The sequence below is a fragment of the Tachyglossus aculeatus genome, chromosome 1 (assembly GCF_015852505.1).
Source record: "Tachyglossus aculeatus isolate mTacAcu1 chromosome 1, mTacAcu1.pri, whole genome shotgun sequence".
NCBI lineage: Eukaryota > Metazoa > Chordata > Mammalia > Monotremata > Tachyglossidae > Tachyglossus > Tachyglossus aculeatus.
Window position 1 is genome coordinate 14,202,686 of NC_052066.1, and position 144,179 is coordinate 14,346,864.

Consider the following 144,179-nt stretch of genomic DNA (forward strand, 5'->3'; position numbering starts at 1 on the left):
AATACTATTGATGCATTGATTATTACTCCAGGTGTCCAGGGTCAAACTGAACTGCACCTGTTCACTAATAATTGCAATTGTGGTACTTGTTAAATCCTTCCTGTGGGCTACATGCTGGGGTAGAGACAAGATGGTCAGATCGGAACATTTAGAAGCAGCATTCATTCATTCATTCGTATTTATTGAGCACTTACTGTGTGCAGAGCACTGTACTAAGCACTTGGGAAGTACAAGTTGGCAACATATAGAGATGGTCCCTACTCAACAACGGGCTCACAGTCTAGAAGGGGGAGACAGACAACAAAACAAAACACGTGGACAGGTGTCAAGTCACCAGAATAAATAAAAATAAAGCTAGATGCACATCATTAACAAAATAAATAGAATAGTAAATATGTACAAGTAAAATAAATAGAGTAATAAATCTGTACAAACATATATACTGGTGCTGTGGGGAGGGGAAGGATGTAGGGCAGAGGGGATGGGGAGGAGGAGAGGAAAAAGGGGGCTCAGTCTGGGAAGGCCTCCTGGAGGAGGTGAGCGCTCAGTAGTGCTTTGAAGGGAGGAAGCATTGCCTAGTGGATAGAGCATGGGCCTGAGAATCAGAAGGGCTTGGGTTCTAATCCCGGCTCTGCCACTTGTCTGCTGTGGGACCTTGGGTAAGTCACTTCACTTCTCTGTGCTTCAGTTACCTCATCTGTAAAATGGGGATTAAGATTGGGACAGAGACTGTGTCTGACCTGATAAATTTGTATCTATCCCAGTACTTAGTAGAGTACCTGGTACATAGTAAGTGTTTAAAAAATTGCCATTAAAAAAAAAATCCCCATCTCACATGGGACTCCCAGTCTAAACAGGAGGGCGAATAGGTACTTCATCTTCATTTTCAGATGAATAAATGGAGGCGGAGAAAAGTTACATTATTTGCCCAATATCACACAGCAAGCAAGGGGCAGAGCTGGGATTAGAACCCAGGTCCTCTGATACCCAGGCCCGTATTCTGTCACTAGGCCGTGATGCTTTCCGGAATTGTGTTAAGAGCCAAGAGCTCTCAGTCCCTGGAGTTTGCATTGCTTCACTTGTATTAGGCTGTCGAGTCATTTCAGACCCATAGCGACTCCATGGACACAACTCTTCCAGAATGCCCCACAGGTTTCCATAAAGTTTTCTTGGTAAAAATGTGGAAGTGGTTTAGCATTGCCTTCTTCCTCTCAGTAAATCTGAGTCTCCGCCGTTCACTTTCCCCCATGCTACCGCTCCCCAACACAAGTGAGTTTTGGCTTGTAGCAGATTGCCTTCCATTCGCTAGGTGCTGCCCAAGCTAGGAATGGAATGGGCATGCCTCTTCTTGATTATTTCTCCTTTAGCAGAGACTGGTAGAGTACTAGGAACTTTCTAGGTGTTATCCTGAAAGATGGACATCTGTATTACTTTTCCCAGAATGTATTTCCTTATTTGTTCTTCCATTGAAGTTCCTCTTGCTCTCTTCTACCCACCTACTCAATCTTTGGAGAATTTAATGCAAATGTGTCCCAAGTCTATGGCATTTCCAGAATCGGCATGGCATAGTGGATAGAGTACGGTCCTAGGAGTAGGAAGGTCACGGGTTCTAATCCTGTTGCTGCCAGTTGTCTGCTGTGTGGTCTTGGGCAAGTCCCTTCATTTCTTTGTGTCTCAGTTAACTCAGCTGTAAAATGGGGAATAAGACTGTGATCTCCATGAGGCACAGGGACTGTGTCCAACTCAAATAGAGAAGCAGCCTGGCTCAGTGGAAAGTGCACGGGCTTTGGGGTCAGAGGTCATGGGTTCAAATCCCAGCTCTGCCAATTGCCAGCTGTGTTACTTTGGGCAAGTCACTTAACCTCTCTGGGCCTCAGTTACCTCACCTGTAAAATGGGGATTAAGACTGTGAGCCCCCTGTGGGACAACCTGATCACCTTGCATTCTCCCCAGCGCTTAGAACAGTGCTTTGCACATAGTAAGTGCTTAATCAATCAATCAATCAATCAATCAATCGTATTTATTGAGCGCTTACTATGTGCAGAGCACTGTACTAAGCGCTTGGGAAGTACAAATTGGCAACACATAGAGACAGTCCCTACCCAACAGTGGGCTCACAGTCTAAAAGGGGGAGACAGAGAACAGAACCAAACGTACCAACAAAATAAAATAAATAGGATAGAAATGTACAAGTAAAATAAATAAATAAATAAATAAATAGAGTAATAAATATGTACAACCATATATACATATATACAGGTGCTGTGGGGAAGGGAAGGAGGTAAGATGGGGGGATGGAGAGGGGGACGAGGGGGAGAGGAAGGAAGGGGCTCAGTCTGGGAAGGCCTCCTGAAGGAGGTGAGCTCTCAGCAGGGCCTTGAAGGGAGGAAGAGAGCTAGCTTGGCGGAGGGGCAGAGGGAGGGCATTCCAGGCCCGGGGGATGACGTGGGCAGGGGGTCGACGGCGGGACAGGCGAGAACGAGGTACAGTGAGGAGATTAGTGGTGGAGGAGCAGAGGTTGCGGGCTGGGCAGTAGAAGGAGAGAAGGGAGGTGAGGTAGGAGGGGGCGAGGTGATGGGCAGCCTTGAAGCCCAGGGTGAGGAGTTTCTGCCTGATGCGCAGATTGATTGGTAGCCACTGGAGATTTTTGAGGAGGGGAGTAATATGCCCAGAGCATTTCTGGACAAAGATAATCCGAGCAGCAGCATGAAGTATGGATTGAAGTGGAGAGAGACACGAGGATGGGAGATCAGAGAGAAGGCTGGTGCAGTAGTCCAGACGGGATAGGATGAGAGCTTGAATGAGCAGGGTAGCAGTTTGGATGGAGAGGAAAGGGCGGATCTTGGCAATGTTGCGGAGCTGAGACCGGCAGGTTTTGGTGACGGCTTGGATGTGAGGGGTGAATGAGAGAGCGGAGTCGAGGATGACACCAAGGTTGCGGGCTTGTGAGACGGGAAGGATGGTAGTGCCGTCAACAGAGATGGGAAAGTCAGGGAGAGGGCAAGGTTTGGGAGGGATAATGATAAATGCTATCATTATTATTATTAAATGACTTCTATCCACCCCAGGGCTTAGTAAAGTGCCCGGCACATAGTAAGCACTTAACAAATACCATCATCATCATCATTTTGATTGATTTCAATTGATCAAGAGATTAATTGATTAAGAGAAGCAGCATGGCTTAGTGGAAAGAGCATGGGCTTGGGAGTCAGAGGTCGTGGGTTCTAATCCCAGCTCCACTACCTATCAGCTTTGTGACTTTGGACAACTTTTCTGTGCCTCAGTTGCCTCAACTGTAAAATGGGGATAAAGACTGTGAGCCCCACATGGGACAACCTGATTACCTAGTATCTACCCCAGAACTTAGAACAGTGCTTGGCACATAATAAGTACTTAACATATACCATTATAAATTGATCAATTGACAATCAATGGTATTTATTGACTACTTACTGTGTGCAAAGCACTTGGGAGAATACACTATAACCGAGTTGGTAGACACGTTCCCTGCCCACCACGAGCTTACAGCCTAGAGGGGGAGGAGGACACAGAAGCAGTGTGGCTCAGTGGAAAGAGCACAGGCTTTAGAGTCAAAGGTAATGGGTTCAAATTCTGGCTCCGCCAATTGTCTGCTGTGTGACTTTGGACAAGTCACTTAACTTCTCTGGGCCTCAGTTACCTCATCTGGAAAACGGGGATTAAAACTATGAGCTCCCCGTGGGACAACTTGGTCACCTTGTAACCTCCCCAGTGCTTAGAACAGTGCTTTGCGCATAGTAAGTGCTTAATAAATGCCATTATTACTATTATTAATATAAATGAATGCATTATGGATATGCACATAAGTACTGTGGGGCTGTGCATGGAAGGAGGCAATGGTAAACCACTTCCATATTTTTTAGTAAGAAAACTCTACGGATTACACTACCAGCACCATTGCAGATAGAAAGTGGGGCGTTCTGGGAGAGATGTGTCCATGGAGTCGCTATGGGTCAGAAACGACTCGACAGCATAAAACAAAACAAGACTGTGGGGCTGAGTGTGGGGTGAATACAGGGTGAAAATCCCAGTTGAAGGTTGATGCAGAAAAGAGAGGGAGTAAAGAAAATACGGGCTTAGTCGGGGAAGGTCTTGTCTGTCTCCCCCTTCTAGACTGTGAGCCTGTTGTTGGGTAGGGACCATCTCTATATGTTGCTGACTTGTGCTTCCCAAGTGCTTAGTACAGTGCTCTGCAAACAGTAAGTGCTCAATAAATACTATTGAATGAATGAATGAATGGAGGAGATGTGATTTTAATAAAGCATTGTCACAGCAAACTCCTTCCATATTGCTTCTGAAGATATTAAATGTTTATCTCAGAGAACCCCACTTGGTCACATTATCTCCTTTTTAGCTAGGGCTGTATCCAAGATAGAACATGCTTTTTAATTCTGTGATTCCTCAGTTCATTTCTTTTTATTTGCCTCTGTAGAAATGAGAAGCAGAGTGGCCTAAGGAATAAAGAACAGGCCTGGGTTTCCAAAGGATCTAGATTTTAGTCCCAGCTCCACCACTTATCTGCTGTGTGACCTTGGACAAGTAACTTCACTTGTTTGTGCTTTAGTTATGTCATCTGCAAAGTGGGGATTAATATTGTGAACCTGCATGGAACAGGGACTGTTTCCATCATGATTAACTTGTATTTATCTCAGAGCTTAGTACAGTGCCTGGTACATAGTAAATGCTTAACAAATTCCATTAAAAAAATCTTAGGCTTTTGGTCTTCTATTTTTACTTCTTTCTATCAATTGAGAAACCATTGTTATTAACTGAGCATTTACCATCATATTTAGTACTGCACTGTACTAAATGCTTGAGGACAATATAATAAAGTTGGTAGGTAAGATTCCTGCTTTCAAGGAGTTTGCAGTCTGGTGGGGGAGACGGACATTAAAATGAATTACCACTCACAAAGATGTTAACATCAGCCAGGGACTATAATTTGTAAAATTACCAAGTCAATTATTTTTAGTTCTTTTTGATTGGAGTGCTAACATAAAAAAAGAAAAATATTCCAGATTCATTTCACCTCTCTCCAGATCAAGATTTTCTCACAGATCCCCAGGGTCCCTTCAAAACTCCTAAAACAATCAACAAATCAAGTAAGGAGAAGAGTAATAAAAATTAACGCCTCTATTTTCTGCTCCAATAGAGCTGTGATGATTATGGACTTTGGATTAGGAGCAGTTCTCACTGTGAAATGCCTTCATTTGCAGTTGGAACACGTCTATTGGCTGTCCTCTTTTATTTTACTCACAGCTGTTCTCTGGACTGCGGAGGTGGGAATTCTCCAGGTGCTAATCTCTTAATATCTAACATCAACAACTCTTAAATGTGTGCTGGGTCACAGCTTTTAAATGAAGTACAGACCTAACTGATATCCTGCACTCATCTACTTTATTTTACCTTGGGGTTGAAGTTTATGTTCTGATGAACCCAGTACCGTTCAGTTTATCGATGTTACAATGATCCTATCGCAGGAGATAAAGTGGTTGGTGATTTTACCTGGACACAATTATTTACCCTACCACATTGAGGGGCAGTTTTTTTTTTTTTACTAAAGAAGTGTTGAACTAGTAGAAAATGCATGGCTCCTAGGAGTCAGAGGCCGTGGGTTCTAATACCAGTTATCAATCGATCATTTTTTTTTTTTTGGAGAGGGGATTATTTGTTAAGCATTTACTGTGTTCCAGAGACTGTGTTAAGCATGCTGTGTAGGTACAAGGTAATCAGGTTGGACATAGTCCACGGGGCTCACAGTCTTACAGATAAGGAAACTGAGGCACTGAGAAGTTTCCTTATCTGGAAGTGACTTGCCCGATGCTTCCTATGTTCAGAGCATGGCACTAAATGCTTTGGAGAGTACAATATAATAGAGTTGGTAGTCACTTTCCTGGCCCACAGGGAGCTTACAATCTAGAAGCAGCGTGGCTCAGTGGAAACAGCACGGGCTTTGGAGTTAGAGGTCATGGGTTCAAATCCTGGCTCTGCCACTTGTCAGCTGTGCGACTTTGGGCAAGTCACTTAACTTCTATGTTCCTCAGTGACCTCATCTGTAAAATGGGGATTAATAATAATAATAATAATAATAATAATAATAATAATAATAGCATTTGTTAAGTGCTTACTATGTGCCAAGCACTGTTCTAAGCGCTGTGGGAGATACAAGGTGATCAGGTCATCCCATGTGGGTCTCACGGTCTTAATCCCCATTTTACAGATGAGGTAACTGAGGCACAGAGAAGTTAAGTGACTTGCCCAAGGTCACACAGCTGACAAGTGGTTTAGCAGGATTAGAACTCATGACCTCTGGCTCCCAAGCCCGTGCTCTTTCCACTGAGCCATGCTGTGATTAAGACTGTGAGCCCCACATGGGACAACCTGATCACATTGTAACCTCCCCAGTGCTTAGAACAGTGCTTTGTACATAGTAAGCACTTAATAAAATCTCTTTTGCAGGATCCTCCTCCCCCTCTCATCCTCTTACTGTGGGGGTTCCCCAAGGGTCAGTGCTTGGTCCCCTTCTGTTCTCGATCTACACTCACTCCCTTGGTGACCTCATTCACTCCCACGGCTTCAACTATCATCTCTACGCTGATGACACCCAGATCTACATCTCTGCCCCTGCTCTCTCCCCCTCTCTCCAGGCTCGCATCTCCTCCTGCCTTCAGGACATCTCCATTTGGATGTCCGCCCGCCACCTAAAGCTCAACATGTCGAAGACTGAACTCCTTGTCTTCCCTCCCAAACCTTGCCCTCTCCCTGACTTTCCCATCTCTGTTGATGGCACTACCATCCTTCCCGTCTCACAAGCCCGCAACCTTGGTGTCATCCTCGACTCCGCTCTCTCATTCACCCCTCACATCCGAGCCGTGACCAAAATCTGCCGGTCTCAGCTCCACAGCATTGCCAAGATCCGCCCCTTCCTCTCCATCCCAACCGCTACCCTGCTCATTCAAGCTCTCATCCTATCCCGTCTAGACTACTGCATCAGCCTTCTCTCTGATCTCCCATCCTCGTGTCTCTCTCCACTTCAATCCATACTTCATGCTGCTGCCCGGAATATCTTTGTCCAGAAACACTCTGGGCATATTACTCCCCTCCTCAAAAATCTCCAGTGGCTACCAATCAATCTGTGCATCAGGCAGAAACTCCTCACCCTGGGCTTCAAGGCTCTCCATCACCTCGCCCCCTCCTACCTCACCTCCCTTCTCTCCTTCTCCAGCCCAGCCCGCACCCTCCGCTCCTCCGCCGCTAATCTCCTCACCGTACCTCGCTCTCGCCAGTCCCGCCATCGACCCCCGGCCCACGTCCTCCCCCGGGCCTGGAATGCCCTCCCTCTGCCCATCCGCCAAGCTAGCTCTCTTCCTCCCTTCAAGGCCCTGCTGAAAGCTCACCTCCTCCAGGAGGCCTTCCCAGACTGAGCCCCTTCCTTCCTCACCCTCTCGTCCCTCTCTCCTTCCCCCCCATTTTACCTCCTTCCCTTCCCCACAGCACCTGTATATATGTATATATTTTTGTACATATTTATTACTCTATTTATTTATTTATTTATTTTACCTGTACATATCAGTTCTATTTATTTTATTTTGTTAGTATGTTTGGTTTGTTCTCTGTCTCCCCCTTTTAGACTGTGAGCCCACTGTTGGGTAGGGACTGTCTCTATGTGTTGCCAATTTGTACTTCCCAAGCGCTTAGTACAGTGCTCTGCACATAGTAAGTGCTCAATAAATATGATTGATGATGATGATGATGATGATAAATGCCATCATTATTAAATTGCACTCTCCCAAGTGCTTAGTACAGTACTCTCTACACAGTAAGCACTCAATAAATACAAATGATGTGATTGATTGAGTGGGAGATAGGTGTTAAAATAAATTATGGATAAGTGCTGCAGGACTATGGGGCTCAGTTTCCTCATTTGTAAAATGGGGACAAGCAACCTCCCACTTATACTGTAAGCTTCAGGTGATACAGGGACTGTATCTGATCGGGGTATATTGTATCTACTCAGGGCTTGGTGCATAGTAAACACTTAACAAATGCTAGCCTAATTGTTAACCAGGTATTCCTGGGCAAGGGACCAACCAACTCTGTTATATTGTACTCCTCCAAGTGCTTAGTACAGTGCTCTGCACACAGTAAGCCCCAGATAAATACTGTTGATTGGTTGATTGATTAATTACATAGCACAACAGGAATCCTCAAAGTGGCTATCTGGGGGAAAATCACTACACGACAGTTAATCAATCTTATTTATTGAGAGCTTACTGTGTGCAGAACAACCAATAAATGGTATTTATTGTGCACTTACTATGTACAGAGCACTGTACTAAGTGTTTGGGAGAGTCCAATATAAAAGGATTGGCAGACGCATTCCCTTCCCACAGTGAGCTTACAGTCTAGAGGGAAAGACAGTATAAAGCATTACGTTTCAGATATGGACATAAATGCTGTGGGGCTGAGGGACAGGTGAATAAAGGGGGCAAACTCAAGTTCAAGGATAAGTTTGAGATATTCTAGCCCAATGCATGTGGGAGTGATTGGAGAGTATAATTCCAGATCAGCAACTCTCAACAGCCCCTCACGTGTCGGACTGCTTGCTTAATTTAGATCTGTTGTGTGCTAGTCACTGTACCAAACACTGGGATAGATACAAGCTTGAATATAGTCCCTGTCCCATGCGAGGCTCACATTCTTAATTCTCATTTTACAGATGAGGTAACTGAGACCCGGAGAAGTGAAGTGACTTGCCCAAGATCACACAAAAGACAAGCGGCGGAGTTGTGATTAGAACCCAGGCCCAGGATTTATCCACTAAACCACACTGAGATCTTCCCAATATCCCCACTCAAAGAGAGCTACAAGTTCTGTATCCATCAGTGGAATTGTCACTTCCAAACAGTGTTCACGGGGCATTTGAGCTGGAATCCAATGTAGCTTTAAGACATTTTCTCTTCCCTCTTTGCTTCTGAAACTCACCATAGGGCGAATGGTGAACAAAGCAGGGAAGAGACTTCAAAGTTGGCTTTTCATTGATCAACCAGTGAAATTTATCAACGGTATTGATTGACTGCTTACTGTGTGCAGGTCACTGAACTAAACACCTAAGAGAGTACAATATTACAGAGTTGGTACACAGGCTCCCGGCTCAAAATGATTTTATAGCCTAGAGGAGGAGACAGATTTTAAAATAAACTCTGGATATGTGCCTAAGAGCTATGGGACTGAAGATACCTAGGGTAGTGTGGCTAGAGCAGCAGAATTGATTAGTCTCATTACTGATTATTTCATCATTTGTGGTATTTGTTAAGTTCTTAGCATGTCCCAGGTGCTGTACTGAGCGCTGGCATAGATACAAGTTAGGACTCAGTCCATGTTCCATGGGGGCAGGGAGGGCTCACAGTCTTAATCCCCATTCTACAGATGAGGTAACTGAGGCACAGAGAAGTGAAGTGACCTGTTTAAGGTCACACATCAGACAAATGGGGGATCTGAGATTAGAACCCAGCTCCTTCTGACTTCCAGGACTGTGATCTACTCACCAGGCCATGCTGATTCACTCTTCGCTGAGGTAACTGGAAAAAAACAACAACAACAAAAAAATAGACTTCCCTGTCCTTTGGGTGCACTCATGTTAAATCCAGACTGTTATTCAATCCTAGAAAGGAGTTTCTGCTCTTCACTCCACTCCTCGCCAAGGTATCACCATCTAAGATGCCACTTTAAAAAGAACTGCAAAATGGGCACATCACCGCACATTATTTATGTATGTATGTATGTATTTATTTATTTATGTATGTATGCATTTATTTATTTATTTATTCATTTGTTTATGTATGCATTTATTTGTTTATTTATTTATTTTATTATTGATTCCCTGGCTAGACTGTAAACTCATTCTGGGTGGGGAATGTGTCTTCCAACTCTGCTACATTGTATTCTCCCAATAATAATAATGATAATGGCATTTATTAAGTGCTTACTAAGTGCAAAGCACTGTTCTAAATGCTGGGGAGGTTACAAGATGATCAGGTTGTCCCTTGGGGGGCTTACAGTCTTAATCCCCATTTTACAGATAAGGTAACTGAGGCCCAGAGAAGTGAAGCGACTTGCCCAAAGTCACACAGCTGACAATTGGAGGAGCCGGGGTTTGAACCCATGACCTCTAACTCCAAAGCCTGTGCTCTTTCCACTGAGCCACGCTGCTTCTCCACATAAACACTCAAGAAATGTGATTGATTGAATGATTCCCTGTTCCATTTGTGTTCTAAAGGAACAGTCTAAAGGAGAGACTGAGAACAGGTCATTTAGTGGCTAGAGCACGGACCTCGGAGTCAGGAGGACCTGGGTTCTAATTCCAGCTCTGCCCCTTGTCTGCTGTGTGACCTTGGGTAAATCACTTCACTTCTCTGGGCCTCATTTCTGTGAAATGGGGATTAAGACTGTGAGCCCCATGTGGGACAGGGACTGTGTCCAACCTGGTTACCTTGTATTTACTCCCACACTTAGATTAGTACCTGACACAGACTGAGCACTTACAGATACTATTACACGGCCCAAAACCCAGCAGGTTTTGAATCCCCATTTTACAGATGAGGAAACTGAGGGGCAGAGATGTTAAGTGACCTGTCTAAGGTCACCCAGTAGACAAGTGGATGAGCCAGGATTAGGACTCTTATCCCACTGTTTGGTAGGGACCGTCTCTATATGCTGCTAACTTGTCTTTCCCAAGCACTTAGTACAGTGTTCTGTACACAATAAGCGCTCAATGAATACGATTGATTGATTATCTCCTGACTCTGCAGGCTGGGCTCTTTAACAATAATAATAATCACATCCAATCCGTCACCAAAACCTGCCGGTCTCACCTCCGCAACATTGCCAAGATCTGCCCTTTCCTCTCCATCCAAACCACTACACTGCTTGTTCAAGCTCTCATCCTATCCTGTCTGGATTACTGCATCAGCCTCCTCTCCGATCTCCCATCCTCGTGTCTCTCCCCACTTCAATCCATACTTCACGCCGCTGCCCGGATCATCTTTTTGCAGAAACGCTCTGGGCATGTTACTCCCCCCCTCAAAAATCTCCAGTGGCTACCAATCAATCTGCACATCAGGCAAAAACTCCTCTCGGCTTCAAGGCTGTCCATCACCTCGCCCCCTCCTACCTCACCTCCCTTCTCTCCTTCTCCAGCCCACCCTGCACCCTCCGCTCCTCTGCCGCTAATCTCCTCACCGTGCCTCGTTCTCGCCTGTCCCACCATCGACCCCTGGCCCCCATCTTCCCCCTGGCCTGGAATGCCCTCCCTCCGCCCATCCGCCAAGCTAGCTCTCTTCCTCCCTTCAAGGCCCTACTGAGAGCTCACCTCCTCCAGGAGGCCTTCTCACACTGAGCCCCCTCTTTCCTCTCCCCCTCCTCCCCCTCCCCATCCCGCCTTACCTCCTTCCCCTCCCCGCTGCACCTGTATATATGTATATATGTTTGTACATATTTATTACTCTATTAATTTTATTTGTACATATTTATTCTATTTCTTTTATTTTGTTAATATGTTTTTTGTTCTCTGTCTCCCCCTTCTATCAATCAATCAATCAATCATATTTATTGAGCACTTACTGTGTGCAGAACACTGTACTAAGCACTTGGGAAGTACAAGTTGGCAACATATAGAGACAGTCCCTACCCAACAGTGGGCTCACAGTCTAGAAGGGGGAGACAGAGAACAAAACAAAACATTTTAACAAAATAAAATAAATAGAATAGGTATGTACAAGTAAAATAAATAAATAGACTGTGAGACCACTGTTGGGTAGGGACCGTCTCTATATGTTGTCAACTTGTACTTCCCAAGCACTTAGTACAGTGCTCTGCACACAGTAAGTGCTCAATAAATACCATTAAATGAATGAATACTACTAATAATAATAACACTTGTTAAGTGCTTACTATGTGCAAAGCACCGTTCTAAGCAATGGGGAGGATACAAGGTAATGAGGCTGTCCCACGTGGGGCTTGCAGTCTTCATCCCCATTTTACAGATGAGGGAACTGAGGCACAGAGAAGTAAAGTGACTTGCCCAAAGTCACACAGCTGTTAAGTGGCAGAGCCAGGATTTGAACCCATGACCTCTGACTCCCAAGCCCAGGCTCTTTCCATTGAGCCACGCTGCTTCTCTTTCCACTAGGCCATGCTGCCATTCCTTCAGCTGAGCTCCAAATCATTTCCTTTCTTGTAGATCTCCAACTCCAGTCAATCAATCAATGGTATCTATTGATCTCGTACTTCATGCAGAGCCCTATACTAAGCTCATGGGTGAGTACAGTTCAACAGAAAGCAGCCACGTTTCCTGCCCATAATGAGCTTACAGTCTACAAATGAGTTTACAGTCTCCAGATTGGACATTCGTTTGATTGGGTGAGTGAACTTTTAATCTTGAGTTGGGAGGGATGGGGGTGGGAAGAAATAGGTCAGTTGGAGAAACGGGGATCAGAAAAAGACCTGAAAAATGTGTCGACTTCTTTCCGGCAGGTTAACAGCATTAGACACCCTCAGCGGGTCCAGACAGCAGTAGCTACTAAGCAAATTGGGCATAGTCAATTGATATTCTTAAACAGTGCTGGAACCCTGGGAGCAGCCTCTTAAGAAGATTAATGGCCAATGTAGTGGCAGAGGAGAGGGCAATAATCAACTATTCTCCACTTCCCATCAGTTGCTTTACCTGTTACCTTTTTTTAAGGAGCCAAACGTCTGAAGTGAGGAGCAGTGTGAGGAGCAGTGCGGCTTAGTCGAAAGAGTCCGGGCTTGGGAGTCAGGGGTCATGGGTTCTAATCCAGACACTGCCACTTGTCAGCTTTGGACTTTGGGCAAGCCACTTCACTTCTCTGAGCCTCAGTGACCTCATCTGTAAAATGGGGATGAAGACTGTGAGCCCCACCTGGGACAACATGATTACCTTGTATCTACCCCAGCGCTTAGAATGGTGCTTGTCACATAGTAAGTGCTTAACAAATACCGCCATTATTATTTTCTCGACTGTGAGCCTGTTTCTAGACTGTGAGCCCGTTGTTGCATAGGGACTGTCTCTGTATGTTGCCAACTTGTATTTCCCAAGCATTTAGTACAGTAAGCGCTCAATAAATACAATAGAATGAATGAAGTGAGGCTGAGACTCTTGGACTCTGCAGATTAATTCATGCATTCATTCAATCGTATTTATTGAGCGCTTACTGTGTGCAGAGTACTGTACTGAACGCTTGGGAAGTACAAGTTGGCAACATATAGAGACGGTCCCTACCCAGCAATGGGCTCACAGTCTAGAAGGGGGAGAGAGACAACAAAACAAAACATGTGGACAGGTGTCAAGTCATCAGAATAAATAGAAGTAAAACTAGATAATAATAATAATAATAATGGCATTTGTTAAGCACTTACTATGCGCAAAGCACTGTTCTAAGCGCTGGAGAGGTTACAAGGTGATCAGGTTGTCCCACGGGGGGTTCACAGTCTTAATCCCCATTTTACAGATGAGGTAACTGAGGCCCAAAGTCACACAGCTGACAGTTGGCGGAGTCAGGATTTGAACCAATGACCTCTGACTCCAAAGCCCGTGCTCTTTCCATTGAGCCACTCTGCTTAGGACCAGTAATGGCACATTACCTGCCTACAAAGAGCTTAGACTCCGATCAATCAATCAATCAATCAATGATGTTTATTTAGCGCTGACTGGGTGCCAAGCACTGTTCTCAGCACTTGGGAGAATACAATAGAGAAGAGCTGCCAGGTCTGTTCCCTGCTCACAAGCTTACAGTCAAAAGGGGGAGACAGACATTAATAAAAATAAAGGAAAGAGAAGATAGACTTAGAAGTATTTACATCAGAGAAATCTAGAGAGGTGGCTGTGCAATTGAGTAAAACAATATACATGCATAGGAGAAGTATCAGTTGGTCCATGATGGGTAGAGATGGTGGATGGGTTTGTCTGCCTGGAAGTTAACTGGGAAAGGCTCATTGAAGGAGATGGGCTCTTGTGTGGGAATTGGAACATGGAAGGAATGTGGTCTGCCAGGAGGAGCAGCATGGTGGAGTGGATAAACCACGAGTCGGGGAGTTAGAAGGTCATGGGTCCTAATACCGGCTCTGCTACTTGTCTGCTGTGTGACCTTGGGCAAATCACTTCACTTCTCTGGACCTCAGTTACCTCATCTGGAAAATGGAGGTTGAGACTGTGAGTCCCACGTGGGACCAACCCGATTTGCCTGTATCCCCCCCAGCGCTTAGCACAGTGACTCACACATAGTAAGCGCTTAACACATACCGTAATTATTATTTGAAGTGGTGGAAGTTCTAAGCTGGGAAAACAGAACGAGAGAGGGGAGAGGAATGGGAGTAATGAGAGTGAGGCGGAGCTAGAAGGTTGGCCAGAGATGAATTAAAAGAATATGTTGGGAAATAGAAGGTGAGGCGAATAGATATGAAAGGTAAAGGAACTATTGAATTGACATAAAAAGATAGGAAAGGATGCGCATCATTAAGAAAATAAATAGAATAGTAAATATGTACAAGTAAAATAAATAGAGTAATAAATCTGTACAAACATATACACAGGTGCTGTGGGGAGGGGTAGGAGGTAGGGTGGGGGGGATGAGGAGGAGGAGAGGAAAAAGGGGGCTCAGTGTGGGAAGGCCTCCTGGAAGAGGTGAGCTCTCAGTAGGGCTTTGAAGGGAGGAAGAGAGATAGCTTGGCGGATGTGTGGAGGGAGGGCATTCCAGGCCAGGGGAAGGATGTGGGCCGGGGGTCGATGGCGGGACAAGTGAGAATGAGGCACAGTGAGGAGGCTAGTGGCAGAGGAAGGGAGGATGCAGGCTGGGCCATAGAAGGAGAGAAGGGAGGTGAGGTAAGAAGGGGCGAGGTGATGGACAGCCTTGAAGCTGAGAGTGAGGAGTTTTTGCTTGATGCATAGGTTGACTGGTAGCCACTGGAGATTTTTGAGGAGGGGAGTAACCTGAGGCTTGGTGTTTTCTATGTCCTGGAAGATGGTGATCATGCTGGCCCCTTTGAATTCCTGTGACCTTTTCCCTCAGTAGACCCTATGTTAAGGCAGACATTGTGTTAGTGCTTAAAACAGTTGCCCCTTCATTCCTGTGGGTATAAACTCCTTGTGGACAGGACTCATGTCTATCTAATTTATTGAACTGTACTCTAAAACCTAGCATGTAGCTCAGTGCTCTGTACAATAGGAAGCACACAATAAATGTCACTGATTGATGTGTGCCACTGATTTCATTTTTTCCATTTATCAGGTCTCTGAGTGCCACACTAATTCTCCTAACGGTTGTTACAAGGTATGTGATATTGCACATTGAAAGATTTAGTGTATTTCCCTGGAATCTTGTTTTGAAAGTAACAAGCAGGTTGAGACCTTGGAAATGTCCCCGCCATCTTTTTGAGAAGTAGCGTGGCTCAGTGGAAAGAGCCCGGGCTTGGGAGTCAGAGGTCATGGGTTCTAATCCCAGCTCTGCCACTTGTCAGCTGTGTAACTTTGGGCAAGTCGCTTAACTTCTCTGGGCCTCAGTTACCTCATCTGTAAAATGGGGATTAAGACTGTGAGCCCCATGTGGGACAACCTGATCACCTTGTATCCCCCCAGCACTTAGAACACTGCTTTGCACATAGTAAGCACTTGACAAATGCCATTATTATTATTATTATTATTATTATTATTATTATTATTATTATTGTTATTATTATTATCTTTTTTGTATTCCCTCCTTGATTGTGTTGGGCCTAAAGCTATTCATTCATTCATTCATTCATATTTATTAAGCCCTTACTGCATAGCCTAGTGGCAAGAGCCCGGGCTTGGGAATCAGAGGTCGTGGATTCTAATCCCGGCTTTGCAATTTGCCTGCTGTGTGACCTTGGGCAAGTCACTTCACTTCTCTGGGCCTCAGTTACCTCATCTGTAAAAACGGGGATTAAGATTTTGAGCCCTACATGAGCCAACCTGATCACCTTGTATCTACCCCACTGCTTAGTACAGTGCTTGGCACATAGTAAGCACTTAACAAATACTGTAATCATTATCATCATTATTATTACTGTGTGCAGAGCACTGTACTAAGTGCTTGGAAAAGTACAGTGCAATAAAAAACAGAGACAATCCCTGCTGAGGCCCAGAGAAGTGAAGCGACTTGTGTTGGGTAGGGACCGTCTCTGTAAGTTGCCGATTTGTACTTCCCAAGCGCTTAGTACAGTTCACTGCACACAGTAAGTGCTCAATAAATACGATTGAATGAATGAACAAGGTCCCACAGCAGACATGTGGAGGAGCTGGGATGAGAGCCCAGGTCCTCCTGACTCACAGGCCTGGGCTCTAACCACTAGGCCATGCTGCACAAACCTGCCTCTGCAGGAACGTCCAGACCCAAGAGCTGATGTGGTCCCCATGGGCCACGTTCTTCCCTCTCCAGCCCCTGGGCTGGGCTGACTGGAATCACAACTTTCCGGCCGAGGATGGGAATGAAACTGGTTCCAAGACTGGAGAGGGTAGGGCAGATCCAGGAGGGCTAGCGAGATCCAGCTTCTAGACTTGTGAACTTGTTGTTGGGTAGGGATTGTCTCTATTTGTTGCCGAATTGTACCTTCCAAGCGCTTAGTACAGTGCTCTGCACACAGTAAGTGCTCAATAAATACGATTAAATGAGTGAATGAGTGCCCAAAACAAGCTCACAGTCTAGAGGGGGGAGACAGGAATCAGTACAAATAAACAGACATCAATATCTTCGTGATGTGGTGAAGAAGGCCAAATAACATCATTGAGTGACAGGGTATGAAGGAGAGTGGCCCAGAGGAAATAGCCCAGGCCTGGGTGTCAGAGGACCTGTGCTCTAGTCCAACCTCCATCATTTGCCTGCTGTGTGACCTTGGGCAAGTCACTAAGCCTCAGTTAACTCTTCAGTATAAATTGGATTCAATGCTTGTTTCTCTGTCGACTTAGAGTGAGAGTCCCATTTGGTACAGGGACTCTGTGTGACCTGATTTTCTTGTTCTCTCCTAGGGCTTAGTACAGTGCTCGATACATAGTAAGCGCTTAACAAATGTCACAGGTATTGTTCTTATTGCTCTGCACATGATAAGAACTCAAATAACATGGATTGATATCACTATCATTTTATTATTATCATTTCTCATTATTTAATATTATTACTACTGTTAGAGAAGCAGCGTGGCTCAATGGAAAGAGCACGGGCTTTGGAGTCAGAGGTCATGGGTTCAAATCCTGTCTCTGCCAATTGTCAGCTGTGTGACTTTGGGCAAATCACTTAACTTCTCTGGGTGTCAGTTACCTCATTTGTAAAATGGAGATAAATCAATCAATCAATCGTATTTATTGAGCACTTACTATGTGCAGAGCACTGTACTAAGTGCTTGGGAAGTACAAGTTGGCAACATATAGATACAGTCCCTACCCAACAGTGGGCTCACAGTCTAAGATTAAGACACAGATAAAGTCACAGTCACAGATTAAGTCTGTGAGCCCCCCATGGGACAACCTGATCACCTTGTAACCTCCCCAGCGCTTAGAACAGTGCTTTGCACATAGTAAGTGCTTAATAAATGCCATTATTATTATTATTAAGTGATTTACCCAAAGTCATACAGAAGGCAAGTGGAAGAGTTAGGATTAGAACCCACATCCCCTTTCCCACAGCTCATGCTGCTTCTCCTAACATTATTGGAGAACTGGACATATATTATTAGTGTAAGCTCCTCTGTTAAACTAGAAGTTCCTTCAGGGTAGGAACCCAGATTTATTTTATGTTTAGTGATTTGTATACTAGCCGTTATCTGCTGGTAATGCTAACCTTCTCACAGTACCTCGATCCCGTCCATCTCGCCGCCGACCTCTCGCCCACATCCTACCTCTGCCCTGGGTCACCCTCCATCCTCATATCAGACAGATTATTGCTCTCCCCAACTTCAATCAATCAATCGCATTTATTGAGCGCTTACTGTGTGCAGAGCACTGTACTAAGCGCTTGGGAAGTATAAGTTGGCAACATATAGAGACAGTCCCTACCCAACAGTGGCCTCATCGAAACCTTATTATGATAATGTCGGTATTTCTTAAGCGCTTACTATGTACCAAGTACTATTCTAAGCACTGGGGTAGATAGAAGGTAATCAGGTTGTACGCATGGGCCTCACAGTTTTCATCCCCATTTTACAAATGAGGGAACTGAGGCACAGAGAAGTTAAGTGACTTGCCCAAGGTCACACAGCTGGCAAGTGGCGGAGTTGGGATTGGAACCCATGACCACTGACTCCCAAGCCTGGGCTCTTTCCACTAAGTCACGTTGCTGAAGGCACATCTCCTCCAAGAAGCCTTCCTTGACTATGCCCTCCTCTCCTCTTCTCCCACTCCCTTCTGCGTTGCTCTCATTTGCTCCTTCTTTCATTCTCCCTCCCATTCCCACAGCACATATGTATACATCTATATATCTGTAATTAACTTATTTATCATTCATCCAATTATTTGTTTATTTATTTATTTATATTAGTGTCTGTCTCCCCCTCTAGACTGTGAGGTCGTGTGGGCAAGAGTGTGTCTGTTGTTATATTGTACTCTCCCAAGAGTTTAATAATAATGGTGGTATTTTTTGAGTGCTTACTATGTGCAAAGCACTGTTCTAAGCACTGGGGGATACTAGGTGATCAGGTTGTCCCACATGGCGCTCACAGTCTTCATCCCCATTTTCCAGATGAGGTAAGTGAGGCACAGAGAAGTTAAGTGACTTGCCCAAAGTCATACAGCTGACAAGTGGTGGAGTCAGGATTAGAACCCATGACCTCTGGCTCCCAAGCCTGTGCTCTTTCCACTGAGCCACACTGCTTAATACAGTGTTTTGCACACAGTAAGTTCTCAATAAATAAGATTGAATGGATAAATGAATGAATGTTCATGATGCTTGACATAGAACTATTTCATTCTTAGCTGCTAATGCTCAAATACTGAAAAATGTAATTTTAGTAAAGATTTTCACAGGGTCTAACTAGGAACTAGTGGGATTTACACGGCAGTTGTATTGTGAATCCACCTACTTCTTTGATCTCTTTTCCTTTCAATTTTCTCATGTCTTCATCTAAACTGTTCCCTCCACTCCAACCCCATTACCCAAGAGAGGCGCGTGATTTACAAAGCTGCTTCTAATTTAGACATGTCAAAGAGACTGGTTTGTGGGTTGTGACTTTATTCTCTTAGTCCTCATCAGTTCGCTTTCCCATATTGACATTCATCAAGTGACAATGGTGGAATCTTTTTCAGTAGTTTTCAAGTTCCAGGAATTCCCCTTTCACTAATAAACACCAGTGAGCTTATAATTGAGCATAAATGTGACATGAAACTGTCAAATATTATCTCTGCTATTAAAATATAAAAGCCCTGTAAATGTTAGGTAATAAAGCACTTTGCTATCATTAATATGGGTATTAGGAGGGACAGAGTGTAAACTACTGCCTCTCCATCTTTCGAAACTACCCTACGGGGAGGGAGATAATCTAGGACCTTAGTTTGGTTTAGATGTTTGACTGTAGTTTCTGGCGCTAGGGAATACCTCGAGGGAGAGGATTTGATTCATCCACCAGCAAATCCTAAAAATGAAACCAACTGTGTCCCCTTGGAAAGGTCAGGTGAGTCAAATGGGAATAAATAAACTAGTAGAGGGGATTTTAGTAGGGCTTTGAAGGTGGGGAGGGAGGTGGTCTTTCAGAATGGAGGAGGTGGGCAAGACATAGATGACATTGAGGGATAGTGAGTTGGCGTTGAGGGAGCGAATTATGTGGACTAGACTGTAGTAGGAAATCAGAGAGGAAAAAATGAAGGGGAAGGGCTGATCGAGTGCTTTAAATCAATCAATTAATCAATCAATCGTATTTATTGAGCGCTTACTGTGTGCAGAGCACTGTACTAAGCACTTGGGAAGTACAAGTCGGCAACACATAGAGACAGTCCCTACCCAACAGCGGGCTCACAGTCTAGAAGGGGGAGACAGAGAACAAAACCAAACGTACTAACAAAATAAAATCAATAGAATAGATATGTACAAGTAAGATAAATAAATAGAGTAATAAATATATACAAACATATATACATATATACAGGTGCTGTGGGGAAGGGAAGGAGGTAAGATGGGAGGGATGGAGAAGAGGACGAGGGGGAGAGGAAGGAAGGGGCTCAGTCTGGGAAGGCCTCCTGGAGGAGGTGAGCTCTCAGTAGGGCCTTGAAGGGAGGAAGGGAGCTAGGTTGGCGAATGGGCAGGGGGAGGGCATTCCAGGCCTGGGGGATGACGTGGGCTGGGGGTCGATGGCGGGACAGGCGAGAACGAGGTATGGTGAGGAGATTAGCGGCGGAGGAGCGGAGGGTGCGGGCTGGGCTGTAGAAGAAGAGAAGGGAGGTGAGTTAGGAGGGGGCGAGGGGATGGACAGCCTTGAAGCCCAGGGTGAGGAGTTTCTGCCTTATGCGCAGATTGATTGGTAGCCACTGGAGATTTTTGAGGAGGATTTTTAAAGCCATGGTGGGGAGTTTCTGTTTGATATAGAGATGGATTGGCATCCATTGGAGGTGGGTGAGGAGTCACAGGATGTGGGCTGAATGTTTTTAAAGAAAATAAACCAGACAACAGGGCAGAGAACTGGAAAGGACAGAGACAGAGACTGTCGGCAGGAAGGTCAGCGAGGAGGCTGATGTAGTACCCAAGGTGGGGAATGAATACTGTTGCTGGGGAAGCAGCATGGCTTAGTGGAAAGAGCACGGGCTTGGGAGTCAGAGGACATGGGTTCGAATCCCAGCTCTGCCAGTTGTCTGCTGTGTGACCTTGGGCAAGCTGCTAACTTCTTTGTGCCTCAGTTACCTCATCTGTAAAATGGGGATTAAAATTGTGAGCCCGATGTGGGACAGCCTGATTACCTTGTATCTACCCCAGTGCTTAGAACAGTATTCGGCACGTAGTAAGCACTTAACGCATATAATAATAATAATTCATTCACTCATTCAATCAAATTTATTGAGTGCTTACTCTGTGCAGAGCACTGTAGTAAGCACTTGGGAAGTACAAGGTGGCAACATATAGAGACAGACCCTATCCAACAATGGGCTCACAATCTAGAAGTCTAATAATAATAATAATAATACTTGGATAAGAGTGATGCCCATTTGGATGGAGAGGAAAGAGTGTGTTTTAGCGATCTTGTGAAGGTAAAATCAATGGGATTTGGTGACAGTGCATATGTGGATTGACTGAGAAAGATGAATCTAGGATAATTCCAGTGTTGTGGGTGTGTGAGACAGGGAGAATGGTGATATCTCCAGTGTAGAGAGTTTGGGTGGGAAGATAAGGAGTTCTGTTTGGGATACATTTGATGTGTCAGAGGGACATCCAAATACAGATGTTCTGAAGGCAGGGGGAACTGCATGATTTCCTAGAAGGAGAGAGGTCAGATCAGGAGAGGTATATTTGGGACTGTGAGCCCTTTGTTGGGTAGGGACCATCTCTATATGTTACCAACTTGTACTTCCCAAGCGCTTAGTACAGTGCTCTGTATACAGTAAGTGCTCAATAAATACAATTGAATGAATGAATGAATGAATGAATGAATGGGAATCATCAGCATTGAGATGGTAGATGAAGCTGTGAGACTGAATGAGTTCTCCAAGGGTGTGGGACTAGATGGAGAATAGAAGGGCACCCACAACTGAACCTTGAGGCCTCCCCAAATTTCAGGACTGGGAGGAGGAGAAGGAGTCAGCAAAACAAACTGAGAAGAGAAAGAGTACAGAGGTAGGAATTAGACATGGGCTCTGTCCCTTGAGGGATTTGTCTCATGCTGTCGAGTCGTTTCTGACCAAAGCGACACCATGGACACCTCTCTCCCAGAATGCCCTGCTCTCCATCTGCAATCATTCTGGTAGAATATCCATAGAGTTTTCTTGGTAAAAATAAGGAGGCGGTTTACCATTGTCTCCTTCTGCACAATAAACTTGAGTCTCGGATCTCGACTCTCTCCCATGCTGCTGCTGCTCAGCACAGGTGAGTTTTGACTTGTAGTAGATTGCCTTCCACTTGCTAGCCGCTGCCCAAGCTAGGATTGGAATGGGTTGGCCTCTGTTTGACTCTCCCTCCCATAGCCAAGACTGGTAGAGGACTGGAAACTCTCCAGGTGTGACCCTGAGAGGTATTGAGAGACTTACAAAGTGTGAATATAGGTTGGCGAGAGGACTGGACATATACTAGACTGTAAGTCTGAATGTCTCTGTTTATTTTTCTCTTGTACTCTCCCAAGCACCCACTATAGTCCTCTGCACACAATAAGTGCTCAATAAATATGATTGACTGACATCAGGATCAACAAAGAAATGAAAACATTTAAAATGACATCAGAGACAAGGACAAATAAGCAAATCAGTAAGGAGCTGTGGCTGGAGGAGCAGAATTTCAGGCTCCTCATTGTTCAGAGTCCAGGGTGTGTCTGTAGACACAGCAATGGCTACCACAGCCACTAGCTTTCCCAAGGATATAATAGGCCTCCTCCTGCAGTTGCTGGTCTCTTTCCTATCAGGGTGGTGGAAAGCAGGACGAGATGGGGTGTCTTCGGTGAGTGCAGAGGAGAACCGGGGCCGGTTTTCAGAGAGGCAGAGTGACAGGAAGTGAGAGCACAGCAGCAGCTATAGATGATGGGAATAATGATAATAATAATAATGATAATAATATTTATGGTATTTATTAAGCTCCTACTATGTGCCAGGCATTGCTCTATGCACTGGGGTAGATGCAAGGTTATCAGGTTGTCCCACGCGGGGCTTAGAGTCTTATTCCCCATTTTACAGATGAAGTAACTTAGGGCACAGAAAAATTAAGTGACTTGCCCAAAGTCGCACAAAGGACAAGGGGAGGAACCGGAATTAGAACCCACGACCGCTGACTCCCAAGCCCATGTTTGTTCCACTAAGCCACTCTGCTTCTCAGGGAAGGTAGCTCACGGCCACTTGGAGAGGGACCAAGAGTGAAAAGTGGGGCGAGGCTGCAGTTGCCAGTTGTTTCAAGAATTACTTAGCACAGTGTTCTGCACATAGTAAGCACTCAATCAATACCATTGATTGATTCAACTGCAGTGAACAGGATAAAAGTAATGCCTGGATAAGAACAGCATTCATTCATTCATTCTATTGTTTTTATTGAGCACTTATTGTGTACAAAGCACTTTACTAAGCACTTGGAAGAGTATGATAGAATAGTAAACAGACCAATTCCCTACACACAGTGAGCTTACAGTCTAGAGGTAGCTGGGACCCTGCTTTACACAGTTATTAACATATGGAAAATAGAGTTGAAAGTAACCTCCTGTTGACCAGTAAATATTATAGATGGTCTTTTATTATCAAGTGCCGAGTCATTTCTGATTCATAGTGACTTTAAGGACATATTTTCTGCAGAACGTCCTGTCTTCTGCCAAAATCCATAACCTTTCTAACGATTCTTCTGTTATCGTTGTTTTGGTCTCTTGCCATCTCGCTGCTGATCTGCCTTTTCCATGTTTTCCATGGCTTTTCTTAGCATTAATGTCTTCTCCAGAGAATTATTCCTCCTTATTATGTGTCCAAAATATGCTAATCCAAGTCGAGTCATTTGGCCTTCCAAAGACCATGTTGGCTTAATTTACTCCAAAATTCATTTGTTTGTTTTTCAGGCAGTCCATGGTATTGGGCAGGGAATGAGTCTGTTTACTGTTGTATTGCACTCTCCCCAGTGCTTAGTACAATGCTTTGCACATAGTAAGTGCTCAATAAATACTATTGGATGACGGACTGACTGAAAACAAGGAGGGCAGAGGAATCAGAGCAAAATAAAGCTACAGAAAATGCTGCATCCAGCCCAGTCAAAAACTGGATATCGACTGCTGAGGGAAAATATACATGGCACACTGCCCTCGAGAAGGGAATGTTTTCTTGGAGGAAAAGTTTCCATGGAAAGGAAATGAGGAGGAAAAATAAAACACAATACCAGGCATGGCAAACATCAATCCCAAAAAAGGGCAGCCATTTTTATTATTGATAATAGTTATAATGGTTATAGTAATAATAATAACGGTACTTGAGAAGCAGCATGGCTTAGTCTGAAGAGCATGGGTTTAGGAGTCAGAGGTCATGGGTTCTAACCCTGACTCTGCCACTTCATCATCATCATCATCAATTGTATTTATTGAGCGCTTACTATGTGCAGAGCACTGTACTAAGCACTTGGGAAGTACAAATTGTCAACATATAGAGACAGTCCCTACCCAACAGTGGGCTCACAGTCTAAAAGGGGGAGACAGAGAACAAAACCAAACATACTAACAAAATAAAATAAATAGAATAGCTATGTACAAGTAAAATAAATAAATAAATAAATAAATAAATAAATAGAGTAATAAATATGTACAAACATATATACATACAGGTGCTGTGGGGAAGGGAAGGAGGTAAGATGGGGGGATAGAGAGGGGGACGAGGGGGAGAGGAAGGAAGGGGCTCAGTCTGGGAAGGCCTCCTGGAGGAGGTGAGCTCTCAGCAGGGCTTTGAAGGGACTTCAAGCTGCCACTTGTCAGCTGTGTGACTTTGGGCAAGTCACTTCACTTCACTGAGCCTCAGTTACCTCATCTGTCAAATGGGGAGTTAGACTGTGAGCCCCTCATGGGACAACCCAATAATTTAGTATCTACCCCAGTGCTTAGAATAGTGCTTGGCACATAGTAAGCACTTAACAAGTAATATTAACATTGGTATTTGTTAAGTGCATACTATGTGCCAAGCACTGTTCTAAGCACTGGGGAGCATACAAGTTAATCAGCTTAGACGCAGTCCCTGTCCCACATGGGGTTCACACTCATATCCCTCCAATCTCGCTTCCGTCCCCTACATTCCACGAAACTTCCCTCTCAAAGGTCACCAATGACCTCCTGCTTGCCAAATCCAACGGCTCCTACTCTATCCTAATCCTCCTCGACCTCTCAGCTGTCTTCGACACTGTGGACCACCCCCTTCTCCTCAACATGCTAACCAACTTTGGCTTCACAGACTCTGTCCTCTCCTGCTTCTCTTCTTATCTCTCTGGCCATTCATTCTCGGTCTCCTTTGCAGGCTCCTCCTCCCCCTCCCATCCCCTCCTACCTCACCTCCATTCTCTCCTTCTCCAGCCCAGCCCGCACCCTCCACTCCTCTGCCGCTAATCTCCTCACCGTGCCTCGTTCTCACCTGTCCCGCTGTCGGCCCCCGGCCCAAGTCATCCCCCTGGCCTGGAATGCCCTCCCTCCCCACATCCACCAAGCTAGCTCTCTTCCTACATTCAAGGCCCTACTGAGAGCTCACCTCCTCCAGGAGGCCTTCCCAGACTGAGCCCCCTCCTCCCTCTCCCCCTCCTTCCCCTCTCCATCCCCCCTGCCTTACCTCCTTCCTTTCCCCACAGCACCTGTATATATGTATATATGTTTGTACATATTTATTACTCTATTTATTTGTTCATTTTACTTGTACATATCTATTCTATTTATTTGATTTTGTTAATATGTTTTGTTTTGTTCTCTGTCTCCCCCTTCTAGACTGTGAGCCGACTGTTGGGTAGGGACCGTCTCCATATGTTGCCAACTTGTACTTCCCAAGCCCTTAGTACGGTGCTCTGCACACAGTAAGCACTCAATAAATATGACTGATTGATTGATTGATTGTAGGGGTTCCTCAAGGGTCAGTTCTTGGTCCCCTTCTGTTCTCTATCTACAATCACTCCCTTGGTGAACTCATTCGCTCCCATGGTTTCAACTATCATCTCTACATTGATGACACCCAAATCTACATCTCTGCCCCTGCTCTCTCTCCCTCCCTTCAGGCTCGTGTCTTCTCCTGCCTTCAGGACATCTCCATCTGGCTGTCTGCCCGCCATCTAAAACTCATGTCCAAGACTGAACTCCTTATCTTCCCTCCCAAACCATGCCCTCTTCCTGACTTTCCCATCACTGTAGACGGCACTACCATCCTTCCCATCTCACAAGCCCGCAACCTTGGTGTCATCCTCGACTCTGCTCTCTCATTCACCCCTCACATCCAATCTGTCACTGAAACATGCCGGTCTCACCTCCACAACATCACCAAAATTCATCCTTTCCTTTCCATCCAAACCACTACCGTGCTTGTTCAGTGCCTCATCCTATCCCAACTGGATTACTGCATCAGCCTCCTCTCTGATCTCCCATCCTCCTGTCTCTCCGCACTTCAGTCTATACTTCATGCTGCTGCCCGGATCATCTTTGTTCAGAAACGCTCTGGGCATGTTACTCCCCTCCTCAAAAATCTCCAGTGGCTATCAGTCAACCTAGGCATCAGGCAAAAACTCCTCACTCTCGGCTTCAAGGTTCTCCATCACCTCGCCCCCTCCTAACTCACCTCCTTTCTTTCCTTCTTTAGCCCAGCCTGTACCCTCCACTCCTCTGCCACTAACCTCCTCACTGTGCCTTGTTCTCGCCTGTCCCGCCATCGACCCCCAGCCCACATCCTCCCCCTGGCCTGGAATGCCCTCCTTCCACACATCCGCCAAGCTAGCTCTCTTCCTCCCTTCAAAGCCTTACTGAGAGCTCACCTCCTCCAGGAGGCCTTCCCAGACTGAGCCCCCTTTTTCCTCTCCCACTCCCCATCCCCCCACCCTACCTCCTTCCCCTCCCCACAGCACCTGCATATATGTTTGTACAGATTTGTTACTCTATTTTACTTGTACATATTTACTATTCTATTTATTTTCTTAATGATCAATCAATCATATTTATTGAGCGCTTACTATGTGCAGAGCACTGTACTAAGCGCTTGGGAAGTACAAATTGGCAACATATAGAGACAGTCCCTACCCAACATTGGGCTCACAGTCTAAAACGGGGAGACAGAGAACAAAACCAAGCATACTAACAAAATAAAATAAATAGAATAGATATGCACAAGTAAAATAAATAAATAAATAAATAAATAGAGTAATAAATATGTACAAACATATATACATATATACAGGTGCTGTGGGGAAGGGAAGGAGGTAAGATGGGGGGATGGAGAGGGGGACGAGGGGGAGTGGGAGGGGGCTCAGTCTGGGAAGGCCTCCTGGAGGACGTGAGCTCTCAGTAGGGCCTTGAAGAGAGGAAGAGAGCTAGCTTGGCGGATGGGCAGAGGGAGGGCATTCCAGGCCCGGGGGATGACGTGGGCCGGGGGTCGATGGCGGGACAGGCGAGAACGAGGTACGGTGAGGAGATTAGCGGTGGAGGAGCGGAGGGTGCGGGCTGGGCTGGAGAAGGAGAGAAGGGAGGTGAGCTAGGAGCGGGCAAGGTGATGGACAGCCTTGAAGCCCAGGGTGAGGAGTTTCTGCCTTATGTGCAGATTGATTGGTAGCCACTGGAGATTTTTGAGGACGGGAGTAATATGCCCAGAGCGTTTCTGGACAAAGATAATCCGGGCAGCAGCATGAAGTATGGATTGAAGTGGAGAGAGACACGAGGATGGGAGATCAGAGAGAAGGCTGACGCAGTAGTCCAGACGGGATAGGATGAGAGCTTGAATGAGCAGGGTAGCGGTTTGGATGGAGAGGAAAGGGCGGATCTTGGCAATGTTGCGGAGCTGAGACCGGCAGGTTTTGGTGACGGCTTGGATGTGAGGGGTGAATAAGAGAGTGGAGTCGAGGATGACACCAAGGTTGTGGGCTTGTGAGACGGGAAGGATGGTAGTGCCGTCAACAGAGATGGGAAAGTCAGGGAGAGGGCAAGGTTTGGGAGGGAAGACAAGGAGTTCAGTCTTGATGTGACTGATGTGCATCTAGCTTTACTTCTATTTATTCTGATGACTTGACACCTGTCCACATGTTTTGTTTTGTTGTCTGTCTCCCCCCTCTAGACGGTGAGCCCATTGTTTCATAGGGACCATCTCTATATGTTGCCAACTTGTACTTCCCAAGCGCTTAGTACAGTGTTCTGCACACAGTAAGCGCTCAATAAATACGATTGAATAAATGAATCCCCATTTTACAGATGAGTGAACCGAGGCCCAGAGAGGTGAAGTGACCTGCCCAATGTCACACAGCAGACATGTGGCAGAGCCAGAATCAGAACCCAGGTCCTTCTGATTCCCAGGCTCGGGCTCTCTCCACTAAGCCAGATGTGGCCAAGACATGTCACTGATCCTTACAGCCACACATGTACTCAAAGGTGAACCTCATTGTCAGTGGCTTGTTCTTTGAATATGAAGGACAACTCTATAATGGTCACAGCCCACATGTTCATGATGAACAGTTTGAGGCTGTGCAGGGCATGTTAAACTGAACAATCTCTGCCTTCTGGGGATTTACTGCCTAAAATGCATTTAAGAAAGACCTTCTTGACTGTCTGGGTGATTAATCACCAGAGAGAGCTACCAAGGGAGATGGTGGAGGTTGAATCTTAGGAAATCTTCAGAAATCAATCAATCAATCAATCAATCGTATTTATTGAGCACTTACTATGTGCAGAGCACTGTACTAAGCGCTTGGGAAGTACAAATTGGCAACACATAGAGACAGTCCCTACCCAACAGTGGGCTCACAGTCTAAAAGGGGGAGACAGAGAACAGAACCAAACATACCAACAAAATAAAATAAATAGGATAGAAATGTACAAGTAAAATAAATAAATAAATAAATAAACAGAGTAATAAATATGTACAACCATATATACATATATACAGGTGCTGTGGGGAAGGGAAGGACGTAAGATGGGGGGATGGAGAGGGGGACGAGGGGGAGAGGAGGGAAGGGGCTCAGTCTGGGAAGGCCTCCTGGAGGAGGTGAGCTCTCAGCAGGGCCTTGAAGGGAGGAAGAGAGCTAGCTTGGCGGATGGGCAGAGGGAGGGCATTCCAGGCCCGGGGGATGACGTGGGCCGGGGGTCGACGGCGGGACAGGCGAGAACGAGGTACAGTGAGGAGATTAGCGGTGGAGGAGTGGAGGTTGCAGGCTGGGCAGTAGAAGGAGAGAAGGGAGGTGAGGTAGGAGGAGGCGAGGTGATGGACAGCCTTGAAGCCCAGGGTGAGGAGTTTCTGCCTGATGCGCAGATTGATTGGTAGCCACTGGAGATTTTTGAGGAGGGGAGTAATATGCCCAGAGCGTTTCTGGACAAAGATAATCCGGGCAGCAGCATGAAGTATGGATTGAAGTGGCGAGAGACACAAGGATGGGCGATCAGAGAGAAGGCTGGTGCAGTAGTCCAGACGGGATAGGATGAGAGCTTGAATGAGCAGGGTAGCAGTTTGGATGGAGAGGAAAGGGCGGATCTTGGCAATGTTGCGGAGCTGAGACCGGCAGGTTTTGGTGACGGCTTGGATGTGAGGGGTGAATGAGAGAGCGGAGTCGAGGATGACACCAAGGTTGCGGGCTTGTGAGACGGGAAGGATGGTAGTGCCGTCAACAGAGATGGGAAAGTCAGGGAGAGGACAGGGTTTGGGAGGGAAGACAAGGAGCTCAGTCTTCGACATGTTGAGCTTTAGGTGGTGGGCGGACATCCAGATGGAGATGTCCTGAAGGCAGGAGGAGATGCGAGCCTGGAGAGAGGGGGAGAGAGCAGGGGCAGAGATGTAGATCTGGGTGTCATCAGCGTAGAGATGATAGTTGAAGCCATGGGAGCGAATGAGGTCACCAAGGGAGTGAGTGTAGATTGAGAACAGAAGGGGACCAAGCACTGAACCTTGGGGAACCCCCACAGTAAGAGGATGGGAGGGGGAGGAGGAGCCTGCAAAAGAGACTGAGAAAGAACGACCGGAGAGATAAGAGGAGAACCAGGAGAGGACGGAGTCTGTGAAGCCAAGGTCAGATAGCGTGTTGAGGAGAAGGGGGTGGTCCACAGTGTCAAAGGCAGCTGAGAGGTCGAGGAGGATTAGGACAGAGTAGGAGCCGTTGGATTTGGCAAGCAGGAGGTCATTGGTGACCTTTGAGAGGGCAGTTTCCGTGGAATGAAGGGGACGGAAGCCAGACTGGAGGGGGTCGAGGAGAGAGTTGTTGTTGAGGAATTCTAGGCAGCACGTGTAGACAACTCGTTCAAGGAGTTTGGAAAGGAATGGTTGGAGGGATATGGGATGATAACTAGAAGGTGAGGTGGGGTCAAGAGAGGGTTTTTTTTAGGATGGGAGAGACATGGGCATGTTTGAAGGCAGAGGGGAAGGAACCAGTGGAGAGTGAGCGGTTGAAGATGGTAGTTAAGGAGGGGAGAAGGGATGGAGCGAGAGATTTCATAAGATGAGAGGGAATGGGGTCAGAAGCACAGGTGGCCAGAGTAGCACTTGAGAGGAGGGAGGAGAGTTCCTCTGAGGATACCGCTGGGAAGGATGGGAGAGTAGCAGAGAGTGTTGAGAGCCGGGGGGATGGAGAAAGGGGGGAAGAGACTTTGGGGAGGTCGGACCTGATGGATTTAATTTTGTTAATGAAGTAGGAGGCCAGATCGTTGGGGGTGAGGGAAGGAGGAGGGGGAGGAACCGGGGGCCTGAGAAGGGAGTTGAATGTACAGAAGAGCTGGCGGGGCTGATGGGCATGAGTGTCAATAAGGGAGGAGAAATAGTTTTGTCTGGCAGAAGAGAGGGCTGAGTTAAGGCAGGAAAGGATAAACTTGAAGTGAACGAGGTTGGCATGGTGTTTAGACTTTCTCCAGCAGCGTTCGGCAGCTCGAGCATAAGAGCGAAGGAGGCGGACAGTGGCAGTGATCCAGGGCTGTGGGTTAGTGGTGCGAGAGCGGCGAAGGGAAAGGGGAGCGAGCGAGTCTAGCTGAGTAGAAAGGGTAGAGTTGAGAGCAGTAATCTGATCATCAAGACTGGGTAGAGAGGAGAGGGCGGCGAGGTGGGGTGTGAGGCGCTCCGAAAGATGGGTGGGGTCCAGAGAGCGGAGATCTCTGTGAGGGAGTAATACGGATTTACAGGGGAAAGGAGTGTGAGTGAGGAGGCAGGTGAGAAGATTATGATCAGAGAGAGGGATTACAGAGTTGGTGAGGGTGGACACAGTGCAGCGGTAGGAGATGATGAGGTCGAGGGTATGACCAAGTTGGTGAGTGGGCGAGGTGGGGTGGAGGAAGAGGTTGGCAGCGTCAAGGAGAGATAGAAGGCGGGCGGCAGAGGAGTCGTTAGGGATATCCATGTGGATATTGAAGTCTCCGAGGATCAGAGTGGGCATGGAGAAGGAGAGAAGGAAGGTGAGGAAGGGGTCAAAGTCGTTAAAGAAGTTGGAAGTGGGGCCGGGAGGGCGGTAGATGACGGCTACAAGAATCTGGAGGGGGTGGTAGAGGCGAATGATGTGGGCTTCAAAGGAAGGGAAGGAAAGGGAAGGGGGAGGAGGGATAGTGCGAAAGCGACATTGGGGGGCGAGAAGGAAACCGACACCTCCTCCTTTTCCGGTGAGTCTGGGGGAGTGGGAGAAGAAGAGGCCTGCACTGCAGAGAGCAGCAGAGGAGACTGTGTCATCCGGCGACAGCCATGTTTCAGTTAGGGCGAGGAGGAGTAGAGAACTGGAAAGGAAAAGGTCCAGGATGAAAGGGGTCTTACTTAAAACGGAGCGGGGGTTCCAGAGGCCACACTCGGCAGCAGCTGTCGAGGGTGGGGAGGGAGGGGGCAGGGTGCGAGGGGTGGGGAGGGTTTGGATTGGGATGAGTTGGCGGGGGCCTGGGCGGGGAGAGTGGGAGAGTGGGAGAGTGCCATCTTTTTCGGGTTTAAGTGGTTAAACTTTAAGTTTTTGGTTTAAGTTTGGTGAAAGTTTAAACAATTAAACAAACAAATGGATTTTAGAGCAAATTAATCCAAAATGGTCACTGGAAGGCTAAATTACTCGACTTAGATTAGCATATTTTGGACACATAATCAGGAGGACTAATCCTCTGGAGAAGACACTAACGCTAGGAAATGTCCAGGGAAAACATGGAAGAGGCAGACCATGGACACGGCTAGATGGATAGAGTCCAAAAGAACGGTAACGGAAGAATTGTTAGAAAGGTTGCGGGTTATGGCAGGGGACAGGACATCCTGGAGAACGTATATCCATGGAATTACTATGAATCAGAAATGACTCGATGGCACTTAATAATAATAATAATAAACACTAAACATTCATCTGCTGGAACTGGATTCATTCATTCAGTAGTATTTATTGAGCTCTTACTGTGTGCAGAGCACAGTATTAAGTGCTTGGAAAGTACAATTCAGCAACAAATAGAGACAATCCCTGCACACAATGGGATCACAGTCTAGAAGAGAGAGACAGACATCAAAACATTTGTGACCTCTCAAAGGACACCAATGACCTTCTTCTTGCCAAATCCAACAGCTCCTACTCTATCCTAATCCTCCTCAACCTCTCAGTTGCCTTCAACACTGTGGACCACCCCCTTCTCCTCAACATGCTATCCAATCTTGGCTTCACTGACTCCGTCCTCTCCTGGTTCTCCTCTTATCTCTCCGGCTGTTCATTCTCAGTCTCCTTTGTGAGCTCCTCCTCCCCCTCCCATCCCCTTACTGTAGGGGTTCCTCAAGGGTCAGTTCTTGGTCCCCTTCTGTTCTCTATCTACATTCACTCCCTTGATGAACTCATTCACTCCCACGACTTCATAGACATCTCTATGCTGATGACACCCAAATCTAAATCTCCACCCGTGCTCTCCCTCCCTCCAGGCTTGTATAATAATAATAATGATAATAATAATAATGGTATTTGTTAAGCATTTACTATGTGCAAAGCACTGTTCTAAGCACTGGGGAGGTTACAAGGTGATCAGGTTGTCCCATGGGGGGCTCACAGTTTTAATTCCCATTTTACAGATGAGGTAACTGAGACACAGAGAAGTTAAGTGACTTGCCCAAAGTCATACAGCTGACAGTTGGCAGAGCCAGGATTTGAACTCATGACCTCTGACTCCAAAGCCTGTGCTCTTTCTACTGAGCCACGCTGCTTCTCTTCTCTTCCTGCCTTCAGGACATCCCCATCTGTATGTCTGCCTACCATCTAAAACTCAATATGTCCAAGACTGAACTCCTCATCTTCCCTCCCAAAGCCTGTCCTCTCCCTGACTTTCCCGTCACTGTAGATGGCACTACCATCCTTCCCATCTCACAAGCCCGCAACCTTGGTGTCATCCTCGACTCCACTGTCTAGTTCACCAGCACATCCGATCTATCACCAAAATCTGCTGGTCTCAATTCCACAACATCGCCAAAATCTGCCTTTTCCTCTCCATCCAAACTGCTACCTTCCTGGTTCAGTCTCTCATCCTATCCTGACTGGATTATTTCATCAGCGTCCTCTCTGATCTCCCATCCTCCTGTCTCTCCCTGCTTGAGTCTATACTTCACTCTGCTGCCCAGATTATCTCTGTGCAGAAATGCTCTGGGAATGTTACTCCCCTCCTCAAAAATCTCCAGTGGCTGCCTGTAGACTGTGAGCCCGCTGTTGGGTAGAGACCGTCTCTATATGTTGCAAACTTGTACTTCTCAAGTGCTTAGTACAGTACTCTGCACACAGTAAGCAGTCAATAAATAAGATTGAATGAATGAATGAACCCACGAATCAAGCAAAAACTCCTCACTCACGGCTTCAAGACTCTAAATCATCTTACCCCCTCCTACCTCACCTCCCTTCTCTCCTTCTACAGCCCAGCCCACACTCTCTGCTCCTCTGTTGCTAACCTCCTCACTGTGCCTTGTTCTCACCTGTCCCGCCAACGACCCCCGGCCCACGTCATCCCCCTGGCCTGGAATGCCCTCCCTCCACACATCTGCCAAGCTAGTTCTCTTCCTCCCTTCAAAGCCCTACTGAGAGCTCACCTCCTCCGGGAGGCCTTCCCAGACTGAGCCCCCTTTTTCCTCTCCTCCTCCCCATCCCCCCCGCCCTACCTCCTTCCCCTCCCCACAGCACCTGTATATATGTTTGTACAGATTTCTCACTCTATTTTACTTGTACATATTTACTATTCTATTTATTTTGTTAATGATGTGCATTAATCTATCATTCTATTTGTTCTGATAATTTTGACACCTGTCCGCATGTTTTGTTTTGTTGTCTTTCTCCCCCTTCTAGACTTTGAGCCCGTTGTTGGGTAAGGACCATCTCCATATGTTGTTGACTTGTACTTCCCAAATGCTTAGTACAGTGCTCTACACACAGTAAGTGCTCAACAAATACGATTGAATGAATGAATGAAAACAAGTAAACAGGCATCAAGACAAATAAACAGAATTATAGATATGCACACATCATTAATAAAATAATTAGAATTAATTAATAGAATGAATAAAACAAATAGAATTAATAATTTAAATATACATACACATAAGTGCTGTGGAGTGGGGAGGGTGGTAGAGCAGAGGTTGCCAACTTGTACTTCCCAAGCGCTTAGTGTAGTGCTCTGCACACAGTAAGCACTCAATAAATATGATGAAATGAATGAATGAATGAAAGGACGCGAGTGGGGGAGATGGGGAAGCACTTATTGTCTGAACAGCACTGTACTAAGCGCTGGGAAGGAGTATACAATCAATCAATGGTATGCATCAAGTGTTTACTGTGTGCAGAGCACTGTACTGAGCACTCGGGAGAGTACAATACATCCGAGTGGCAGACAAGCTCCCTGTCCCTGAGGAGCCTGGGGTCCAGAGGCGGGGAGGGATGGGGGGGACAGGTATTAACAATAAATTATGAATCTGCATCTAAGTGTGGTGGGGTAGAAGCAGCGTGGCTCAATGGAAAGAGCCCGGGCTTTGGAGTCAGAAGCTCATGGGTTCAAATCCCGGCTCCACCAATTGTCAGCTGTGTGACTTTGGGCAAGTCACTTCATTTCTCTATGCCTCAGTTACCTCATCTGTAAAATGGGGATTAAGACTGTGAGCCCCCCGTGGGACAACCTGATCACCTTGTAACCTCCCTAGCGCTTAGAACAGTGCTTGGCACATAGTAAGCGCTTAATAAATGCCATTAGCATTATTATTATTACAGGCCGAAGTGCACAGGGGGCACAGAAGAGAGAGGGAAGAAGCAGAAGGTGGGCTTAGTTGGAGAAGCCAACTAAGAGGAGATGTGATATTAATGAAGGTGGAGAGAGATGTCATCTGTCATTAGAAAGGTGGAGGGAGTTTTGGGCCAGAGGGAGGATTTGGACAAGGGGTTGGTTGTCAGACAAGATCGAGATACAGTGAGTAGGCTGCTGTCAGAGGAGCAACAGGGGTGGTTTGGGCTGTAGTAGGAATTCAGTGATGTTAAGGTAGGAGGAGGTGAGCGTTATAGCCGATGGTACGGAGTTTTTGTTGGACGCAGACGTGTGTGGGCCACCACTGGAGATTCTAGAATAGTGAGGACCGAACGTCTCTGAGAAAAATGATCTGGGCAGCAGAGTGAAGTAAAGACTGCATTTGGGAAATACAGGAGGGAGGGAGGGAGGGAAGGAGGCCAGCAAGGACTGCTTCCCTGTAAAGATGGGGAGTTCTGGTTTGAACATGTTAAGTTTAAGGTGTCAATGGGACATCCCAGTAGAGATGCCCTGAAGGCAAGGGTGATGAATGTGGGAATATGCGGGATGAATGCTTGGTCAGCATAGTAGCAATTTGGATGGAGAGATAAGGATGATTCTAGAGATGTTGTGAAGGTAGAACAGACAGGATTTGGTGACAGATTGAATGTGTGGATTGAATGAGAGAGCTGAGTCATGGATAATGCCAAGGTTGTGGGCTTCTGAAAAAGGGAGGGTGTGGTGTTGTCTACAACAACAGAAAAGACAGAGGAAGGAAAGGATTTGCATGGAAACGATGATAATAATATTTGTTAAGCACTTACGATATACCAGGCACTGCATCAAGCACTGAGGTAGACACAAGCTAAACGGATTGGACACAGTCCTTGTCCCACATGAGGCTCACAGTCTCGATCCCCATTTTCCAGATGAGGTAACTGAGGCCCTGCGAAGTGAAGCGACTTGCCCAAGGCCACCCAGCGGACAAGTGGCGTGGCTCAGAGGAAAGAGCCCGGGCTTTGGAGTCAGAGGTCATGGATTTGAATCCCGACTCCTCCAATTGTCAGCTGTGTGACTTTGGGCAAGTCACTTCACTTCTCTGTGCCTTGTTCCCTCATCTGTAAAATGGAGAGTAAGACTGTGAGTCCCCCATGGGACAACCTGATCATCTTGTAACTTCCCCATTGCTTAGAACAGTGCTCTGCACATAGTAAGCACTTAATAAATGCAATTATTATTATTAAGTGGCGGAGTCAGGATTAGAACGCAGGACCTTCTGACTCCCAGCCCCAAGCTCTATCCACTACACTTTGCTGCTTCTCTGTAAAGATGAGGAGCTCTGGTCTGGACATGTTAACTTTGAGATGTCAATGGGACATCCAAGTAGGAGATGTCCTGAAGACAAAAGGAAATGCAAGATTGCAGAGAATGAGAGAGGTCAGGGATTCTGACTTGTAATTTATTTTAATGTCTGTCTTCCCACCTAGACTGTGAGCTCCTTAATAATGATGACGGCATTTATTAAGCACTTACTATGTGCAAAGCACTGTTCTAAGCGCTGGGGAGGTTACAAGGTGATCAGTTTGTCCCACGGGGGGCTCACAGTCTTAATCCCCATTTTCCCGATGAGGTAACTGAGGCACAGAGAAGTGAAGTGACTTGCCGAAAGCTAGGGAACGTGCCTACCAACTCTGTTGTATCGTACTCCCCCAAGCACTTAGTACAATGTTCTGCACATAATAAGCACTCAATAAATGTTATAGACTGAGTGAATAAAACACAGCAAAGTTAAATAACCAGCTCAGAGTCCAAAGTGAGTAAGTGGGGGAGTCAGAATGAAAACTCACTCCTTTTGGATTGGCACTTTCCACTTTAGTGGACTTAATCTTTTTTCTTATAAAGATGCTTACATTTGCAGTGAAATGTATATAAAATGTGTAACTTTTACCATACCATTGCTGTTTTAGAGGATAAGATTTTATCACAAAATGTTCTAACAGATTTGCAGGGAATGCTTTTTGTGCTTTAAAATTTTACAGGAAGATTGCAGGATAATTTAGAGAAGCAGCGTGGCTTAGTGGAAAGAGCACAGGCTTGGGAGTCAGAGGTCGTGGGTTCTAATCCCGGCTCCACCTCTTATCAGCTGGGTGACTTTGGGCAAGTCAATTCACTTCTCTCTGCCTCAGTTACCTCATCTGTAAAATGGGGATTAAGACTGTGAGCCCCATGTGGGACAACCTCATTGCCTTGTATCTACCCCAGTGCTTAGAACAGTGCTTGGCACATAGTAAGTGCTTAACAAATACCATAATCATCATCAACAAAAGATAGAGGTTGTGTGTTGAGTGCTTTTCATTTTGATTCTTTATACAAAACATCTGCGTTAGTAAGGAAGAAATTCAGAAAACAAGTTTGGGAGTTGAGAAGATAGCTGCATATGCCTTGATATTTTAGGAAGGGGAATTAGCACTATATGAAATTATCTGCAAATTGCCAGCTGTGTGACTTTGGGCAAGTCACTTAACTTCTCTGTGCCTCAGTTACCTCATCTGTAACATGGGGATTAAGATTGTGAGCCGCCTGTGGGACAACCTGATGACCTTGTAACTTCCCCAGTGCTTAGAACAGTGCTTTGCACATAGTAAGTACTTAATAAATCATCATCATCATCAATCGTATTTATTGAGCGCTTACTATGTGCAGAGCACTGTACTAAGCGCTTGGGAAGTACAAATTGGCAACATATAGAGACAGTCCCTATCCAACAGTGGGCTCACAGTCTAAAAAGGGGAGACAGAGAACAAAACCAAACATACTAACAAAATAAAATAAATAGAATAGCTATGTACAAGTAAAATAAATAAATAAATAAATAGAGTAATAAATATGTACAAACATATATACATATATACAGGTGCTGTGGGGAAGGGAAGGAGGTAAGGTGGGGGGGATGTAGAGGGGGACGAGGGGGAGAGGAAGGAAGGGGCTCAGTCTGGGGGAAGGGGCTCAGTCTGGAAGAAGGGGCTCAGTCATAATGGCAATACTAAATGCCATTAGTATTATTATTATTCACAGAATTTTCTCCTCGTGTCCCTGGGGGACCTTCATGTCTCTTAAAATGCTAAGCACGGTTCTGGCTGAGCCATCTTGCTATATGTCTGTGATTCAATCAGTAGTTTTTATTGAGCATCTTTTGTGTGCAGAGCACTGTACTGAGCACATGGGAGAGAGCAAATGATGCAGTAAGAAGTATTAAGATTTATTAAGAAGTTTACATTCCAAAATGAAGCTTACAAACTCACGGACTATTGATTGATAATGGATGCCTTTTCAATAATAATAATAATAATAATAACGGCATTTATTAAGCACTTATTATGAGCAAAACACTGTTCTAAGCACTGGGGAGGTTACAAGATGATCAGGTTGTCCCACGGGGGGTTCACAGTCTTCATTTTACAGATGAGGGAACTGAGGCACAGAGAAGTGAAATGACATCTCAAGGTCTCATAGCAGACATCGCTAAAGTCCTCCCTGTCCTCTCCATCCAAACTGCTACCACGTTAATACAATCACTCATCCTATCCCATCTAGATTACCGCATCAGCGTCCTTGCTGACCTCCCAACCTCCTTTCTCTCCCCACCCCAGTCCATCCTTCACTTAGCTGCCCGGATCATCTTTCTACAAAAACATTCAGGATGTGTCGTCCCCCATTAGGCCACACAGCTTCCAAAACTTATGGACAGGGAAGCTGTTTGTATTTAAAATCTTTATTTCGATTACTTAGTTGGCAAATAATTTAATATCTGTTTCCTCCTTGGGAGTGTAAACACCTTGTGGATAGGGAATGTGTCACTTGTTTTGTATTTCCCGAGTGCCTCATATAGTGTAATGCATCTACTAGTCTCTCAATGAAGACTATTATTACTATTGCTACTACTATAACTAATTCCTTACTTCTTCCCCTACCCTGAAAATGACTAGCTAGTTTGGTCCTTAGTGTGTGGAAGTCAGGAACCCCCTTTTGTTTATCTCGGGATGCAGATGTCAAGGGTTAGATGTGGTGCACACATGAGCTTTTTTGATTAAAACATTGAAAAGTGTTAAAATTCAGCACATTTTTTTTAAAGGACTAATCAGTCACACAGTTCAAGGTCAATGGGCAATCTCTTGCTTATACTCTTCTAAGAAGTCAGATTAGTCCTCTCACTGTTAACCTTTCCTCAATAAATATGTTTGCTTTCCTGTCATTAAAATTCACTTTCTCCGTTTGTGATTCTGACAGCTTGTTGGATTAAGTTTTCTCTGTATCGATTTGCTCTCTTTGTCATGTTTGGATCAAAAGAAGCATAATTTTTCTTCAGTGGAGATAAGGTGCAGTAGATATACCGTATAATCTCTTATGAATGTCATTTTTTGAGTCATCTCTTTTCCCCTCTCTGAATTGTAAAACATAATGCTGTTCTACGGTAGACAATACTCTCCTTAGAGAGTACCCGACTATGCCGTCATTTCTGCTTCTCCAGCGTCCCTTCAGCAGCACTTGGCCCTTGGATCTACAACCTTTATTCACCTCTCCTCCAGTCCCACAGCACAGCGTGGCTTAGTGGAAAGAGCACAGGCCTGAGAGTCAAAGGTCATGGGTTCTAATCCTGGCTCTGCCACTTATCTTCTTTGTGCCACAGTTACCTCATCTCTAAAATGGGGATTAAGAAAGCGAGCCCCACGTGGGACAACCTGATTACCTTATATCTACCCCAGTGCTTAGAATAGTGCTTTACATATAGTAAGTGCTTAACCAATACCATCATTATCATTATTATCATCTTGCCAAGGCAGGATAGGATAAATGCTTGGATTAATGTGGTAGCAGTTCTGATGGAGAGGAAAGGAAGGGTTTTAGTGATGTTGTTCATCTGACAGAATGTAGTAATAGATTGAATATGTGGGTTGAATTCATTCAATTGTATTTATTGAGCACTTACTGTGTGCAGAGCCCTGTACTGAGCACTTGGAAACTACAATTCAGCAATTAAGAGAGACAATCCCTACCCACAGAGGGCTTACAGTTTAGAAGGGGGAAGACAGACTTAAAACAAGTAAACAGGCATCAATATGAATAAATAGAATTATACATATATACAAAAACATATAAATGTTGTGTGTTAGGGAGGGGGGAAGAGTAAAGGGAGTGAGTTGAGGTGATATGGATGGGAGGGGGAGCTGAGGAAAAGGGGGGCTTAGCCTGGGAAGGCCTCTTGGAGGAGGTGAGCCTTCAGTAGGGGTTTGAAGGGGAGGAAGAGTGATCTTTGGTGGATTTGAGGAGAGAGAGCATTGAATAAGAGAGAGAAGGCAAAGATAACACCAAGGTACAGGCTTGTGAGACAGGAGGGATAGTAGTACTGTCTACAGTGATGGAAAATCCCAGGGGACATTTTACATTTGAGGTGATAGCAGGACATCTAAGTAGAGATGTCTTGAAGGTAGGAGGAAATGTGAAACTGCAGAGAGGGAGAGAGATTAGGGATGAAGATGTAGATTTGAGAATCATCTCCACAGAGATGGTAGTTATAGTCATGTTAGAGAAGCAGTGTGGCTTAGTGGAAAGAGTGTGGGCTTGGGAGTCAGAAGAAGTGGGTTCCAATCCTGCCTCTGCAACCTGTCTGCTGTGTGACTTTGGACAAGCCACTTCGCTTCTCTGTGCCTCAGTTACCTCATCTGTAAAATGGTGACTAATACTGTGAGGCCCACGTGGGACACCCTGATTACCTTGTATCTGTCCTAGTGCATAGAATGGTGCTTATAACATAATATTGCTTAAATACCATAATTATTATGATTATTATTATGTTCGCAAATGAGTTCTCCAAGGGAGTGCGTGTAGATGGAGAAGAGAAGGGGACTCAGAACTAAGCCATGAGAGACTCCCACATTTGTAGAATGGCAGGCAGAGAAGAAGCCCATGAAAGAGAGTAAGATTGAACTACTAGAGAGATCAGAGGAGAACCAGGAGAGGACAGTGTCAGTGAAGCCAGGGTTGGATAATATTTCCAGGAGAAGGGGATGGTTGACAATGTCTAAGATAGTTGAAAGGATGAGAAGAATTAGCATGAAATAGAGGCCATTGAATTTGGCGAGAAGGAGATCAACTGGTGACCTTTGAGGGGTTGTCTTTGGAATGAAGGGGACCAAAGCCAGATTGGAGGAGGTCCAGTAGAGAATTGGAGGAGAGGAACTGGAGACAGTGGATGTAGAAAACTCGCTCAAGGAGTTTGGAGAGGAATGGTAGGAGGGAGATGCGGTGATAACTGGAGGGAACCGTGGGGTCAAGGGAGGGTTTTTTTTAGGGTAGAGGAGATGTGGGCATGTTTCAAAGTACTGGAGAAGAAGCCACTGGGAAGTGTGGCTTCTTGTATATATATATACAAGAATACATATACATATATACAATACATATATACAAGAGAATACAATACAATACAATACATATATACAATACATATGTATTGTACAATGAATACAATGCATATATACAAGAGAAGCAGCATGGCTCAGTGGAAAGAGCATGGGCTTTGGAGTCAGAGGTCATAGGTTCAAATTCCAGCTCTGCCACATGTCTGCTGTGTGACCTTGGGGAAGTCACTTAACTTCTCTGTGCCTCGGTTACCTCATCTGTAAAATGGAGCTTAAGACTGTGAGCCCCTCGTGGGACAACCAGATCACCTTGTACCCTCCCCAGTGCTTAGAACAGTGCTTTGCACATAGTAAGCGCTTAATAAATGCCATTATTATTATTATATGTGTGTGTGTGTGTGTGCGCGCGCGCGCTGTAGGGATGGGAGGGAGGATGAAAGAAGGAGCAAGTAAAAACGACATTGAAGGGAGTGGGAGAAGAGGAGAGGCGGGCTTAGTCAGGGAAGGCTTCTTGGAAGAGACGTTCCTTCACTAAGTTTTGAAGTGGGGGAGAGCAATTACCATTTCCTAACCACTAATGTTTTATCTACCCCAGTTATTAGAACACTGCTTGTCATATATTGCAAAATAGATTGTCAGCCCCTTGAGGGCAGGGGCCTTGTCTACCAGCTCTATGTATGTACTCTCCCAAGCACTTAACAAGTGCCCAACACTCAATAAATACCAACGACTGACTGATAGTAAACTTTAAGCAAATACCACAATGATTATTATTATTATCTTAACTCCTCTCTTCTGCTTTCCCCTTCTCCCAGTCAGCTCAAACACCAGAGTCCACAAAAACAGGAGTATTTTGACAGAGTGTTGTTAGGGAAGGAAATCCATTGAGGTTGCAATGGTGATCTCATAGAGGCAGGGGGGAGCAGTAGTCCGAGAATGGAATAATTCTAGCCAGAAACATTTCACCCAACTAAGGCATTTCACTTTTGGATTCTGAAGTGTTGCTCATTTTCAGGAGATTCTTGCATGTGCAGAATTGACCTGGAATGCTCATTAATTACAGTTTGAGGTAAATGTCAGCGGGAAGCTAAAGGAGACTTAAATGCCACAACACCCTAAGAGGATTAAAATAAAATGTACTGGAATTAATGAGCAGGATGGACACTTATTGTCATCAACCACAAGAGAGATTGTTTGGTTTAGTGGTAAGAGCCGGGGCTTGGGAGTCAGAGGTCGTGAGTTCTAATTCTAGCTCATCCACTAATTGGCTGTGTGATTTTGGGCAACTCACTTAACTTCTCTGTGCCTCAGTTACCTCATCTGTAGAATGAGGATTAAGACTATGAGCATCACGTGGGACAGTCTGATAACCTTGTGTCTACCCCAGCACTTAGAACAGTGTTTGCCACATAGTAAGTGCTTAACAAATATCATCATTATCATACCATGGGGCTGGAGGTTTGGGAGAATCAGAAAGCTATAGCTTGTCCATTTCCCAGACCAAAGGGTACAATTATTATTATTGTTATTATTATTATTATTACTATTATCATCATCTTTATTACATGTGTTAAGTACTTACTATAATAATAATAATGATGGCATTTATTAAGCGCTTACTATGTTCTAAGCGCTGGGGAGGTTACAAGGTGATCTTGTGTCAGGAAATGTTACAAGAACTGGAGTAGATTCAGTTCAGACACAGGCACTGTCCCACATAATAATAATAATAATAATAATAATAATAATAATAATAATAATAATAATAATGGCATTTATTTAATGCTTACTATGTGCAAAGCACTGTTCTAAGTGCTGGGGAGGTTACAAGATGATGAAGTTGTCCCACGGGGGGCTCACAGTCTTCATCTGTAAAATGGGGATTAAGACTGTGAGCCCCCCGTGGGACAACCTGATCACCTTGTAACCTCCCCAGCACTTAGAACAGTGCTTTGCACATAGGAAGCACTTAATAAATACCATTATTATTATTATTATTCATCCCCATTTTCCAGATGATGGAACTGAGGCCCAGATAAGTGAAGTGACTTGCCCAAAGCCACACAGCTGACAAGTGGCAGAGCAGGGATTTGAACCTATGACCTCTGACTCCAAAGCCCAGGCTTTTTCCACTGAGCCACGCTGCTTCTCACATGGGGCTCAAAGACTAAGTAGGAGGAAGGACAGGTATTCAATCCCCATTTTAGAATTCAGGAAGCTGAAACGCATAGAATGTAAGTGACATGCCCAAAGTCACCCAGCAGGGAACCAGGATTAGATCTCAGGTCCTGTGACTACCAGTGCTGGGCTCTTTCCACTAAGCAACACCACTTCTTCATTTTGACCTGCGGGCTTGGGTGAGGTATTCAGCTGCAGAGAAGGCAAATCAGGGACAACCTTTGGAAGCCAATGGGGCCAAGTGGAAAGGCCCAGGGCTAGGAGTCAGGAGACTTGAGAATCCCAGTTCTGCCCACTGCCTGCTGTGTGACTTTGGGCAAGTAACTTACATTCTCTCTGTCTCAGTTACCTCACCTGTAAAATGGAAATACCTATCCCCCCTCCACCTTAAACCGAGGGCCTGATTTAGGAACAGGGACTCTCTTCTCCAATGCTTAGCACAGTGACTAGCACAAAATAAGGACTTGAGCCCTTGTTGTGTTGCTGTTGTTGTCTTATGCCATCGAGAGAGATGGACACATCCCTCTTGGAACGCCCCACCTCCATCTGAAGTCATTCTGGTAGCGGATTCAAAGTTTTCTTGGTAAAAATACAGAGGTAGTTTACCATTTACTCTTTCCACGCACTGGACTGGGAGCCAGTAGGACCTGGGTTCTAATCCTGGCTCTGCCACACATCTGCTGTGTGACCTTGGGCAAGTCACTTAACTTCTCGGGGCCTCAGTTACCTCATCTGTATGATGGAGATTAAAAGTGTGAGCTCCATGTGGGACAGGGGTGGTATCCAACCTAATTAACTTGTATCTCCCCCAGTGCTTGGTACAGTGCTTGGCACATAGTAAGTGCTTAACAAGTACTACTGTTATTATCATTATTATTATTGTTACTATTATTATTATAATTATCATAGTGCCAAGACCCAGCTAGAAGGAGCCTTGGTCTCTGTTGTGTTCTGTGAATCCCATATTAGCCAGCTATTTGTCTGGATTTTGTCTCCCCCTTTTTTTGTCTCCCCCTTCTAGACTGTGAGCCCACTGTTGGGTAGGGACTTCTCTATATGTTGCCAGCTTGTACTTCCCAAGCGCTTAGTACAGTGCTCTGCAAACAGTAAGGGCTCAATAAATACGATTGATTGATTGATTGATTGGATTCCACCTGGGCCTGTCTATCCCGTGGAAATTCTAAGGAGTTCTTCCATCAGAAAGCTCACAACCAGTGACACTGTCCCAGCAGCAGAGCCAGTACTGGACCTGAGATACCCCTAATTATCCGACAACAAGCCACTGAGCACGCAATGATGTATGATGTTTAGGGCAGTGTTAAATATCCCATCCTTGGAGAAGGGCATGGAATTTTTGGATGGTGGTTGGGTTGGTTCCACTTGGGATGTTGGGAATTTGTTAGGGAAGGTTTGATGGTAGAAATAGGACTTTAGGAAAGTGTGACCTAGTGGATACAGCACAGGCCTGGGAGACAGAAGGATCCGGGTTCTAATCCTGGCTCTGCCACTTGTCCGCCGTGTGATCTTGGGCAACTCACTTTGCTCCCCTGTGCCTCAGTTCCCTCATCTGTAAAAGGGGGGTTAGTACTGTGAGACCCATGTGACCCAAGGGCTCACTTGTATCCACCCCAATGCTTAGTTTGCTGCCTGACACATAGTCAGCATTTGATAAGTATCATAATTTTATTTTATATTTTGAAGGAATGGAGGGCTGAGGCCTCATGGATGTGGGAGAAAGGGAATCCCAGACAGGGGGTATGAAGTGGGCAAGAGGCTGGAGATGGGGGATCGGAGAGGGAGTTACAGTTAGGAAGTGTGCTTGAGAGGAACAAATAATAATAATAATAATAATAATAATAATAATAATAATAATAGCATTTATTAAGTACTTAAGTGGTCAGGAGTAAGATAATAATAATAATAATAATGTTAAACACTTACTATGTGCCAAGCACTGTTCTAAGCACTGGGGTAGATACAAGGTCATCAGGTTGGCCCATGAGAGGCTTACAGTCTTCATCCCCGCTTTACAGATGAGGTAACTAAGGCACAGCGAAGTTAAGTGACTTGCCCAAGGTCACACAGCTGACAAGTGGCAGAGCCGGGATTAGAACCGACGACCTCTGACTCCAAAGCCTGGTCTCTTTCCACTAAGCCATGTTGCTTCTCATACCAATCCTGTAAGAAACAGGGTTATAATCAGAGAAAAGTGAGCTAAGGCACAGAGGAAACAGTGAATTCTGAAATTGTTTGGCACCTCTAATACAATTACCATTGGATTTTTCTTCATCTATGAACATTTTGCTCTATTGCACATAAACACATTGAAGTTCAGCTATGAGTGGGTGGTTTAAAAGGCCAATGAAGACTCACAGTCCCAGCCACAACATACACACAAGAAGGTAGTGCCTTGTTGTGTTGTTGTGTTTAACGCTTGCAGCACCTGACTCTGCTTACTCCTTTTCCTCCTTATCTTTTTTTATGGTATTCATTAAATTCTTCTTGTATGTACTTAGCACTGGGGTAGATATAAGCTAATCAGGTTGGACACAGTCCACGTCCCACATGGGACTCAACAGTTTTAATCCCCATTTTACAGATGATGGAACTGAGGCACAGAAAAATTGAGTGACTTGTCCAAGGATATACAGTAGACAAGTGGTGGAGCTGGGATTAGAATCCAGATCCTTCCAACTTCCAGGCCTGTGCTCTATCCACTGGAACGCGCTGCTTCTCCAAGCTGCTATCATTGTTTCCTAAAGGTATTTTTCCTCAAAGAGAGATATCCCCTTCTCGATAGTAGTGTGCCATGTTAGTACATCCTCAGCAAAGGACTTCCATTTTCAGCTGAGAGGCATCATTGTCTGAGGCTTTGTTTATCCTGTCCTTGAAACTCTTCCTCTGCCCTCCTTACTTTCAGTTTCCCAAATTCAGCCCTCCGTATAGCAGTTGTTTGGGACTTCTGCTGTCGCTCATTCTCCTCTCTGTCCCATCCAGTGGAGCTGTGATCATAGCTACCATTCCAGGAGGCTGACTACATTCCATAACTTTATTATTCGTGATCTTGTCAAGAATAATAATAGAAAAAACTGATAGTAGACTAAAATAGACAACAGAAAGTTACATCCCAGGGGGTAAGCATAATCTGATCAATGGATATGACAATGCAGTGAAAATAGAAGTGGCATTAAATTGCCAGATAAACGTGGTGGGTGTCATCAGTCATCAGGTTTGTGAGCTTTTAGAGTGAGGAGGATGGTGGTGGTATTGACTGAGATGGGAAAGTTAGGAGAAGGAGTGAGCTTAAAGGGAAATATTTGGAGTTCTGTTTTAGAATGATCAGTTTAAGGTAGAAAAAAAACATTCCAAATGAAATTTTCTTGGAGGCAAGAGGAGTTTTTGGGCTGCAGGTCAGATGAGACCTCCATCTCCTCCCCATCCCCCGGCCTTACCTCTTTCCCCTCCCCACAGCACCTGTATATATGTTTGTACGGATTTATTACTCCATTCATTTTACTTGTACATATTTACTATTCTATTTATTTTGTTAATGATGTGCATCTAACTTTATTTCTATTTATTCTGATGATTTGACACCTGTCCATATGTTTTGTTTTGTTGTCTGTCTCCCCCTTCTAGACTGTGAGCCCTTATGTGGGTAGGGACCGACTCTATATGTTGCCAACTTGTACTTTTCAAGCATTTAGTACAGTGCTCTGCACACAGTAAGCACTCAATAAATACAATTGAATGAATGAATGAATGAATGAGAGATCAGGCTTCTGAGGTAGATTTAGGTGTCATCTGCAGAGGAATAGAAGTAGTAGCTGAAGCCATGTGCGTAGATGAGCTGAGAGAGGGAGGGAGAGGGAGAGGAAGAGGGAGAGGAGAGAGAGAAAGGGAGGAAGAGAGGAAGGGAAGGAGGGAAGGATGGGAGGAGGGAGAAAGAGAGGGGAGGAAGAGAAATAATGAAAGTAGTATGGCCTGAAGGAAAAAGAACAGGACTGGAAGTCAGGGAGCCTGGGTTTAAATCCCAACTCTGTTGCTTGACAACTGAGAGACGTTGGGCAAGTCATTTAACTTCTCTGTGTCTCAGTTACCCTAATATAGGGATTCAATCTTTCTCCCTCCAATTTAGACTGTGAGCCCCATGCGGAACAGGGACAGTCCAACCTCATTATTTTGTATGTACTGCAGTGCTTAGAAAAGTGACTGGCTCATGGTAAGTGCTTAACAAATACCCTTAACTCAAAAAGCATAGCCTCTGAGGGACACCCACAGTCAAAGTATGAGACAAAGTGAGCCAGTTACTGAAACTGAGAAATAGCAGTTATAGAGGTAGAAGGAAACTCAGGTTTGCATTGTGTCAGCCAAAACGAGTTCTGAGAGTGTTTTGGATGGAGTGGTTTATGTTGTGAAAAGAAGAGAGATTCTCAAGGGTCAGAATGAAATAGAGACCTCTGGATTTAGCTGTGAAGGAGGCCATCAATGATCTTGGAGAGAGCTGTTCAGTAGAAAAAAAGGGGTCAAAAGCCAGACTATAAGCTGAAGATGACAGTCAAGGAGGAAAGAAGGGAGAGAGTGAGTGTTTTAAAAAGGTACAAAGTGATGGGGTGAGAAGCATAGGTGGAGAAGGGAGATTTAGAGAGGAGGAGAGAGATTTCATCTTGAGTTACTGCAGGGAACATAGAGAGAGTTGAAAGGGATGGAGGAGGAGGCGGGGATTGGAAAGGACAAAGAGAAATTTTAGGGAGATGACATCTGATGGATTCAATTTTGTTGATGAAGCATGTGGCCTGGTAATTAAGGGAAAGAAATGGTGGGGGCGGAGGAACAGGAGATCTGAGGAGGGAGTTAAATGTCTGGAACAGCTGGTGGAGACAGTGGGTGTGGGAGTGAATTAGGAAGGAGAAGTATTGTTGTCGGGTAATGGAGAGGGCCGAATTAAAGCAAATAAGGATAAATTTAATCCAGAATGAGAATGCTTGTGAACTACAGCGTGAATTCTCCTGGATGTGAGGTTTAATAAGAATGCAACCCTGGCAGTATATGGAGAAGTGGGAAGCAGAGTGGCCAGGTGGAAAGAGCATCCAGTCAGAGGATCTGGGTTCTAATCCTACTGAGAGCTCACCTCCTCCAGAAGGCCTTCCCAGACTGAGCCCCCTTTTTCCTCTCCTCCTCCCCATCCCCCCACCCTACCTCCTTCCCCTCCCCACAGCACCTGTATATATGTTTGTAAAGATTTATTACTCTATTTTACCTGTACATATTTACTATTCTATTTATTTTGTTAATGATGTGCATCTAGCTTTATTTCTATTTATTCTGATGTCTTGACACCTGTCCCCATGTTTTGTTTTGTTGTCTGTCTCCCCCTTCTAGACTGTGAGCCTGTTGTTGGGTAGGGACCGTCTCTATATGTTGCCAACTTGTACTTCCCAAGCACTTAGTACAGTGCTCTGCACACAGTAAACTCTCAATAAATACTATTGAATGAAAGAATGAATGAATGAATCCCAACTCCACCTCCTGTCTGCTGTATGACTTTGAGTAAGTCACTTAACTTCTCTGTGCCTCAGTTTCCTCATCTGTAAAGCAGGTATTAAATCCAACACCTTCCTACATAGAAAACAAGTCCCATGTGAAACCAGGACTGTGTCCAATCTGATTACCTCATTCCTACTCCAGTGCTTAGTACAGTGCATGGCACATAGTAAGTGCTTAGCAAGAAAGAGGGTTGAAAAAAGTTAAAACATCTTTTAAAAAATATTTTATGATCTTTGTTAAGCACTGACTATGTGCCAGGGAATGTATTAAGTGCTGGAGTAGATACAAGATAATCAGTTTGGACACAGTCCACGTCTCACATGGGGCTCACAGTCAATTTTCATCCATTCATTTAATCATATTTATTGAGTGCTTACTCTGTGCAAAACACTGTACCAAGTGCTTGGGAGAGTACAATACAACAATAAACAGACACATTCCCTGCGCACATTCCCTGCCCACAGTGAGCTTACAATTTAGAGAGAGACAGACATTACTGTAAATAAATTATAATTATGTACATAAGTGCTCTGGGACTGGGAGGGGAGAATGAACAAAGGGGCAAGTCAGGGAGATGCAGAAAGAAGTGGGATAAGAGGAAAGGAGGGCTTAATCAGAGAAGGCCTCTTGGAAGAGCTGCGCCTTCAGTAAAGGTTTGAAGGGTGGGAGAGTCATTGTCTGTTGAGTATAAGGGGGGAGGGCCTTCTGGGCCAGAGGCAGCATGAAGACTGTGAGCCCCCCAAGGGACACCCTGATCTCCTTGTAACCTCCCCAGCGCTTAGAACAGTGCTTTGCACATAGTAAGCACTTAATAAATGCCATCATCATCATTATTATTACTATGTGGGTGAGGGATCGGCAATGAGATAGAGGTACAGTGAGAAAGTTAGCGTTAGAAGAGTGAAGCGTTTGGCTTGGTTTGCAGTAGGTGAGTAGTGAGGTGAGGTAGGAGTGGTCAAGGTGATTGAGTGCTTTAAAGCCACTAGTGAGGAGTTTTTGTCTGATGTGGCGGTGGATAGGCAGTCTTAATCCCCATTTTACAGATGAGAGAACTGAGGCCCAGAGAAGTTACATCCTTTGCTGAAGGTCACACAGCAGACAAGTGACAGATCCAGGATTAGAACCCAAGTCCTCTAACTCCCAGGCCCATACTCTTTCCACTAGGCCACGATGCTTCCCAGGAACACTTCTGCAGGGAGTTCTGGGATCCTCCTCTCCTGGAGGGATTGATGAATATGCCCTGTATTTAAGATGAGAGATGCATAGTCACAACTGAAGGTAGAAGGAAGATGTAGCAAGGTCTCTTCTCACTCTGGATTTCAAGGGGAAGCAGGAAAAATCCTCCATTCCATTTGCCACCTATATGGTGGGTACATCTGAAGAATCAGTAGTGAAATTCACCAACTGGTAAGCCCAGCTCCTCCAATTGTCAACTGTGTGACTTTGGGCAAGTCACGTAACTTCTCTGGGCCTCAGTTACCTCATCTATAAAATGTGAATTAAGACTGTGAGCTCAACGTGGGACAACCTGATCACCCTGTATCCTCCCCAGCGTTTAGAACAGTGCATTGCACATAGTAAGTGCTTAACAAATGCCACTATTATTATTATTATTAAGTACCAAAGCCTTGTCTGCAGGGAGTGTTATTCATGAGTGTAGGGCTCTGGAGACAATGGGATGGAAAGTGGGGAAGGCAAATCCTGAGAAGAGCTCGGGCCTGAGAGTCAAAAGAACCTGGGTTTTAATCCCGGCTCCACCGCTTGTTCATTCATTCAATCAGTCATATTTATTGAGCACTTACTGTGTGCAGGGAACTGTACTAAGTACTTGGGAGAATGCGGAATGACAATAAACAGACACATTTCCTGCCCACAGCAAGAGCAGCACGACATAGTTTATAGAGCACGGGACTGGGAGTCAGAAGGTCATAGATTCTAATCCAGGCTCTGCCACTTGTGTGCTGTGTGGCCTTGGGCAAGCTACTTCACATCTCTGAGCCTCAGTTACCTCATTTGTAAAATGGGGATGAAGAATGTGGACATGGACTGTGTCCAACTGGATTTCCTTGTAGTCACCCCAGCGCTTAGTACAGTTCCTGGCACATAGTGAGCACTTAAATGCCATAGTTGTTGTTATTAGAGGGGAAGACAGACATTAATATAAATAAATTACATTCATTCATTCAGTTGTATTTATTGAGCGCTTACTGTGTGCAGAGCACTGTACTAAGCACTTGGGAAGTACAAGTCGGCAACATATAGAGACGGTTCCTACCCAACAATGGGCTCACAGTCTAGAAGATTACAGATATGTACATAAGTGCTGTGGGGCTGGGAGGGGGAGATGAATAAAGAGAGCAAGTCAGGGCAATGCAGAACGGAGTGGGAGAAAAGGAAAGGAAGGTTTAGTCAGGGAAGGCATCTTGGAGGAGAGATGCCGTCAATAAGGCTTTGAAGCTAGGGAGAGTGTCTGTTGACAATGAAGAGGGAGGGTGTTCCCGGCCAGAGGTAGGATGTGGGTGAGGGGTTGGCGGCGAGATGGATGAGATGGAGGCACAGCGAGAAGGTTAGTATTAGAGGAGTCAAGTATACGGTCTGGGTTCTTGTAGGAGAGTAGTGAAGTGAGGTGAGGAGTCTGCTATGTGACCTTGGGCAAGTTACTTCACTTCTTTGGGCCTCCGTCCTTCATTCTTCAAATGCTGTAATTTCCGACCCATAGTGACTCCAAGGACACACCCTCTTCAGAACATCCCACCTTCTTTCATAAAGTCATTTTAGTATGTTCATCCACAGAGTTTTCTTGGTAAAGATATGGAAGTGATATACCATTGCCTTCTTCCACACACTAAAAACTTGAGTCTCTGCCTATGTCTTCGATCAACATTTTGATCACTTGATCTCTGACTCTTTCCCATGCCACTGCTGCACAGTACAGGTGAATCAACTTCGTCCGACGCTTCAGCTTAGCCCTTTCCGTTATGGATAACCCTATACAGCATAGCTCTAAGCTTCATCAGTGTATGCAAACTCTCCTGCCACGTTAAGGCGTTCATTCATAGGAGAGGGGCTTCAGTTACCTAATCGGTAAAATGGGGTAAAATGAGACTGTGAGCTCTATGTGGGACACCCGATTTACCTGTATCTACTCCAGTGCTTAATACAATGCCTGGCACAGGGCAAGTGCTTAACAAATACCACAATTATTATTAAATCCTGACTAAACATCAAGGTCCTCTCTCAGGATTGCAACTGAAGTGTTTCCAGTAACATGGCATAATGGATAGAGCATGGGCCTGGGAGCCAGAAGGTCATGGGTTCAAATTCCACTTCTGCCACTTGTCTGCTGTGTGACCTTGGGCAAGTCCCTTTATTTCTCTTTGCCTCAGTTACCTCTTCTGTAAAATGGGGATTGAGAGTGTGAGCCCCATTTGGGACAGGGACTGTATACAACCCAATTTGCTTGAATCTACCCCCATGCTTAGAGCAGTGCTTGGCACAATATTTATTCTATTTATTTTATTTTGTTAATATGTTTTGTTTTGTTCTCTGTCTCCCCCTTCTAGACTGTGAGCGCACTGTTGGGTAGGGACCATCTCTATATGTTGCCGAGCTGTACTTCCCAAGCACTTAGTACAGTGCTCTGCACACAGTAAGCGCTCAATAAATACGATTGAATGAATGAATGAATGAACATGGGCAACACTTAACAAATACCGATATTATTATCACCAGGCTCGGCTACGGGAGGGAGAGTCAAGCAGAGCCCTATCCATTCCATTCCTAGCTTGGCCAGTGGCTAGCAAGTGGAAGGTAATCTGCTATGAGTCAAAACTCACCTATGCTGGGCAGTAGCGGCCTGGGATACAGTCGAGGGCAGAGACTCAGGTTTACTGTGCAGAAGGAGGCGGTGGTTAACCACTTCCATATTTTTACCAAGAAAACTCCATGGATCCACTACTAGAACGATTGCAGATGGAGGTGGGGCTTCCTGGGAGAGATAATAATAATAATGATGGCATTTATTAAGCGCTATGTGCAAAGCTAGAGAAGCAGCATGGCTCAATGGAAAGAGCCCGGGCTTTGGAGTCAGGGGTCATGGGTTCGAATCCCAGCTCTGCCAATTGTAAGCTGTGTGACTTTGGGCAAGTCACTTCACTTCTCTGGGCCTCAGTTCCCTCATCTATAAAATGGGGATTAAGACTGTGAGCCCCCCCCCCCCCCCCACCGTCCCCGGGGGGACTATCTGATCTCCTTGTAACCTCCCCAGCGCTTAGAACAGTGCTTTGCACATAGTAAGTGCTTAATGAATGCCATTATTATTATTGTTATTAAAGCACTGTTCTAAGTGCTGGGGAGGTTACAAGGTGATCAGGTTGTCCCAAGGGGGGCTCACGGTCTTAATCCCCATTTTCCAGATGAGGTAACTGAGGCACAGAGAAGTGAAGTGCTTTGCCCAAAGTCGCACAGCTGACAATTGGAGGAGCCACGATTTGAACCCATGACCTCTGACTCCAAAGCCCATGCTCTTTCCACTGAGGCACGCTGCTTCTCTGAGAGATGTGAGCATGGGGTCGCTATGCGTCAGAGATGACTCCACAGCCTAAGACAACAAACGTAAAGGACCGAAGTCCCTGGACTATGCCCAATGGGAGAATGCAAGCTTGTACTTGTCTTTATTTCTACCTTTCTAGTCCCCAGCCCCTTCAAATGTCATTTCTCCTGATCAGAAATCTATTTCACTAAGCACCTCTCATAGTGTAGCTCTGAGTCTTTACCAGAATCTGTGGCTCTAGGGAGTTCTTTCCATTGTCCATCATGGCAGTAGACAGGCTTGGCTCTCGGTGGATTTACCCAACATTTTCTGATCCTCTTTGAGGCAATTAGAAGAGATCAACCTTGTCTCCAGCAACCTTTTCAGAGATTCTCTACGGCTTCCTTAAAGCCTTAAAGACAGCATGTTGATGTGGGTATTTATCAAGGGATGTTTCCAGTTGGAATTCTGAATGCACCATGTCTGACTTTCTTTCTCCTCAGAGGCAGTTTTGATAGACAGCCATATTTGACAGCTGTATGGCTTAACGGGGATAACTTTGTACAGCTGACTGAAGCCTTGAACCTTCAAAATCACTGAGTGATTTCAAAGGAAAACAGACATTTCAGAGATAAATTTAGAGTTGCCATGCATAATGATATAGGATCATTATATGGTGGTGAGGAAAAAATTACAAACAGGGAAACCATGGGGAATGTAAACTACTCAAATTTGTCTTCATTGTTGCAATCCATGTGATCTTTACCCCTTTTAACCAATCTTTTGTAAAAAAAAATAGTGTTTTCTAGTGCTTGTTTTATGCCAAAATTTACTGGGGGGAGGGAAAAGCCTAAAAGGTCAAAAAATGAAATATTTGGAATTGTTTCCTTTAGTTTTTTGTAAAACTCCCCTAAAACCAAACATAGGTGTGTATACACCCACATATATATGCATCATTTCATACATAAGAAGCAGTGTGGCTTAGTGGAAAGAGCACGGGCTTGGGAGTCAGAGGTTGTGGGTTCTAATCCCTGCTCCGCCACTTGTTAGATGGGTGAGTTAGATGTGTGACTTTGGGCAAGTCACAACTTCTCTGCGCCTCAGTTACCTCATCTGTAAAATGGGGAGTAAGACTGTGAGCCCCATGTGGGACAACTGATTACCTTGTATCTACCTCAGCACTTAGAACAGTGCTTGGCATATAGTAAGCGCTTAACAAATATCATTATTAATATTATATATGAAACTTTTCTTAACTGAGAATTTGGGATCATTGAGAATTGATGCCTTGGATATTAAATGATGTTACCAAATTAAACATGAGTGAAAATTTACTTATTCCATCACAGGAACAAATGTGACTCCACCCATCACTAAATCCTATAGGTTGAAATTCTACAACATCATTAAAATACATCCTTCCCTCTGCATCCAAACTCTTTCCACATTAATCCAAACATTTATCCTGTACCACCTTGATTACTGTAGCACTTTTCTTGCTGACAACCCAGCCTCCTGTCTCTCTCCACTCTAGTCTATACCTCACTCTGCTGCCTGAATCATTTTTCTACAAAAACATTCCATCCATAGTTCTTTACTCCTCAAGAACCTCCAGTTGTTGCCCATCCATCTCTGCATCAAATAGAAACTCCTTAACTTGGGCTTTAATGCATTCAGTCATCTTGCCCCTTCCTACTTCACCTAGCTACTCTCCAACTACAACCCAACCTGCACACTTTACCCCTCTAATGCCAACCAACTCACTCTTCCTCGATCTCATCTATCTCACTGCCGACCTCTCATTCACAACCTGCCTCTGGCCTGGAACGCTGACCCTCTTCATATCCAACAGACAATTACTCTCCCCAACTTAAAAGCCATACTGAAGGCATATCTCCTCCAAGAAGCCTTCCTTGACTAAGCCTTCTTTTCCTTTTCTTCCACTCCCTTCTGTGGCACCCTGACTTGCTCCCTTTATTCATCCCCCCTCCCAGCTCCACAACACTTCTGTACATATCTGTCTTTTATTCATTTAAATTTATATTTGTCTCCCCCCTCTAGAGAGACTCAGGGGCCAGAGAGTGAGGGAGAAGCATCTCTGTCATTCAGCCCAAATATTCAATCTGTCACTAAATCCTGTCTGTTCAACTTTCACAACCTCACTACAATCCACTCTTGTCCACTCCATCCAAACTGCTACCACATTAATGCACGTACTTCTCCTATCCTGCCTTAATTACCGTATCAGCCTCCTTGCTAACTTCCCTGCCTTGTCTCTCCTCACTTTAACCACTCTGCTCAGGTCATTTTTCTACAAAAGCATTCAGTTTGTGTTTCCCCACTCCTCTAGAACCTCCAGTGGTTGATGATGCACCTCCATCCAAATCAAACAGGTACTCCTTTCCACTGGCTTTAAAGAAATCAGTCACCTTGCCCCTTATACCTCACCTTGCTATTCTCCTACTACAGCTCTGCATGCACACATCACTTGTCTAATGCCAACCTACTCACTATGCCTCAGTTTTGTCTCTTTCCCTCTCGACTACTTGCCCATTCCTGCCTCTGGCCTGGAACTTGCTCCCTCTGCATAACTGACAGACCACCACTCTTCCCACCTTCAAAGCCTCATTTAAAGCATATGTCCTTCAAGAGGCCTTCCCAAAATAAGCCCTCATTTCTTCTGTCACTCACTACTGTATCACCTTGCCTTAGGATTTGCACCCTTTTTTCATCCCTCCCTCAGCCCCTTACACTTGTGTACAAATCTGTAATTTAATTTGTTAACTCACCTTAATGACTATCTCCCTTTCTTGAACATAAGCTCATAGTGGGCAGGGAATGTGTCTACCAACTCTGTTGTGTTGTACTCTCTCACTTAATTGAGCATTCCACACACAGTAAGCACTCAATAAATATGACTGATTGACTGATTGAGACGCCCAAGGGCTAGACAGACAGTCAGGGTCAGAGGAAGAGAGGACCCAGGAGCCAGAGAGCCTCTGGAATCTGGAAAGTGAGAGAGTGACACAAGAACTGGAGAGTCTCTGGGGATTAGAAAGTGAGAGAGACACTGAGCGGTCATAGAGCAAGAGAGAGACCCAGGAGCCATGAGAAGCAGCCTGGAATGGGCCTGGAAGTTAGAGGTGCTGAGTTCTAATCACTTCACTCCTCCATGTCTCAGTTCACTAAATATGATTGAATTAGAACACAGTCCTCTGACTTGCCGGCCTATGCTCTTTCCATTAAGTCACACTGCTTCTCTTTAGGACTGTGGGAATTATACTCCCACATCATGATAGCATGTGAGCAAGAGGCTTAGTGCAATTAAATTGCTGAAAGACACAGGAGGGAAAGGGATAATGACCTAAGAAAATTGTAACTACCAACCAGTGGATGAGTCAGAGAAAAGGAAGTGGATCACTTCTTCACTATGCTTAGAGGAGGAAATGTGGGCTAACACGGATCGATGGATTGATTGAACACTTGCTGGGTTGGATGTTGGGCTACAGTTTGTTCACATTCTCATCCAAGAAATTGGCTATATGAAGTGATAACGAATCAATCAGTCAATCAGTGGAATTTGTTGAAGGCTTACTAAGTGCTTGGGAGAGTGAAACACTGAGTGAATGGCTACCACCCCCATTCACAAGGAGTTTACAGACTAGGGAGCAGACATTAAAATAAATTACAGATTTCATCATCATCAATGATATTTATTGAGCCCTTACCAAGTTTAGAGCACTGTATTAAGTGCTAGAGCTGGTAAACACATCCCTGCCCACAACAAATTTACAATCCAGAGTTTACAGAAAGGTATGTATGTAAGTACTGTGGGGGTGGGTGAGGTGATATCTGTTGACATTTGGTTGTTGTCGAGTAATGCAGCAATGAAATCAATGAAAGTATCACTTTAGGAGGTGATTCTGCAGAGACCACTGCAAGATTATGGCGACTGTGAGCCTGTTGGGTAGGGACCGCCTCTATGTGTTGTCAACTTGTACTTCCCAAGTGCTTAGTACAGTGCTCTGCACACAGTAAGCGCTCAATAAATATGACAATGAATGAATGAACAAACTTTTCTTTAAATGCAAGAAAAGGCTGATTAGAAAATTAGATCACTGACCACTGGGTGGATGGGATGGAAAGCTATGTAGGTTGGTCTTCCTACTGAAAATCCACTCTCTTCATAATAATAATGACAATAGTGCTTACTGTGTGCCAAACACTGTATTAAGCACTGGGAAGGATGCAAGTGAATCAAGTTGGACACACTCCCTGTCCCACGTTGGCTCACAGTCTCAATCTCCATTTTACAGATGAGGTAACTGAAGCACAGAGAAGTGAAGTGACTTGCCCAAAGTCACCTAGCAGACAAGTGGCAGAATTGGGATTAGAGCCCATGACCTTCTGACTCCCAGCTCCATCCTCTATCCACCATGCCATGCTCCTGCCCTCATAAATCCTTCTAGGTCATGGGAGCCTGAACTTGCCTGCTCCATGAACTTGGGCATGTGAGTTAATTGTTTGGATCTCAGTTTCCTCACCTGCAAAATGAGGGTATAATGCCTGTTCTCTCTGCCCTTTAGACTGTGAGCAGCTTGATTGGCAAGGATTATGTCTGATATGATTGAATGAATACGATTGAAATATGATTGAATGAATATGATGATCCTGTGCCTGCCCCAGCACACAGAACACAGTATGTTCTTAACCAGTGTTATTATTAACAAAAGCAATGGCCTAGATTTAAGGGGTGATTTTTCATTTTGGGGGGCGGTTGAGTGGTTAACATGGTAGAGTTCTGTTTTACAAGTTCAATTTTTTATGCATCTAAATTTTGATTAAAATGCTCATGTTTCTGATATGAGAAATCATGCATATTGCAGTATGCACACCATTATAGAAAACAAATTCAGCTTCTAACCTTCAAGCAGCAGCAATACCATATGGTTGCAATGAAACTATATTATGATTTGTGAATGCAATAGAAATATATCACAATGGTCTAGCATAGATTACTTTTGTCTTCCCAGCTGATTTCCTGATAATGCTGTGCCATTCTGTACCAGACACCCATTTCCCCAAGCCACCTGTCTCTCTCTGCGAAGCTGTGGTCTTTGCTTTGCTCCTGCAGTAAAACTGAATTAAGGCAGGGATTAACAGGGTTCCAGCTCCAGTTAATGGGGTTCTGTCTGTATGGTCTCCAGAAAATAATAGTAATAATAATAATAATAGTGATATTTGTTAAGGACTCACTATGTGCCAGGTATTGTAACTAAGTTCTGGGAGAGATAAAAACTAATCAAGGTTGGACACAGTCCCTGTCCTATATGGGGCTCACAATCTTAATTTAGTACAGTGCCTGGCACATAGTAAGTACTTAAATATCATTACAAAAAAACCTAGGGGTTAATCAATAAATGGCATTCTTTGAGCACTTACTGTTTGCAGAACACTGCAGTCAGTGCTTGGGAGAGTACAATATGACAGAATTGGTAGACACATTCCCTGCCCACAAGGAATTTACATTCTAGATGGGGAGGTAGACATTAACTAAAATAAATCGATTTTGGCTAAGTACATAAATGCTATGGGGCTGAGGGAAGGGTGAATAAAGGGTGCAGTGTACAGGGGTATTTGCAGGAGAGTGTGGGGCTGAGATTGGGGTGAATAAATGCTTAAGGGTAGACCCAAGTACAGAGAACGTGAGGCTCCTGTTGGAGCCCTGTAGACTCTAAAGTTCATTGTGGGCAAGGAATGTGTCTGTTTATTTTTGTATTGTACTTTCCCAAGTGCTTAGTACAGTGCTTTGTACTCAGAAAGTTCTCACTAATTATGACTGACTGAATGAATAAATGGAGTTACGGTTTTCATAGGGTTTTGGAGATGGGGAGAGGAGCCTTTCGGGTAGCTCCCTGTGGACAGGGAATGGGTCTGCTAATTTTGTTGTACTGTAATCTCCCAAGTCCTATGTCCAAGATTGAACTCCTTATCTTCCCTCCAAAACCGTGCCCTCTCCCTGACTTTCCCATCACTGTTAACTGCACTACCATCCTTCCCATCTCACAAGCCCACAACCTTGGTGTCATCCTCTACACCGCTCTCTCATTCACCCCTCACATCCAATCTGTCACCAAAAACTGCCTGTCTCACCTCCACAACATCACCAAGATCCGCCCTTTCCTCAGCATCCAAACTGCTACCCTGCTGGTTCAATCTCTCATCCTATCCCGACTGGATTACTGCACCAGCCTCCTCTCTGATCTCCCAACCTCCTGTCTCTCCCCACTTCAATCTATACTTCACACTGCTGCCCGGATCATCTCTGTGCAGAAACGCTCTGGGCATGTTACTCCCCTCCTCAAAAATCACCAGTGGCTACCGATCAACCTACGCATCAGGCAAAAACTGCTCACTCTCAGCTTTGAGGCTGTCCATCACCTCGCCCCCTCCTACCTCACCTACCTTCTTTCTTTCCACAGCCCAGCCCGCACCCTCCGCTCCTCTGCTGTTAACCTCCTCACTGGGCCTCGTTCTCACCTGTCATCCATTCATTCATTCAGTTGTATTTATTGAGTGCTTACTGTGTGCAGAACACTGTACTAAGCACTTGGGACATACAAGTTGGCAACAGATAGAGACGGTCCCTACCCAACAGCGGGCTCACAGTCTAGAAGGGGGAGACAGACGACAAAACATATTAACAAAATAAAATAAATAGAATAAATATGTACAAGTTAAATAAATAAACAAATAGAGTAATAAATATGTACAAACATATATACATATATCGACCCCCTATCCACGTCCTCCCCCTGGCCTGGAATGCCCTCCCTCTCCACATCTGCCAAGCTAGCTCTCTTCCTCCCCTCAAAGCCCTACTGAGAGCTCACCTCCTCCAGGAGCCCTTCCCAGACTGAGCCCACTTTTTCCTCTCCCCCTCCCCATCCCCCCGGCCCTACCTCCTTCCCCTCCCCACAGCACCTGTATATATGTTTGAACAGATTTATTACTCTATTTATTTTACTTGTACATATTTACTATTCTATTTATTTTACTTTGTTAATATGTTCTGTTTGGTTGTCTGTCCCCCCGTTATAGACTGTGAGCCAGCTATTGGGTAGGGACCGTCTCGATATGTTACCAACTTGCACTTCCCAAGGGCTTAGTACAGTGCTCTGCACACAGTAAGCACTCAATAAATATGATTGAATGAATGAATGAAAGTGCTTAGTACAGTCAATCAATCAATTAATCAATCATATTTACCGAGAGCTTACTGTGTGCAGAGCACTGTACTAAGTACTTGGGAAGTACAAGTTGGCAACATCATCATCATCATCATAAATTGTATTTATTGAGCACTTACTGTGTGCAGAACACTGTACTAAGCACTTGGGAAGTACAAGTTGGCAACATATAGAGACAGTCCCTACCCAACAGTGGGCTCACAGTCTAAAAGGGGGAGACAGAGAACAAAACTAAACATACTAACAAAATAAAATAAATAGAATAGATATGTACAAGTAAAATAAATAAATAAATAAATAAATAAATAGAGTAACAAATATGTACAAACATATATACATATAAACAGGTGCTGTGGGGAAGGGAAGGAGGTAAGATGGGGGGGATGGAGAGGGGGACGAGGGGGAGAGGAAGGAAAGGGCTCAGTTTGGGAAGGCCTCCTGGAGTAGGTGAGCTCTCAGTAGGGCCTTGAAGGGAGGAAGAGAGCTAGCTTGGCGGATGGGCAGAGGGAGGGCATTCCAGGCCCGGGGGATGACGTGGGCCGGGGGTGGATGGCAGGACAGGTGAGAATGAGGTACGGTGAGGAGATTAGCGGCAGAGGAGTGGAGGGTGCGGGTGGGCTGTAGAAGGAGAGAAGGGAGGTGACGTAGGAGGGGCCGAGATGATGGAGAGTCTTGAAGCCCAGGGTGAGGAGTTTCTGCCTGATGCGCAGATTGGTAGCCTCTGGAGATTTATAAGGAGGGGAGTAACATGCCCAGAGCGTTTCTGGACAAAGACAATCCAGGCAGCAGCATAAACTATGGATTGAAGTGGGGAGAGACACGATGATGGGAAATCAGAGTGAGGGCTAATGCAGTAGTCCAGACGGGATAGGATGAGAGCTTGAATGAGCAGGGTAGCAGTGTGGATGGAGAGGAAAGGGCTGATCTTGGCAATGTTGAGGAGCTGAGACCAGCAGGTTTTGGTGATGGCTTGGATGTGAGGGGTGAACGAGAGAGCGGAGTCGAGGATGACACCAAGGTTGCGGGCTTGTGAGACGGGAAGGATGGTAGTGCTGTCAACAGAGATGGGAAAGTCAGGGAGAGGGCAGGGTTTGGGAGGGAAGACAAGAAGTTCAGTCTTGAACATGTTGAGTTTTAGGTGACGGGCAGACATCCAGATGGAGATGTCCTGAAGGCAGGAGGAAATGCAAGCCTGGAGAGAGGGGCAGAGAGCAGGGGCAAAGATGTAAATCTGGGTGTCATCAGCATAGAGATGATAGTTGGAGCCGTGGGAGCGAATGAGGTTACCAAGGGAGTGCGTGTAGATCGAAAACAGAAGGGGACCAAGCACTGAACCTTGGGGAACCCCCACAGTAAGGGGATGGGAGGGGGAGGAGGAGCCTGCAAAAGAGACTGAGAATGAACGACCAGAGAGATAAGAGGAGAACCAGGAGAGGACTGAGTCTGTGAAGCCAAGGTCTCATAGCGTGTTGAGGAGAAGGGGGTTGTCCACAGTGTCGAAGGCAGCTGAGAGGTCGAGGAGGATTAAGATAGAGTATGAGCTGTTGGATTTGGCAAGCAGGAAGTCATTGGTGACCTTTGAGAGGGCAGTTTCCGTGGAATGTAGGGGACAGAAGCCAGACCGGAGGGGGTCAAGGAGAGTGTTGTTGTTGAGGAATTCGAGGAATTTTTAGACTGTGAGCCCACTTTTGGGTAGGGACTGTCTCTATATGTTGCCAATTTGTACTTCCCAAGCACTTAGTACAGTGCTCTGCACATAGTAAGCGCTCAATAAATACGATTGATGATGATGAGGCAGTGTGTGTAGACAACTCATTCAAGGAGTTTGGAAAGGAATGGTAGGAGGGATATGGGGCGATAACTAGAAGGTGAGGTGGGGTCAAGAGAGGGTTTTTTTAGGGTGGGAGAGACATGGGCATGTTTGAAGGCAGAGGGGAAGGACCCAGTGTAGAGTGAGCGGTTGAAGATGGAAGTTAAGGAGGGGAGAAGGGATGGAGCGAGAGATTTCATGAGATGAGAGGGAATGGGGTCAAAAGCACAGGTGGCCGGAGTAGCATGTAGAGACAGTCCCTACCCAACAGTGGGCTCACAGTCTAGAAGGGGGAGACAGAGAACAAACATTACAAACACTAAATAATTACCATTGATTGATTGATAATAGAGAAGCAGTGTGGCTCAGTAGAAAGAGCTCAGGTTTTGGAGCCAGAGGTCATGGGTTCAAATCCCAGCTCCACCAATTGCCAGCTGAGTGACCTTGGGCAAGTCAATTAGCTTCTCTGTGCCACAGTTACCTCATCTGGAAAATGGGGATTAAGACTGTGAGCCCCACACGGGACAATCTGATCACCTTGTATCCTCCCCAGCACTTAGAACAGTGCTTTGCACATAGAAAGCACTTAACAAATGCCATTATTATTATTATTAATATTATTAAGGGAAGACATATGGTTTATTGGAATTATAGAGCAGAAGGAGGAGTTCCCGAGTAAGGGAACAGCATGAAGGTGTAGAGATGGGGGATTAATCAAGGGAAAGCCTTCTGAAGGAAAGAAGACTTTCAGATGGCTTTGAAGACAGAGAGAGCAGTGGTCTGCTAGATATAAGGAGGGAGGGAGTTCCCGCACGAGGGAGGATGTGATCTGGTGGTGTCTGGCAAGAGAGGTGAGAATGAGGCATAGTGAGTAGGTTGGTATGAAAGCATAGCATGGGAGCTGGGTTATAGTGGGAGAGGAGTGAGGAGAGATATGGGGGAGAAAGCCTTAACCCAGTCCCACAGCACTTAAGTCTATATCCTTATATGTAATTTCTTCAAATTTCTGTCCCTCCCTGTAGGCTGTTAGTCTTTGTGGACAGGGAGCATGTCTGCCAACTCAATTGTAATGTACTGACTCAACTATTCAATAATTATAGTACTTGTTAAGTGCTTCCTATGTGCCTAGAACTATTCTAAGCACTGGGGTCATTACAAGTTGATCAGGTTGAGCGTAGTCCCCGTCCCACTTGGAGCTCACAGTCTCAATCCCCATTTCACAGTTGAGGTTACTGAGGCCCAGGGAAGTTAAGTGACTTGGCCAAGGTCACACAGCAGACAATTGGCAGGGCTGGGATTAGTGCAGTTTTCTGCAGTCAGTAAGGACTCATTAAATACAATTAACTGACTGATGGTCAGGTGTTTCTGCTTGACATAGAGAGGAATGTACAACATTTAGTACAGTGCTCTGCACAGCGTATTAGCTCAATAAATACCATTCATTAACTGATGGATTTCAGGTGTTGGAGGATTTTGAGGGGTGGGTAGATGGGTGCAAAATTCCTATTCAGAAAAATGATACCTATCAATCAATCAATCAATCATATTTATTGAGCACTTACTGTGTGCAGAGCACTGCACTAAGCGCTTGGGAAGTACAAGTTGGCAATATATAGAGACAGTCCCTACCCAACAGTGGGCTCACAGTCTAAAAGGGGGAGACAGAGAACAAAACCAAACATACTAACAAAATAAAATAAATAGAATAGATATGTACAAGTAAAATAAATAAATAAATAGAGTAATAAATATGTACAAACCTACTTCCTGGCACCGCTGAAACAAGCTAAGCTGTTATGCAAATGACACCTTAAATTTGGGAGATGTTTGTCATTTTCCACAGAGCTCTGGAATGGCAGAGAAAAGGCAGATTTTCATAACCAAATACAGGAGGTGTGCAGATCACTCAGTGGGACTGAAATGCTAATTTCCTGTTCTTGAATTTATTATTAGTAGTAGTATTATTATTATTAAGTGCCATTGAGTCATTTCCAATTCATACTGACTCCATGGATATACTTTCTCCAGAACGTCCTGTCTGCTGCCATAATCCACAACCTTTCTAAAGGTTCTTCCGGTCTCTAGCCATCTAGCTGCTGATCTGCCTCTTCCACATTTTCCCAGGACTTTTCCTAGCATTAGTGTCTTCTCCAGAGAATTAGTTCTACTGATTATGTGTCCAAAATATGTTAATCTAAGTCGAGTCATTTGGCCTTCCAAAGACCATGTTGGGTTAATTAACCTCCAGATCCATTTGTTTGTTTTTCAGGCAGTCCATGGTATTCACAAAAGCCTTCTCCAACACCACATTTCAAAAAAATCGATGTTCTTTCTATCCTGTTTTTTTCACTGTCCAGCTTTCGGGTCCATACATTGTCAACTGGAAACACCATAGAGTTGACAATTAGTATTTGTCTCATTTTTTAAGGTATTTGTAAGTGCTTTTTTACAGCACTGTTCTAAGCACCGGAGTAGATACAAATTAATCAGGTTGGACATAGTCCCCATCCCACTTGGGGTTCGCAGCCTAAGTCTCATATTTTCTAGCTATTCTTCATGTATGAAGAAGACATCATTGACAGTGAAGTTCAACTCTGAGTGTGTAAGGGATATTGAGCACACAAAAAGTCATCCTCTGTTGTGTCGCTGTGCTTTAATATTTGCAGTGCTTGGCACTTTTGCCTTCTTGCCTCTCCTTCCATAGAAAGCTTTGGCTGATAGATCAGGCAATCAATCAATGATATTTACTGAGCGCTTAGTTTGTAAAGAGCACTAAACTAAGCACTTGGTAGTGCATAATACAACAGAATTGGCAGACATGTTCCTTGCCCACAGTGAACTTAAGTCTAGAGGGGGAGACAGACGTTGCTATAAATAAATAATTTATAATTTAAAGGTATGTACCTAAGTGCTGTGGGTTTGAAGTGGGGCAAATATTAAAGACCCAAAGATAACAGGTACATAGACAATGCAGAAGGGAGAGGGAGGCAGGGAAAAGAGTGGAAGTTTGGTGTCTATGGAGGGGGAGGGAGTTCCAGACTAGGGAGAAGATGTGGGAAAGGGGTCTGTGGTGAGATAGACACAGATGTGGGAAAGGGGTCAGCGGTGAGATAGACCCCTTTGCACTTGGAATTGCATCCTTTATTCACCCCTTCCTTAATCCCACAACACTTTTGTAGCTATCCATAATGTATTTATATTAATGTCTGTGCCCCCCTCTAAAGAGTGAGATTACTGAGAGCAGGGAAAGTGTCTACCAACTCTCATATATCATACTGTCCCAAGCATTTTATTCAGTGCTCTGTGAGCAGAAAATGCTCAGTAAATACAATTGATTGATTGCTCAGGGTATAATAAATTGGCACTAGAGAGTCACTCCCTTCTTGTTGGCATTGTCCTGTACTGGTCTCTCCTCAACAACTGACTCCCTGTTTTCAGCTGGAATGCAGCATTGTCAGAAATTTTCTTCTACCCCTCCCTTAAAAACATTTCATCTGCTTTCTTGGCTTTAGGTTTTGCAATTTTAGCTCTCCAAACAGCAGTTGTTTGGGTGTCCTACTGTCACTCATTCTTCTCATACAACCCATTCCATGTAGCTGTGTTCAGTGAGCAGAACATCTGAGCTTGGAGACTGACTACATTCCAGAACTTCATTTTTTGTGATCTTGTCGCGTTCTCTTAGAAGTCACGGGTGATAAAATCCATATAATTGGATCCTAATTAAAATTAAAGAAGTCCACTTCTTTTTTCATTCACATTGTTTTGCTCTGAGTGAGAAGAAGGTACTGCATTTCTGAAATCTTCTCTTCCTGGTGTGAACCTTCGGTTGGCTGGCCACCTTCTCTCTATTTTTAATGATGCATTTGGAGACTTTCAATTCTCAGCTGAAAGCAGCAAAAGGTTATTATCAATTTACCAGCCCAGGGTGAGGGAGGCTGGAGGGAATTATCTACTGCTTCAGCACAAGCTACTAATTAGTCACCACTTGACTAATTACAAAGGATTGCCTGGGGTTTAAGAAACCATTCTGTTTTGCTCTTAAGTCCATAGGGACCCATTTTTGATCATGAGCAATAGAGGAGCACTTCAACCTTTCTAGAAAAATCACACTGAGCCAATGGGTGTTGATTTATTGTCTAGGAGAAGATAGAGCTTGCTTCCAAAAACATGGATTGAGGGAAAGGCAGATAAAGATGTATGTCAAATGGAGGGTAATGAGGATGACCACAGGCGAGCTGTCTCTTAGGAACATTCATCTGAGAAATCCATGCAGCCAATTCACTAGATGACTCTCTTTTCTCCCAACAAATTTGTGGTTTTGGCTCCAGGTAAGCAGCACTGAGATGTGTTCCTAGGAGGTGAACAAGGACAACCTTACCTGATTTTGCTCATCATCAGGGCTGTGCTTAATTATTCCAGTTGCTAGAGAAAATTTGATAACCAAAGCCAGGTATCTTCCTTTTTTTTCAGGTGAGAAATCATTTAACCTCTCTACACCTCAGTTTTCTCTTCTCTAAAATGGGGATAAAAATGCCTGTACTGCCTCCCATTTAGACTGGGAGTGTGAATCAGAGGCTCTGTCCAATCTGATTATCTTATCTTTCCACCAGCACTTAGCACATTTCTTGGGTCCTGATCTGGTCTAATGCATCACAACCCCGTGTCCATGTCCTCCTCCTAGTCTGGAGCTTCCTGCCCATCCAAATATGCCAAATCACCAGTCTCTCCACCTTCAAAGCTTTTTTATTATTATTAATAATAATAATGATAATAACAATAATGATAATAATGGCATTTGTTAAGTGCTTACTATGTATGAAGCACTGTTCTAAGTGCTGGGGTAGATACAAGGTAATCAGGTTATCCCACGTGGGGCTCACAGTTTTAATCCCCATTTTACAGTTCAGATAACTGAGGCACAGAGAAGTCAAGCGGGTTGTCCGAAGTCACACAGCAGACAAGTGGCAGAGTCAGATTAGAACCCACTACCTCTCACTCCCAAGCCCATGCTCTTTCCACTAAGCCACGCTACTTCTCTATTAAGGTCACATCTCCTCCAAGAGGCCTTCCCCAATTAAGCCCTCCCTCTCCCTTTTCCCCGGTTCACTTTCCCTTCTGCCTTCTCTATGCACCTGGATCTGTGACCTTTGCGCACTTGATATTCACCCCACTCTCAACCCCACAGCACTTACGTACATATCTTTAAATTATGTATTATAAATTATATGTATTAATGTCTGTCTCTCTCTCTAGACTGTAAGCTCATCATGAGCCGGGAACATGTCTACCAATATGTTGTATGCTTAGTACAGGGCGTGGAACATACTAAGTGCTCAATAAATAAAATTGGCTGATTGATTGGCAAAAAATGCATGGTTAACCCATACCACAGTTATTCTTATTATTCCTTGGTTTTCTTGCATGAATTATTGAAAGTTGCACTCTATAGCATCTCAAAGCCTTTGGGTCATGTCTAATTCCCACAAGTGTATTCTCTCCCAGTGATTCATAAAGTACTCTGCACACAGCAAGCACTAAACAAATTCTACTACTATTTCTACAGGCTTGTAGCTCCATAAGTGCTGAGGTAAGACTAGGGAGCTATAATCTGGGTAGAAGAAAATGACCTGGGTAAATTCTTTATGTTTTTTGGGTATTTTAAATGTCATTTGTTAATCTATCAATCAATCAATCAATCGTATTTATTGAGTGCTTACTATGTGCAGAGCACTGTACTAAGTGCTTGGGAAGTACAAATTGGCATCACATAGAGACAGTCCCTACCCAACAGTGGGCTCACAGTCTAAAAGGGGGAGACAGAGAACAGAACCAAACATACCAACAAAATAAAATAAGGAGGATAGAAATGTACAAGTAAAATAAATAAATAAATAAATAAATAGAGTAATAAATATGTACAACCATATATACATATATACAGGTGCTGTGGGGAAGGGAAGGAGGTAAGACGGGGGGATGGAGAGGGGGACGAGGGGGAGAGGAAAGAAGGGGCTCAGTCTGGGAAGGCCTCCTGGAGGAGGTGAGCTCTCAGCAGGGCCTTGAAGGGAGGAAGAGAGCTAGCTTGGCGGATGGGCAGAGGGAGGGCATTCCAGGCCCGGGGGATGACGTGGGCCGGGGGTCGATGGCGGGACAGGCGAGAGCAAGGTACAGTGAGGAGATTAGTGGTGGAGGAGTGGAGGGTACGGGCTGGGAAGTAGAAGGAGAGAAGGGAGGTGAGGTAGGAGGGGGCGAGGTGATGGAGAGCCTTGAAGCCCAGGGTGAGGAGTTTCTGCCTGATGCGCAGATTGATCGGTAGCCATTGGAGGTTTTTGAGGAGGGGAGTAATATGTCCAGAGCGTTTCTGGACAAAGATAATCCGAGCAGCAGCATGAAGTATGGATTGAAGTGGAGAGAGACACGAGGATGGGAGATCAGAGAGAAGGCTAGTGCAGTAGTCCAGACGGGATAGGATGAGAGCTTGAATTAGCAGGGTAGCGGTTTGGATGGAGAGGAAAGGGCGGATCTTGGCAATGTTGCGGAGCTGAGACCGGCAGGTTTTGGTGACCGCTTGGATGTGAGGGGTGAATGAGAGAGCGGAGTCGAGGATGACACCAAGGTTGCGGGCTTGTGAGACGGGAAGGATGGTAGTGCCGTCAACAGAGATGGGAAAGTCAGGGAGAGGACAAGGTTTGGGAGGGAAGACAAGGAGCTCAGTCTTCGACATGTTGAGCTTTAGGTGGCGGGCAGACATCCAGATGGAGATGTCCTGAAGGCAGGAGGAGATGCGAGCCTGGAGGGAGGGGGAGAGAGCAGGGGCAGAGATGTAGATCTGGGTGTCATCAGCGTAGAGATGATAGTTGAAGCCGTGGGAGCGAATGAGGTCACCAAGGGAGTGAGTGTATATTGAGAACAGAAGGGGACCAAGCACTGAACCTTGGGCAACCCCCACAGTAAGAGGATGGGAGGGGGAGGAGGAGCCTCCAAAAGAGACTGAGAAAGAACGACCAGAGAGATAAGAGGAGAACCAGGAGAGGACGGAGTCTGTGAAGCCAAGGTCAGATAACGTGTTGAGGAGAAGGGGGTGGTCCACAGTGTCAAAGGCAGCTGAGAGGTCGAGGAGGATTAGGACAGAGTATGAGCCGTTGGATTTGGCAAGCAGGAGGTCTTGTTAAGCACTTACTATGTGCCAGACACTGTTTTCTAAGCACTGGGGAAGATTCAAGACAAACAGGTTGGACACAGTTCCTTTCCCACATGAGGCTCACAGTCTTAGTCCCCTAACCCCCATTTTACAGTTGAGGAAATTGAAGCACAGAGAATTTAAATGAATTGTCCATGGTCACAGAGCAGGTGAGTGGCAGAACGGAGATTAGAACTCATGTCCTTCTGACTCCCGGGCCTGTTCTCTATCCACTAGGCTGTACTGCTTCTCTAAAATGATTTTGGAAGAGGAAAGATTTCCAAAGGACTTTGAATGCGGGGAGAGCTTTGAAAATGAATCAATCTATCAATCAATGGTATGCATTAAGTGCTTACTGTGTGCAGACTCCTATACTAAGTTCTTGGGAGAGTACAATACAGCAGGGAGTTGGTAAGAACGTTCCTGATCATAAGGTGCTTACAGTCTAGAGAGAAGGAGACAGGCATGAAAATAAGTTGTGGATGTGTTTATATGTGCTAGGAAGTAGACAAAGAGCAGAATAGGTGACAATGAGAAGGTTCCTGTGGAAGGAACAAAATGTGTGAGCTTGGGTGCAGAAAGCGAGGGCAGATAAGAAAAAAGATAGCTTGAAGCCAGTGGACTGGGATTTTTTGCTTGAAGCTGAGAGAAACAGCCATTTGGCCTTTTTGAGGTTGGGAGAGATAATAATAATAATAATAATAATGATATTTGTTAAATGCTTACTATGTGCCAAGCACTGTTCTAAGCCCTGGGGTAGAAAGAAGGTGAACAGGGTGTCCCAGCTGGGGCTCGCAATCTTAATCCCTAGTTTACAGATGAGGGAACTAAGGCACAGAGAGGCTAAGTAACTCACCTAAAGGCACACAGCTGATAAGTGACGGAGCCAGGATTAGAACCCACAACCTCTGACTTCCTAGCCCGTGCTTTTTCCACTAAGCCATGCTGATGTGAGTTGAGTGATGTTTTCAGATGATAATCTGGAGTGCAGAGTGAGGTAAAGGCTGAAACGAGAGTGGTTTGGGGCACAGAGCCAGGGAAGAAACTAATGGAGCAGCTGGGAGATAATGAAAGCTTGAATCAGGATCAAGCCCGTGGGTGTAGAACGGAAGGGCATATCCAAGAAATACTGATTAATAACAACTATGGTATTTAAGAGATCACTATGGACTAAACACTGTGCTGAGCATTGGCATAAATGCAGTCTAAACGGATCAGAAACAGTTCCCATCCCACATCCCATCACCTGTCTACATGTTTTGTTGTCTGTCTCCCCCTTCTAGACTGTGAACCCGTTGTTGGGTAGGGACCGTCTCTATATGTTACCGACTTGTACTTCCCAAGCGCTTAGTACAGTGCTACGCACACAGTAAATGCTCAATAAATACGATTGAATGAATGAATGAACATAAGGTTTCCAGTCTGAGAGGGATTCGGATGGGGGACAGGTATGAATGTGAGACTTAAAAGGTAGTGAGAACTTTGATTTCAAGGTGGCAAGACCCTGGAACAGGGAGATTGATGGTGGGGTTGACCAAATGGGCCGATGAGGAGGAGGAGAGTCCAACCAATTTGCTTGTATCCACCCCAGTGCTTAGTACAATGCCTGGTACTTCTCAAGTGCTTAACAAATAAGCAACGTGGCTTAGTGGTAAGTGCATAAGCTTGGGAGTCAGAGGTCATGTGTTCTAATCCTGCCTCTGCCACTTGTCAGCTGTATGAATTTGCGCAAGTCACTTAACTTCTCTGTGCCTCAGTTACCTCATCTGTAAAATGGGAATTAAGACTCGGAGCCCCATGTGGGACAACCTGATTAACTTGTATATACCCCAGCACTTAGAACAGTGCTTTGCACATAGTAAGTACTTAACAAAAACCATCAAAACCCCCCCCAAGAAACAACAAATACCACAATCATCAGTATTATTGAGTGACTCGCGGAAGTCCCCACACAGTAAGCAATTGGCGGAGACAGGATCAGAACCCATCCCTGCTCATTTCTCTTTCCAGTAGACCAAGCTGCTTCTCCGGACAGATTCTTGGCCCCAAAGTCTCCACCCTGATATTCATCCATCATTATCGATGGGAGATGCCAACAAGGAGGAACTCAAAATGGCTCGGATACCTGGCTGAAATTTATAATGATTTAGGTGCTGAGGATCATAAAAGCAACAGCAGCTTCATATTGGACACTCGGCATAAAAAAAGGCCCAGAGGGTTCAGAGCTGGAAGCTATAACTTCCAGCCCAAATTCTGTAATAGTGCCTAACATATTTAGAGAGCAACTTCTTCATCTGGCTGATTTTGCCTGTTCTGCAGAATTGTTCATTATTTTCCATTTCCTATTTCTAAAGCCTCAGTGCAAAGCTCTCAGGAGAATCCTGTGAAACTTCTCTTCCTCTGTGGAAGCTATTAAATCCAGCCTGGCTTCCCAAACAAGCAGCAACTAATACAAGGTACCATCTCCTTCCTAGCTTCTGGTTTCATGTATATTAAAGATGAATTCCCATTTGGAGGGCTCTAATGACACCTATTCCCCTTCTCTAGTCCCATACACTGCAAACATAGGTAACCACTTTTATTTAGAGTGCAGGATAAAGACCGGTTGCCGTTTTATGATATTCATTCCTTTGTGCCAGAGAGGCCTTTTGCTTTTCTGAATCCAAGAAATCTTGGATTCAGTGTCTTGTTCAGTGTCTCCTGTGGAGGACCTATGCCTCTTTCTGACTGATGTAAGATACCGCTTCAGTACTAAAAAGAAAGCGGGGTCTAGAGAGTTGAGACGTATATTGAAACCAGATGCAATTCTAGAATTGTTATTTTCCAGCTCTTACTAAGTCAGCCTTTTGGTGATCTTTCTTACTCAGTGGGTTTGGAAACCCTTAGCAAAATGCTAACTAAAATCAAAATTCATTATTCACCCTAGCGCTGCCCATCCCTGGGCTCAAGCCGGTTTTCCCTCCTCCATGGAGCTCTTGTCACATTTGTTAAATTTCTTGTCAGGTGTGACTCTCCCTTCTTTGATTTGAGTTGTTTCACTCCGTGTATATTGCTGCCCTTATGTCCAAGTGTTGGGATTATTGGGGAGGGGGTTGTAAAGTAATGGTCACAATTCAGAAGGAGATGGGGAGAGGGCATTTGGTGGGGAGACATCACCTGGAGAGAGAAGGACTGCCCAGGAACTAAGGGGAAAGGCCTAAATAAGGATAGGTGATCTAGATCATTATTCTTGCATGCTGCTGATATTTTATTTAATACATTTTCTTTCATGCTGCTCTTGTGTGTGTTTTAGATTTGTTTTTCTTTTTCACCATTGTGGCGGAATGTAGAAACGACCTGCTCATTTCTCTTCCCAGACTTTTTGAAATCTGAGAACCAAATTCTACAATGGCTTATGAAATCACCGGAGAAAGATAACGACATGATCCCATTACTATTTATAACCCCCCTGAACATGCAAGATTTTAATGATAATAATAATTATGGCATTTATTAAGCGCTTACTATGTGCAAAGCACTGTTCTGCTCTGGGGAGGTTACAAGGTGATCAGGTTGCCCCGCGGGGGGCTCACGGTCTTAATCCCCATTTTACAGATGAGGTAACTGAGGCATAGATAAGTTAAGTGACTTGCCCAAGGTCACGCAGCTGACAGTTGGCGGAGTAGGGATTTGAACCCATGCCTGGCACATAATAAGCACTAAACAAATACCACAATTAAACATTAAATATTATTATTATTATTCTCTAGCCTTAGGGCAGTTATGAGAGTGCGATAAATATCAAATGCTATTATAATAAACACAACTATTTATAATAATAATAATTTATAATAATAAACAGCATTTACTGATAGGACATCTCTTTCAGTGGCATCTAATGTTCCATCAGGGAATATTTGAGACCAAGTAATCCTTATAACATGATACATCATAGTTATCCTCACATCATCAAAAAAAAATGTATCAAGTACCAACTGCTTAGTTCAGTGCTTCATTCTCAGGTGCTCAGTAAACATTACTGATGGGTTGATTGCACCTAGTATTGTTTAGGCATGGATTCAAACAGTTTCCCAAAACCTCCTTTGCTGTGAATATCTCCTTTGAACTAACCTGACAGGGTAATAAATCACAATATTCCCAAGAAGAAGTATTGCCTAATGGAAAGAGCTTGGGCCTGGGAATCTAAGAACCTGGGTTCTAATCCCTGCTCCACCACTTGTCTGCTGTGTGACCCTGGGCAAGTCGCCTTCACTTCTCTTTGCCTCAGTTACCTCATCTGTAAAATGGGAACTAAGACTGGGAGCCCACTATGGGTTGGGAATGTCTCTCTTTGTTGCTCAATTGTACTTTCCAAGAGCTTAGTACAGTTCTCTGCACACAGTAAGCATTCAATAAATACAATGAAGTGAATGAATGAATGACAGGGACCGTGTCCAACCCAATTGTCTTGTATCTACTCCAGTGCTTAGTACAGTGCCTGGCACATAATAAGCATTTAGCAAATTCCATATTAAATATGTGTAAGTTTTTAATATAAGTTAAATTCACATAAAACTATTCAGGTCACTAACAACCAACAGCACAATATTGACAATTTCTCTGCAACCATTGATCATCTGTCATTTTTAATAAATTTTGGATTATAACCTCACAGCAACAGTGGGCAGGAGTTCCTTTTAGCAATTTTTAATTAATGACAAGGCTGAACCATTATTTGTATGTGTTGATTAAAAACTGCTGGTTCTTACAATTAATCAATATTTTAAGAGTCATTGTAAAGGGAATTATTGTAATGAAATGATAAATTCAGTTGCAAAAGAACACCCACAAGTGAAGTAAACAGAACTACTTTACTCAATAAAGGAATAACTATACATCAGTGTTGGAAACTGCTGCTTCTATTAAATGTAATTACTTCCTTTTGGCTTCAAATCTTGGGTGACTTCTAGATGAGGGAAATTTCCATTACATGTAATTACTTTCATGGTAAAGGAGCAACAGCTAAATGAAGTAAATTATTCGGTGAAGGCATTTTCTAAACAAAAATATGGGAGACGATCATTAATAGTTACTAAAAGTGACTGTGTTGCTAAACATTACTGCAGATTACCAATAAAGTAGGCAATTTCACTCCTTTCAGTTACCAAATGATTTTACCCTCCCTGTAGGCCTTCTGAAGAATGCATTTTGGGAAATTATTTGCTGGTTTCCCAAACTGGCAGAAAGTGGCAGAATAACCTCTGTTAGACAAAGGTCAATTAGCCAATTTGTGGTTTATTCAGGACTTCTGCATCCTTTTCTCTCTTCCCAATCTCCACCCGTTTCCCCTACTTTCCATTTCTCCTTCCTCTCCAGGTATCATATTCATTCTCTCTCTCTCTCTCTCTCTCTCTCTCTCTCTCTCTCTCTCTCTCTCTCTCTCTCTCCCCCTCTCCCTCTCTCCCTCTCCCTCTCCCTCTCCCTCTCCTTCTCCCTCTCCCTCTCCCCTTCCCTCTCTCCCTCTCCCATTTCCCTCTCTCCCTCTTCCCTCTCTCCCTCTCCCATTCCCTCTCTCCCTCCCTCTCTCCCTCCCTCTCTTGTTTCCCTCCCTCTCTCCCTCTCCCTCTCCCTCCATCTCTCCCTCCCTCTCTCCCTCTCTCCTTTTTCCCTCTGGGTCACTCTTTTTCTCTCTATCTGACTCTCACACTTCCCTTCCTCCTCACATTTTCAATCATTAGTATTTATTGAACAAACACTCTGTACAGAGCACTGTCCCAAGTGCTAGGGAGAGTACAGTAAAGTAGACATGATCCCTGCCCTCAGAGAGTTTAAAATCTACCTGTGTGTTCTCTTCCAGAATTTAGCACTGTGTTCTGCCCTCAGTAAGGACTTAATAGAAACTTTTATAGTAGCATGGACAAATACACTGAAATAAATTTCACATGGCAGGAAGAGTCAGCATGGCTCAGTGGGAAAGAGCCCGGGCTTTGGAGTCAGAGGTCATGGGTTCAAATACTGGCTCCACCAATTATCAGCTGTGTGACTTTGGGCAAGTCACTTCACTTCTCTGTGCCTGAGTTACCTCATCTGTAAAATGGGGATTAAGACTGTGAGCCCCCTGTGGGGCGACCTGATCACTTTGTAACCTCCCCAGCACTTAGAACAGTGCTTTGCACATAGTAAGTGTTTAATAAATGTCACCATTATTATTATCAAGCCATTAATTCCCCAGTCTGGGTGGGGTTATGACACTGAAGGGAAGTTCTCAGAGTCTTTCTGGTTGGTATTTGAAGGCATCTTTAATTCAAAGTATGATTGAAATGAGCTTCATTATTTCATTATAATTTTCATTTCGAGTTTTGCTTGAAAATCTACAGTTGACTACACTTACACCATGTTTAAAAAGTTCCTAGTGAAAGATTTCCTGAGTAGACAGAGAGGAGAATCTTTCTGAAGGGAATCCTTTGTGTCCCTTTCAAGATGTCTCTCCTCGCTGCCTACAGATAACTTGTGGTCTTTCTCTGTGGGGTTTTTAAGCATAATGTTGTCACTGAAAACCTACAGCAGTCTTGAAAACCATCTCTTGCCCACTCAGAATGTCAGAATTTGTGTGAGGTGATTCGAAATGAATTTTGATTTTATTCTTGTAACAATAATTTTAACCGTTCATTCATTCAATAGTATTTATTGAGGGCTTACTGTGTGCAAAGAACTGTACTAAGTGTTTGGAAAGTACAATTCGGCAACAAATAGAGACAATCCTTAACCAACAATGGGCTCACAATCTAGAATTGGGGAGACAAGACTGAACTCCTTATCTTCCCTCCCAAACCCTGCCCTCTCCCTGACTTTCCCATCACTGTTGATGGCACTACCATCCTTCCCGTCTCACAAGCCCACAACTTTGGTGTCATCCTCGACTCTGCTCTCTCGTTCACCCCTCACATCCAATCCATCACCAAAAACTGCCGCTCTCACCTCTGCAACATCACCAAGAGCCGCCCTGTCCTCTCCATCCAAACCACTACCCTGCTGGTTCAATCTCTCATCCTATCCTGACTGGATTACTGCATCAGCCTCCCTCCTTCCTCTCCCCCTCCTCCCTCTCCCCATCCCCCCACCTTACCTCCTTCCCCTCTCCACAGCACCTGTATATATGTTTGTACATATTTATTACTCTATTTTACTTGTACATATTTACTATTCTATTTATTTTATTTTGTTAATATGTTTTGTTTTGTTGTCTGTCTTCCCCTTCTAGACTGTGAGCCTGTTGTTGGATAGGGACCGTCTTTATATGTTGCCAACTTGTACTTCCCAAGCGCTTAGTACAGTGCTCTGCACACAGTAAACGCTCAATAAATATGATTGAATGAATGAATGAATGAATGAATGAACAAAACAAAACAAGCAGACAGGCATCAATAGCATAAAACATTTCTCTCCTAGAAGGTACTTGGAGGAGACCAGGATGTTGTGGCATTTGTTAAGTGCTTGTTATGTGCCAGGCACTGTACTAAGCACTGGGGTGGATACAAGCAAATCAGGTTGGACACAGTCCATGTCCCACATGTGGCTCACTGTCAGTCTCCATTTTACAGATGAGGTACTCAGGCATCAGGAAGTTAAGTGATTTGTCCAAGGCCACACAGCAGACAAGTAGTAGAAACAGAATTAGAACTCATGACCTTCTGACAAGGTAATCAGATGATGATGGTGGTATTTGTTAAGCGCTTACTATGTGCAGAGCACTGTTCTAAGCACTGGGGGGGATACAAGGTGATCAGGTTGTCCCACATGGGGCTCACAGTCTTCATCCCCATTTTACAGATGAGGTAACTGAGGCACAGAGAACTGAAGTGACTTGCCCAAAGTTACACAGCTGACAAGTGGTGGAGCTGGAATTAGAACCCATGACCTCTGACTCCCAAGCCCGGGATCTTTCCACTGAGCCATGCTGCTTCTCTAATAAAACAGAGTCCTTGTTCCGTGTGTATATTTGTACATATTTATTACTCCATTTATTTTAGCAATGATGTTCACATAGCTATAATTCTATTTATTGTGATGGTATTGGCATCGGTCAACTTGTTTTGTTTTGTTGTCTGTCTCCCCCTTCTAGACTGTGAGCCCATTGTTGGGTAGGGACCATCTCTATATGTTGCCGATTGGTACTGCCCAAGTGCTTAGTACAGTGCTCTTCACAGAGCAAGCGCTCAATAAATACGATTGAATGAATGAATGAATGAATGAATATTGGATACAGGGGAGAGCGATGACAAATCCTGGTAACTTAGCAAGGGTGAGAATTACCCAAGATGGATTTGATTGGATTCTGGACATACCTGGGCTTCCCTATCTGTGTGTCCTTCACTCGATTCAGGGGTTCAGAGGCTTTATCCACAATTTGCTAATGAGCTACCTCCACTGATTGATTCCTACAAATGGGATCTGATTCGTTTGGAATATCTGCCAATCCTAGGAAAGATATTCCAATCTGACCCATATGCATGTATGGTGGCAGGGGGGCGGGGGGGATGTGGGGGAAAGAGGTGTTTGTGTAGTGCGGGGAAACCCAGCCAATACCCCAGGAGCCTCATAAACACCCTCCTCTGGCCTGGAATACCCTCCTTCCTTATATCCAACAGACAATTACTCTCCCCACCTTCAAACACTTATTGAAGGCAGATCTCCTCCAAGAGGCCTTCTTCCCTGACTCTTTTTCTTTTCTTCCACACCCTTCTGCATCATCCTGACTTGCTCCCTTTATTCATCCCCATTCTCATCCCGATAGCACTTACGTAAATATCCATTATCAATTTATATTAACGTCAGATTCCTCTTCTAGACTGTAAGCTTGTGAGCAGGGAATGTGTCTTTTATATTGTTGTACTGTACTATCCCAGGGCTTACTACAGTGTTCTGCACAAGGTAAGTGCTCAATACATACTATTGAATGAATTAATAATAATTAATAATAATCATAATGGCATTTATTAAGTGATTACTATGTGCAAATAATAATAATAATAATAATAATAATAATGGCATTTATTAAGCACTTACTATGTGCAAAGCACTGTTCTAAGTGCTGGGGAGGGTACAAGGTGATCAGGTTGTCCCACAAGGGGCTAGCAGTATTAATCTTGATTTTACAGATGAGGTCACTGGGGCACGGAGAATTAATTAATTCATTAATTATGGCATTTGTTAAGCACTTACTATGTGCAAAGCACTGTTCTCAGTGCTGGGGGGGGGGGGGATACAAGGTGATCAGATTGTCCCACATAGGGCTCACAGTCTCAATCCCCATTTTATAGATGATGTAACTGAGGCTCCGAGAAGTTAAGTGACTTGCCCTAGGTCACACAGCAGACATGTGGCAGAGCGGGATTTTAACCCATGACCTCTGACTCCAAAGCCCGGGCTCTTTCCACTGAGCCACACTGTTTCTCATAATAATATTATTATTATTACAGAAGGTGCACATAACAGATGCCATTGTTATGATGATTGATTACGAAGCCAGAACTTGAACCCATGACCTCTGACTCCAAAGCCTGGGCTCTTTCCACTGAGCCATGCTGCTTCTCATAATAATATTACTACTATTATTACAGAGGGTGCGCTTAACAGATGCCATTATTATGATGATTGATTACGATTACTATTATATTATGCCGCCGTAGCTGACAATTATAGAAGGAAAGGGAAGAAGCCTGAGCGGGTCCCGGTCCAGGTCCCGGTGCCCTTACAGGTCACAGAGCAGCTTCTCCTGTGGGGTCCCCAGACCCCCCGATCCTCCCGAATCCCCCAGACCCCGCCATCCCTCCACCAGTCCGGAGGGCGGAGGGCATCTGTTCTAAGCACTGGGGAGGTTACAAGGTGATCAAGTTGTCCCACAGGGGGCTCACAGTCTTCATCCCCATTTTACAGATGAGGGAACTGAGGCACAGAGAAGTGAAGTGACTTGCCCAAGGTCACACAGCTAGGTGGCAGAGGCAGGATTAGAACCCATGACCTTTGACTGCCAAGCCCCAGCTCTTTCCACTGAGCCATGCTGCTTCTCAATTGAATGAATTAATGACTGTTTTCCCAAGCATTTAGTACAGTGCTCTGCACACAAGTGCTCAATAGATACAATTTGCTTATATCTACCCTAGCGCTTAGTACATTGCCTAGCACATATTAAATGCTTAGCAAATGCCAATAATAATAATAATAATAATAAAAACCTCTGCCCTCCAGGACCTACTACTCAATATCAGTGATTGATTACTGAGCCCCCTTTTTCCTCTCCTCCTCCCCATCCCCCCACCCTACCTCCTTCCCCTCCCCACAGCACCTGTATATATGTTTGTACAGATTTATTGCTCTATTTTACTTGTACATATGTACTATCGTATTTATTTTATTAATGATACATATATAGCTATAATTCTATTTATTCTGATGGTACTGACACCTGTCTACTTGTTTTGTTTTGTTGTCTGTCTCCCCCTTCTAGACTGTGAGTCCGTTGTTGGATAGGGACCATCTCTATACGTAGCCAACTTGGACTTCACAATCGCTTAGTACAGTGCTCTGCACACAGTAAGTGCTCAATAAATACGATTGAATGAATGAATGAATGAATACGATTGAATGAATCAAATGAACTAATGACTATTCTTCCAAGCACTTAGTACAGTGCTCTGCAAACAGTAAGCGCTCAGTAAATACAACTGATTGATAAGTTGGGGAGACACTAAGCTGCTGTGGGAATGAGAGGAGTGGGGGAAGATCAAGGATCTTGGAATGTCCCAATTCCCTCCTCCCAGGCTTCAGCCCCTTGACGCTGGTAGAGTTTAAACTATTTAGCCAGTGGATGAAGTGCCACAATACACTAATGACTTGTTGGGTCATCTTGTTGGATGGATCGTAGCTCAAAATGATGATCATCCTTTGTGGAACCCAAGCATTTTGTGGAACCCAGGCATCCTTCGTGGAACCCAGAGAAGCAGCATGGCTCAGTGGAAAGAGCCCGGGCTTTGGAGTCAGACATCATGGGTTCAAATCCCGGCTCTGCCAATTGTCAGCTGTGTGACTTTGGACAAGTCACTTAACTTCTCTGTGCCTCAGTTCCCTCATCTGTAAAATGGGGATTAAGACTGTGAGCCCCACGTGGGACAACCTGATCACCTTGTATCCCCCCAGCGCTTAGAACAGTGTTTGCACATAGTAAGCGCTTAACAAATACCATCATCATTATTATTATTATCATTATTTCATCCGCATTTTACCGATGAGGAGACTGAGGCACCATGAAGTTAGGTAACTTGTCCTAGGTGATCCACTGGTGAAGCCAGGATTAGAAACCAAGTGTCCCAAGAGCTTAGTACGATGATCTGCACAATTAAGTGCTCAATAAATAAGATTGCTTGATTGATTATCTTGCCTCCCAGGACTGTGTTCTTCCAACTAGGCCACACTCTGAATTGCTATTGTTGTCCTTCCCCTCCTCCTCTCTCCCCAAGTGGGATAAATAATACTATTATTGGATTTCGGGTGGGATGGTAAATATCTGGGGACTATTTTAATAATAATAGTAATAATGGTATTATTATTGTTCTAAGCGCTGGGGAGCTTACAAGGTGATCAGGTTGTCCTACAGGGGGCTCACAGTCTTCATCCCCATTTTACAGATGAGGTAACTGAGGCCCAGAAAAGTTAAGTGACTCTCCCAAAGTCACACAGCTGACAGTCGGCGGAGCCGGGATTGGAACGCATGACCTCTGACTCTGAAGCCCTTGTTCGTCCCACTGAGCCACGCCGCTTCGCTGCTTTTGGTAGACTCAATGATAGAATGATTTTGTTAAAAAAAAATTATATGAAAAAGTTTGTAATTGTGACTGAATTATGGTTCTGAGAACTTTTTGCAATCTTGCAATTTCTTACTTCAACCCAGCCCACACACTTCGCTCCTCTAATGGCAACCTACTCACTGTACCTTAATCTCATCTATCTCACTGCTGATTTCTTGCCCACAACCTGTCTCTGTCCTGGAAGGCCCTCCCTCCTCATATCTATCAGACAATTATTCTCTTCACCTTCAAAGCCTTACTGAAGTCATATCTCCAAGAGGGCTTCCCTTATCAGGGCCTCATTTTCTCTTATCCCACTCCCTTCTGCATTATCTTTGTAATTGGATATGCATCCTTTATTCACTCCTCTCTCAGACCCAGAGCATTTATTTACATATCCATATTTTATTACTATTAATGTCTGCCTCTCCTTCTAGTCTCCAAGCTCATTGTGGTGGGCAGGGAACCATGTCTACAGAGAAGCAGCGTGGCTTAGTGGAAAGAGCATGGCTTGGGAGTCAGAGGTCGTGGGTTCTAATCCCGCCTCCGCCGCTTGTCAGCTGTGTGACTTTGGGTAAGTCACTTAACCTCTCTGGGCCTCAGTTACCTCATATGTAAAATGGGGATTAAGGGGGAAAAGAAGGAGGGGGCTCAGTCTGGGAAGGCCTCCTGGAGGAGGTGAGCTCTCAGTAGGGCTTTGAAGGGAGGAAGAGAGCTAGCTTGGCGGATGTGCAGAGGAAGGGCATTCCAGGCCAAGGGGAGGACGTGGGCCGGGAGTCAACGGCAGGACAGCAAGAACGAGGCACAGTGAGGAGGTTAGCAGCAGAGGAGCGAAGGGTGCGGGCTGGGCTGGAGAAGAAAAGAAGGGAGGTGAGGTAGGAGGGGGCGAGGTGATGGAGAGACTTGAAGCCGAGATTGAGGAGTTTTTTCCTGATGCGTAGGTTGATTGGTAGCCACTGGAGATTTTTGAGGAGGGGAGTAACATGCCCAGAGCGTTTCTGCACAAAGGTGATCCGGGCAGCAGCATTCAATATAGATTGAAGTGGGGAGAGACAGGAAGATGGGAGGTCAGAGAGGAGGCTGATGCAGTAATCCAGTCAGAACAGGATGAGAGATTGAACCAGCAGGGTAGCAGTTTGGATGGAGAGGAAAGGGCGGATCTTGGCGATGTTGTGGAGGAGAGATCGGCAGGGACAGATTGGATGTGAGGGGTGAACGAGAGAGTGGAGTCGAGGATGACACCAAGGTTGAGGGCTTGTGAGATGGGAAGGATGGTAGTGCCATCAACAGTGTTGGGAAAGTCAGCGAGAGGGCAGGGTTTGGGAGAGAAGATAAGGAGTTCAGTCTTGGACATCTTCCTCCTCCTCCTCCTCCTCCTCCTCCTTCTCTTCCTCCTCATTCACAGGCTGGATATTTTGTCAATATCACCTCTTGTGGAAAAAAGAAAGAAAATTTCAGATATTTGGACAGCCCAAAGGAAGGAGAATTAGGAATAGGAGGCAAGGTTCTAGGGCCATCTCACCCTATCCCACTGCTAGTAGTAGCCATGGTAAAATTAAAATTATGGCATTTGTTAAGTGCTTACTATGTGCCAAGAACTACTCTAAGCGCTGGGGGCGATACAAGGTAATTAGGTTGTCCCACGTGGGGCTCACAGTCTTCATCCCCATTTTACTGATGAGGTAACTGAGGCCCAGAGAAGTTAAGTACCTTGTCCAAAGTCACACATCTGACAAGCAGTGGAGCTGGGATTAGAACCCATGACCTCCATGTCCTCCAGGAGGCCTTCCCAGACTGAGCCCCTTCCTTCCTCTCCCCATCGTCCCCCTCTCCATCCCCCTCAATCAATCAATCAATCGTATTTATTGAGCGCTTACTATGTGCAGAGCACTGTACTAAGCGCTTGGAAAGTACAAATTGCATTATCATCTTACCTCCTTCCCTTTCCCACAGCACCTGTATATATGTATATATGTTTGTACATATTTATTACTCTATTTATTTATTTATTTATTTTACTTGTACGTATCTATTCCATTTATTTTATTTTGTTAGTATGTTTGGTTTTGTTCTCAGTCTCCCCCTTTTAGACTGTGAGCCCACTGTTGGGTAGGGACTGTCTCTATATGTTGCCAACTTGTACTTCCCAAGCGCTTAGTACAGTGCTCTGCACACAGTAAGGGCTCAATAAATACGATTGATTGATTGATTGATTGACCTCTGACACCCAAGTCCCGGCTCTTTCCACTAAACCTCGCTGCTTCTCTAATCTTGAAGATATCGCCTGATAGGTCATAGTTCAAAATGGGATAATCCTTAATGTAAAAGTGAACCCCATATTATTGTAAAGCAGCACGATTTAGTGGATAGAGCCCGGGCCTTGCAGCCAGAAGGACTGGGATTCTAATCCTGGCTCTGCCAGTTGTCTACTGTGGGGCCTTTAGTAAATCATTTAGCTTCCCTGTATGTCAGTTACTTCAGCTGTAAATGGGGATTAAGATTGTGAGCCCCATGTTGGATGAGGACCGTTTCCACCCCGATTTGCCTGTATCTATCCCCGTTCTAAGAGCAGTGCCAGATACATAGTAAGCATTTAACAAATGCCACAATTATTATTCTTATTTTGAGAAGGAGCGTGGCTCAGTGGAAAGAGCCTGGGCTTTGGAGTCAGGGGTTCAAATCCCGGTTCCACCACTTGTCAGCTGTGTGACTTTGGGTAAGTCACTTAACTTCTCTGTGCCTCAGTTCCCTCATCTGTAAAATGGGGATTAAGACTGTGAGCCCCACATGGGACAACCTGATCATCTTGTAACCTCCCCAGGGCTTAAAACAGTGCTTTGTACACAGTAAGTGCTTAATAAATGCAATCATTATTGTTATCATTATTACCTGCCCTAGCATTTTTAGTGCAGTGTTTGGCACACTGTGAAACCTTACCAAATCCCAAAGATATTATAAAAATTGTTTGGTGCTTTGATCTTTTCTGTATTCTGAGCAGTGGATGTGGACGGGAGGCTGGGGAGAGAAGCACAGCATGACGTAGTGGATAGAGCACAGGCATATGCGTCAGATGCCTTCTTCTCTTCCTCCTTCTGCTCTACCTCCTCCTTCTCCTCCTCTTTCTTCTCTACCTCCTCCTTCTCCTCCATTTTCTTCTCCTCCTCTTTCTTCTCTACCTCCTCCTTCTCCTCCATTTTCTTCACTTCCTTCTTCTCTTTCTTCTCTTCCTTCTCCTCCTCCTCTTTCTTCTCTTCCTCCTTCTCCTCGGGGTCGATGGCGGGACAGGTGAGAACGAGCTATGGTGAGGAGATTAGTGGCAGAGGAGCGGAGCGTGCGGGCTGGGCTGGAGAAGGAGAGAAGGGAGGTGAGGTAGGAGGGGGTGAGGTGATGGACTGCCTTGAAGTTCAGGGTGAGGAGTTTCTGCTTGATGTGCAGATTGATTGGTAGCCACTGGAGATTTTTGAGGAGGGGAGTAACATGCCCAGAGCGTTTCTGGACAAAGACAATCTGGGCAGCAGCATGAAGTATGGATTGAAGTGGGGAGAGACACGAGGATCAGAGAGGAGGCTGATGCAGTAGTCCAGATGGGATAGGATGAGAGCTTGAACGAGCAGGGTAGCGGTTTGGATGGAGAGGAAAGGGCGGATCTTGGCAATGTTGCGGACCTGAGACCGCCAGGTTTTGGTGACAGCTTGGATGTGAGGGGTGAATGAGAGAGCGGAGTCGAGGATGACACCAAGTTTGCGGGCTTGTGAGACAGGAAGGATGGTAGTGCCGTCAACAGAGATGGGAAAGTCAGGGAAAGGGCAGGGTTTGGGAGGGAAGACAAGGAGTTCAATCTTGAACATGTTGAGTTTTAGGTGGTGGGCAGACATCCAGACGGAGATGTCCTGAAGGCAGGAGGTGATGCGAGCCTGGAGAGAGGGGGAGAGAGTAGGGGCAGAGATGTAGATCTGGGTGTCATCAGCGCAGAGATGATAGTTGAAGCCGTGGGAGCGAATGAGGTCACCAAGGGAGTGCGTGTAGATCGAGAACAGAAGGAGACCAAGCACTGAACCTTGGGGAACCCCCACAGTAAGGGGATGGGAGGGGAGGAGGAGCTCGCAAAAGAGACTGAGAATGAACGACCGGAGAGATAAGAGGACCACTAAGACCATGAGTCCCATGTGGGACAGGGACTTTGTCTGACCCAATTTGCTCATATCCACCCCAGCACTTAATACAATACGTGGCACATAGTAAGTGATTAACAAACACTATAATTATTATTATTATTTAATTATAATAATAATAACGGTGATGGGATTTATTAAATGCTTACTATGTGCAAAGCACTCTTCTAAGTGCTGGGGGGGTTACAAGGTGATCAGGTTGTCTCACAGAGGGCCTCACAGTCTTAATCCCCATTTTACAGATGAGGTAACTGAGGCACAGAGAAGCTCAGTGACTTGCCCGAAGTCACACAGCTGACAATTGGCAGAGCTGGGATTTGAACCCATGGCCTCTGATTCCAAAGCCCGTTCTCTTTCCACTGAGTCACGCTGCTTCTCACTTCGCTCACTCCCCACTAACCCCATGACATTTGTGTATATATCTTTAAATTATATATCATAAATTATTTATTCATGTTAATGTATGTCTCCTTATCTGGAATGTAAGCTTGTTAGGCACAGGGGACACAGGTGCTAATTCTGTTGTATTGTACTCTCCCATTTACTTAGTACAGTGCTCTGCAAATAATAAGTGGTCAATACATGCCATTGACTGACTGATTACTACTATCACTATTACCACTATCACTACTACTACTACTACTACTACTACTACTACTACTACTACTACTACTACTACTAGTTCTCTCTTAGGCAAATACATCTACAGAAGCAGAAACTGTAATGCAATCTATTACTTTTATTTGTAGGAAAAAAGTAAATAACTTTATTAATTTACTGTGTTTCCACAAAGAAGTTGATTTTCCTCCCTATGATGTGATTTTCACTCCTATAAAAATATGTTTTACCTTCTATTTGAACATCTGGTAGGAGAATTGGTGACAAGTTGTTCTTTCCTTGCGTGCGAAAACTAACTGGGAGGTATACTGCATCTTTTGGATGCTTTATATTCTCTTTAGTTCTGGACTTTAACAACTTCTAGGTTTGCCTTGAAAAAAGGTACAATATAAGTTCAATACAACAGGCACGATAATACTGTAAATCTGAAATGGTATTAGTCAACTGTGTTTTCTGTAAAAGAGTCTCCCAGTGCAAAGCTAGCCATTTAAGTTTGCATTTTATGCCTGCCACTCTTCATATCTGTCCGATAGAAAGAGCAGTGCTCCTCAACTGGATTTGCAGAGAACCAGGGCAGAAATGCATTGCCTATTCATTTATCATCATTTCCATGTTAATCAGCTTGCTACAGCAATTGTCATCCTGAGGCCCAGTGAAGCTGGCTGAGATTGTCAGGGATGCTCTCAGCGGGGCCTGGTGGATAGAGAGGGGGCCTTGGAGTTAGAAGTTCCTGGGTTCTAATCCCAGATCTACTCAATAATAATAATAATAATAATAATAATAATAATAATAATAATAATAATGTTGGTATTTGTTAAGCGCTTACTATGTGCCAAGCACTGTTCTAAGCACTGGGGTAGGTACAAGGTCATCAGGTTGTCCCACATGGGGCTCAGAGTCTTCATCCCCATTTTACAGATGAGGTAACTGAGGCCCAAAGAAGTTAAGTGACTTGCCCAAGATCACACAGCCGACAAGCGGCGGAGCTGGGATTAGAATCCGTGACCTCTGACTCCCAAGCCCATGCTCTTTCCATTAAGCCATGCTGCTTCTCATCCCACTTGTCTGCTGTGGGACTTAGGACAAGTCACTTCACTTCTCTGGGCCTCAGGTACTTCATCTGTAAAATGGGGATTAAGACGGTGAGCCTGGTGTGGCACAGGAACTGTGTCTAACTGGATTTTCTTGTATTCCTCGCCCTTCCCTGACCCCCCAAGTGATTAATACAGCGCCCGGCACGTAATCAATCAATCGTATTTATTGAGTGCTTACTGTGTGCAGAGCACTGTACTAAGCGCTTGGGAAGTACAAGTTGGCAGCATGTAGAGACAGTCCCTACCCAATAGTGGGCTCATAGTAAGTGCTTAACACATATCACAATCATTATTATTTAAAGGAACAGTTCAGAGGGCCACTCCTCATGAGCAAATCACAGGATACCACACTCCAGGTGGAGTGATTGCATCACATATGTCACACGCTCTCATCAAAGCATGCTGTTTTGCCACAAAGCAGATTGGCTATTTCCAGACTTAGCCATCTTAACCCTGACCTTGCTCTTTCTTCCCACTGTGAGCCACGCGACAGTTCAGAACCCCCCTCCTCCATCTGCGGTTGATTCCAGAGGTACCCCTCAAAATCAGCAGGTCATACCCCCCGACCCCATCACTTTGAGATCTGATCTTTCACCTCCTTCCTCATCACCATCCACCACACACGCCCTGCTGTGGTCTGTTCTCCTCCACTTCTGCCTTCCAGTGGGCACTGGGCCCTTTCTGGCCTGCCTTTTCCCACATGTTTCAGCTGGGACTACAGGTGGGGTCTGGGTAACATGGGCATCCCTCCCCTGCCACCCCTGAGAATCCAAGTAGTGACCCTGCTCTCTTCTCTCCTGGGTGTCTGTCTCCTGCTTCAATCCATGAGATGATAATAATTATGGTATTTGTTAACTACTTTCTATGTTCCAAGCACTGTTCTAAGCACTGGGGTAGATACAAGGTAATCAGGTTGTCCCATGTGGGGTTCACAGACTTAATCCCCTTTTTACAGATGAGGTAACAGAGGCACAGAGAAGTTAAATGGCTTGGCCAAAGTCACACAGCAGACAAGTGGCAGAGCAGGGATTAGAACCCACATCCTCTGATTCCCAAGTCTGTACTCTTTCCACTAAGGCACATTGCTTCTCTGAGAGGCTTCCTCGGTAATGAAAATAATAATAGTAATAATAGTAATGATTGTGGCATTGGTTAAGCACTTACTGTGTGCCAAGCACTGTTCTAAACGTTGGGGTAGATACGAGGTAATAGGTCGGACTTAGTCCCTGCCCAACATGGGGCTCAGTCTTAACCCCCAGTTTACAGATGAGGTAACTAAGGCACGGAGAAGTGAAGTGAGTTGCCCAAGGTCACACAGCGGGCATGTAGCAGAGCTCAGATTAGAACCCACGTCCTCTGACTTCCAAGCCTGTGCTCTTTCCACTGGGCCAGGCCGCCACTTTCCCCTCCTCCTCTAGCCTCTCCCAGCCTCTGGTCCAGACTGTCACCCCTCTGGTCACTGGTCTCTGTGCTTGTGGGGATCGGGGAACTCAGGTTTGTTCAAAGGAAGAGGCAACCCCATCCTCCCACCTCCAATGTCCAGGAAGAGTCATTCATTTATTCATCCAATCGCATTTAGTCTAAACACCATGCCAACCTCGTTCACTTCAAGTTTATCCTTTCCTGCCTTAACTCAGCCCTCTCCTCTGCCAGACAAAACTATTTCTACTTCCTTATTGACTTTGAGATACGTTGTCTACCAGCGAACTTGGCATGACTGACTCCATCTTGTGCATACCAACAGTAACCCTTCATTTTGGGCAGACTGAAAGCACTCCAGTATGTGTAAAGCTACATTTACCGAAGTGGCTCCTCTCTGTCTGGGATGGCCCCATCCTGTGTTGACCATTATCTCCTGATAGCATCTTGTAAACAGGGATTTTCACATTAACCAAACCGTGACAATCAAATGGTTGTACTTTAACTCAGTATCTAGGAATGCCAAGGTTTCATGTGTACCCCAGGTGAATCCTTTGTGTAGCTCAGTTTTGAAACCGAATTAAAGAGGAAGAAGCAGCTGGGATCGGGGCTGCTTGCCACTCATACCTCTCTCTTGGGAGGTGAACGTGCAGGTAGTCAACTTTCCTTCTTTACTGCTCTATCTGAACTCATGTCTCCAAGTCATTTTTCCTAGCTGCATCACCACCTTGGGTACTCGAACCCTGCGGCCGATTTACACCGGTTAACCTGTTTTGTGCCCTAATTTTCAATAACAGATAGCTGGTACCCCAGGGTCACCTTGGGACAGACCACCCCTTGGCCCTCGCCTTCCGTGCCCACCTTCCTGCGTCCCCTCCGGGTCGCACAGTGGTGGGGTTGCACTGGAAGCCATGCCTTCTGGCGCTGTCCCTCCCCTGATCGCATGGGCTGATGACCTCCCTGGCTTGTCACGGGAACCAGAAAAGCAGATCCACGGGTTGGGGCAGAGGATGTTTTCTGTCCCGTGGCTAGGGGCAACAGAAGGCAGTGCCCACCCTTAAGGCATGTAAGTAGGAGGTATAGAGGTATGGAAGGTGGTTGGTGGCCCACCATGGTTTTTGAGGCACTGCACCGAAGGGGCCAGGGATGGTTGAAGTGTCTGCTACACACAGAGCGGTGCAGCAGTGGGACAGATAACAACCCGCTCCCTCACTAGCACAACGGTCTTAAGATAGCACACAGAGGCAAGAGCTGGGGGCAACTGTAGTGTTTGTCGCACCTGTGTGAAAAGGGCCGAGCAACAGCAACTTAGTAACCACCATCCTCCCACTAAGCGCACCGCCAGGAGCAAAAGTAGCAGCAACCCATGGAATAATAATAATGATGGCATTTATCAAGCGCTTACTATGTACAAAGCACTGTTCTAAGCACCGGGAAGGTTACAAAGTGATCAGGTTGTTCCACAGGGGGCTCCCAGTCTTCATCCCCATTTTACAGATGAGGTAGCTGAGGTACAGAGAAGTTAAGTGACTGGCCCAAAGTCACACAGCTGACAATTTGCAGGTCCTGGATTTGAACCCATGACCTCTGACTCCAAAGACCTTGCTCTTTCTACTGAGCCACTCTGAGCTTTTCCCCTCAAGTCTAAAGAGTCCACAGAACCAGTCCAAAGCTCCTCTGGTGGTGTGGACTCCTCATTAGCTGCATAGTACATTGCCAGAGATCATCATGTCCAACTGTCAATCAATCATATTTATTGAGCACTTACTGTGTGCAGAGCACTGTACTAAGTGCTTGGGAAGTACAAGTTGGCAACATATAGAGACAGTCCCTACCCAACAGTGTGCTCACAGTCTAAAAGGGGGAGATGGAGAACAAAACCAAACATACTAACAAAATAAAATAAATAGAATAGATATGTACAAGTGAAATAAATAAATAAATAAATAAATAGAGTAATAAATATGTACAAACATATATACATATATACAGGTGCTGTGGGGAAGGGAAGGAGGTAAGATGGGGGGATGGAGAGGGGGACGAGGGGGAGAGGAAGGAAGGGGCTCAGTCTCGGAAGGCCTCCTGGAGTAGGTGAGCTCTCAGTAGGGTCTTGAAGGGAGGAAGAGAGCTAGCTTGGCGGATGGGCAGAGGGAGGGCATTCCAGGCCCGGGGGATGACGTGGGCCGGGGGTCGATGGCGGGACAGGCGAGAACAAGGTACGGTGAGGAGATTAGCGGCGGAGGAGCGGAGGGTGCGGGGTGGGCTGTAGAAGGAGAGAAGGGAGGTGAGGTAGGAGGGGGCGAGGTGATGGACAGCCTTGAAGCCCAGGGTGAGGAGTTTCTGCCTGATGCGTAGTCTCAAATCACCGGAATGAAGGGGGTGAGGAGCACCAGTCATGTTGAAACAGGTGGTCTGGTAGAAACAGGTTTCCTTCCCTGATGCTGTCACGTCATGGCTAAGACTGAAGACAGACTTCCTGGGAGGTAGTTCAGTGATGATTCCTTTGCTGGACCTGTCTGGAAGTCAGGCAATCCTGACCAGAGAATTGTGAGGTAGAGGAGTGCCCAGGAGCATCACACAGCCAGATACAATTGACAAAGTTTGAAATAATAGCTTTTCCCAGTAATATTTAACATGTTAAGTGTCAAGCAGGCCAAGCAGTTTCATAGAGAAGCAGCGTGGCTCAGTGGAAAGATCACGGGCTTTGGAGTCAGAGGTCATGGGTTCAAATCCCAGTTGTGCCAATTGTCAGCTGTGTGACTTTGGGCACATCACTTAATTTCTCTAGGCCTCAGTTCCCTCATCTGGAAAATGGGGATTAAGACTATGAGCCCCCCTTGGGACAACCTGATCACCTTGTAACCTCCCCAGCGCTTAGAACAGTGCTTTGTGCATAATAAGCACTTAAAATCCAGCGCTTAGAACAGTGCTCTGCACATAGTAAGCACTTAATAAATTCCATTTTTATTATAATAAATGCCATTATTATTATTATAGAGCGATGTGTCCCCATTCCCCCTCTCCCAGGCGTGGTGTCTACAAAAGAAGGGTTTAGGTCTTGGAGGATCTCCAAGCCTCTGCCAAAGTTAGTGGGCAGCCCTCATTGGTATTAGCTGCACAGGTTTGCCCAGTCTGATTCATTTATCATTCCAAATATATCAAGATGACTTTTGTATTTGATTTGCTTTTACCTTTTACTAATTTTGCGAAATTTAAGGTAGTAGCATTTCAGAAATAATGATTAAATCACCACCCCTCCAGTTCTTCCGAGATTGGGAGAACAATGGCAATCTTGGCAGTGGCGTGAAGTATGGATTGAAGTGGGGAGAGACAGGAGGATGGGAGATCAGAGAGGAGGCTGATGCAGTAATCCAGAAGGGATAGGATGAGTCATCATCATCAATCGTATTTATTGAGCGCTTACTGTGTGCAGAGCACTGTACTAAGAGCTTGGGAAGTACAAGTTGGCAACATATAGAGACAGTCCCTACCCAACAGTGGGCTCACAGTCTAAAAGGGGGAGACAGAGAACAAAACCAAACATACTAACAAAATAAAATAAATAGAATAGATATGCACAAGTAAAATAAATAAATAGAGTAACAAATATGTACAAACATATCTACATGTATACAGGTGCTGTGGGGAAGGGAAGGAGGTAAGATGGGGGGGTGGAGAGGGGGACAAGGGGAAGAGGAAGGAAGGGGGAGTCAGAGGTCATGGGTTCAAATCCCGACTTTGCCAACTGTCAGCTGTGTGACTTTGGGCAAGTCACTTCACTTCTCTGGGCCTCAGTTACCCCATCTGGAAAATGGGGATGAAGACTGTTGTCCCACATGGGACAACCTGATCAGCTTGTAACCTCTCCAGCACTTAGAACAGTGCTTTGCACATAGTAAGCGCTTAACAAATACCATCATTATTATTATCATTATTATTATTATCATTATCATTATTATTACCTTCCTGAGTGAGCAGCTTCAGGATATGGGTGGGCAGCCCATCCAGCTCGCCCATAGTAAAGCCCTGCTCCCTTAACTCCTGCCATATAGCCACCCGTTCTCCTGGGCCCAATCTTCCTGAACTGACCCGCCGTGGGGGTCATTGGGTGTCCCTTTTAGTATTCGTTGGAACCAGCTTTGTCCTCCTGAACCCCAGGCCTTTCATTCATTCATTCAATCGTATTTATTGAGCGCTTACTGTGTGCAGAGCACTGTACTAAGCGCTTGGGAAGTACAAGTTGGCAACATATAGAGACGGTCCCTACCCTGATCATGGCTGCTACACGCCGGGTAATCGGTACTTCAGGGGACTGGAATGGGGACCAGTCACTGTTGACCACATCCAGGTTTGTACCCCAGTGACCCTATCCCTCAAACGTCCCGCATTCTGGCCCTGGAGGAGCGGGTTTGGGAGTCAACCCCAAAACCCACACCTTCACTAGGCAGGACAGAAATCCCCAAATTCAGTGGTTCTTAGATTTCAAACCCCTTCTCCCCAGCCTGTGCTTGGGAAGTAGAAGTTGTAAGTTAGAGAATTAGAGAAGTTAAGTTAGAGAAGTAGCGTGGCTCAGTGGAAAGAGCACAGGCTTTGGAGTCAGAGGTCATGGGTTCAAATTCCGGTTCCACCAATTGTCAGCTGTGTGACTTTGGGCAAGTCACTTCACTTCTCTGGGCCTCAGTGACCTCATCTGTAAAATGGGGATTAAGACTGGGAGCCCCATGTGGGACAACCTGATCACCTTGTAACTGCTCCAGTGCTTAGAAGAGTGCTTTGCACATAGTAAGCACATAATAAATGCTATCTATTATTATTATTATTATTGTAAGCTCATTGTCTCTAGACTGTAAACTCATTGTGGGCAGGGACCATGTCTACCAGCTCTGTTATACTAGACTCTCCTGAGTGCTTAATACAGTGCTCTGCACATAGTAAGCATTCAATAAGTATGATTGATTGATAGGGGAGGCTATGATGAAGGGAAAAGATCTACTTTGATTAAGTGAAGAAAAATAAACGGCATGGCTTAGTGGAAAGATCATGGGCTTGGGAGTCAGAGGTTGTGGATTCTAATCCCTGCTCTGCCACTTGTCAGCTATGTGACTTTGGGTAACTCACTTAACTTCTCTGTGCCTCAGCTACCTCATCTGGCAAGTGGGGATTAAGATTGTGAGCCCCACGTGGGACAATCTGATTACTTTGTATCTACCCCAGTGCTTAGGACAGTGCTCAGCACAGAGTAAGTGCTTAACAAATACCATCGTCATCATCAATAAACCAAGAACAACATTTTATGACATCTGGTATATTTGTGCTATGTTAATTTTAGTTCATAGATGATAATAATGATAATTATAATGATCATAATTATGATTTTTTTAGGTGTGAAGTATGCATCATGCAATGCACTATGTACTAGGGTAGAGTCGGATAATCAGGTCATACATAGTCACTGTCTCTCATGGGGTTTATAGTCTAAGAGGGAGGGAGAACAGATAATTAATTTTCATTTTAAGGAAGAAGAAAATGAGGCACAGAGGAGGCAAATGATAGGGCCAGGATTAGAACCCAGATCTCCTGAATCAAAGTCATTCCTTCATTCAATTGTATTTATTGAGCACTTACTGTGTGCAGAGCACTGTACTAAGAGCTTGGGAATGTGCAATATAACAATAAACAGTGACATTCCCTGCCCACAATGAGCTCACAGTCTCTTGTTCTCTCCGACAGATCACATTGTCTTTCTGACAACAGGATGAGCAGGGTCACTGTATGACAGCTATCTTGAATGGTGCAATGGGTGGGCATCCTTCCAGGAGACCTTCCCAGACTGAGCCCCCCTTTTCCTCTGCTCCTCCTCCCCTCCCCATAGCCCCTCCTCCCTCCATCTGCTGTACCCCCTTCCCCACTCCAAAGCACTGGTGTATATTTGTACATATTTATTATCCTATTGATTTTATTAGTGATGTACATATATCTGTAATTCTATTTATCTATTTTGATGCTGTTGATGCCTGCCTACTCGTTTTGTTTTGTTGTCTGTCTCCCCCTTCTAATAATAATAATAATGGCATTTGTTTAAGGCTTACTATGTGCAAAGCACTGTTCTAAGCACTGGGGGGGGGGGGGGGGGGGGGGGGAATACAAGCTGATCAGGATGTCCCCCGTGGGGCTCACAGTCTTAATCCCCATTTTACACAGATGAGGTAACTGAAGCCCAGAGAAGTGAAATGACTTGTCCAAAGTCACACAGCTGACAATTGGCGGAGCCGGATTTGAACCCATGACTCTGACTCCAATCAATCAATCAATCAATCAATCGTATTTATTGAGCGCTTACTATGTGCAAAGCACTGTACTAAGCGCTTGGGAAGTACAAATTGGCAGCACATAGAGACAGTCCCTACCCAACAGTGGGCTCACAGTCTAAAAGGGGGAGACAGAGAACAGAACCAAACATACCAACAAAATAAAATAAATAGGATAGAAATGTACAAGTAAAATAAATAAATAAATAAATAAATATTTATTTAATAAATATTTATAAACTCCAAAGCCCGTGCTCTTTCTGCTGAGCCATGCTGCTTCCCTTCTAGACTGTGAGCCCGTTATTGGGTAGACATTGTCTCTATATGGTACCAAATTGTACTTTCCAGAGGTTAGCACAGTGCTCTGCACACAGTAAGCGATCAATAAATACGATTGAATAACTGAATGAAGGATCAGCCAGATGATTCTCCATCCCTACTCTAATGCCTCACCAAGGTGGCTGCTTGCCTTACTTATCATCTGCAGCTGGCCTTGGAGGGAGAAGAACCACAGAATGGAAACAATGATGTCAGGTTTCCAAGTGGAGCAGTAACTGGTGCCATGTGGCAAATAAATTGTCTGCAACCTATCAGCGGGGAAGTGACAGTGGTTGATAGCGTATCCTCCATAGGCTTTCCCCTAGTCACGATGATGGAATTAAGTGATGTTCCTTTGTAATGACACATTTCCAGGGCAGGCGAACAGAGATAGAAGCTAGCAGAGTACTACGAGTGCTTTGATAGAAGACAGATGGCTTGGAGACTGCAAGTATATATTTTTTTCTAGTAGAGGTCAATCAGTGCTAAATTTGAAATGGTCTGGAGATACTTCGTATCTTACATTTTTCTTAATGACATAAAATGCTGGATGGTTCTTCAACATAGTCTCTGAACTCTGTTTAAGAGTCAAGGACATAAAATGAATGCCTTAAATAACTGGGGATATTATTTCCACTGAAAATTTGCTGCCCAAATTTCAGGATTTTCATCTTTTTTTCTTCCATTTGTGGTCTGTTTGGAGGGGGCCAATCTGCCCTATGCCTGGGAAAGAGATGAGATTGCTCTATTTCTCCTCAGAATGGCTTTGAGATGGAGAACAGAATCACAGGTTTTCTCCAGGCTGGCTCTTCACCAGCATACAGTACGTTTCAGGAGCCCAAAGCTGTGTGACCTGTTTACTCTGAAATGATTCTAAAAAGAACCATTTATTGGTCGTGGGTGTTGAGCAGAAGGGCTTTGAGAAGAGCAAATTTTGAAAGAGATCTTTCACTTACAGCTTGCTCTGGAGTGCAAAAAGCCTTCATTAAAAAGTTGGTTTCAACTTGAAATTTGAAATTTGAAATTTAAAAAAATGCAGAATCCGTGTATTTCTTCTAACGCAATCTGTGTCACTTATTGATGGGGCAATTTACCGCTTGTGTCTTGCCTCTGCAAAGTGTTATGGTGTCAGTTTCCTTCTCGCCCCCCAATGTCGCTTTCACACTATCCCTCCTCCCCCTTCCCTTTCCTTCCCTTCCTTTGAAGCCCACATTATTCGCCTCTACCACCCCCTCCAGATTCTTGTAGCCGTCATCTACCGCCCTCCCGGCCCCACCTCCAACTTCTTTAACGACTTTGACCCCTTCCTCACCTTCCTTCTCTCCTTCTTCATGCCCACTCTGATCCTCGGAGACTTCAACATCCACATGGATATCCCTGATGACTCCTCTGCCACCCGCCTTCTATCTCTCCTCGATGCTGCCAACCTCTTGCTCCACCCCACCTCACCCACTCACCAACTTGGTCACACCCTCGACCTCATCATCTCCTATCACTGCACTGTGTCCACCCTCACCAACTCTGAAATCCCTCTCTCTGATCATAATCTTCTCACCTGCCTCCTCACTCACACTCCTTTCCCCTGTAAATCCATATTACTCCCTCACAGAGATCTCCGCTCTCTTGACCCCATCCATCTTTCTGAGCACTTCACACCCCACCTTGCCGCCCTCTCCTCTCTGCCCAGTCTTGATGATCAGATTACTGCTCTCAACTCTACCCTTTCTACTCACCTAGACTCACTCGCTCCCCTTTCCCTTCGCCGCTCTCGTACCACTAACCCACAGCCCTGTATCACTGCCACTGTCCGTGTCCTTCGCTCTTATGCTTGAGCTGCCGAACGCTGCTGGCGAAAGTCTAAACACCATGCCAACCTCGTTCACTTCAAGTTCATCCTTTCCTGCCTTAACTCAGCCCTCTTCTCTGCCTGACAAAACTATTTCTCCTCCCTTATTGACACCCATGCCCATCACCTCCGCCAGCTCTTCCGTACATTCAACTCCCTTCTCAGACCCCCGGTTCCTCCCCCTCCTCCTTCCCTCACCCTCAACGATCTGGCCTCCTACTTCATTAACAAAATTAAATCCATCAGGTCCGATCTCCCCAAAGTCAATTTCCCCCCTTCTCCAACCCCCTGGCTCTCAACACTTTCTGCTACTCTCCCATCCTTCCCAGCAGTATCCTCAGAGGAGCTCTCCTCCCTCCTCTCAAATGCTACTCCGGCCACCTGTGCTTCAGACCCCATTCCCTCTCATCTCATGAAATCTCTCACTCCATCCCTTCTCCCCTCAACTTCCATCTTCAACCGCTCACTCTCCAGTGGTTCCTTCCCCTCTGCCTTCAAACATGCCCATGTCTCTCCCATCCTAAAAAAGCCCTCTCTTGACCCAACCTCACCTTCTAGTTATTGCCCCATATCCCTCCTACCATTCCTTCCCAAACTCCTTGAACGAGTTGTCTACATGCGCTGCCTTGAATTCCTCAACACCAACTCTCTCCTCAACCCTCTCCAGTCTGGCTTCCGTCCCCTACATTCCATGGAAACTGCCCTCTCAAAGGTCACCAATGACCTCCTGCTTGCCAAATCCAACGGCTCATACTCTGTCCTAATCCTCCTCGACCTCTCAGCTGCCTTCGACACTGTGGACCACCCCCTTCTCCTCAACACGCTATCTGATCTTGGCTTCACAGACTCCGTCCTCTCCTGGTTCTCCTCTTATCTATCCAGTCGTTCATTCTCAGTCTCTTTTGGAGGCTCCTCCTCCCCCTCCCATCCCCTTACTGTGGGGGCTCCCCAAGGTTCAGTGCTTGGTCCCCTTCTGTTCTCGATCTACACGCACTCCCTTGGTGACCTCATTCGCTCCCACGGCTTCAACTATCACCTCTACGCTGATGACACCCAGATCTACATCTCTGCCCCTGCTCTCTCCCCCTCTCTCCAGGCTCGCATCTCCTCCTGTCTTCAGGACATCTCCATCTGGATGTCTGCCCGCCACCTAAAACTCAACATGTTCAAGACTGAACTCCTTGTCGTCCCTCCCAAACCCTGCCCTCTCCCTGACTTTCCCATCTCTTTTGACGGCACTACCATCCTTCCCGTCTCACAAGCCCGCAACCTTGGTGTCATCTTCGACTCCGCTCTCTCGTTCACCCCTCACATCCAAGCCGTCACCAAAACCTGCCGGTCTCAGCTCCGCAACATTGCCAAGATCCGCCCTTTCCGCTCCATCCAAACCGCTACCCTGCTCGTTCAAGCTCTCATCCTATCCCGTCTGGACTACTGCATCAGCCTTCTCACTGATCTCCCATCCTCGTGTCTCTCCCCACTTCAATCCATACTTCATGCTGCTGCCCAAATTGTCTTTGTCCAGAAACGCTCTGGGCATATTACTCCCCTCCTCAAAAATCTCCGGGGCTACCAATCTATCTGCACATCAGGCAGAAACTCCTCACCCTGGGCTTCAAGGCTGTCCATCACCTCGTCCCCTCCTACCTCACCTCCCTTCTCTCCTTCTCCAGCCTAGCCCGCACCCTCTGCTCCTCTGCCGCTAATCTCCTCACCGTACCTCGTTCTCACCTGTCCCGCCATCGACCCCCGGCCCACATCATCCCCCGGGCCTGGAATGCCCTGCCTCTGCCCACCCGCCAAGCTAGCTCTCTTCCTCCCTTCAAGGCCCTACTGAGAGCTCACCTCCTCCAGGAGGCCTTCCCAGACTGAGCCCCTTCCTTCCTCTCCCCCTTGTCCCCCTCTCCATCCCCCCCATCTTACCTCCTTCCCTTCCCCACAGCACCTGTATATATGTATATATGTTTGTACATATTTATTACTCTATTTATTTATTCATTTTATTCGTACATATCTATTCTATTTATTTTATTCTGTTAGTATGTTTGGTTTTGTTCTCTGTCTCCCCCTTTTAGACTGTGAGCCCACTGTTGGGTAGGGACTGTCTCTCTATGTTGCCAATTTGTACTTCCCAAGCGCTTAGTACAGTGCTCTGCACACAGTAAGCACTCAATAAATATTATTGATTGATTGATTGATTGATTGTTGTGTGCAGAACACTGTACCAAGCTCTTGGGAGAGTAAAAAATATAGTAGAGTTTATCCCTGTTCTCAAGGAGCAAACAGTCTAGTGCCTCTATACTGATGCTTGGAGCTCTTTGCTGGATTTACTAGTTGTTTTTAATAATAATAATCGCAGTATTTGTTAAGCGCTTACTGTGTGCCAGACACTGTACCAAGTGCTGGGATGGGTACAAGCACTTTACAGCCCTGTCCCTCATGGGGATCACACTCTTATTCCCCATTTCACACATGAGGTAACTGAGGCCCAGATAAGTGAAGTGATTTGCCCAAAGTCAAACAGTAGACGAGTGGTGGAGCCAGGTTAAAAACTCATGACCTTCCAACTTCCAGGCCCATGCTCTTTACACTAGGCCACATTGCTTATCGCTACAGTTAGAGTAGTAGTAATAGTAGTAGTAGTAGGCATTTAGGAGTAGTGTGGCTCAGTGGAAAGAACATGGGCTTTGGAGTCAGAGGTCATGGGTTCAAATCCTGGCTCAACCAATTGTCAGCTGTGTTACTTTGGGCAAGTCACTTAACTTCTCTGGGCCTCAATTTCCTCATCTGCAAAATGGGGATTAAGACTGTGAGCCCCCCGTGGGACAACCTGATCACCTGGTAACCTCCCCAGCACTTAGAATAGTGCTTTGGACATAGTAAGTGCTTAATAAATGCCATTATTATTATTATTATTAGAAGTAAGTGATTAAAAATATATATTGACTGCCCATGGGTGCAACGTGCTGTACTGTTTGGGAAAGTACAAGACCAATCAATCAATTCATGCTATTTATTAAGCAGTAACTCTGTTCAGAGCCCTGAATTAAGCACTTGGGAGACTACAATAAAGTAGTATGGGAAGCGCCATGGCATAGTGGGTAGAGCACAGGCCTGGGAGTCTTTCATTCAGTCGTATTTATTGGGCGCTTACTGTGTGCAGAGCACTGTACTAAGTGCTTGGGAAGTACAAGTTTGCAACATATAGAGATGGTCCCTACCCAACAGTGGGCTCACAGTCTAGAAGAGGGAGACAGACAACAAAACAAAACATATAAACCAGATAAAATAAATAGAATAAATATGTACAAGTAAAATAAATAAATAGAGTAATAAATATGTACAAACATATATGCATATATGCAGGTGTGGTGGGGAGGGGAAGGAGGTAAGGCTGGGGGGATGGGGAGGGGGAGGAGGGGGAGAGGAAGGAGGGGGTTCAGTCTGGGAAGGCCTCCTGGAGGAGGTGAGCTCTCAGTAGGGCTTTGAAGGGAGGAAGAGAGCTAGCGTAGCATCAGAAGGTCATGGGTTCTACCACTCCACCACTTGTCTGCTGTATGACCTTGGGCAAGTCACTTCACTTCTCTGAGCCTCAGTTACTTCATCTGTATAATGGAGATTAGAACTGGGAGCCCCCTATGGGACAGGGACTGAGTCCAAGCCAATTTGTTTGTATTCACCCCAGTGTTTAGTACTGGGCCTGACACAGAGTAAGCACTTAAGAAATGACACAGTTATTACTATTATAAAGTAAATTATTTGCATAAGCAGTATGGCTTAGTGGATACAAGCCTCGGAGTCCTCGGTCCTCGGAGTCAGAAAGCCATGGGTTCCAATCCCAGTTCTGCCACTTGTCCGTTGTGTGATTTTGGGCAAGTCACTTCACTTCTCTGTGCCTCATTCACCTCATCTGTAAAATGAGGATTGAGACTGTGAGCACCACGTGAGACAGGGACTGTGTCCAACCCGATTTGCTTGTATCCACCTCACTGCTTAGTATAGTGCATGGCAAATAGTAAGCATTTAACAAATGCAATAAATAATAATAACTATTATCGTTATTATTATTTGTATTAAAGAGATAGGGAAGCAGCCTGTCCTAATGGAAAGAGCCCTGGGAGCCAGAAGACATGGTTTCTATTCCCACCTCTGCCACTTGGCCACACTGTAACCTTGGGCAAGTTGCTAAACCTCTCTGTGCCTCATTTACGTCATCATGAAATGGAGATCAAAAACCTGTTCCCTCCTACCTAGACTGCGAGCCCCGCCTGGGACAGAAACTGTGTCCAACCTGATTATCTTGTGTTTAACCCAGTGCTAAGTACAGTGCTTGGCACATAGTAAGCACTGAACAAGTATCGTTAAAAAATAGTAGACACATCCCTACCAAGGAGCTTACACTCAATTGGAGCAGGCAGAGGAATATTTACAAATCAGGATTTTATATTTTTATTGATGATGAAATAAGAGTTTACTCTCACCTTGAAATTTGAACAGTGCTTAACTGCCTCCTGTCCAAGTTGGAAGTCACTTTGGGAAAGGAACACAGCAGTTCTGGAACACAGCAGGTAATTGTATACAACTGCATTGAGGTGAATCAATCAATCAGTCAATCATATTTATTGAGCACTTACTGTGTGCAGAGCCCCATATTCAGCACTTGGGAGTCTACAATATGATAAAGGTGGTAGACACGTTCCCTGACCACAGTGAGCTTACAGTCTAGAGGGGGAGACAGACATTAATGGGAATAAATAAATTACGCATAGGGACACGAGGGCTGAGTTGGGAGACATATTCCCTTACCACAACAAGTTTACAGTCTAGATGGGGAGACGGATATTAATGTGAATCAATAAATTACGGATATGGACATAAGTGCCGTGAGGCTGAAGGTGGAATGAAAAAATGTGCAAATCCAAGCGTGGGTGTGAAAAACTGTGTCCGCACTCAACTTGTGCCAGAGGAATTATGAGGCCTAGTGGAAACAGCTTAACCCCAGGAACCAGAAGACCTGGGTTCTAATCCCGGCTCTGCCCCTTGTGATGGTGTGACCTAGGGCATGTCCCTTAATGTCTCCAGGACTAAGTTTTCCCTTCTGTTAAATTCGGTTTTAATTCCTGTTCACCCTTCTTTTAGAATGTGAATCCCACATGAGACAGGGACTGTGTCCGACCTGATCAATCAGTCGGTCAATCAGGGGTATTTATTGAGCACTTACCCTAAGTAGAGCACTGTACTGAGCACTTGGGAAAGTACAATTCAACAAAATTGGCAGACACTTTCCCTGCCCTCAATGAGCCTTCAGTCTCTAGGGACTGATGATTAACTTGTATTTATCTCAGTACTTAGGAGAGATTTAGGCACATAGTAAATGTGAGAAGCAGTGTGGCCTGCTGGATAGTGGATAGATAGTTTACAGTGCTCTGCACATAGTAAGCGCTCAATAAATACGATTGATGATTGATCATAGAGCACAGGCCTGCGAGTCAGGTCATAGGTTCTAATGTCGGTTACAACACTTGTCTGCTGTGTGACCTTAGGCAAGCCACTTAACTTCTCTATGCCTCAGTTCCCTCATCTGTAAAATGGTGATTAAGACTGTGAGCCTATGTGGGACAGGGACTGTGCCCAAACTGACTACCCTGTAACTACCCCAATCCTTAGAACAGCTCCTAATAATAGTAATGATGATGGCATTTATTAAGCGCTTACCATGTGCAAAGCACTTTTCTAAGCACTGGGGAGGTTACAAAGTGATCAGGTTGTCCCACAGGGGGCTCAAAGTCTTAATCCCCATTTTACAGATGAGGGAACTGAGGCATAGAGAAGTTAAGTGACTTGCCCAAAGTCACACAGCTGACAGTTGGCAGAGCCGGGATAGTACGTAGTGCTTCATAAGTGCTTAATGAGTACCACTCTTATTATTAACAAATGCCACCATTACCATCATTAGTATTCCTTCTGCAGAATGAGGTGAAAAACATCGTACAGAATGTGAGGGCTGACAAGATAGTTACCACCTTTCGGTGGCCAAATGAAGCCAGTTACAAGCAAGGGGGAAGCAGGTGGGTTGAGAGGGCAGATGCAGAGCACAAATCACGTCATCAAGAAGTGAATATCCCCACGTAGTCCTGAAACCCAAAGACTCAAGTTTGTGTCGACTGTCCATTTAATCCCATATGGGATAAAGAAATCCTCGCAGCAGGGAGCAGAAGGGTACTGAAAGAAGACATCAGACTAAAAAAAAATGGGTAACCCAAACAAAGGCAGAGGCAGAGAACATCTGATGCCAGATAATTGCACTGGACTGGTGAACTGAGCAAACATTTGTAGAGTCCTACCTAAATGTAAGACTCCCAACGTCCATATCTGTAATTTAATGAGGTAAAGTAATATTTTCAGAAAAAGTGCGATAGAATAGAGGTCACTTTCAAATGAAGATTTTTGCCCTTTGCTCTATAGCCGAATTAAGTAAAGATTAATGGAACTGAAATATACTATACCAAGTGTTCAGAGAAATGGCACATGGTCATTACATTAAATCAATCACTGACATTTAGTGAGCACCTGCTCAGTACAGAGCACTGTACTAGGCACTTAAGAGACTACAATGGAATTAATAATGATAATAATAACAACAGTAATGGTATTTGTGAAGCACTTACTATATGCCACGCATTCCCTGTCCTGAAGAAGTATACCATCTAGCTGGGGAGACAAACACCAAAATAAGTTATAGGTAGGATGAACACGCACACAGTGACATGGACATATGTGCTTGAGAATATCAGTATTACTGCCCACATCCTACAGAAGGTGATAGAAAAATCCTGAGATGGCAGTTGGATGGGGTGATGAGAGTTTAATTAGGGAGGGCCTCCTCCTGAAGGAGATATTTTTTCAGAAGGGCTTTCAAGATGGGGAGAGCAAGAGACCTGCTAGATGTAATAGGGGAAGGCGTTAGAAGCAGATGGTGGAATTTTTCTGAAGAATTTTATGATTATCACTAGGAATCAGTGAAAATATCAAATAAGATAATATCTGAACTGTAATGCTACTTGGGCATATAAAAGATATCACACTAGACTACTACTAATAATAATTATAATAATACTCAATCTATCATAGAAGAAACTATATTGGAAAGGACTGCTTCCTTCTGAATATTGTAGGGACAGTATGTTTAAATCCTTGAGTTACAGGAAAATGAATAAAATTAAAGTGACTTTATGTAAGATTGAAATCAATCAATCATTTATCGAGTGCTTTCTGTGTGCAGAACACTGTGTTAAGCACTTGGGACTGTAGTCAGTCAGTCAATGATATTTATTGAGCATGGGAGAAGCAGCATGGCTCAGTGGAAAAGAGCACGGGCTTTGGAGTCAGAGGTCATGGGTTCAAATTCCGACTCTGCCACTTAGCTGTGTGACTTTGGGCAAATCACTTAACTTCTCTGTGCCTCAGTTCCCTCATCTGTAAAATGGGGATGAAGACTGTGAGCCCCACGTAGGACAATCTGATCTCCTTGTAACCTCCCCAGCGCTTAGAATAGTGCCCTGCACATAGTAAGCACTTAATAAATGCCATCATTATTATTATTATTATTTACTGTGTGAAGAGCACTGTACAAAGTTGGTAAATACATTCCCTGCCCACAGTGAGCTTGCATTCTAGAGAGGCAGACAGACATTAATCTAAATAAATGAATTACAGTTATGGAATAAGGGCTATGGGGCTGAGGGAGGGTGAATAGAACTTGCAAGTCTTAGTGCAAGTGAGACAGAAGGGAGTGGGAGAAGAGGAAATGAGGGCTTAGTCTGGGAAGGCCCCTTGGAGATGTGCTTTGAATAAGGTTTTTAAAGTGGGGAGAGTGATCTCCTGTCTGTTATGAAGAAGGAGGGCAATTGAGGCCAGAAGCAGGACACGGCAAGAGGTGTTCGGTGACATAGATGAGATCAAAGTGCAGTGAGTCGGTTGACAGAGGAGCAAAGTGAATGGCCTGGGTTGTAGCACTAGAGTAGTGAGGTGTGGAAGGAGGGGGAAGGTGATTGAATGCTTTGAAGCCAGTGGTAAGGAGTTTCTGTTTGTTGCAGAGGTAGATGGGCAACAGCTGGAGGTTCTTGAGGAGGGGGGAAACCTGGACTGAACTTTTGTAGAAAAATGATCCTGGCAACAGAGTGAAGTAACGATTTGAGTCGGAGGAAACGGTAGACAAGGAGGTTAGTGAGGAGGCTTATGCAGTAATCAAGGTGGAATAGGATAAGTGACATGGTAGCAGTTTGGATGGAGAGGAAAGGGACAATTTTAGTGATATTTTGATAGTTGAACTGACAAGATTCAGTGATTGAATATGTGGGTTGAAAGAGAGAGATGTGTGCTTTCTACAGTGATGGAAAGTCAGGGGAAGACAGGGTTTGGGTGAAAAGATAAGCAGTTCTGATTTGGACATATTAAGTTTGAGGTGTTGGTGGAACATTAAGTAGCGATGTCCTGAATGCAGGTGGAAATATGACCCTGCAGAGAAGGAGATGGATCAGGGCTGGAGGTGTAGATTTGGAAATCATCTACATAGAGGTAGTAGTTGAAGCCAGGGGAGCGAATGAGTTCTCCAAAGGAGTGGTTGTAGATGGAGAAGAGAAGGAGATCCAGGACTAACCCTTGAGGGATTCCCAGAGTTAAGGGTTGGGAGGCAGATGAGTAGTTTGTAAAAGAGACTGAGAATCAGTGGCCAGAGACATAGGAGGAAAACCAGGAGAGGACAGTGTCAGTGAAGCCAAGGTTGGATAATGAATGTGTCCAGAAGGGATGCTGACAGTGTCAAAGGCAGCTGAGAGGTCAGTCTATTCTTCACTCTGCTGCCCAGATTATCTCTGTAAAGAAACACTCTGGGCATGTCACTCCCCTCCTCAAAAATCTCCAGTGGTTGCCTATCAAACTTCGCATGAAGCAAAAACTCCTATCAGCTTCAAAAGCTCTCCATGACTTTGCCCCCTCCCACCTCACCTCCCTTCTCTCCTTCTCCAGCCCAGCCCTCACACTTCGCTCCTCAGCTGCTAACCTCCTTACTGTGCCTCGTCCTCACCTGTCCCGCCTCGACCCCCGGCCCACATCCTCCCCCTGGCCTGGAATGCCCTCCCTCCACACATCTGCCAAACTAGCTCTCTTCCTCCCTTCAAATCCCTACTGAGAGCTCACCTCCTCCAGGAGCCCTTCCCAGACTGAGCCCCCCTTTTCCTCTGCTCCTCCTCCCCTCCCCATCATCCCCATTCCCTCCTTCTGCCGTACCCCTTTCCCTCTCCATGGTACTTGTGTATATTTGTACATATTCATTATTCTATTTTATTTGTACATACTATATTTATTTTATTAATGATATGCATATACCTATAATTCTATTTCTCTATTCTGTTGGTATTGACGCCTGTCTATTTGTTTTGTTTGTTGTCCTTTGTTGGAAAGGGACTGTCTCTATACGTTACCAATTTGTACTTTCCAAGCATTTAGTACAGTGCTCTGCACACAGTAAGCGCTCAATAAATACGATTGAATGAATGAATGAAAGGATTAAGATGGAGTAGAGGACATTGGTTTTGGCAAAAAGGAGATTACTGGTGACCTTTGAGAGGACAATTTCCATGGAGCAAAGGTGACCAAAGCCAGATTGGATGGGGTGAAGGAGAGAATTGGAGGAAAGGAAATGGAGACAGCGAGTCCAGGTTACTCGCTTAAGTCATTTAGACAGATGTAGTTGGCAGGAGATGAGATGATAACAGGTGGGAATCAAGGGGTCAAGGGAGGTTTTTTTTTTAGGATGGGGAAATATGAGCATGGGATGAGATAATTATCACATGAAAGTGATGGGATAATTATTTATGCTTGTGTGTATGTGTGTGTGTGGGGGTGGGTGTGTGTATAGATCTTATAACCTGGAATATACCCAACATTAGGTTTGGCAGTCATTTGAAATCATTCAGTTTGCTATAGGATAGTAAGAGTTTGTACCCAGATCCAATTGAAGTAGTGAAGGTTCATGGCAAGTATCTCAGTGCCTTTGAGGGATTCTGAGAGATTATTTTACTTATTCAATTTATTACTAATTAATAAATTAAATACTCATTTAATTACTTGTTAATTTTATTTATTAAAATTATTTTATTTTTTTAAGTTAATGGAACCAGTACAGCTAAATTCTAGTCCTTCCATGAGTGAAACAAGTTAATTCCACGTTTTAGATTTATTGAGTTCTACAAATGAAAACACATCATGTTCCTTTCCTGATGCCTTTTGGTATGTATGTGTAACAAATTGTATTAACAATGAATCAATAGTACAATGTGTAGAGTATTGTACTCTGCTTGGGAGAGTATGATACAAATGAGTTGGATGATGTAAACCCTGCCCTCAAATAATTTACAGTCTAGAATGCATGAAGGAGGCGATTTTCAAGTGCTCTAGAACCAAAACACACATTTAGCCATCACAAATGCAGGATTACCGATCCAGCCCCAGGACACACAAAAGGAAGAGGAACTGGGTGGCTTGGCTTTGGGTTGCATGACAGGTTGAGCTTGAATGTAATACCATACATGCTTTCCTGAAAATTATTTATGCAACTATTAAGGTTCATAATTTCACTTTATTGTAATGGAATCACCCTTTAAACCAATATTAATGCTGGCCTGTGACTAAATTGAGACAATATTTAAAAGCATGTGTCAAGGCTTTGGTCAATAAACCATATTTATAGGTTATAAATGGTAAAAGTTTATGATGGATTATTGCAGTAATAGGAAAATAAAACTGTGGTTCACTATCAGCATAAATCAATACTCATTTGGTCATTTTTTTTTTCAAAATAAAATTAAGTTCAGGAAGTATTAGGATTGGTGGCTCAGTTTCTCACCCTCCTTTCAGAAAATAGCATTTAGGGAGTTGGGTTTGGGGAAGAGAAGTTGGGTGTAGGGGAATTGGCGGTAGTAATAGTAGTAGCAGTAGTAGTAATAGTAGTAGTGACTGTAGTAGTGGTAGTGGTATTAATTAAGCCCTTACCATGTGCAGAGCACTGTACTAAGTGCCAGGAAAAAAATATGCAGTTGAGAGTTGGACACAATCCCCGGTCTTCCAATGTTTCACAATTCAAAAACAGGAGGGGAAGGATTCGGTGCCAGTTATAATAGGAAACATGAAATAATATAAAAGACAACATAAAAATTCAGAGACCGGTGATAAAGGAGACCTTGGAGGAGCCTCGGGGTAATAATGATAACAATAAGAAGAAGAACAGTGAAAATTGTCAAGTGTTTATTTTGTGCCCAGCACTGGGACTGATGACAGATAACCATGTTGGACTCAGTCCCCGTCGCACAGTTTAAGGGGAAGGGAGAATGAGTATTGAATCCCCATTTGAGAAATGAGGAAATTGAGGCCCCAAGAAGTTCAGTGACTGTCCTAAGGCCTCACAGCAGGCTATGGCAGAGGTGAGATTAGAAGCCAGGTCTTCCAACTCCAAGGCCTGCGCTCTTTCCATTAGGCCACACTGTCCTCAGGTCAAAATACTTCCAACTGTACGTTCCCAAACATTGAGTACATTGCGTTCTAATCCCGACTCCGCGACTTGTCTGCAGTCCGTTGTTGGGTAGGGATTGTCTCTGTATGTCGCCGACTTGTGCTTCCCAAGCTCTTAGTACAGTGCTCTGCACACAGTAAGCGCTCAATAAATATGATTGAATGAATGAATGAATAGTAACAGTCATGGTATTTGTTAAGGGCTTACTACGTGCTAAGGACTGAGCTGGATGCAAGCGAATCAGGTTGGACATAGTCCCTGTTTCACATGGGCCTTACAGTCTTCATTCCCATGGTACCAGGGAGGTAACAGGCACAGAGAAGTGAAAAAAAGTGTCCAAGTTCACCCAGCAGACAAGTGGCAGAGCCAAAATTAGAAACCCTGTTCTTCTCACTATCAGGCACATGCTCTATCCATCAGGCCATGCTGACTCTCCTGTAACCTTGGTCAAGAAACTTCACTTCTCTGTGCTTCAGTTACATCATTGGTAAAATGGGGATTAAGACTGTGAGCTCCATGTAGTACATGTAATATGTCCAATATGATCAGTTTGTATCTACCCAAGCACTTAGTACAGTGCCTGTACATAATAAGTGCTTAACAAGTACCATACACAACAACATTGCATTGCACTCTTGAAGCAATAAGTACAGTTTCTGCGCATCAGTTTCTGCGCATCAGGCAGAAACTCCTCACCCTGGGCTTCAAGGCTCTTCATCACCTCGCCCCCTCCTACCTCACCTCCCTTCTCTCCTTCTACAGCCCAGCCCGCAACCTCCGCTCCTCCACCGCTAATCTCCTCACTGTACCTCGTTCTCGCCTGTCCCGCCGTCGACCCCCGGCCCACGTCATCCCCCGGGCCTGGAATGCCCTCCCTCTGCCCCTCCGCCAAGCTAGCTCTCTTCCTCCCTTCAAGGCCCTGCTGAGAGCTCACCTCCTCCAGGAGGCCTTCCCAGACTGAGCCCCTTCCTTCCTCTCCCCCTCGTCCCCGTCTCCATCCCCCCATCTTACCTCCTTCCCTTCCCCACAGCACCTGTATATATGTATATATGGTTGTACATATTTATAACACTATTTATTTATTTATTTTACTTGTACATTTCTATCCTATTTATTTTATTTTGTTGGTATGTTTGGTTCTGTTCTCTGTCTCCCCCTTTTAGACTGTGAGCCCACTGTTGGGTAGGGACTGTCTCTATGTGTTGCCAATTTGTACTTCCCAAGCGCTTAGTACAGTGCTCTGCACATAGTAAGCGCTCAATAAATACGATTGATTGATTGATTACAGTTACTAATATTGCTATCAACAGAAGAATAAAGTTAGGTGACCTTCAACCTACAAGGTAAAGAGCATAGTGGCTAGGCAAAAATCAGAGCCAACAGGGAGACATCAGGATATCACAGTAATAATAATGATTATAATGATCGTAGTTATTAGGCGCTTGCTATGGGGTCAATCACTGGCCTAGTGGCAAGAGAGTGGGCTTGGGAGTCAAAGGATATAGGCAGAGAACATGGGTTCTAATCCCGGCTCTGCAACTCATCTGCCGTGTGACCTAGGACAAGTCATTTCACTTCTCTGGGCCTCAATGATCTCATTGTAAAATGGGGATTTAGACTGTGAGCCCCACGTAGTACAACCTGATTACCTCTTATCTATTTCAGTGCTTAAGACAGTGGTTGGCACAAAGTAAGCACTTAACAAATACCATTATTATTTTTATTATTATTACTGTTCTAAGCACTGGGGTAGATACAAGTTGATCAGGTTGAATAAAAGTCCCTATCCCACAGGGGGCTCACAGTCTTAATCCCCATTTTACAGATGAGGCAGAGAGAAGTGAAGTGACTTGCCCAAGGTCACACAGCAGATGCGTGGCAGAGCTGGAATTAGAACCCTTGAACGAGTCATCTACACGCGCTGCCTCGAATTCCTCAACGCCAATTCTCTCCTCGACACCCTCCAATCTGGCTTCCGTCCCCTACATTCCACGGAAACTGCCCTCTCAAAGGTCACCAATGACCTCCTGCTTGCCAAATCCAACAGCTCCTACTCTATCCTAATCCTCCTCGACCTCTCAGCTGCCTTTGTCACTGTGGACCACCCCCTTCTCCTCAACACGCTATCCAACCTTGGCTTCACAGACTCTGTCCTCTCCTGGTTCTCCTCTTATCTCTCCGGCCGTTCATTCTCAGTCTCTTTTGCGGGCTCCTCTTCCCCTTCCCATCCCCTTACTGTAGGGGTTCCTCAAGGGTCAGTTCTTGGTCCCCTTCTGTTCTCTATCTACACTCACTCCCTTGGTGACCTTATTCGCTCCCACAGCTTCAACTATCATCTCTACACTGATGACACCCAAATCTACATCTCTGCCCCTGCTCTCTCTCCCTCCCTCCAGGCTCGCATCTCCTCCTGCCTTCAAGACATTTCCATCTGTATGTCTGCCCACCATCTAAAACTCAACATGTCCAATACTGAACTCCTTATCATCCCTCCCAAACCCTGCCCTCTTCCTGACTTTCCCATCACTGTTGACGGCACTACCGTCCTTCCCATCTCACAAGCCCGCAAACTTGGTGTCATCCTCGACTCCGCTCTCTCATTCACTCCTCACATCCAATCCGTTGCCAAAACCTACCAGTCTCACCTCTGCAACATCGCCAAGATCTGCCCTTTCCTCTCCATCCAAACCGCTACCCTGCTGTTCAATCTCTCATCCTATCTCGACTGGATGACTGCATCAGCCTCCTCTCTGATCTCCCATCCTCCTGTCTCTCACCACTTCAATCTGCTTCCCGGATCATCTTTGTCCAGAAACATTCTGGGCATGTTACTCCCCTCCTCAAAAATCTCCAGTGGCTACCAGTCAACCTACATATCAGGCAAAAACTCCTCACTCTTGGCTTCAAGGCTGTCCATCACCTCTCCCCCTCCTACCTCACCTCCCTTCTCTCCTTCTACAGCCCAGCCCACACCCTCTGCTCCTCTGCCACTAATCTCCTCACTGTGCCTCGTTCTCACCTGTCCCGCCATCGACCCCCGGCCCACATCATCCCCCTGGCCTGGAATGCCCTCCCTCCGCACATCCGCCAAGCTAGCTCTCTTCCTCCCTTCAAAGCCCTACTGAGAGCTCACCTCCTCCAGGAGGCCTTCCCAGACTGAGCCCCCTCCTCCCTCTCCCCCTCCTCCCCCTCCCCATCCCCCCCGCCTTACCTCCTTCCCCTCCCCACAGCACCTTTTTATATGTATATATGTTTGTACTTATTTATTACGTTATTTATTAATTTTATTTGTATATATTCATTCTATTTATTTTATTTTGTTAATATGTTTTGTTTTGTTGTCTGTCTCCCCCTTCTAGACTGTGAGCCTGCTGTTGGGTAGAGACCGTCTCTATATGTTGCCAACTTGTACTTCCCAAGCACTTAGTTCAGTGCTCTGCACACAGTAAGCGCTCAATAAATATGATTGATTGAGTGAATGAATGAATGAATGAATGAATGAACCCAGGTCCTTCTGACTCTGAGGTCTGTGCTCTCTCCACTAAACTAAGCATTACCTGTCTAAATCTGTCCCTCTGGAATTTGAGTTCTGTTTGGTGACCTGGGGCTTAGGTCAGGGGAGGTGTATGAAGGATAATAATAACAATGATAGTAATAGTTATGGTATTGGTTAAACGCTTAGTATGTGCCAGGCACTTTACTAAGCACCAGGATAGATAAAAGCAAATTGTGTTGGACAGTGTCCATGTGGGGCTCACAGTCTCAATCCCCATTATGCAGATATGGTAGCTGAGGCCCAGAGACGTGATGTGCCCAAGGTCACGCAACAGACAAGTGGCTGAGCTGGAATTAGAACCCATGACCTTCTGACTCCCAGACTCACGCTTTATCGATTACACCCCAGTGTGGGGTGGTACATAGCGTTAGAAGGCAGAAGCAGCATGGACTAGTGGATAGAGCATGGACTTGGGCGTCAGAAGGCCTTGGGTCCTAATCCAGGTTCTACCACTGTCTGCTGTGTGACCCTGGGCAAGTCGCTTCACTTCTCTGGGCCTCAGTTACCTCATCTGTAAAATAGGGACTAAGACTGCAAGCCCCACGTGGGACAGGGACTGTGTCCAACATAATTTCCTTGTATCCATCCAGTGCTTAGTATGGTGGCTAACTCATAGTAAGGGCTAAACAAATACCACAGTTATTATCATTATTATTACTCTGGGGCCAGAAACCCTAGTGTGTCCCTTCACATTCATAAGTATTTCTACACTTGCTGCCCCTCATTCCAGAGCAAGTTTTATTTCCATTGCCAATGCCGCAGACTTTTTTAATGGTTATTTGTTAAGCATTGACTTTGTGCCAAGTACTGTTCTAAACTCTGAGGTAGATTCTTCATTTTGCTGCCTGGATCGTTTTTCGACTGAACCGTTCAGGCCTCCTTCTCCACTCTTCAAGAAATTGCAGTGGTTCCCCAGCCACATCCGCACACAACAAAAACTCCTCACTATTGGTTCTAAAGCAGTCTACCACCTTGCCCCCTCCTACCTCACATCACTACTCTCCTAGTACTATAACGCAGCCTGAACACTTCACTCCTCTAATGCAAACCAGTTATTGTACCACTCTCCCACATCCTACCTCTGGCCTGGAATGTCCTCCCTCCTCAAATCCTAAATCCCTTCCAAGAGGACTTCCCTGACTAAGGCCTCCTTTCCTCTTCTCCCTCTTCCCTCTGCGTCAACCTGACTTGGTCCCTTCATTCATTCCCCCCCACCAAGCCCCACAGCATACATGTATATATCCATAATTTATTTATTTATATTAATGCCTTTCTCCCCCTCTAGACTGTAACCTTGCTGTGGGCAGGAAATGTGTCTGTTTATTGTTGCACTGTATTCTCCCAAGTGCCTAGTAGAGTGCTCTGCACACAGTAAGCACTCAATAAATATGACTGACTGAATGTACAGAAGACTGAATACAAGATAATCAAGTTGGACACAGTCCCTGTCCCATATTGGGTTCAAAATCTTAATCCCCATTTAACAGATGAGGTAAATGAAACACAAAGAAGTGAAATGACTTGCCAAAAATCACACAACAGGCACGTGGCAGAGCTGGGATAAGAACCCAGGTCCTCTTTCTTCCAGGCCTGTGCTCTTTCCATTAGGCCAAGATGTTTCTTTTGTATTTGTTAAAAGCCTAGTACCATACTAAGTGCTGAGGTAGATATAAGGTAATCGGGAAGGACCCAGTCCCTGTCCCCTATGGGAATCACGATCTAAGAAGAAGGAAGAATAGGTATCTTGTCCCCATTGTACAGATGAGGAAACGGGGATCCGGAGAAGTGAAGTATCTTGCCCAAGTTCACGCAACAAGCAAGTGGCAGAGATGGGATCAATCAATCAATCGATCATTTATTGGTATTTATTGAGTGCTTACCGAGCATTTGAAGAACACTCTACTAAACAGCATGGGCCTAGTGGATAGGGTCTGGGCGTGGGAATCAGAAGGACCTGGGTTCTAAATTCGGCTCTGCCACTTTGTCTGCTGCATGATCTTGGGCAAGTCACTTCACTTCTCTGGACCTCAGTTCCCTCATCTGTATAATGGGAATGATGATAATAATGATAATAATAATAATAATAATAATAATAATAATAATGGCATTTGTTAAGTGCTTACTATGTGCAAAGCACTGTTCTAAGCGCTGGGGGGGATACATTGTGATCAAGTTGTCCCACATGGGGCTCACAGTCAATCCCCATTTTACAGATGAGGTAACTGAGGCTCAGAGAAGTTAATTGACTTGCCCAAGGTCACACAGCAAACACATGGTGGAGCCGGGATTCGAACCCATGACCTCTGACTCCAAAGCCCGCGCTCTTTCCACTGAGCCATGCTGCTTCTCTGCATGACTGTGAGCCCTATGTGGGACAGGGACAGGGACTGTGTCCAACCCGATTAGCTTGTTTCTACCCCAGCGCTTAGAACAATGCTTGACACATAGTAATCACTTGAAAAATGCTATTATAATTAAGTGCTTGAGAATGTACAATCCAACAGAGTTGGTAGACATGTCCCCTGCCCACCAGACCTTACAGCTTAGCGGGGTATAGGAGACAATACCTATAGACTGTGAGCCTATACTCACAGTATAGACAATACCTACAGACAATACCGTTTAGACTGCGAGCCCACTGCTGGGTAGGGACTGTCTCTATATGTTGCCATCTTGTACTTCCCAAGCGCTTAGTACAGTGCTCTGCACACAGTAAGTGCTCAATAAATGCGATTGATTGATTGATTGACAAGATGGAGGAGCTGTTGGCAACACTGTTCTGCCACTCCTCACAGTAACCTTGGTCTCTGCAGATGGCTTGGGGGCCCTTTCTAGCACAAGATCCCAGGCTCCTTTCTTGTCCTTGCTTCTCAGGACCACATGTTTTTTTTTTTTCCTCTTCAGTGTCCATCGAGGAGGTTTATTTTCATGTGGTTATGGTCAAAGTTATTTCTTATCTAAACCTGCCATTTATGTCATTCCCCAACTGCCCTATTTTCAGGCCTCTAATCAGAACCGAACTGGCCACTGCGATTCCCTTAGGAGCTCCCAGGGTTTGGGGGATTGGAGATGAGCGTTGGCAGCACGCGATGGAGAACACAAACCCAGGGGTACTACTAACTTTCCGATTTATCAGGAACTCATTTTCGAATCTCAATTTCTTACCTAGTGTTGCAGTAATTTCTCCTGGGCCCTTCGGTTCCTTCCCTGAATAGGCTGCTCTGGGGCTCTCAGCTCTGATTTGCTTTCCCAGCTTAAAAAAAATAAAAAGGAGTGCATGGTTTAATCCAGAAAGTCTCAGCTCAAATATAATTTTTTTTGAGTTTCCAGAGCTGTTTTCCTGTAATTTCAACTCCATATTTCAGTCTTCACAATAACCATCAAAAATGAAATGAACTGACTACCTACTTTGTGTCCCCTCTCCCTCCCTCACCTCTACCTTTTCCTCTCTCTCTCTGTGCCCTTCTCTACCTGTTCCTTTCCCTCTGTCACTTCATCTCTCCCTCATTCTCACCTTCACTCTCTCTCTCCCTTGCTTCCTCTCTCTCTTGGTTTCCCTCTCCTACCTTGCTCTCTGCTTCATGCTGGCCCTTGTCTGATCCATCCTTCGCTCCCTCGCTCTCTCCCTCACTTTCTCAGTCTCTTTTTCCTTCCTTATCTTTCTTTCTCTCTTCTTCCTTTCTCCTTTTCTCCCTCCTTTGTACTCTGAAGCCCTCTCTCTCTCTCTCTCTCTCTCTCTCTCTCTCTCTCTCTTTCTCTCTCTCTCTCTCTCTCTCTCTCTACCTTCCTCTCTCCCTAACTCTCTTAATCTTCCTTTCCCTCTCTCCCTCTCTCCCTCTCTCTTCCTCACTCTTCTTTCCACTCACCCTTTCTCCCTTCTTTGTTCTCTCTCCTCCTCGACTTCTCCCTCACTTTCCCTTGATTTCTTCCTCCTTTCCCCCTCCCTTTCTCCCTCCCTCTCTTGTTCTCTCGCTTTGTCTTCCCCCCTCTCCCTCAGTCTCTCCCTTACTCTCCCATCTTTTCTCCTTCCTTCTCATTCTCCCCCATTTTTAAGTGTGGCCTAGTAGGAAGAACGCAGGTCTGAGTCAGGAGACCTGGGTTCTAATCCCATATCTAGCATTAAATTTTCATGGGTCCTTGGGCAAGTCACTCAACATAACTGGGCCTCAGCTTCCCCATCTGTAGAATAGGGACAAGCTACCTGTTCTTTCCTCTCAATACACTGTGAGCCCCTTGTAGGATAGTGACTGTCTGAACTGATTGCTTTGTATCCACCCCAGCGCTTAGTAGAATGCTTGATATATAATAAGCATTTAACAAATACTACACTCATTATTTTTTTATTACTAGTATTCTTAGGACCCTCAGGAAATATGTAGCTTCAGTGATAATCCTCCCAGATGTTTTAAGGCTAACAAAGCAGCATAGTCTAGTGGATAGAACCTGGGCCTTGCAGCCAGGTCCTAGAGAGGACCTGGGTTCTAATCCCAGCTCTGCACTTACCTGCAGTGTGATCTGGGGCAAGTGAGTTAACTTCTCAGTACTTCAGTTTCCTCACTTGTAAAATAGGAATAAGATAGCTATTTTTCCTACTTAGAATGGGAACCCCATGTGGGTTAACACTTGGCATATAATTGTGGTATTTGTTAAGCACTTACTATGTGCCAAGCACTGTAATAATAATAATAATGATGGTATTTATTAAGTGCTTACTATGTGCAAAGCACTAAGCACTGGGGAGGTTACAAAGTGATCAGGTTGTCCCATAGGGGGCTCGCAGTCTTAATTCCATTTTACAGATGAGGTAACTGAGGCCCAGAGAAGTTAAGTTAAGCTGACAATTGGCAGAGCTGGAATTTGAACCCATGACCACCGACTCCAAAGCCCATGCTCTTTCCACTGAGCCACGCTGCTTCTCTAAGTGCTGTACTAAGCGCTGGGGTCGATACCAGCAAATCTGTTTGGATACAGTGCCTGTCCCAAGTGGGGCTCACTCACATACGTAAAACAATCCCCAATTTACAGATTAGGTACCTGAGGTCCAGGGAAGTGAATTGACTTGCCCAAGCAGTAGTCATGTGATGGAGCCAGGATTCATTCAGTCAGTCAGTCAGTCATATTTATTGACCATTTACTGTGTGCAGAGCACTGTACTAAGCGCTTGGGAAGTACAAGTTGGCAACATATAGAGACGGTCCCTACCCAACAGTGGGATTACAACCAATGATCTTCCAACTCCCAGGCCCTTGCTTTATCCTCGATGCCAAGCTGCTTCTCAAGTAAGTGCTTAACAAATACTATTATTATTATTATCATTATTAGTCCTACCATCATTATCTGGATAGTCAACAACAGTGATGTGAGTTATTTGAGAAGCAGCATGGCTCCATGGAAAGAGCAAGGGTTTGAGAGTCAGAGTTCATGGGTTCAAATCCCAGCTCGGCCACTTGTCAGCTGTGTGACTTTGGGCAAATCATTTAACTTCTCTGTGCCTCAGTTACCTCATCTGTTAAATGGTGATTAAGACTGTGAGCCCCATGTGGGGCAACCTGATCACCTTGTATCCTCCCCAACGCTTAGAACAGTGTTTTGCGCATAGTAAGCGCTTAACAGGTGCCATCTTTGTTATTATTATTATTGTTATTATTTGGTCACAAAATGTGCTATAGAATTAGAAACCTGTGGAGGCACAAAATATTGAGTGGGAATTAGAGGTACAGTAGCATACAAATACTTTGTAGCTTTGTTGCTATCTTGGTATGGTCATCCAGCCTGTCCTTCACTACTTGAAAAATGAGAATAATAAAAGCTGTATATAACAATGAACTGCAACATAATTGGTAATTTATCATCAATAAGAGACACAAAATATTATCCCATTTGTGGTAATGCTTATAGATCACTTATAGGGTATTAATCATTGAAACACCTTGAGGTGCTTCATGGAATAGATTTACTTCAACCTTCCAGCCTGACTCTTCTATGGGCCAAGCCATCTTCTCCCTGTTTAACAGAGAAAGGCAATGGGGATTATGTGATATGCATAAGATCAAAATCAAATCAGTGGAGCTCAGGGCTGAGAAAATGTAGCCAGAGAATAATTAGGACAGTCCTTTAGGAGCTCCTAGTGGGAAGGGATTGTGGCTACCAACTCTATCCCACTATACTGTCCGAAGCACTTAGTACACTGCTCTGAACACGGTAAGGGCTAAATAAATACCACTCATTGACTGACTTATTGATTAGAACACTTCCTCATCTCCACTAGAGTGCAAAGTTCCTTGACGGCAGGAATCGTGTCTAACAACATTATTGAATTTACTCCCTCAAGGGTTTAAATACAGTGCTCTGCTCACAGTAAGGGATCAATAAATATCACTGGTGGAGACTGTAAGTTCATTCTAAACTGTAAGTTCATTGTGGGCAGGAAACACGTCTATCAATGAATGTCTGCTCATTTATACATTCAATCGTACTTATTGAGCACTTACTGTGTGCAGAGCACCGAACTACGCACTTGGGAAAGTACAATATAACAGTAAACGGTGACATTCTCTGCCAACAGTGAGCTTACAGTCTAGAGAGAGGGGAGGCAGACATCCCAAGCACTTAGTACAGTGCTCTGCGCAAAGTAAATGCTCAATAAATATGACTGATTGATTGACAGAATAGGTGAATAGTTTCTGTTCTGCCTCTGCGGAGAAGGGAGAATAGGGACATATGGCCTGTGGGAAGATAAGCTTTCTTAGCAATTTTTTAGCCAGGGAGAATCCACCTCCCTCACCCTCCTCACTCAGCACAAGGGGATTGAGTAGTGGCACTGTAAAGGAACCCGTAGGCCTCCCCACTCCACTCCGCAGGTGTTCAGTGACCCGACCAGATTCAAACACTGCCTCCTTCTCTGGGGTGTTACAATGATGTGGATGCAACCCTGACTTGGCAGTAGTCCAGGAAGGGACTCAGGGGGAGCTCCTTTTTTTCTACTGGTTAAGCGCTTACTACGTGCCAGGCACTGTACTAAGCACTGGGGGTAGATGCAAGTTCATCAGGTTGGATACGTGGGGCTCACAGTCTAGTTCTAGGAGTCGAGGACTTCATCCCCATTTTCCAGATGAGGAACTGAGGCCCAGAGAAATGAAGTGACTTGTACAAGGTCACACAGCAGAAAAATGGCAGAGCCAGGATTAGAACCCAGGTCTTCTAACTCCCAGGCCCGTGTTCTTTCTGCTAGGTTGTCAGTTCGTTGTGGGTGGGGAATGTGTCTACCGCGTCTGTGATAGTGCTCTCTCCCAAGAGATTGGTTCAGTGTTCTGCACACAGTAAGCACTCAATAAATACGATTGAATGAATGAATGAATGAATCTATCACTTAGTGCAGTACCTGGCACATAAGTGCTTAACTAATACTATAATAATAATAATTACTATTATTGCTGTTATTGTTATTCATAAGTGCTGCATAACCCTCTGCTCGCCTCCTCGCTCCAAGCTTCACCCTCCCACCCCTCGCCAGGCTTCTAAGTGCTTAGAGCAGTGCTTTGCACATACTAACCGCCTTACCTCCTTCCCCTCCCCACAGAACCTGTATATATGTATATATGTTTGTACATATTTATTACTCTATTTTACTTGTACATATTTATTCTATTTTATTTTGTTAATATGTTCTGTTTTGTTGTCTGTCTCCCCCTTCTAGACTGTGAACCCGCTGTTGGGTAGGGACCGTCTCTATAGGTTGCCAACTTGTACTTCCCAAGTGCTTAGTACAGTACTCTGCACACAGTAAGTGCTTAATAAATATGCTTGAATGAATGAATGAATGAATGAATGAATGAAATTCCATTGATTGTTGCCTCTAGTCCATGCTGCTTCCCATGTCGGGGCTCTCTGTAGACTGAGCCCAGGATGGGAGAGTGATAATTTGGGGGCACCCTCCATTGGATTGGGGTGGGTGAGAAGCTGTCGTCGTTCCATTGCAACCCCAGAGTGCTGGATGGGCCTAGGAAACCCCCCCCCCATGGGTAATCCCAGATTGGGAGCTGGCCTAGCAATGGCAGAGTCCCATGAAAAATAAGAAGAAAAATAATGATGTGTGTTATTTATTAGTCACTTACTATGTGTCAAGCGCTGTTCTAAGCACTGGGGTGGATACAAGGTAATCAGGTCCCACTTGGGGCTCACAATTTAAGTACGAATGGGAATCGGTATTGAATCCCCATTTGGAATTAAGGGAACCGAGGCACGGAGAATTGAAGTGACTTGCCCAAGGTCCCATTGCAGACAAATGGCAGAGCCAGGATTAGAACCCAGTTCCCCTGATTCCCAGGCCGCTGCTCTTTCCACCAGGACATGCTGCTTCCCACTGCCAGCTGAGAAGCAGCGTGGCTCAGTGGAAAGAGCCGAGGCTTGGGAGCCAGAGGTCATGGGTTCAAATCCAGGCTCTGTCACATATCTGCTGTGTGACCTTGGGCAAGTCACTTAACTTCTCTGAGCCTCAGTTAACTCATCTGTAAAATGGGGATTAAGACTGTGAGCCCCATGTGGGACAACCTGATCACCTTGTATCCCCCCAGCGCTTAGAACAGTGCTTTGCACATAGTAAGCGCTTAACAAATGGCATCATTATAATTATTATTATTATTATTCTCAGAAATGCTCGAGTTTCTCTCAAGGCTTGGGAATGTCAGCAAGGGAATTCTGGCATCTGATTGTGCTCATCAGAAAGCCAGAAAACCAATCCCCTTTCTCCCTGAGAGGAGCCAAGATGGCAAACTCTCTCACCCACCCTGAGGTTGCTGCCCAGACATACATGTGCTCCAGTGGAAGAAAACAGTAATAATTATGGTTCTTTGTTAAGCGCTTACTGTGTGCCAAGCACTGTTCTAAGTGCCAGCATAGGTACAAGTTAATCAGGTTGGACACAGGCCCTGTCCTGCATGGAGCTCAGAGTCTTAATCCCCATTTTTACGGATGAAGTAACTGAGGCCCAGAGAAGTGAAGTGACTTGCCCAAGGTCACACAGCAAATATGTGGCAGAGCCGGGATTAGGACCCTCCCAAGCCCCTGCTCTACCCACTAAGCCATGCTGCTTCTAATGAGGCCCCCCGTTCTTGCAGCTACATCCCCCCAGGCCCCAGAAATGGGGAAATCTTTAAGGGGCTTCACCAATGCAGAATCTCATTAGGTCAGTTAATTAGCGGAACAGTAAATTGCAGGTATCATTAATTCTGTTTTTGACTAGAAGACCTGAGGCAGAATGGGGCTCAGCCTGTTTCTCCCGTTGGTACAGTCGATAAGTGATGAATGAGAGGAGAGAAGGCCGTGGGTGAGAAAAGCTCCAACCTACTGTGACCGACAGGAATGGCACAGCTCGGCAAATCCAGAGACCTCAGTTCTGAAGTAGGGAAAGGTTGGCTGGGTTCAGCCGTCTGAGCAGGGCAGGGGTCTGATCAAGGAAGGGCATCCCACTACAACCCAGATCACATGCTTTTCTCCTCAAAAGCCAGTTTACTCACTGTGTTCTGAATGCCCTCCCTCCGCACATCTGCCAAATTAGCTCTCTTCCTCCCTTCAAAGCCCTACAGAGAGCTCACCTCCTCCAGGAGGCCTTCCAAGACTGAGCCCTCCCTTATCCTCTGCTCCTCCTCCCCTCCCCATCACCCCCACTCCCTCCCTCTGCCCTACCCTCTTCCCCTCCCCACATCACTTGTGCATATTTGTAGATATTTATTACTCTATTTTATTAATGCTGTGTATATGTCTATAATTTCTATTTATTTTGATGGTATTAACACCTGTCTACTTGTTCTGTTTTGCTGTCTGTCTCCCCCTTCTAGACTGTGAGCCTGTTCTCTCGCTCCATCCCTTCTCCCCTCCTTAACTTCCATCTTCAACCGCTCACTCTCCACTGGTTCCTTCCCCTCTGCCTTCAAACATGCCTATGTCTCTCCCATCCTAAAAAACCCCTCTCTTGACCCCACCTCACCTTCTAGTTATCGTCCCATATCCCTCCTACCATTCCTTTCCAAACTCCTTGAACGAGTTGTCCACACACGCTGCCTAGAATTCCTCAACAACAACTCTCTCCTCGACCCCCTCCAGTCTGGCTTCCGTCCCCTTCATTCCACGGAAACTGCCCTCTCAAGGGTCACCAATGACCTCCTGCTTGCCAAATCCAACGGCTCCTACTCTGTCCTAATCCTCCTCGACCTCTCAGCTGCCTTCGAGACTGTGGCCCACCCCCTTCTCCTCAGCACGCTATCCGACCTTGGCTTCACAGACTCCGCCCTCTCTTGGTTCTCCTCTTATCTCTCTGGTCATTCATTCTCAGTCTCTTCTGCGGGCTCCTCCTCCCCCTCCCATCCCCTTACTGTGGGGGTTCCCCAAGGTTCAGTGCTCGGTCCCCTTCGGTTCTCAATCTACACGCACTCCCTTGGTGACCTCATTCGCTCCCACGGCTTCAACTATCATCTCTACGCTGATGACTCCCAGATCTCCATCTCTGCCCCTGCTCTCTCCCCCTCCCTCCAGGCTCGCATCTCCTCCTGCCTTCGGGACATCTCCATCTGGATGTCTGCCCGCCACCTAAAGCTCAACATGTCGAAGACTGAGCTCCTTGTCTTCCCTCCCAAACCTTGTCCTCTCCCTGACTTTCCCATCTCTGTTGACGGCACTACCATCCTTCCCGTCTCACGAGCCCGCAACCTTGGTGTCATCCTCGACTCCGCTCTCTCATTCACCCCTCACATCCAAGCCGTCACCAAAACCTGCCGGTCTCAGCTCCGCAACATTGCCAAGATCCGCCCTTTCCTCTCCATCCATACTGCTACCCTGCTCGTTCAAGCTCTCATCCTATCCCCTCTGGACTACTGCATCAGCCTTCTCTCTGATCTCCCATCCTCGTGCCTCTCCCCACTTCAATCCATACTTCATGCCGCTGCCCGGATTGTCTTTGTCCAGAAATGCTCTGGGCATGTTACTCCCCTCCTCAAAAATCTCCAGTGGCTACCAATCAATCCGCGCATCAGGAAGAAACTCCTCACCCTGGGCTTCAAGGTTGTCCGTCCATCCTCTCGCACCCTCCTCCCTCACCTCCCTTCTCTCCTTCTCCAGCCCAGCCCGCACCCTCCGCTCCTCCGCCGCTAATCTCCTCACCGTTAGGCCTCGTTCTCTCCTGTCCCGCCGTCGACCCCAGGCTCACGTCCTCCCCCGGGCCTGGAATGCCCCCAATCCCTCTGCCCATCTGCCAAGCTAGCTCTCTTCCTCCCTTCAAGGCCCTACTGAGAGCTCACCTCCTCCAGGAGGCCTTCCCAGACTGAGCCCCTTCCTTCCTCTCCCCCTCGTTCCCCTCTCCATCCCCCCATCTTACCTCCTTCCCTTCCCCACAGCACCTGTATATATGTATATATGTTTGTACAGATTTATTACTCTATTTATTTATTTATTTATTTTACTTGTACATATCTATTCTATTTATTTTATTTTGTTAGTATGTTTGGTTTTGTTCGACTCCCCCGTTTAGACTGTGAGCCCACTGTTGGGTAGGGACCGTCTCTATATGTTGCCAATTTGTACTTCCCAAGCGCTTAGTACAGTGCTCTGCACATAGTAAGCGCTCAATAAATACGATTGATGATGATAGGGACCGTCTCTATATGTTGCCGAATTGTATTTTCCAAGCGCTTAGTACAGTGCTCTGCACACAGTAAGCGCTCAATAAATATGATTGAATGAATGAATGAATTGGGCAAGCTCAGAAGGAATCCTGAAAAAAATAGCTGGCCCATGAAATGCAGAGCACCGCGTAGTTACCAAGGAAACTGCCTGCCAAGTCTTGGCATTGTCCGGAAATGAGTCCTGCATGGAGCCTAACAAGTCTTTGTGTTCATTTTGTGATGCCCTTCACCCCCTATCTGACCTTCTCCCCCTTCTAGACTGTGAGCCCACTGTTGGGTGGAGACCGTCTCTATATGTTCCCAACTTGTACTTCCCAAGTACTTAGTACAGTGCTCTGCACACAGTAAGCACTCAATAAATATGATTGATTGATTTATTGATTAATAATAATTGTGGCTGTGCCAGGCACTGTATTAAGCGCTGGAGTAGATACAAGCAAATTGGGTTGGACACAGTCCCTGTCCCACCTAGGGCTCCCAATAATAATAATAATAATGATGACATTTATTAAGTGCTTACTATGTGCCAAGCACTGTTCTAAGTGCTGGGGAGGTACAAGGTGATCAAGTTGTCCCATGGGGGGCTCACAGTCTTCATCCCCATTTTACAGATGAGGGAACTGCGGCACAGAGAAGTTAAGTGACTTGCCCAAAGTCACACAGCTGACAATTGTGCTTCGTTTTTCCCTGTCCCACCGTCGACCCCCAGCCCACATCCTCCCCCTGACCTGGAATGCCCTCCCTCCACACATCCTCCAACCTAGCTCTCTTCCTCCCTTCAAAGTCCTACTGAGAGTTCATCTCCTCCAGGAGGCCTTCCCAGACTGAGCCCCCTCCTTCCTCTCCCCCTCCTGTCCCTCCCCATCCCCCCACCTTACTTCCTTCCCCTCCCCACAGCACCTGTATATATGTTTGTACACTTTTTTTACTCTATTTTACTTGTACATATTTACTATTCTATTTATTTTATTCTGTTAATATGTTTTGTTCTGTTGTCTGTCTCCCCCTTCTAGACTGTGAGCCCACTGTTGGGTAGGGACTGTCTCTACATGTTACCAACTTGTACTTCCCAAGCACTTAGTACAGTGCTTTGCACACAGTAAGCACTCAATCCAGCACTCAGAACAGTGCCTTGCACATAGCAAGCGCTTAAGAAATGCCATCATTATTATTATCATTATTATTAATAAATTTGATTGAATGAATGAATGAATGAATTGGCGGAGCATGATTTGAACCCATGACCTCTGACTCCAAAGCCCGAGCTCTTTCCACTGAGCTACCCAATCTCAATCCCCATTTTGCAGTTGAGGAAACTGAGGCCCATAGAAGTGAAATGATTGCCCAAAGCCACACAGCATTCAGGTGGAGGAGTAGAATTAGAACCCAGGTCCTTCTGACTCCCAGATCTTTGCTTTAATCCAGTTGGCAACATTGCTTCTCATTCATTCATTCATTCATTCATTCATTCATAGAGAAGCAGCATGGCTCAGTGGAAAGAACATGAGCTTTGGAGTAAGAGGTCATGGATTCAAATTATGGCTCCACCAGTTGTCAGCTGTGTGACTTTGGGCAAGTCACTTAACTTCTCTGTGCCTCAGTTACCTCATCTGTAAAATGGGGATTAAGACTGAGCCCCACACGGGACAACCTCATCACCTTTTAACCTCCCCAGTGCTTAGAAAAGTGCTTTGCACACAGTAAGCACTTAATAAATGCCATCATTATTATTTATTTATTCATTAAGCTTCTTGCCTCACCTCCACCATTTGCCTGCCGTGTGACCTTGGTCGATTCACTTCTCAGAACCTCAGTTTCTTCATCTGTAAAATGGGGACACAACACCTGCGCTCTGTCCCCCTTCGAATACCAGCCCCACGTGGGACAGGGACAGTGTCCAACCTGTTTTTAATGGTTCTATCCCAGCGATCGGTACGGTAACAAATGCAAATGCCACAGTTACTGTTATTAATATGGCTTCAATTTCTCCAATCTGGAAGTTGGTTAGGTGAGCGGATGTTAGAGAGGGAGGGAGTTTGGCGAACTTATTTTGAAGAGCTGGTGGAGGCTGTGGGGGTTTGAGTCAATGAGGAAAGGTTAATAGTAGAGCTGTCCACCAGAGAACCCAACATGAAGGCATGAATTCGTAATGACAATTATAATTAATAATAATTATGGTATTTGTTAAGTGCTTACTATGCGCTAGTAAGGCAGGCAAAAACTCCTCACCCTCGGCTTCAAGGCTGTCCATCACCTCCCTTCTCTCCTTCTCCAGCCCAGGCCGCACCCTCTGCTCCACTGCCACTAATCTCCTCACCGTGCTTCATTCTCACCTGTCCCGCCGTCAATCCCTGGCCCACGTCCTCCCCCTGGCCTGGAATGCCCTCCCTCCCCACATCCTCCAAGCTAGCTCTCTTCCTCCCTTCAAATCCCTACTGAGAGCTCACCTCCTCCAGGAGGCCTTCCCAGACTGAGCCCCCTCCTTCCTCTCCCCTTCCTCCCCATCCCCCCCACCTTACCTCCTTCCCCTCCCCACAGCACCTGTATATATGTTTGTACAGATTTATTATCTATTTAATTTCCTTGTACATATTTTATTTATTTTATTTGGTTTATATGTTTTGTTTTGTTGTCTGTCTCTCCCTTCCAGACTGTGAGCCCGCTGTTGGGTAGGGACCGTCTCTATATGTTGCCAACTTGTACTTCCCAAGCACTTAGTACGGTGCTCTGCACACAGTAAGCGCTCAATAAATGTGATTGAATGAATGAATGAAATGCTAGGCACTGTACTAAGAGCTGGAGTGGCTACAGGCAAATCAGGTTGGACATAGGCCCTGTCCCACACGGGGCTCGCAGTCTCAATCCCCATTTTGGAGATAAGGTAAGTGAGGACCAGAGAAGTGAAGTGACTTGCCCAAGGTCACACAGCAGACAAGTGGCGGAGCCGGGTTTAGAACCCGTGACCTTCTTAGTCCTAGGCCTGTCCTCTATCAACTATGTCCTGCTGTTTCTTGTAGAGGGAGAAGCCAGCCCAGAGCCTGGATTTCCTTAGTACAGTGCTCTGCACACAGTAAGCGCTCAATAAATACGATTGAATGAATGAATGATTTCCTGCTGGACTATGGAAGTGACCCAGTGAGAAGCAGCATGGTGTAGTGAATACCACATGGCTCTGAAAGTCAGAAGGTTGTGAGTTCTAATCCCACTCCGCCGCTTCTCTGTTGTGTGACCTTGGGCAGGTTACTTCACTTCTCTGGGCCTCAGTTCCCTCATCTATAAAATTGGGATTGGGACTGGAAACCCCATGTGGAACAAGGACTGTGTCCAGCCTGATTTTCTTGTATCCACCCCGAAGCAGTGTGGGTCAATGGAAAGAGCCCGGTCTTTGGAGTCAGAGGTCATTGGTTTAAATCCCAGCTCTGCCAATTGTCAGCTGTGTGACTTTGGGCAAGTCACTTAACTTCTTTGGGCCTCAGTTACCTCATCTGTAAAATGGGGATGAAGACTGTGGGAGAACCTGATCACCTTGCATCCTCCCCAGCGCTTAGAACAGTGCTTTGCACATAGTAAGCACTTAATAAATGTCATTATTACTATTATTATTATTATTATTATTATTATTATTATTATTATTATTACTTAGTTAAGTGCCTGGTACACAGTAAGTGCTTAACAAATACCACAGTTATTAACCAGAGTTGGAGGTTTGAGAGAAACATAGTGGTTTGGGGGCAAGGGAGTTGAGATTAGTTGAGAGGGCAGAGTTGAGGGCATGTATTTGTGTGTCAAGGGATGGGGGAATGAGCTTCCGTGGGTGACCCATGAGGGGAATAGAAGGAGCCAGCAGGGAGTGGGAAGGAGATGGGGACCTGTTTGGAGAGAGCAGTCAATGCTAGTTCAGAGGCTTATGACAATGATCATGATGATATTTGTTAAGCACTTACTATGTGCCAGACACTGTACCAAATGCTGTGTAGATATAAAATAATCTGGGTGGACACAGTCCCTGACCCACATGGGACTCACACTCTTATTCCCCATTTTACAGATGAGGAAAACTGAGGCACAGAGAAGTGATTTGTCCCAGGTCACACAGCAGACAAGTGTCGATGCCAGGTTTCAAACCTAGAGAAATAGCATGGGTCAGTGTAAAGAGCCCGGCCTTCTCTGTGCTTTTCATTCATTCAATCATATTTATTGAGCGCTTACTGTGTGCAGAGCACTGTACTAAGCGCTTGGGAAGTACAAGTTGGCAACATATATAGACGGTCCCTACCCAACAGCGGGCTCACAGTTTAGAAGTGCTTCAGTTGTGCTGAAGCACTTGAAGCAGATGTGCTTCAGTTATCTCATCTGGGAAATGAGGAATAAGACTGTGAGCCCTCCCCATGGGACAACCTGATCACCTTGTAACCTCCCCACCGCTTAGAACAGTGCTTTGCACATAGTAAGTGCTTAATAAATGTCATCATTATTATTATTATTATTAAACCCGGATCCTTCTAGCTCCTAGGCCTGTGCTCTTTCCAGGAGGGAAGGAGGGATAGAGGAAGGAGAAAAGAAGGGCGGAGGAAGGAACGGACAGAGAGGCAGAAGGAGGGATGGAGGGAGGGAGCTTATCTCTTCTCCAATTCCTAAAAGTTAAGAAGGTGCCTTTGAATCATTTGTTCATTCCTAGGGAGACAGGAAGTGGGGGAAATGCGTCATCCACGTTGAGAGAGCACAAAGTGCTTGCTTCACTCTATAGGAATGACCTGGAATTTCCAGGGAACTGTTACTGGTAACCAAGGCAGACTGTGCATTGAGGCTTTTGGACACCGATCCCATTGTAACATGTGTATCATTCATTTTCAAGCCTTCCTGCTCTTCCTTTTATAATAGGAAGGCCCAGCCCAAATGGTGAAAGGGAGGGTGAGATGGAGAAAATCTTTCATGATAAATTTTAGATTATGAAAATGCTCCATCAGTCTCACCAAAATGTTCACTTTCTCTCATTATCATCTTTCTCAGGACTGACACCCGTTGGGAATTTGAGAGTAGATTAATTGAGTCCTCCCTGTCCCTGGGGAGGATTTAGCAGGCTTTTGTTTGAAAAGTGACACTGTTAAAGCGGTTTTCCATTGTCTGCTATCTGATAGAGTGGCTCCCTCCTGTCTGGGTCTCCCTCCCTCTTCATATCTGACAGACCATCACTCTTCCCATTTTCAGAAAGAGACTAAAATTTTATCTCCTCCAGGAAGCCTTCCCTGACTAGTCTCATATCCCCACCCTACTCTCCCTCCCTTCTCTGTTGCCTTTGAACTTGTGCCCATATCCCATAGTCATTTTGATACCTGCTGTCATAGCATATATGTATATATGTGCATGTTCTTATACCCTGCTGCTTCCCCTATCTAATGTATTTAATATATATATAAAATATAGATATATACATACATATCCTTCACTAAATTGTAAGCTCTCAGAGGACAGGGATGGTGTCTCTCAAATCTAACATATTGCACTCTCCCAAGCGTTTAGTTCAGTGCTCTGCACACAATAACACCGATGGACTGATGGGAGGAAAAGCAGTGTGGCCTGGTGGAAAAAGCCCAAGGCTGGGAATCAGAGGACATGGGTTCTAATCCCGGCTCTGCCACTTGTCAGCTGTATGACCTTGGACAAGTCACTTCACTTCTCTGACCCTCAGTTGCCTCATCTGTAAAATGGTGATTATGGCACTGAGCCCCATGTGGGACAATTAAAGTGTCCAACCTGATTAAGCTTGTATCTATCCCAGCACATAGAATAGTGCATGACACGTAGTAAGCACTTGAGAAATACTATTGTTATTATTATTATTTGAATGCCAGCAGGATCATGTGTACCTTATGGTAGTTAATAATAATGATGGTATTTGTTGAGCACTTACTATGTGCAAAGCACTGTTCTAAGCACTGAGGGGATACAAGGTGATCAGGTTGTCCCATGGGGGGCTCACAGTGTTAATCCCCATTTTACAGATGAGGGAACTGAGGCACAGAGAAGTTAAGTGACTTGTCCAAAGTCACACAGCTGACAGTTGGCAGAGCCAGGACTTGAACCCATAACCTCTGACTCCAAAGCCCGTGATGCTGTGCAGTGCTGCATCCACCACCGCCTAGTAACTTCATTTCCCCAGGCAACCCTCCCGAGCCTCATGCAGAAGGATGTGAAAGGCTTTTCACCACCAACTTTGCTCCCCACATAGTCTAAACCTAGCTCTCCCACTTCATTCATTCATTCACTCATTCATTCATTCAGTCATTCATTCATTCAATAGTATTTATTGATTGCTTACTGTGTGAAGAGTACTGTACTAAGTTCTTGGGAAGTACAAGTCGGCAGCATGTAGAGATGTTCCCTACCCTACAACGGGCTCACTCTTCTCTGCTGTGCAACCTTGTGTAAGTCACTTCACTTCTTTGTGCCTCAGTTGTCTAATCTGCAAAATAGGAATTAAGACTGTGAGTCCCATGTGGGGCATGGACTGTGTCCAATCGCATTAGCATGTATCTACAGTGTCTGGCACATAGTAAGCATGTGTGAGCCTACAAAAAGCTGCCTTTTTAGTGACTGACTGATCCCGTGAACAACAACAAGGAAGAGACTTTGTGAAGTCACTGATGGGCTCTACCTGAGGGCAGGTGATTGCAGGTCTGTGGCAGGGCGGAGCATGGAGAGATGTGGGGATTTCTATCCCTGTTCTACCTGCTAACGTGTCTGGACTGATCAGTGATTGCTACATGAGCCCCAACTGCCACTCCTAAGCCAGATAAAAGGCAGTTGCTTTGAGGCCTGCAAAGGGTTCATGCAGGGAAGCACCTGCAGTAGCTGAGCAGAACTGGAAAGCAGCAGAAGGCAATGGCACTTGGAAGCAGAAAGAAGAAGCATTGGCAGAACAGGCTCCTTTGACCACAGACTGATATTGGACCCTTATGTGGTGGAGCAAGTGAGTGTGTGTATGTGTCACTCCCTTGCACCTTGGTAAAATTAAGTACAAAAGCTTTTCACAGTAACCTTGGTGATCAAGGTGTGGTTTGACTTCTACTACTGCTCACTGAGGCTCCCCTGGTCCAGGAAGGTCCTGGTTGGTCCGAACCGGGGGCTCGCGACAAAGTACTTACCAAGTACCTTAAAAAAAATTCAAGCTGTCACTAAATCTTGTCAGTTCAATCTTTAGAATATTGCTGAAATCTGCTTTTTCCTCTCCATCCAAACTGCCGTCACGTTGATCCAAGAAACTATCCTGTCCCACCTTGGTCAGACTTCTTGCTGACTTCCCTGTCTCCTGTTTCTCCCCACTCCAGTCCATACTCACTCTGCTACCTGGATCATTTTTCTATAAAAACTTTCCGTCCATGCTTCCTCACAAACCTCCAGTGGTTGCCTCTCCACCTCTGCATAAAACAAACTTCTTAATATCAACTTTAAAACACTAAATCACCTTGCCACCTCCTACCTTACCTTGCTGCGTTTCTGCTACAACCCAACCCACACACTTTACTCCTCTAATGCTGATCTACTCTGTGTGTCTCGATCCCATCTATCTCATTGCCGACCTCTGTCCCACGTCCTGCCTCTGACTTAGATTTTTCATATCCCTTCTTCATATCTGACAGGCGATTCCTGTCACCCCCTTCAAAGCCTTATTGAAGTACATCTCCTCAAAGGAGCCTTCTCTAAGTCCTCTTTTCTTATTCTTCTACTCCCTTCTGCATCACCCTGACTTACTCCCTTTATTCATCTTCCCTCGTAGCCCCACAGCATGTATGTACATATCTGTAGTTTATTTATATTAATGTTTCTCTCCTTATCTAGACTGTAATCTCCTAACTCCTAGAGACTTGCTCTTTCCACTAGGCTAATCACCAGGCTAGCATAAATCTAAGTCTGGGAGACTTTCCCTTTAAGGATCAGTCCCAGGTGTGGAAGCCGCCCATTCTTCTCCTTTATCTATTTCATAAGGAGAAAGCTTGAGCTTTGGCTGCTGAAATTATTAAGAACTTCTTTCAGAAAGTTAGAACAGGCGAGTACATAAAAGTGGATTTTTCACTTTTAATATCCTGTAGAGCTCAGGTAAATCAATATTTCAGATCTATACTTTGCAACCGAGAGCTCCATCAAACCATTCGGTCGTCGATTTGTCTTGCTGCGTTCTGCGTCGCAGGCTCGGCGGTGAGAGGGGCCGTCTGCCTTATCTTGGCATCCCTGCGGTATTGTACGTGTGACCTTTCACTCTATTCCCTAACTCCGAAATGTACACGTTCTCTTCAATCTGTAGGCAGGATGGTAAAAGAGCAGAGCAGGATATCTAAATCGATATAAGAGAAACAGTCTTCGTGTTCTTTTTGAACTTTTATTTATGAATGTTCAGGCTGGTTATTTATCTATCACACCCCTCATCCTCTATCCATCCAGCACCACCAAATGCCATCACAGGATGGATTATATCCTTAGTGACGAATGGAGGTGTTGATATTGATTTGTGGATTTCACACTGTAGCAGTTGCAGTCCAGAAGCAGACGCTGAGAGATAGAAGAAAGAATGATTCAAATCACACATCTGTCCTCCCAGTCTGTCCTTCCTTATGTCCAGTATTATCCAAAATTGATTGATGTGTTCTGCCTTTCTAACCACGAAGAGAGCTAGGCCTCACAGTCATGTTCCCCAGAACCCCAAAGTCAGGTTAGACACGGGAAGCCACTTTCAAAAACCCTGTCTATGCAACTCCTAAATCCATCAGATCTCACCTCTCCTCATCTCCAAAATGGGGATTCAGTCCCTGTTACTTAGACTGTGAGCCCCGTGTGGGACAGGGACTGTGCCCAACTTGGTTGACTTGTATCTACCCTAGTGCTTGGAGCAGGGCTTGACATAAGAGCATGGGCTTGGGAGCCAAAGGTCATGGGTTCTAATCCCAGCTCTGCCACATGTCTGCTGTGCGATTTTGGGCAAGTCACTTAACTTCTCTGAGCCTCAGTTCCTTCATCTGTAAAATGGGGATTAAGACTGTGAGCCCCACATGGGACAACCTGATCACCTTGTATCACCCTTAGCGCTTAGAACAGTGCTTTGCACATAGTAAGCGCTTAACAAATGCCATCATTATCATATAGCAAGCACTTAACAAAGCATAAAAAAGATAAGCAAAAAACAAAGCCCTCCTAAAATCCCATCTCCTCCAATAAGTCTTCCCTGACTCATTATCACTCTCCAAATCTATCAGCCCTTCACCCATCTCTGGCACATTTGTACAAATTTACATCCATCTTCAGCACTGATGTGCACGCACACACACACACACCACACACACACGTTTATTTGATCATCAATCCATCAATTGTATTAATTGAGCCCTTACTATATGCAGAGCACTGTACTAAACTCTTGGGAGAGTACAATAAATACAACCGAATGAATGAATATAATATAACCCAAATTAACAGAGTTGGTAGACACATTCCATGTCCATTACAAACTTACAGTCTACAGATCTGATGTCTGACAAGATTATCAGCTATGCTTTATCATGAAAACAAACTAGAAGCAATTATTAAGCAATGCATTTGCAAATATTGGCATGAAATTATAGCACATCACATCAGCGCTTAGAACAGTGCCAGTGTTTAGAACAGTGCTTAACACACAGTAAGAGTTTAACAAATACCATCATTATTATTATTAGGCTGACTTGCACTGACTTGCTCTCTTCATTCATCCCCACCTCCCAGCCCCACAGCACATATGTACATATCTGTAACTTATTTATTCATATTCATGTCTGCCTCCCCCTCTAGACTACAAACTCATTGTGGGCAGGGAATATATCTGCTTCTTGTTACACTGTACTCTCCCAAGTGTTTACTACAGTGCTCTGCACACGGTAAGCGCTCATTAAATATGATTAAATGAATGGATGAACAGAATTAGTGTGGTGGCTCAGTGGAAAGAGCACAGGCTTTGGAGTCAGAGGTCATGGGTTTAAATCCCCGCTCCGCCAACTGTCAGCTGTGTGACTTTGGGCAAGTCACTTAACTTCTCTGTGCCTCAGTTCCCTCATCTGTAAAATGGGGATTAAAACTGTCAGCCTCCCGTGGGACAACCTGATCACCTTGTAACCTCCCCAGTGCTTAGAACAGTGCTTTGCACATAGTAAGTGCTTAACAAACACCATCACTATTATTATCATTATTAATTAGCAGACACATTCTTACTGTGTGCAGAGCACTTAACTAAGTGCTTGGGAGAGTATAATGCAACAATAAACTAACACATTTGCTGCCCATATTAAGTTTACAGTCTAGCCAGGGGACACATACAATCAATCAATCAATCAATCGTATTTATTGAGTGCTTACTATGTGCAGAGCACTGTACTAAGCTCTTGGGAAGTACAAGTTGGCAACACATAGAGACGGTCCCTACCCAACAGTGGGCATTCATTCATTCAATCATATTTATTGATAAATTCATTGACTTATTCAATAAATATTGAATTCAACTGATGAATATTCAATTTCATTCATTCATTCAATCGTATTTACTATTTATAAATTATTATTTATAAATACGATTGAATGAATGAATGAATTAATTGAGCGCTTACTGTGTGCAGAGCACTGGGCTAAGCGCTTGGGAAGTACAAGTTGGCAACACAGAGACGGTCCCTACCCAACAGTGGGCTCACAGTCTAGAAGGGGGAGACAGAGAACAAAACAAAACATTAACAAAATAAAATGAATAGAATAAATATGTACAAATAAAATAAATAAATATAAATAAATAAAATGAATAAAAACACATTAACAAAATAAAATAGAATAAATGTGTACAAATAAAATAAATACAGTAATAGATACACTAATATAGATAAACAAAGAAATAAATGACAGATATGGACATAAGTGCTGTGGGGCTGGGATGGTGGAAGAACAATGGGAGAAATTCAGGGCGACACAGAAGGGAATGGGAGAAGTGGAAAGCGGGGCTTAGTCAGGGAAGGCCTCTTGGAGGAGATGTGCCTTCAGTAAGGCTTTGAAGGGAAGTCAAAGAGAAAGTACTTGTCTGTCGGACTTCATTCATTCAATCGTATTTATTGAGTGCTTACTGTGTGCAGAGCACTGTACTAAGCGCTTGGGAAGTACAAGTTGGCAACATCTAGAGACGGTCCCTACCCAACAGCGGGCTCACAGTCTAGAAGGGGGAGACGGATAACAAAATAAAACATATTAGCAAAATAAAATAAATAGAATAAATATGGACAAATGAAATACAGTAATAAATACGTACAAACATATATACATATTCATTCATTCATTCAATCGTATGGAGGGCATTCCAGGCCAGAGGCAGGATGTGGGTGAGAGGTCAGCAGCATGATATATAAGATGGAGGCACAGTGAGAAGGTTAGCATTAGAGAAACGAAGTGGGTGGGCTGGGTTGTAGAAAGAGAATAGCGAGGTGAAGTTGGAGGGGGCACGGTGGTGGAGTGCTTTAAAGTCAGTGATGAGGAGCTTTTGTTTGATGTGGAGGGGGATCATCATCATCATCATCAATCGTATTTATTGAGCACTTACTATGTGCAGAGCACTGTACTAAGCGCTTGGGAAGTACAAATTGGCAACACATAGAGACAGTCCCTACCCAACAGTGGGCTCACAGTCTAAAAGGGGGAGACAGAGAACAGAACCAAACATACCAACAAAATAAAATAAATAGGATAGATATGTACAAGTAAAATAAATAAATAAATAAATAAATAAATAGAGTAATAAATATGTACAACCATATATACATATACAGGTGCTGTGGGGAAGGGAAGGAGGTAAGATGGGGGGATGGAGAGGGGGACGAGGGGGAGAGGAAGGAAGGGGCTCAGTCTGGGAAGGCCTCCTGGAGGAGGTGAGCTCTCAGCAGGGCCTTGAAGGGAGGAAGAGAGCTAGCTGGGTGGATGGGCAGGGGGAGGGCATTCCAGGCCCGGGGGATGACGTGGGCCGGGGGTCGATGGCGGGACAGGCGAGAACGAGGTACGGTGAGGAGATTAGCTGCGGAGGAGCGGAGGGTGCGGGCTGGGCAGTAGAAGGAGAGAAGGGAGGTGAGGTAGGAGGGGGCGAGAGGATGGACAGCCTTGAAGCCCAGGGTGAGGAGTTTCTGCCTGATGCGCAGATTGATTGGTAGCCATTGGAGGTTTTTGAGGAGGGGAGTAATATGCCCAGAGCGTTTCTGGACAAAAATAATCCGGGCAGTAGCATGAAGTATGGATTGAAGTGGAGAGAGACACGACGATGGGAGATCAGAGAGAAGGCTGGTGCAGTAGTCCAGACGGGATAGGATGAGAGCTTGAATGAGCAGGGTAGCAGTTTGGATGGAGAGGAAAGGGCGGATCTTGGCAATGTTGCGGAGCTGAGACCGGCAGGTTTTGGTGACGGCTTGGATGTGAGGGGTGAATGAGAGAGCGGAGTTGAGGATGACACCAAGTTTGCGGGCTTGTGAGACGGGAAGGATGGTAGTGCTGTCAACAGAGATGGGAAAGTCAGGGAGAGGGCAGGGTTTGGGAGGGAAGACAAGGAGTTCAGTCTTCGACATGTTGAGCTTAAGGTGGCGGACAGACATCCAGATGGAGATGTCCTGAAGGCAGGAGGAGATGCGAGCGTGGAGAGAGGGGGAGAGAGCAGGGGCAGAGATGTAGATCTGGGTGTCATCAGCGTAGAGATGATAGTTGAAGCCGTGGGAGCAAATGAGGTCACCAAGGGAGTGAGTGTAGATCGAGAACAGAAGGGGACCAAGCACTGAACCTTGGGGAACCCCCATAGTAAGAGGATGGGAGGGGGAGGAGGAGCCTGCAAAAGAGACTGAGAAAGAACGACTGGAGAGATGAGAGGAGAACCAGGAGAGGACGGAGTCTGTGAAGCCAAGGTCAGATAGCCTGTTGAGGAGAAGGGGGTGGTCCACAGTGTCAAAGGCAGCTGAGAGGTCGAGGAGGATTAGGACAGAGTATGAGCTGCTGGATTTGGCAAGCAGGAGGTCATTGGTGACCTTTGAGAGGGCAGTTTCCGTGGAATGTAGGGGACGGAAGCCAGACTGGAGGGGGTCAAGGAGAGAGTTGGTGCTGAGGAATTTGAGGCAGAGCATGTAGACAACTCGTTCAAAGAGTTTGGAAAGGAATGGTAGGAGGGATATGGGGCGATAACTAGAAGGTGAGGTGGGGTCAAGAGAGGGTTTTTTTAGGATGGTAGAGACATGGGCATGTTTGAAGGCAGAGGGGAAGGAACCAGTGGAGAGTGAGTAGTTGAAGATGGAAGTTAAGGAGGGGAGAAGGGATGGAGCGAGAGATTTCATGAGATGAGATGGAATGGGGTCAGAAGCACAGGTGGCCGGAGTAGCACATGAGAGGAGGGGGGAGAGCTCCTCTGAGGATACTGCTGGGAAGGATGGGAGAATAGCAGAGAGTGTTGAGAGCCGGGGGGTTGGAGAAGAGAGGGGAGTGACTTTGGGGAGGTCGGACCTGATGGATTTAATTTTGTTAATGAAGTAGGAGGCCAGATCGTTGGGGGTGAGGGAAGGAGGAGGGGGAGGAACCGGGGGCCTGAGAAGGGAGTTGAATGTATGGAAGAGCTGGTGGGGATGATGGGCATGGGTGTCAATAAGGGAGGAGAAATAGTTTAAATAATAGTTTAAATAAATTACGTAAATTACAGATATAGGTTCAGTATCAAAGTGTTTAGGGGGTACGAAATCAAGTGTATAAGAGATACAGAGGGTTGGAAGGGAAAATAAGGAAATGAAATCAAACAAAATAATTTCCCAACGCAAATCTCCCTAAAACATTCAGACATTTTCTGGAGATTTCTCTCCCCACTTACATTCCTTTTTTTTTTTCTGGCCAAAAGTCCTTGTTCATTATGTCTCACTTGAGGCCCAGCTGTTTGTTTAAGTTTTCTGAGTGGGCAGGTCTCTTCAAATACATTTGAGTAGATTCCATTCCATAAGGGGAGAATCCAATCAATCACTTAATGGTATAATCGAGACGAGGCATTGTCTAGTGGATAGAGCACAGGCCTGGGAATCAGAAGGACATGGGTTCTAATCCTAGATCTGCCACTTGTCTGCTGTGTGACCTTGGGCAAGTCACTTAACTTCTCTGTGCCTCAGTTTCCTATCTGTAAAATGGGGATTAAGCCTGTGAGCCCCATGTAGGACAAGGACTGGGTCCAACCTGTATCTACCCCAGTGCTTAGAACAGAGCTTGACAAATAGTAAGGGTTTAACTAATACCCTTATTATCATTAGTGTTATTATTGTTATGATTGTTATTGAGAGCTTACTGTGTTCAGTCAGTCAGTCATATTTATTAAGCACTTATTGTGAGTGGAGCACTGTATTAAACACTTGGGAGAGTACAATATAACAATAAGCAAACACATTTCCTTCCCACAACAAGCTTACAGTCAGGGGACTATATTAGGCATTTGAAATGGGCAATACATATTTGCACTCTTTGGTGCCTCCCAAATCTGGCTCCACAACCTTAAAGATGTTTATACACTCTTGTATAGAATCCATCTCCAGCAGATTTTTCCTTCTTGGGAAGCCCTGGAGAACTATCTCAGTTCAGATGCCATGAGTAGCTGTTTTGCCCTCCAATTAGGAAGGGACAAAATAACATTATTTTTCATAACACTGTAAAAATGAGAGGAAAAGATGTGATATAATAATAAAGATAATAATTATGGCATTTGTTAAATGTTTGATATGTGCCAGACACTGTTCTAAGTGCTGGAGTATATATGATCTAATCAGGGTGGACATAGTCTATATTCCACATTCATTCATTCAATTGAATTTATTGAGCACTTACTGTGTGCAGAGCACTGTACTAAGCGCTTGGGAAGTACAAGTTGACACAGGCTTGGGAGTCAGAGGTGGTGGGTTCTAATCCTGGCTCCACCACTTGTCAGCTGTGTGACTTTGGGCAAGTCACTTAACTCCTCTGTGCCTCAGTTACCTCATCTGTAAAATGGGAATTAAGACTGTGAGCTCCACGTGGGACAACCTGATTACCTTGTATCTACCCCAGCTCTTAGAACAGTGCTTAGCACATAGTAAGCACTTAAAATACCATCATTATTATTATTATTATTATTATTTAAATGAAGTGACTTGCTCAGGGTCCCTCAGCAGACTAGTGGTGGGGTCAGGATTAGAACCCAGGTCCTCTGAGTCCCAAGCTAGGGATATGCATGTGTGTGTTCTGTGTTAGTGAAGCCTGCCTGCAGAGTGTAAACTCATGTCTAGATTGTAAGTTCGCTGTGGGCTGGGAACATGTCTACCAACTCAGTTATACTGTACTCTCCCAAGTGCTTAATACTCTGTACACTGTAATTGCTTGATAAATACCATTCTTTTCAGTAGGGTTGAGTTACTTGCTTCTGAAACAAATTCTTTTCATATCAAGATGGGGCTTAACTGCCCTCCTTCCAACTCCCTCTTTGTTCTTCCTATTTGACAATTACTCTCCTTCCCCACCCTCCTTCAAAGCATTGTTAAATAATCATCATCATCATCATAATAATGGCATTTATTAAGCATTTACTATGTGCAAAGCACTGTTCTAAGCACTGGGGAGGTTACAAGGTGATCAGGTTGTCCCACAGGGGGCTTACAAGTCTTAATCCCCATTTTACAGTTGAGGTAACTGAGGCACAGAGAAGTTAAGTGACTTGCCCAAAGTCACACAGCTGACAATTGACAATTGGCAGAGCCGGGATTCGATCCCATGACCTCTGAAAGGCACATTTCCTTCAAGAGGCCTTCCCTGACTAAGCCCTCTTTTCCTTTTTTTCCACTCCCTTCTGCCTCACCCTGACTTCCTCCCTTTATTCATCACCGAACCCAGCCCCACAACATTTTTGTCCACATCTGTAAATTTATTTACTTATATTAACATCTGTCTCCACCTCTAGACTGTAAGCTCATGGTGGGCAGGGAGTGTGCCTGTTATATTGTTCTATTGTACTTTTCCAAGTGCTTAGTAAGTGCTCTGCACACAGTAAGCGCTCAATAAATATGATTGACTGACTGGCTGACTGAACGTAATTACCTCACACTATTAGATTTCTCTCATGTTTCAGCTTCAGTGTAGAACTAAGACTTCTCTTCCTGGAAAGAGATCATTCTGGGCAGGGAATGTGTCAGTTTATTTCTGTATTATACTCTCCCAAGTGCTTAGTTCAGTGCTCTGTACACTGTAAGCATTCAATAAATACCACCGAATGAATGAATTTCCATAATTATAATTGCGGTATTTGTTAAGCACTTAGTACTGGTGGCGATTCAGAATTCAGTCCCTGCCCCACATGGGGCTCAAGAGGAAGATCAGGTAGCTAATCCCCTTTTACAGAAAAGTGAGGTGACATGTCCGAAGTCACACGACAGGCAAATGGCAGAGCTGGGATTAGAAGCTAGATCTCCCAACGTCTAATCCTTTGCTCTTTACACTAGGCCACAACTGTTGCTGTGGACAGCTATTCTTTTTTCCAGACTTCGAAAAAGTACTACATGGAAATTTTCCCTTCAAATCCCTGCATGCTCTTTGACTTTTTTTTTGTTTCCAGTGAAACAGCCCCTGATTCTTCAGACTCTTTGTGGAATGTCCTCAAAATACAATCGATGTGCAAATTCCATTTGCCAGGACTTTGATTAGTTTTTCTGCCCATCTTTTGACTCCTGACATTTTTCCTCTTCCATCGGTCAATTATATTTATGGAGCATCTACTGTGTGAGAAGCACTGTACTAAACACTTGAATGAGGACAATAATGGTAAAACACAATACCTGTCCACAGCGAGTTGACAGACTAACAGGTAAGACATATATAAAATAAAATGCAGAAAGATGAAGGAGAATCTGCATTTGGAGTTGCCCCCTTTATTCATCCCACCTTCAGCTCCACAGCACTTATGTATATCCAGCAATTAGAAAATTGCATGGCACATAGTAAGCGCTTAACAAATACCGTCATCATCATTATTATTACTATTACTTCCCATAAGTCATGTATTTATATTAAGGTCTGACTCCCCATCTAGACTGTAAGCTTACTGTGGGCAGGAAATATGTCTGTTATGTTGTTATCTTGTTCTCTCCCAAGTGCTTAGTACAGTGTTTTGCACACAGTAAGTGCTCAATAAATACAACTGACTGACCGACTGCTCTGCACACAATAAGCTCTCAATAAATACCACTGTTGGACTGATTGACTTTCCTGATGGCTATGTGACAGTGCTTCAGTAATAGCAAGTAAATTTATATGTATCAGCTTGCAACAGGAGATTATGAATGCAAAAGACGTAAGGTGACAATAGAGAGGATATGATCTGTGGAGAACAATTAATCGGACAAAGAGTCCAGGAGGAAAGGGGATTTCCAAAGGGTTTTGAAAATGGGGAAGACAGGTGTCTGGCAAATATGTAGGGGGAGATCATTTATAGGGGAAGGAGGAAGGATGAGGCCTAGAGTTTTGACAGGGGAGAATCCAGAACAAAGCACAGTGAGAACATAAACCGTAAGAAATGACAAGATCCTAAATTTGAACTTAAATCATTAGAAATAATATTTGCTTTTTTGTTGCATTTGTTTTTTGTATAGTTAAGAATAAGCAATCTTTACCCTAAATGCCAAAAAATGTTTTATTCAACACACTGAATGTATGAATGGACAATAAGTTGTTTCGATTTTCCTCTTCACTGGTAGCCTCCTCAGTTGGTAAGACATATGAGTTATTGCCCGATTTTTCAGCTCAGCTTCGAAAGGAAGATGGGGTATTCTTTAAATGTGCTATAGTGGTGCCTTGGAGGGTGAAAATGTATGAATTTATTCAGTGATTCAGTAATTCATAAATAGTCTCAGGGCATTCCGTAGATCTGTGGCCACCATGTGTAATGAGCTTTAAAAAGCTTTTTAATAGCCTATCCAGTGAGCATCATTGATATCATGAATATGTTCAGTTATTCCAATAATACAATAGGTAACTGGCAGTTTTCTTCACTCTCTTACTTGGCTTGAATTATAAAGAAATAATGAATCAAAATTTCAGAATACTCAGTTTCTACTATGGTGCTGAAAGGGGGTTTGGGCTCGTTAGCTAATGAGATAATAAGAACCAAGCCCTAGGAAGAGTGTCAAAATGTGGTGTGTGAAGTCTTGAACCTTAGGTGAAATATCATTGGGTTTTGGGAAGCACTGAAATCATTCTATTCTTTTGTATGTTACAATTGCTGTTCCAGAATTGTGCTCTTCATATACTTCAAAGGATCAGGTTGAATTAACATGAGTAAGGAGGACTTCAGAAACACACATTTGATTCATTTTATTCATTCATTCATTCAGTCGTATTTATTGAGTGCTTACTGTGTGCAGTGCACTGTACTAAGCACTTGGGAAGTACAGCAATGTGGCTCACTGGAAAGAGCCCGGGCTTTGGAGTCAGAGGTCATGGGTTCAAATCCCAGCTCCGCCAACTGTCAGCTGTGTGACTTTGGGCAAGTCACTTAACTTCTCTGCGCCTCAGTTCCCTCATCTGTAAAATGGGCATTAAGACTGTGAGCCCCCAGTGGGACAACTGGATCACCTTGGAACCTCCCCAGCGCTCAGAACAGTGCTTTGCACATAGTAAGCACTTAATAAATGCTATCATACAAGTTGGCAACATATAGAGACAGTCCCTACCCAACAGCGGGCTCACAGTCTAGAAGGGGGAGAAGACAACAGAACAAAACATTAACAAAATAAAATAAATAAAATAGTAAATATGTACCAGTAAAATAAATAGAGTAATAAATATGTACGAACATATACACAGGTGCTGTGGGGAGGGGAAGGAGGTAGGGCGAGGGCGATGGGGAGGGGGAGAGGAAAAGGAGGCTCAGTCTGGGAAGGCCTCCTGGAGGAGGTGAGCTCTCAGTAGGGCTTTGAAGGGGGGAAGAGAGCTAGCTTGGCGGATGTGCGGAGGGAGGGCATTCCAGGACAGGGGGAGGATGTGGGCCGGGGGTCGACAGCAGGACAGGCGAGAACGAGGCACAGTGAGGAGATTAGCTGCAGAGGAGTGGAGGGTGCCGGCTGGGCTGTAGGAGGAGAGAAGGGAGGTGAGGTAGGAGGGGGCGAGGTGATGGACAGCCTTGAAGCCGAGGGTGAGGAGTTTTTACCTGATGCGTTAGGTTGACTGGTAGCCACTGGAGAATTTTGAGGAGGGGAGTAAGATGCCCAGAATGTTTCTGCACAACAATGATCTGAGCAGCAGCGTGAAGTATAGATTGAAGTGGGGAGAGACAGAAGGATGGGAGATCAGAGAGGAGGCTGATGCAGTCGGGATAGGATGAGAGCTTGAACGAGCAGGGTAGTGGTTTGGTTGGAGAGGAAAGGGTGGATCTTGGCGATGTTGCAGAGGTGAGACAGGCAGTTTTTGGTGACGGATTGGATGTGAGGGGTGAACCAGAAAGCAGAGTCGAGGATGACACCAAGATTGCGGGCTTGTTGAATGGGAAGGATGGTAGTGCTGTCAACAGTGATGGGAAAGTCAGGGAGAGAGCAGGGTTGGGAGGGAAGGTAAGGAGTTCAGTCTTGGACATATTGAGTTTTAGATGGTGGGCAGACAACCAGATGGAGATGTCTTAAAGGCAGGAGGAGACAAGTGCCTTAAGGGAAGGAGAGAGAGCAGGGGCAGAGATTTTAGTCTTGGGAAATCAACATG

The 144,179-nt window shown here is 45.1% G+C and overlaps 1 non-coding gene across 1 annotated transcript; it reads right to left on the reverse strand.

The window, feature by feature from the left end:
• Window positions 1-22,140: 22,140 nt before the first annotated feature.
• On the reverse strand, window positions 22,141-22,278 carry LOC119933496. Its single transcript, XR_005452553.1, has one exon. It is a non-coding gene; the product is annotated as a small nucleolar RNA SNORA7 (small nucleolar RNA).
• Window positions 22,279-144,179: the final 121,901 nt, after the last annotated feature.